The sequence below is a fragment of the Indicator indicator genome, chromosome 6 (genome assembly GCF_027791375.1).
Source record: "Indicator indicator isolate 239-I01 chromosome 6, UM_Iind_1.1, whole genome shotgun sequence".
In the NCBI taxonomy this organism is placed as follows: Eukaryota; Metazoa; Chordata; class Aves; order Piciformes; family Indicatoridae; genus Indicator; species Indicator indicator.
The window spans coordinates 27638431-27753084 of NC_072015.1; the positions used below are offsets into that span (position 1 = coordinate 27638431).

At 41.8% G+C, this 114654-nt stretch overlaps 3 protein-coding genes across 6 annotated transcripts; 2 read left to right on the forward strand and 1 right to left on the reverse strand.

The window, feature by feature from the left end:
- The first annotated feature begins 4216 nt into the window (after positions 1-4216).
- Positions 4217-37428, forward strand: PTPN2 (protein tyrosine phosphatase non-receptor type 2). Of its 3 annotated transcripts, XM_054381962.1 has the most exons (12): positions 4217-4333; positions 7805-7895; positions 16207-16307; positions 17212-17310; positions 18357-18494; positions 20088-20107; positions 23913-23955; positions 26313-26522; positions 28660-28818; positions 30723-30916; positions 32644-32745; positions 37145-37428. In XM_054381962.1, the coding sequence occupies exons 1-12, from the start codon at positions 4265-4267 to the stop codon at positions 37164-37166; spliced, it is 1248 nt and encodes a 415-aa protein (XP_054237937.1). In that variant the 5' UTR covers positions 4217-4264; the 3' UTR covers positions 37167-37428. The 3 variants fall into 3 exon arrangements, with proteins under 3 accessions (XP_054237937.1, XP_054237938.1, XP_054237936.1); XM_054381963.1 differs by lacking the exons at positions 20088-20107; positions 23913-23955; XM_054381961.1 differs by lacking the exons at positions 20088-20107; positions 23913-23955; positions 37145-37428 and having other exon boundaries at positions 32644-33106.
- Positions 37429-43293: 5865 nt separating this feature from the next.
- PSMG2 (proteasome assembly chaperone 2) lies at positions 43294-48955 on the reverse strand. The gene is made up of 7 exons (XM_054381756.1): positions 48881-48955; positions 46853-47024; positions 46103-46161; positions 45563-45681; positions 44897-45070; positions 43987-44107; positions 43294-43583 (listed from the first exon to the last, which is right to left on the reverse strand). The coding sequence occupies exons 1-7, from the start codon at positions 48947-48949 to the stop codon at positions 43491-43493; spliced, it is 807 nt and encodes a 268-aa protein (XP_054237731.1). The 5' UTR covers positions 48950-48955; the 3' UTR covers positions 43294-43490.
- Positions 48956-49191: 236 nt separating this feature from the next.
- CEP76 (centrosomal protein 76) lies at positions 49192-69712 on the forward strand. Of its 2 annotated transcripts, XM_054381793.1 has the most exons (12): positions 49192-49254; positions 50620-50775; positions 51121-51202; positions 51578-51802; positions 52646-52831; positions 58638-58735; positions 59549-59677; positions 61475-61666; positions 64516-64682; positions 66982-67315; positions 68447-68664; positions 69574-69712. In XM_054381793.1, the coding sequence occupies exons 1-12, from the start codon at positions 49192-49194 to the stop codon at positions 69710-69712; spliced, it is 1989 nt and encodes a 662-aa protein (XP_054237768.1). The 2 variants fall into 2 exon arrangements, with proteins under 2 accessions (XP_054237768.1, XP_054237769.1); XM_054381794.1 differs by lacking the exon at positions 51578-51802.
- The last annotated feature ends 44942 nt before the right edge of the window (positions 69713-114654 follow it).

Here is a 114654-nt window from a genome sequence, read left to right on the forward strand (position 1 = left end):
GCAATGAGCTTCTTGAATGACCAGACATTTTAATAAGGAAGCATTGCCATAACTACTTGTTTTATTTATACAGAGACAGCAAACACAATGTACCACGCAACAACTCCATGGCCCCAGTTTGCCTGTGTCTCAGGCTATCTCATGGGTTTGAGAGCTTTTGTAGATGCTCATCTGGGTTTGGCTGCACAGCTAAAACAGAACTTGCCAATAGAATAAATCAAGTTTTCTAACAAGTGTACTTGGTTTACATTGTGTATACAATTCTCCTCCACAGAGCATTTTAACTGTAGTTCTAGGCCTATCCTGGGCTTAATTCCCCAAAACTAGAGAACCAGTATGACATTTCCAGCATGTCTGCAGTCAAAATTAAAAACTAAAAAAAGCAACCAATGGCAATTTCTGCTGAAATCCCTGGTTTACCAGTTATTCCTTCTCCAAGCCAGCTGCAAATCACAATTAATAAACACTTCTTTTAGTTTTCCGTGAGCTGTCTCTGGGCACTGGTTTGCGTTACAGATTCTAAACATAGCTGTTACCATAAACCTCCCTCTCCTAATAACACAATTACATTGCTTTCCCAAGAATAACCACACCCCCAAATATCACAAGCAATGACAAAGCTTCTCATATGTATCACAGCTGCTGATCAGAAAGGCAGGATATATGTTCCTGTGGTTATATATCAAAACTACCACTTCCCCTTCTCCAAACACACCAGGGTGTCAATGGCCTGCTTAGCTGATACACATGGGTTGCTCCTTAGCTGATAGAGCTGTCCTTGGACTCAAGCATGACATCTTCTCACACTCCATGGGCAGTCACCTCCAAGACTTTCCTGGCCTTTGCAGTAGAATAAGGTAACTTGACTGTAACTGCCTGTTCTCTGAACTGACAGGACAGTGACTGGGCCTCCATTATCTGTGATCCATGTCAGATGGTTTCACGCACATCACAGGAGGGGTAAAAGAGACTTCAACAACAAATGCTACATGTATGGATCAGTCAGCAAGTTCATATCCAAAGAAAAGCCTACTGAAGGTTAAAATCAATGAGGAGGTTGTATACTTTAATTTCCTTATATAACATTCATTATGTGGGAGACTGTTTCTGGGTATCCATTTACTTTCTTGCACCCAGCCTGAGCAAGATCAGTTTTCTGAAGTTAGGAAGACTTCCTGTTCATTGAAACATGAATTAAGAGGAAGATATTTTAAATTAAAAAGAATCAGTACCTTGAAAATGGGCACTTAGATTCTTCTCTGCACTTCTGAATCAGAAACTTAATTCACAAATGTTGTCTTTGATACCTATTTCATAACTAAGGGCATGTGGCACCCTGAGTAATACCTGCAGAACTATGAATATGGCTTGTCTCTCAGTCTCATAGGCAGAAAAATCCAGAAAAGCTACTAATTATATTGACTTCAAGGTCTGAACCCAAAGTTCAAGAAGATCTTATGTGACGTTTCCTTGAGTTACCTGGAGAAACAGGTTATGAACTGCATACTGTCCCAGCAGCTATGCTTCAGAGGGGTATCATGCAGCCCCTGGTGTATAAGGTATCAGTTTTCATGGCAGGACTTGAGGGAACACATCAATCTGGAGAACATCAGTTTGATTTGGAGCACTGTCCTACACTGTAGCCTGCAGACAGGCAGGAAATTCACCAGCCAATGACAGGTATTTAGTCAAAACCAGAAGTCTATTCAAAAAATACTTGTTTTATGTGTAACCACATATTCACTTCTCAGGTTATGCCAAGTGACTTTCAGTGCTGTTCTCCAGCTACAAACACCACAGGGAGGGGAGCAAGAACTCACCTGGCACTGAGGCCACATTTCTTCAGCATGCAGCTGCCAGTATTTAGGTGTGACATGGGTAATGTTCATGCTGTGCTCCTGCATGGGAACTGCCAAGCTGCCTGTGCTCCTGTGGCCTTCATGCTGCATTGCTTTAATGGTAAGACAGCAGCTTACGGATGCAGCTGCATCAGCATGTTGTTGGATGTGAGTGCTTTGCTCTGCCAGCCTTTCCTCTTCATGTCTTGAATCTGAAGGTGTTCTTAAATATCACCCAAGCTCCAGCCCTATGCCACAGCCTCAGAGCTTCAGTAACCACGTGCAGAGAATCATAGAATGGTTTGGGTTGGAACGGACCTTTAAAGGTCATCTAGTTCAAACCCCTTGCATTAAGCAGGGACCTCTTCAACCAGATCAGGTTGCTCAGAGTCCCATGCAGCCTGACTTTGAATGTCTCCAGGGACGGGGCTTTTACCACCTCTCTGGGCAACCTGTTCACGTGGCAGTACAGACACACAAAGGACTGTGCTGGCTATCGTGAGGGCTGTAGATGCCATGCTCGGTGGCCTGTGACGAGGCACGCTGAGGAGCCGGAGGTTAAGGGAGTCTGGAGGAGCCCATTCCCCGCACCATAAAGAACTGGCACCGCCACCCGACAGCGGAGAGCGGGGCGGGCCTGTCCGCCAGGGGTCGGCAGAGCAGGGCGGGACGAACAGTTTGGGGCAGGCCCAGGGAGATGATTGACAGGAGGGGGAGGGGCTAATGGCAAGGGGGTGGCAAAGCTGGGGAGCTGACTGGAGCGCTTGGGACATGGCGCGGGGACGAGGTCCTTGGGCGGTGGAAACTTCCCAGTTCTTTAGGGCATGTGTTGGGACAGGGGGAGAACACCCTGCAGGGTGAAGGACATTATGGAGAGGGTGTGGTGTGACACTTTAATCTCTTCCCCATTGCAGTAGTAATTAACACTATGTGCTTTTAAATTTGCCCTACACTTATCATCAGCCTGCACTGTGGTGTGAAGTGTAGCTTGCCTGTTCTAGGGCCTCCAGGCACCTCTCCAAGATGCTGTCATCCCTGCAACTTGGACAATGCAGCCAGGACGTTTGGGGTTCCTGAGCATTACTGAAGCTGTTCACCAAGGAGAGATGGCAGAGAGCTACTGCGTTCTGCCTTGCTGCATTTCTGTTTTTGGGACAGCAAGTCCCACCAGGATTTGCCTGTCTGACATATTTGTATTTATGTACTTCTGCTGAATCAGAGAATAGTTTGCTTTGTAAGGGACCTTAATGATCATCTAGTTCCAGCACCCCCTGCCATGGGCCTCCATTAGACCAGGTTGCTCAAGGCCTTGTCCAGCCTTGCCTTGAACACCTTCAGGGAGTGGGCGTTGACAACCTCCCTGGCAACCTGTCTCACCACCCTCACGCTAAAGAATTTCTTCCTAATAGCCGGTCTAAATTTACCCTCTTCCAGTTTAAATCCATTCTCCCTCTTCCTATTACTACAAGCCCTTGTATAAAGCTCCTCTCTGGTGTTCTTGTAGGCCCCCTTCAGGTAACAGAAGGTGAAGAGACTGGCACCTGGCTTAACCGGGCCAGAGGATCACCGTCTGGAAGCCCTCATCACCTCACCAGTAGCTGCCCGTGATTCGTCTTGGCCCACTTCCAATGTTTGGTTTACTTTTGGGCCCCTCACTGCAAGAAAGACTGCAAGGTTATGGAGCAGGTCCAGAGAATACAATGAAACTGGTGAATGCTCTGGAGAGCCGCTATTGTGAGGGGTGGCTGAGGAAACTGGGCTGAGGGAAGACCTCCGTGCTCTCTAGAATTACCTGAAAGTAGGCTGTAATGAGGTGTGGCTCGGTCTCCTCTCCCAAGCTGCAAGTGATCGGACAAGTAGAAATGGCTTGAAGTTGCACCAGGGGAGGTTTAGGTGGATATTAGAAGAAATTACTTCAATAAAAGGGTTCTCAAACACTGGGATAGTCACCCCAGTTGAATACCCATCTCTGGAGGTGTTTAAAAGACGCAGAGGTGTGGTGCTAAGGAACATGGTTCAGCACCAGCCTTGGTAGAGTTCGAGAACGGTTGGAATCGATGGTATCTAACGTTTTTTCCAGACGAAACGATGCCATGGCAAAAGCCTGTTACCTGTTTTGCCCTCGAAGCCGTCCTTCACTCGGCTGAGGCGCCGCGAGGAAGGGAGGTGCGGCCCGCCCACCCCGGCCCGGTTACCTGAGGGCAACACCCCGCCCCTCTCGGCTCGTGACGTGCCCCCAGGTGTCTCCCGCCTTCCCGGAGGCGTGTCCTGGGCAGCCCCGGAGGGGCGGGGGCGAACACCACGCATGCGCCTGGCAACGGCGGCAGCGGGAGCCGTTGCAAGCGTATGAGCGCACTCGCTGCTCCCGTGTGGTCGGGAGCTTGCCGGCCTCCGGAGAGGCTCAAGCTCTGGCCTCCGCCACCGCCATGTCCGCCATCATCGAACAGGAGTTCCAGGAGATCGATGCCGTTAACGACTGGCAGGCGCGTTATCTGGTGAGTAAAGAGGAGTCGCTTTGGCTTTTGCCCGGCAAGAAGGACGACGTGGAGAGGGCGGTCAGCTGGCGGCGGCCGCCGTTGCCGGTCTCTATTATATGTAGCCAGCCTGTGTCGCCTCGGCGGGGAACGGAACTGGCTGGGCCAGGACTGGTTTTCAGGTGCAGGCACGGCGAAACTGCGGCCAAGGCGCTGCGCATGCTCCCGGCAGGCGGAGGGGGCCAGTTGGCCCTGGCGGCGGAGCAATGCGCATGCGTGCCGCGGCGGTCTGTGCCCCTGCGCCTGCGCGCCTCCCGGTGGAGGGCTACAGGCGGTTTACTGCGCATGCGCCGGACCGGCCGCGGCCCCTCAGCCCGTTGCTGGCGGCGGGGCGCGAGAGGCTCAAGCGAAACCGCTGCTCTGCCATTCCTTAGGCGCTCCCTCTCCCGGCCTACTTATCCGGTGGTTACCGCTGCCCTCACCTCCGTCTGCAGCAGGCCTGCACGGTTGTCGTTCAGAAAACACACTACATCCAGGAACAGCGGGGTCACTGACATCTAACAATAGTCTTGAGTTCACTCCAAAGTTTTTACACTTCGTGTATAAACTTAGAATAAAGCAGCAGTTATTTGAGCATTTATGTATTTACAGTGTTCTTCGAACGGGAAGAAAAAACCCAAAATACATGTTTTTTCACTGACTTGCTTTTTCTCTGTGTATTTCAAATACATCATTTCTGGACGTGCAGACCTGATCTAGTTGAAGATGTCCCTGCTCACTGCAGGGAGGTTGACTAGAGGACCTTTAAAGGTCCCTTCTAGCCCACCTGTGGCTTGGATTTAACAGAGAATAGCAGAAATAAACTGTGCTGGGATAATGAGATAAAACTTTAAGGAAAAAGGTTTGTAACTGGTGTTTTTCATGATGTAGGGAAATACACACACGTGTTATACCTGGTATATCCAAACTGAACACGTTAGCTACCCCAAGTCCTTTCATTATTATGTAGTTGTTTTTTGGAGAAGTAAACCTTTGGTGTTTCAAGTGGGGTCCAGGACAGCTGGAGGTGGAATTTTTTTTTCTTGCAAAATGTGTGGAGTGACAGGAGTAATGGCTTCAAACTAGAAGATACTGGGTTTAGATTAGACATTAGGAAGAAATTCTTTGCCATGAGAGTGGTGAGGCAGTGGAACAGATTGCCCAGAGAAGACATGGAGGCTTCAAGCCTGGAAGTGTTGAAAGCCAGGTTGGACGGGGCCTTGAGCAGCCTGGTCAAGTAGTAGTAATCCCTGCGTTTGGCATGGGGATGTGGAAGCAGATGATCTTTAAGGTCACTTCCAACCCAAACGATTCCATGAACTAAAGAGAAAATTTTATGTTAAGCTCTACTGAAGTTTATATGCAGATTTCCTAATTTTATTATAGCTATGCTGTAGAACTTTTTTAAATAAAGATTTCGGTGTTAAACTTATAGTTTTTTTGCAAGCTCAGGATTATTTTCAGGATGCTTACAGCATTTATTTTGTAATATAAACAATACAGATATGCTTAAAAAGATAAAATAGCAAGTTTTCGATTTACATAGCACAAGCTTGTAATTACTCTGAATTGCTGACTTGTTTTTACACTGAGTTTTCTTTTTAGGAAGGTGTTTTCTTATGATAGTAGAATAAGAAACATATCCTTGATTTGAGAAATGTAAGTTTCTATGAAGAAAACATTGTGATTTTTTTATTATTATTATTATTATTGTTCTTGCTGAGATGAGTTTCATGTCTTTGCTCTTCAGTCCCATTAACTTGCCAAGACTTGTGGTAAAGTCCTGTGAAGCTTGGAATATTTATGCCGACTCCCAGAGCTCCTATCCAATTTTAATTAGTGTCTGAATAAATAAATGTTTTTGACTTTTTTTTTCCCCAGTACCAGTTTTTCTTGTATAATATGCCTTAAGTTACATCTGGCACCTGGCTGGTTTGTTTCTTCAGTTTGTGATGACTGGATCATATGTGGGAAAACTGCTATAAGAATAGTCATTAAGCTTAATTAGGCTTATTGGCAAACACCACCTCCCCATCCCTGCAATAGTGTTTCTAGTGGTTTTAGTGTTTCTTGACCGAACTACATGTCTGTTTCTGTGCACAGAGGATGCCAGTGTTTTCAAAACAAATTATGTTGAATCTTGTAACACAAAACTTGCATTTCATGGGAACTTGGTAGTGAATGCCTGCCAGATACATTTATTCAATGTGTATGTGGTTGCTCCTAAAGATTGTAAGCCATATTAAACTAGAGAGGGCAAGTTCCATTGTGCTGTATCAAAATAGAACCCCATATTATCTAATAAACCAGGGATTTTTTTTATACAAGTGTGTAGAATGTTGGTGCTTGACAGTTACTGCCCCACATTGTGGTTGGCACTGCACTGAAGTAAAGTCACACACCAGATGCTTAAAAATGGAGCTTCTTTATGTATGTTAGATTTCCACTTAAGTCCTTTATGGTTGTGTTAATTTCCTGGGAGTATATAGAGTATTTAGGAAGTTTGAAGAGACAAAATATGGTGGAAGCATAGAGAAGGTCAGAGAATGCTTAGTTGTAAAGAGAAATTTAAATGTAATGTAATGTAAATGTAATGCTCTCGTGTAGCAGCAGCATCTAAAAACAAAATGAGAATTTGGATAGAAGTATTGTTACTTCTATATCTTGCACCTTCTGAGATGGCATCCTCATGGAGATGTAAAGTTCAGTTCATTGGAGGCTGCACATCAGTAGCACTTCAGTTATTTTCAGTTGTCTACATGAGGAAATCTGTGTATCTTGGGGAAGCTGTGGAAAAATACACTGGAAGGGAAAAAATAAAACTGAACATACAGAGTAGATGACCAGAATGCTCTTAAAACTGTAAATGTTTGAATATCTTCCATATGCAGATTATCAAAAGGTTTCTGTTAATGCCTGGGGCGGAGGAGACTTTGATTTCACCTTGTGAGTCTAGTATTGTTCCTTCATATTGGGTCATGTTAAATTACAGCTGTACAGCTGAGCCATCAAACCACCAAGAGTAATCTTGTGGCTGTTAACAGCAGCCATAAAATCACGAACTAGTTAGTTACCTTTGCGGGGATTTGTGCTGCCAGTTGGTGTAATGGAGCAGTTCTACCTATTTGATCTCTTATTACTGTGGGAGGTAAAATAAAATGAGGTAAACTTTAAGCATAATAAGCAGCTGGGGTTTTCCCTCTTTATTCCTGCCACATCGGTTGCTTAGCAACTTATCAGTTGCTTATCTTACTCACTTATGTGAGCGAGAGAGACGTTTTGTGAGTGAAAATAAAACTAGGTGTAGTAAAGGTTGGTTTTGAAATGTTAATTATTAATTAACTTGAAAGTCTTCCAATGGGATGTGTGGAATGCTAAGCTTAATCAACTTACTGGCTAAAAATAATTATTTTGTTGTTATTGTTGTTTGTTTGTTTGTTCTGTCTTTTAAAGGAAATTCGACATAAATCCAGTGACTACCCTCACAGAGTTGCAAAATACCCGGAAAACAGAAATCGGAACAGATACAGAGACGTTAGTCCCTGTGAGTATCTCTTTTTTGTAATTGTTGCAGTAAACTTTCCAGACTTTTTACTTAGTCTACTAAGTTTACGTGTAGGTTATGGTTGTTGTAGGTTCAGTGTTTTGCTGATTTTTATAGGCATGTACCTTATGGTAAATATGGAGGGTTTTGTAACACAGGCAAATATGTATGAACAGGAGGGAGAAAAGTCTGTGCTGAGTGATGAATGAGAGATGTTTATTAGGTGAAAGTTTGTGAGCTGCAGAGTTACATTTTAAAGATTTTTTTTTTTATAAGGAAATGATCAAATATTGCTTTATCTGTCATAAAAAAAACCTCAACATTTGCTGAGCACAGAAATTAAGTTAATAAGCCTTAACTAACATAAACAGTTTGCCTTTGGGCTAAGTAATTCTGCAAAATTATAAGCTTTGTGGGCAAACGCCACTCATTTATGCTGTTGCTGAAAAAATACTTGAGACTTCGTTATTTTTCTTCTATTTGTAAAATTGTTTGCATGAAGTTTCATTTTCTCAATGCAAGTAGGTAAGATATGGAATGCTTGTATTTTGCTAACTGCCATAAAATTATTTTGACATAATGATTTACATCTCTCATGGAGACAGTTTTTTTGGGTTTTTTTTTTTTTTTGACCAGTTTCTTTGGTACTGAGGTACTGTGGGCTTTTTTCAACAGCATTTACTTCACAAACTGTAATCAAAAATGTTTACAAAAAAAGTTAGGGAAAGATTACCAATATGGAGTGACAGCTGGAGAAAGCCATCATAAATCAATTTCAAAGGGACTAGGAAAAAACTTATTACAGCCTTATTTATTTTTTTTTCTACAAAATAACTGAAATGGGATTACACTAAATGTTTGTCTGCTCTTTAGTATGAAGTTTCCCAGAGCACCAGAGGCTCACAAGTGCCGCCTTGTTACTGGACCTAGAATTTTTGAAGAGTTGCTGGTGTACTGGGGCTTTCTGTTTGAGAGCCCACTCTGCATACCTGTTGTAGGATTTGGAGAAGTGTTTGGCTCCTTGTGTCCAGTAGAAAGTTGTGGTGACAGCATATGCATAGCACTTCTCAAAATGCCGTGGAAAAGGTCTTGGGTTGAGTCACTCTGGTCACAAGCCACACTGCTGTCTGCTGGTTGGTTGGTTGGCTGCTGCCAGAACTTGCCCAGAGTAGCCTAAGGCAGAGGAAAGGCCTTGCCCAAAGGGATCTGGCTTGGCTTAATTCTGAATCTCAGTGCTGTGCTCTGAAGCTGAGCTTCCAAGTTCAACACACAGCCTCTCTGCTGTGTCTGCATGGCATTCCCCAGCGTGGTCTGTGATGGGGTACGGCTCTGAAGAAGATACCTCACGTTAGCCAAGGCTTACTAACTTCTGCTGCATGCTTGGCAAAGGGAAATGAGCCTCTGCTGGACCTTTGCTGGTCTGTGCACAGCTATTTGTGTGTCCCAGGTTTGCTGTCCTGTTACAGCACAGCTATAGCATCTTACTGGTGGTGAAGTAGATCATATTTTATTCACTTTCTATTTCATATCTAAATTGGGATGAGAGATGTAAGAAGAGAAGTTAGAAAATTGGATTTGAACCAGTGAGACCCAAGTTCTATTTCTGGATCCAATATCCTGAAGATATAGAAGCTATATTTGTACATTTACTACTTCTCCCATCCATGGATTTAATTTCTTAGTCACTACTGCAGAGAAGAATGGAATACACCTTCCTTTGGTGTATGTGTGGTTTTCTTTCTTTTAAAAAAGAATAGAGTGTTTCTAAAATTAAGGTCAAAAAAGACACATTTAAAAAAAATAAAAAAGGACATTGTGTTATTTAAGGAGCATCCAATAATACTTGCAACAATATCACATAGAGATGTGCTTTGTGTTCATCTCCTGTAGGTTTTTGGTGCTTCAAATGTTCCTTAATCGTGGCATGCCTTTTACAGTAGTAAAGAACACCAACCACTTAGTCATACCATAGCCTGCCTCTGAGCTGCTTGTTTAGCCAGGAAGAAATTAATTGTGTGATTGTATTAATTCCTGGACTCTGTGCAAGATCAGAAAGACAGATGATATCTAGTCTTGAAGTAGTAGCTGGGCTCAGGAGAGGGTTGGAGTCATCACATGATAGTTGATGTGAAGTATAACATAAATAGTGAGCTAAGATGGTGAACTTAGAGGCCTGTCTTGGCATTTTGGCATTTGTGAAAGAAGGAAGCTTTGAATTGGGCCACTAAGACAGCTTGCAGAGCTGGGCACCAAGAGCAAGGCTGGATGAGGAGAACAGAGCAAAATACTGTTTGAACCAATTCCTGCTGAATTTTACATCTGTCTTTTCAAATGACTTGTAGTTGTTTCTGTAACAGTGGTGAGAATTGAAAGCAGGAAGTGACCTGGAAGGGTATATATTATAAATAACATTCCAAGACACCAGTGCCTAAATTCCAAAAATGCTGGGGTGGTGCCCAGTGACAGGGAAATGAGCAACGGGCATAAACTTAGAGCACAGGCAGTTCCACTTAAATATAAGGAAAAACTTCTTCCTTTTGAGTGAGACAGAGTACTGGAACAGGCTGCTCAGAGAGTTTCGGAGAGCCTCTTTCTCTGGAGAGGTTTCAAACCCAGCTGGACGCTGTGATCCGAGTCATCCTGCTGTGGGTCACCTTGCTTTAGCAGTGGGCTTGGACTAGATGATGCCCAGAGGTCCCTTCCAACCCCTACCAGACTCTGGTTCTGTGTGTGAAAAGCTGTGCAGTTTGGTCACTGTGGTGAACACATCTAGTCACAGCAGAAATGCTAGCCAAGTCTGTCTTATAAAATCTTAACATCTTGGGTCTTTCACTTTGCAAATGTACTGCTCTTTGACAGTGTTTAAATGTAAAAAAATCTTTGATGATAATACTCATATTCTCTGATGGTCAAAGGCCTTCAGAACTATCAGTCATACTTTCAAGATCTAGCTGCTCAAACATGTTGTAAGACATAACTTGATGAAAATGTTTTACATCTCCATAGCAGCGGAAAAAATGATTTGTTTATCTAGACAGTGGCCAAGCCCGTCTGAAACCTGAGGTGCTGTGTTGGCAAGAGGAAATGCAAAGATTATTGTGTCTTGTGGAAAAGGTGTCAATTACAAATGTAGGGAAAAAAATGCTTTGGGTTGGCTTGCCCCATTTCAGCCATAATACAGTTACACTGAAACCAATTTTTGTCCATTCCATACATTTTAAAGTAAAAGCTGATTTCTTTTAGCTGGGAAGGACTAATAGTCTTTGTACATTGTCTCCAGTTTCATAAATGTTTTTGTTAATGTACAATTTTGTTGGCTCAAGGGCTATTGTGTGTATGTAAGTTTGGTTAGGTAAAAGCCCTCAAGAGTCTCTGTCCAGCCAAGAAAAAATAGTAGTTTGATATTAGTCTAGAATAGGGAGAGGAATATTTTGACTATGTAGTGCTATAGAAACAGGAAGTTAATCTGAAATAGATTTGGTTTGACAGACAGTCATTTCCTGACAGATGAAACCATTTCTCAGAAAATACTAAGAGAGGAAAATAACTTGCGAGGTTATAATATACATTATTGATGACTTGAATGAAACTCCAAGATTTCTGTTACTGCTTTCCTGCTAAGTCTTGAACCTAGTTAATACCAGAGGATTATGTCTGAGATTGACCATAAACATGTTTAGAGATCTGCCTAATGTGCTCCCAGGTTTAGAGGCAAGAAGGAAAACACCTTGGCAAAAGTGGCAGGATTTTGATTTCTCCCTTTTGCGTTAGGGAGGGTAGTTGATGGTTTACATGGTTTGATCTTTAGCCTTCCTTTGTAATGTGGTGTGTAGATGGTGCTGTTTTCTCTTTTGATTCTCTCTCTTCCTGTGGCTATTGGTGTATTTTGTGTAGGACCTTTCAACCACTGGGTTACAGTTACAGAGCCTGTATGGGGGAGAGGGGAAAATGAAGAGTTTCGTGCTTTACAGGGAACAGAGTTGGAGCTGACATGGATGGTTTTTCACATAGTGCTGATTAATGATGGTTGCAAAAATGTTTCCTTTCTGTCCTGTGTTTTGAGCATGTGTGCGGAAAACCAGGAGATGTTCTGTTCAAAATAAGCCTCTACTGCACTTCTTGGTGTCTATGTTAGAAGCTGCCATCAATCATTTCTATGATTTTATCTAATGGTTCTTTAAAACATCTTGTTACCAGAAATACAAAGCCAACATGCTGCTTTTAGAGATCCCTTTTTTACTTTGCAGTTGAAGAAGAGGGGAATTTTATAGCACATACTGATCTAAACTTTATTGGAGCTTCCTGCTTGAAAATGTGAAGATCCTGTGCAGCAGTTATATGTATTTCAGTGCAAACACCTCTCATTGATGAGCTCACCCGTGGTGGTTGATGTGATGCCATTCATTGTGTACAGCCATTGACAGGGTGGGGAAATGTCACTTTGCCTTTCCTTTGCCTTAGGCTACCTCTGAAGCTTGAGGCTGTGAGTCTAGTGACAACAGAGTATCGTAATTTGAATAATTTAGCAGCTCTAATAGACCCGACCGAGATTAGTGAAATGAAGGGGATTTGCTGCTAGGTGGGAAAGGGTCAGGCTGGGTCACTGGCATGGCTTATGGCTGCATGTTTTATTTATGACTTTCTTAAATCCCCTAAGTAGCATATCACCCTCCTTTGTTGTTAGTAGCTCTATATTTGGGGAGCCTGAGACATCTGTTGGATAGAAAAGATGAAGTTCTACAATGGTTTAACTTCTAGAAACTCAGTTGTCTGCAAATAAAAACCTTTCCTTAACCAACTGCAAGAACTGGGTGATGTAAAATGCCAGATGTTGCCATCTCAGTTGTAGCTGATACGCCATTTTCTTTTTAGCAGGGAGTGAGCAAATGGATGTGTAATGTGAAGTTTTGACCTTACTTGAGACAGGAGAAGTGTTGTCAGTGATATCAGTGAGACAGGGCTTCGCTTGAGTGGGTAGTAGTAAGAGTTTATCTCAGATGGGATCCTTTCGGGAGTAGTTTTCTTGATTCAGGAGACAGAATAAGAAATGTTTTTCAGATTTCCGCTTCCTTTTTGGGCTGCTTAGGTGGCTGAAATAGGGAAATTTGCACTACAGAAAGTATTATACATTAGCTGTTATGGGTATGGCAACATTTAAGACAAATCTTTAGGATGAGATTTAAGATAGATTTTATCATTCATATAAATCTCAAGTACTTCATAACTGGAAATGATTTACATACAGGAGATATGTTACAGCTGACTTGCTGTCTAAAGTTGGATTGCTTCATTTAATTCAGAAGAGCAAGCCAGGGCTTGAATGAGGTTTCTAGGTCATTGTGTCCTTCAGGAACATTTTCCCTTGAAAGAAGGGAAATCAATACATTCGAGTGGCTCATTTTGTCCTGTGGAGTGTGTGCCAGTGTGTTTATAGGATCAACTTTGGTTTAGTTGGGGAGGAGGAGGGAGGCTGAGAATTAGTTGTTAAAGGTGCTTTTAGGAAAAACAGCGGAATTTTGTCATGTTTACGAAGCAGAATTTATGACAAGGAAAAAATGAGGCTGAAAATGCATGTAAGGATTGCAGTAGGAAACCTGAGGGCCCTGGCAGTTATCTCCTGCTGGCTGCAATGCAGCAGCAGCTGCTGCTGGGTGATTAAACTGTTAACAGCCTGGGCTGACGTCACCTTTCCGAGAACACCAGCACCGGTATGTGTGATTTACTATAACAAGAGCTTAAGTTTTTCCTGTTGGCAAATGGCATGTAATATTTACAAAGGTCTTGGTTTCTCTCCAGTAGAAACATTTCGGATAAAGTGATACATGAAAGGAAAAAGTAACACTTTCCTATCCAGGCAAAAGAGTATAGGGAGATAAATTTGACTTTAAAATGCACATCTGTCTTCATTTTGCTGTGTCTCAGCCTGATAACATTTTCTTCTTCAGACAGATGTATGATGTGTTGTTTCAAGACTCCTAAAAGTCAAGAATGCATTGCCTTACAGCTGCAGATGAAAACAGACTAAACCAGTAACTTTCTCATACTTCAATATTAAAAATAGCTTTTCAGCATATTTCTGTTCTCTGCATGCTTAGACGTGGCTGCATGTAAAAGCTAGCAGATAAAGGAGGCAGGATAACGACCCCAAATCTCAGTCCTTCAGAAAAACAGACAAAAAAAAAAAAGCCATTCAATGTTGATTTATTTCCTTGAATCCAGCAAGATCCTCTTTGACAGTTGCCAATAGATGAGGGAGGGTTTAAACGCAGATCAAGACCTAGCAAATGTACTTTTCTCAGGTCTCCAAACATATGGAAAGTGTTTATAAAATCATGAGTAGCTCATAGAACAAGAGCCCAATTCAGTAACTATTTTTTGATTCCCATCAGCTTCTTGGCTTTCTGGGGTCATATTAATGGATTTCTTGGATAAGCCTTGCCCTGTATAGACTGGCTGTGATACAGGGACTTAATCTGATTAATGTGATACTTGGTGGTTGCTGATGCCAAAACTGAGGGATTCTGTGCATTTCCCGAGGGGTTTGTGATAATGAAGTTAGCCTTTTGGTGCGGGGATGGGAGAGGGAGAAGTGGGCTGATGTTTGCACAGCAGCTGTGCCAGCAGTCTGCACCCAAAAAGGGGTTCTGTGGGATGAACTAGATGGACATAGGGTAAAAACTCCCAATACTGTCACTTTCTTTATGAAGTCTTTCCCATCTTTTCCTGAAATGTGTTGAAGTCTCTTAAAGTAATTTTAATTTGCTGTTGATTTATTCTCCTCATAAACAGTCTGTCTAGGCTGTTGAGCTTCAGGGGCCTTGTAGTCGGTTGGATCTCGTTTCCTGGCATGCAGTCTTTTACAAAATTTAAGCAAAAAATGCTGTTTATTTAATACAATTCTAATGAATGACTGAGGGAATGCTTACTGTGAACAAGTCTGATTGCCTAAACATCTTCCACAGGGTGAAAAATCAGGTACTGGAAGGTTCTAGAAACAGCCACAGTGAGTGGCTGATAATTTTTCTTGCATTCAAGTTAGAACTTTAAATTGAGTCCTTTGCTTGACTCTTCCCTAAAGCAGCAGTGCCAGCAGGTTGAGGGAGAGAATTCTCCCTGTCTACTGTTCTCTAGTGAGACTCCACCTGGAATAGTCTGTCCAGCTCTGGAGCCCCAACACAAGAGGGGCAGGGAACTCAGAGCCATGAAGATGATCAGAGGGCTGGAGCACCTCTTTTATGAGGACAGGCTGATACAGTTGGAGTTGTTTGTGCTGGAGAAGAGAAAGACTCTGGGGAGCAGCCTTTCAGGGTTCCAAGAGACCTACAAGACAGCTGGAGAGGGAAGTTGTAAAAAGTGACAGGATGAGGGATAATGACTCCAGATTGGAAGAAGCTTGATTTAGGTTTAGGTTAGGTATAAGGAAGAAATTTTTCAGCATGAGGAAGGTGATGCACTGGAACAAGTTGCCCAGTGATGTTGTGGAGGCTCCAAGCCTGGAAGTGTTCAGAGCCAGGTTGGATGGGGCCTTAAGCAACCTGGTCTAGCAAGGAATGTCCCTGCCTGTGGCAGTGGAGTTCTAACTAGATGATCTTTAAGGTCCCTTCCAAAACAAACCATTGTGTGACTTTGTGATAAATAAGGGAATCTTGTGTCTTGGCTGTGTAATTGCAAGAGATTGAAACTGTGTAATTAGGCTTCATTTAATTGGAGAATTTGTTAAATAGGTACTTTTTTTGCACATGCCATTTCTTTGATATTTTTAATATGTGTAGTATTAAGCAATATACTACAGGGAAAAATAAACTGACCAAAGCTTGGTTTGAAATGTTGCAGGTAGGTATTATTTTTCCTTCAGCTGTGAGGATTTAGCTTTATGATTCTACCTCTTCAATTCACCAAAAATCAGAGTTCTGAACTGAAAGGAAACCATGCAGTGGTGTGATCTAGTATGACAGGGCAGGGTGCTACCTCTGGTCTGTGTTGTGATGCTGCTGTATTAAGAGGCAATTGTTGAAGGACCCTGTGAGTACCTTCCAGCATGTGTTGTGTCTGGCTGATTTAAGAAAACTGGATGTTCCAGTTGTCTGAGCAGCCTCTATTAATAGCTGCTTGAAATTATTCTGTTGGAATGCAGAGGGGAGAATGAGACAGTTATGAAAGTGACATGAGAAATGAGCCTCACCTGTATTTGGCCATTTGGTGAGCACTGCAGAATTTCTTTTTTAGTGTCTTGTCAGACTTAAGCCTGCCTGTTAGAGAGTATTCATCAAGACAGGTGCTTCATTCATTCGTGATTTTCTTTGCATTTTAGATGATCATAGTCGTGTAAAGCTGCAGAACACAGAAAATGACTATATCAATGCTAGCCTAGTGGTCATAGAAGAAGCCCAGAGATACTACATTTTAACACAGGTGAGTAGTACCAATTACTAGGTACTTATGGGGACTGAGAAGCTGGAGAGGGCCATTTGTGCAGTTGTGATTTTTATTTGAAAGGGTTTGGTTCTCTGTAAATTATATTAATATTTTTGGTGGCGCCCAGTGATAGGACAAGGAACAACATGTAGAAACTGGAACGCAGGAGGTTCCACCTTGACGTAAGAAACTTCTTTTCTGTGAGGGTGATGGAGCACTAGAACAGGCTGCCCAGAGAAGTTGTGGAGTCTCTGGAGACTCAAAACCCACCTATGTGTGTTCCTGTGTGGCCTGCCCTAGGTGATCCTGCTTTGGCAGGGGAGCTGGACTTCGATGATATCTAGAGGTCCCTTCCAACCCCTAACAGTGTTCTGTGATGTGTCTCATACTAACTGCCTGTTTGATCTAGTTGTGAACACATTCTTTTATATTTTAAGAAAAAGATGAAGGGAATTAAGTGTTTGAGTTGTTTACTACATATAAAGCTTTTACAGTGTTTCTTGTTCTTCAGATCTTTTGGAAACTGGTCACAATACTTTCCCCCACCTTATTTAATCTTATTCGTTCTGAGCATGTCTGCAGTAGATTTTCTTTTAAAAGCACAATAATGTTGATGCCCAAACTGGAACATTCCTTCCCTGAGTTCTTACTGGGTTTTTTTGTTTGTTTTTTCATTAAACAAAAACAAAGAATCCCCAAACTTTTAAGTAGTAGCATGATCTAGAATGATGCAGCGTGTTTTCTTTCTTGCCTGTCATTTCTCTCATGCTGTTAATAATTTGTTTAAACTTTTCAGAGGAAGATTTTTTTTTCCTGTTTCACACAGGGAGCTGTTATCTCTACTGAAACACTGCTTTGCCTGTATGTTCTCACACTCATTGTGGTGTTGTTTGCTACGCAGGGTCCACTACCTAATACATGTTGTCATTTTTGGCTAATGGTATGGCAGCAACAAACCAAAGCAGTTGTGATGCTGAACAGAATTGTTGAGAAAGACTCGGTAAGTAATATCAGGCCTGAAGAAGTAAAGTTAGCCACACAATTTCAATACAGTTGAAGATGTTGATTGTCAGTTGGGTGAGAACAGCAGCTAATAAATATACATCCAGAAAGGAAAAAGTAGCATCCTGAGAGAGGAGGATGTACAAACACAAGTAAGATGGAGTAGAAGCAGTGTAAGATGCTCTAGAACAAAATAGAAAGTGGGAAAACAAGTTTGTTCTAATTTGTTTTTAGATTATTTCTTCTAAATCTAACAAAGCAGGTATTTGTTACATAGTGATCTTAACTGCCTGTAGCAGTGGCAACAAGCTGCTGCTGAGCAACTATCAAACTTACCTAGTTGGTTTTAATTCTTTACCAGCTGGTGGGGTAGGTGCAGAATACAGGACACTTTTGATATGATGCAGGCTTTTTGGTCAAGTGCTTAAAACACTGTGGATTTTAGTTTTAAATACACATCATTTGAGGTTTAGGGGTTTTCTGCAGAATAGATTTGTTAGTGCAAAATATTTGCTTAGTCCATTAAAAAGTCACTTATCATACAGGAGTTATTCTACAGAAATTTTGAGTGCAGGGTAAGAAGTATAAAGGACTCAGGAGAACTTTGCATTGCTTTTGGTAGTTCATACTTTTGTTTCGCCAGAATCTAGCTATTCAGGAAGCCTTGGGAAAACTGAATGTGTTGCAGCAGTTATGTAAATGTCTGAGTGTGCATATCAGAAATGGAGGGGGAAATGTTGAAATAGCTGAGTAAAGATCTCTGTTCACTGTAGAGAAGTAGAGGGGGGTGAGGAAGAAGGGGGAGAGGTATATCTCAAAACATGCTCGCCCTGTGATAAAGTGAAAGCACAAACATAAATCTGGAAAGTTCAATAGCTACTGAAACAGCTGTAGTGACTTGGCAGTGAACATGATGGACTTTGAGAATTCCTTGAACTTGGAGTAGGTACTTTGAGTCTTCTGCTCATGCAAAGCCTAGGATACCAGGATGCTTAATCAGATTTTTCTTTATTTTCTTTTTTTTTTTTTTTTTTACTAAATTAGGTGAAGTGTGCACAGTACTGGCCAACAAGAGAGGAGGATGTTATGACATTCAGTGAAACAGGTTTCCGTGTGAGGCTAGTATCTGAAGACATCAAATCCTATTACACGGTACATCTACTGCAATTAGAAAACATCAATGTAAGCCTTTCTCAGTCTATCTTCTGTTCCTGGGCTTAAGTATTTAATGAAAAGGGTTCAACGTATTGTCACTGCGGGGTTGGTTGAGCTTTTTGACTGAAAGTTGTAATGTGTTTTGCTTCTGATGTTGAAGATGTGTATGTAACGTAGTAGCAAGGGGGCTAGACCTGAGTTGATCTGTTAAAAGAAAGAACAGCTTCAGTACCCACATTCTCCAGCTGGTGGTGCCTTCGGGTGCTGAATTGTAATTGATGATAGTGGTGATTCTGAGAGGGGCTGTAAGAAGTACCCTAAAAGGAGGGAGCTAGGAGTTGAAGTTGTGATTCTTTTGAATACACAAATCAGACTCAGTAACTACTGTTTGGTGGGGTTTTGATTGTTTGTTTGTGGGGTTTTGTTTGGTTGGGTTTTGTTTGGTTGGTTTTGTTTGGGTTTCTTTATAATGGAATTTTAATTTTCTGTGTAATTCACTCCAGCTATCTTAAATTGGTTTTGAGGGAGGGGTGATTACAACCTGTAGGTAGGTAACTTTATCTCCTCTTGTTTACCTCCTCTTCCACTCCACAGGACCAAACATCTTTTTCTCTTAAAAATTAAGCACTTTGACAATTTAATCACGTTAATCTCAAAAGAAAAAAATGTTTCTGGCTTGAGCTTAGGTTGGAATTTGTTGCTTCTGTTTCAGAACTGAAGACAGGATTGAAGGGCTTGTTTTGTAAGATATTTTCTCTCCCTGTAAACCTTGCCTTATATTAATTGAAAGTGCTGTCACAGCAAGTTTTTTTTAAGGTTGTTTTGGCAGTGGATTTGGGAAAAGAAGGCTTGAAGATGTTCCTTTACTAAAGATTGATATATTTAGTCAAAATTACTGGACTTTATGGTATGCGATCAACATGCTAAGCCTTGACATGTTGTTCCTTGGTCTGTTCAGTGTAAGAAGAGATTTATGAAATTCTCTGCTATTGACCTGAAGAATTTCTGTTTAGTTATTTGTTTATTGACAGCAAAGGCAAAGAAAAGAGGAGTAGTGCTTGCAAGTTGATGCCTGAGAAAGAGAAAAGCTGAGGCAAGTTTTCCTAAGGAGAAGTACTGAAAAGGCTTCTTTGTGGAATTACCTGGCTGACATCGGCCCCTAATCTTAAATTACCTGTTTTCAAAGGTTCATTTTTCATTATATGTGTATCTTTTGGATGTAACATTAGCTGGAAGATGCAGAAATCCCTTGAGGACCAGTCAGTCCCTTGACCATCAGTCGGTATTATAGTAGACTTCTGAGTTGGAACTGTGGAGCACTGGAATGTCTGGTTTTGCTTTGCAGGCCCATCAACACTACAGAGCCTTGTATGTCACCTAAATCAGTTTCACAAGTGTTTAGCAAACTCACTGTATTGTAGTTGTATTCTAATGCCTCAGCACTCCTTTAAGGCTCCATGAGCATTAACTCCAAAAAATATTTGTTACATGAAGGAGCTGCAAGAAGTAGACCATAGTTGGGTACTCAAACAGAAAACCAGCGTAGTTTCTAGACTAACACCGCAAATGTAAAGGGGAAGAATTTGATAATTATACCAAAAAAACCTTGTGGGAACTGAGTATTTACAGTGCCTTGAAATGTGAGCTCTGCTATGTTTATACAACTTATTCTGGAGAGGGTTTTGGTGGAGGCAGAGTAATAATACATTTACCCACTTGACGCCTGGAATATATGATGACTCACGAACAAAATATACTCTGAATTCCAAAAATACTTTAGGAATGTTAGTATATTTCCTTGAAAACACAGAGAATTAGAGTTGTCTTTATCACACGACCATTCTGAATTCCCATAAACTAGTGTTATGGCAACAAACCTCTCTAATGTGTAAGCATAAAACCTGTGTGTAAAGTGCTTGTTTAATGTTGCTACCCATCAGAATTTGGTTGGTTTTGGTGATGGTGATTTGGTTTTGTTTGTTAAAGACCAGCTAGAAGTACAGATGGGGTTTGGGGGGGGGGGGGTCGGGCAATGCCTGTTTTTTAGCATTAAAAAGCCTTTGGCAGTTTGATTTGTTTCTGTTTGTTGTAAGCAAACGTTTGTGCTGTTAGGGATTGTATAGTCTGGTAAAGCTGTGGGAGGAGGTGGTGTTTATTGTTATCTTTCTAAAAGTTTGGAAAAATGTTCCAGAGGTGCTTTGTCTTCCTGGCCATTATTGCAGAATTCCTTTTTTTTTTTTTTTTTTTCTTTTTTTCTTTCTCCTGACTTAGGCTCTGTTTTACAATGTAGAGATGAAGCTGCCTTTCCACTGTGCTTCGCTGTGTGTGAAGCACACAGACTGGTGTAATTTGTCAGCTCTCATGAAAGCTTACCGCTACTTTCTGCTGTAGTTGCTCAGGTTCAGAAGTTTCCTCGGGGAAAGACTGACTGTGAAGGCTTCGCTCAAACTCTTGCCTCTGTTGGAAAAGAAGGATAGATGGAAAATAGTGTCAAATAACTATATTGGATGGGGTTGCTGCCTTTTGTGATAGCATTAAGGGAGAGTCATTAGATATTGACAGTTGTCTTCTGGTGTTGAAAATATATATATATAAAAAACTATTTTTGAATATATATATATTCTTATTTTTTATGATACATATGTTTATGTATATGTTTATATTTGCTACTCTTAGATTTCCTTGTCATAAGTGTAAGTACTGGCCTTCAGAGAAAGAAAACTTTTCAGTGTGGCAACCCAGATAACCTGGAGAAAGCTGCAATGTGACACATAATGATTGCTTATAAGGAAAACTCCACTGTCTTGATACTGGGAAATTCCAGGAAGTCGTGGGAGGGAAATCAGGGATTGATTAGATAAGGAAATGGAGAAGTGGAAAGGAAATGGAGCAACCTTGATGAATATATATCTTAGAGTGGGTTCCTAGAAATAAAAATAAAGCAGCTGAAGGACAGGTTTGCAAGGAAAATATTTGCTGGAGAAGAAATGAACCAGATGTGAGATTGGTGGTGTAAGGACCATTAATAGTCCCCAAGTGGAATCTTGAGTCCTCTGCAAATAGTAAATATTTGGAAAACCCCATTAGCAAAATGGATTCTCGACTTGGCCACACACAAGCTTGGTACTATCGCTATCAGATTAAAGTGATGCAAGGCTGCTTTGTGGCCTTCACTGTCAGATCCCATGGATGAACCAGGAAGAGTCAGTGGAGTTCAAGGAGACAAGATTTGCTTTGCTTGTAGTTCACAGTGCCCAATAGTTTACCTATTCTGAGAAGATCTTTTGCTTGTGGAAGCAAGCAGTGTCATGGCAGGTGATGTTCTGGGATCTAGTGGTGTCTGCATAAAGATGTGTAGGTGGATGGAATTCCTGTAGGGTTGTGAAGGGATTCCTGAAATGTGGCATACACTTGCTTTTAAACTTGAGGGATGTCCTCATATCACTCTCTCAAACTGCAGCAGGGATTAATTTTGGTCTTCATGACCACAGAAATAGGACTGAGGCGTTAGGAAAGGTCTTGATGTCTCACAGGAAAAGAGAATCCAGACTCGTGAAGTGTTTAGAGGATTCAGTGGGCATAGCTATTGCCAAGTTGACTTGCAAGGTATGCGCTAGTTATTAAAAAAAAAAACAACACCAACACAAACCCCAGACTATTTATGAGGATTATTTGGTCCGTTATTCCTCTTGCCATTTTTATGTATGTTTTAAAAAACATTTTGCCAAGCGTTAGCATGAATAAGTAGAAGAGGTTGTGGTGAGAATTGATTTAAGGCTTTTCAATTTCCCTGCTCAGTGTTGCTTTTACAGGAGCTTCTCACTTCTTTGGGATCAATTGAGTTGTTAATCTGTTCAAGGAATGATCATTAAATACAGGACAATTGGGGGGGGCTGCATGTGTGTTCAAGACCTTCATACATTAGACCATTTCAGTAGCCTTCAAACTATGAAATGAGTCAAGGCTTTTATGAGAGGGGTGTGAAATTTGACAGACCAGCATTTTTCTGCCTTCATCTGTTTTGCTTGACACTGAAAGTGTCAACTTTCTTGGAGCATTTTGGTAGTATTTTATGTTCTTATTCTCAAGTGGCCCAACAACCCAAAGTTGTTCCAAGATATTTGTACCTTTTTGTTTTGAGTGATTGACTAATCACTGTAAAAAAGTTATGACAGGGCTTGTTTTGATGAAAATTCATGTAAGGGCATTGTATTATTTTTCTGCAGAAGTCCTTGTGTGGATGTCTGCTTGTAACCTGGAACGTGGCTTGTGGCTTGGTCATCCTTTGTTTATGCTGCAGTGTTGCCAGCAGTCAGTGGAGAACTGTGCAGTGTGGAGCTAACCTTCAGAGTTTATCAGTTTTAGCTGTATTGGTTATTTTCTGAAAACTTACCCCAGTAGCTTGTGAAACTTCCACTAGAATGATTTGACTCATTTTCACAGAATCACACAGAATAGTAAGAGTTGGAGGAAACCTCTGGAGATCCTGTAGTACAACCTCCCCTGCTAAAGCAGGGGCACCCAGAACAGGTTACCCAGAACTGCAATGTCCAGGTAGGTTTTGGAACCTCTCCAGAGAAGGAGACTTTACAACCTCTCTGGGCAGCCTGTTCCAGTGCTCTGGCATCCTCCCAGGAAAGAAGTTTTACCTCCTGTTCCCATGGAACCTTCTGGTTTCCAGTTAGTGACCATTTTCTCTTGTCCTGTTGCTGGGCACCACTGAAAAGAGTCTGTCCCCATCCTCTTGACCCCTGCTGTTTAGATATTGTTAAGCATTGATTAGATCCTCTCCCAGTCTTCTCCTGGCTAAACAGCTCCAGGTCTCTCAGCCTTTGTCAGAGAGGTGCTCCAGTGTCCTCATCATCTTCATAGTCCGTTTCTGGACTCTCCAGTAATTCCCTGTTTTCTTTTGACCTGGAGAGTCCAGAACTTGACCAAGTACTTCAGATGTTGCCTCACTAGGGCAGAGTAAATGGGGAGGAGAACCTCCCTCAACCTGCTGGGCATACTTCTTAATGCACCCCAGGACACTATTGACTTTTTTGGCCGCAAGAGCACGCTGCTGGTTCAGGGTGAGCTGCTTGTCCACCAGGACTCCCAGGTCCTGCTTTGTGGAGCTGCTTTCCATCAGGTTAACCCCTCACCTGTACTGGTGCATGGTGTTATTCCTGCACAGGTTCAGGACTCTTTACTTGCCCTTGTGGAACTTCATTAGGTTCCTCTCCAGCCTGTCCAGGTTGAAAAGTTTCTTTTTTCCTGAAAAGTTTTTTTGTTTAAAAGTTGTCCCAGGATTATTTAAAAAAAAATTTCATTATTTTTTTTCTGGTAGCTAGTCTTGGAGAATAGATCTTGGAAGAATACATTGTGATGACCACAGTATAAGCTGCTTTTCAGTTATGCAGAAATGTGTTCCTTGCATCTTGGAAGTTCAGCCTTTTTCTTCAGAAGAATATTTAGTTTCCTGATAATGCTTGAAATAAAATTACTTGTTCTTTAAAACTGAATTACCATTGTGAATCTCCATCAAGCCCAACCTTTTCTCATTAACAATTCTGCATCACTTAAGTGATATCTGTGTGCACAGCTGAGTGACAAGGGGGACTTCAGTCAGACGGTGGTATAGATGCTCACACAAAGACAGTGTTTCAGCTGTGCAGCCTGACTGCTGGGGACCACTTGAAAGAGCCATTCTAGTTGAGAGGGAGAATGTGGGAGGCTTAAATATTTGAAGGGGATTTGGCCATACGAGTTGAAGCTGCAAGTTTAAAGATCAGCCAGTTGTGGTGCACTGAAATGAAGGATGAGGTGTTAAGATGAGCTGGAGTGATGGAGAATGGTGGGATGGATAAAGCCTTTCATATAAGGGAGGAAGGAAAATAATAGTCTGTGGTTTAGATGTTGATGAGATGTACAGTAGTACTGTCCCCTCTCTGCAGAAACACCTACGTTAAGTTTAGTGGATGAGCAGGGTGATAAGTGGCCATGTGCTTGGAGCACTGCTAGTGTTTTGGGAGCAGGATGCTAATGGTTGTTACAGTATAGGAATTGAAAATAAACCAAACAAAACCCCCACCAATCACCTTTGTTTAGGTAAGGGCATTTTGAAGGTATAAGGCAGGCTTTCATCTGGAATGTGGTTTAAGAATCTAAAGGAGGAGAGTATCACATACCACTTCCAGGGGTCATCTAGCTTTGCAGGAAACAACTTTAACCTTTCCTCTACTTACTATGTGCAGTTAGCTCTTTTCTCCTGATTTCCTCTCAATTTTGTTCATAAATGGATGGATTAATTTTCTTGGAAACAGAAGAAGTTGCTTAAGAAGAGTTCACTTTAAATATCTGTATTTCCCATATTTATGATATCAATAATCTCCATGATTTTTAAACAAATGGGTCATTTCAGTTGATTAGTCAATTAGCTCACTAGTTGAAAGACTAGGTACAGAAGATCAGTAGACTATCTCAGCTGAAAATGCAAACTTTTTTAAATGCTTTGCTTCAGACAAGGGAAATCCCAGTGCATTTATCCAATATATGCCTTGGTGGATTTCCCCCCCACCTCCTTTAAAGTCTTACTGTGTGCTCATTCTCCTATAATGATGGATCAGGCTTTGTTGTCCTTGTTGAGCTCTTAGCCAAGAGGCAAGATATTCCTGGAAGATAATTGTGCATTTGATAGTGACTTGAGTCATGTTAATACCCACTGTTTTCTTTGGAAGTCCTGGCAGGCTGGCAGTATCAGGCAATAAAGGCAAAAGACAAGATGCGAGAGCACATGTATGACTGTGGTGACCATGATCTTGATTATTTTAGTTGCACAAAGGAGTTCCCTAAGTGTCCCTCAGAAAATGTTATGAGTAGAGTTTATTTGAATTCCATCACTATATTTTATTGTTGCTGAAAAGGAAAAAAACAGCTTTTTCTGGATGTTTCAAATCTATTTCTGATCCAACTCTGTGGAAATTTATGAAGGTTTCAATCTATGTGGAAAATACAATTAAATGGAGGCAGGATAAAAATACCTGAACCTCTCTGAAATGCCCAACCTTAATCAGTGATGGAGTTGTTTTAAAATCACTGGGGTAAAGACAAGCATTTAACAGCAGGTCCAAATTTGTCATCAAAGCTTTTCAGATACATGCATACACTCTTGCTGTCATTTCAATACCTGCAGTCAGTTGGCTATGTGAGGAGGGGAGCAGAAGTGCAAAGTATTTACAATGCTGGTGGGTACCTTTTTCAGTCAGTAACTGCTGTCAGACATGAAGCTGAGTTATCACAGAATCATTTTAGTTGGAAAAGGCCTTCAAGACCATCAGATTCAACCATTATCTGACTCTGCTGAGGATGTTGCTAAACTATGTCCCACAGCACCACATCTCTGTCTTTTAAGCAGCTCCAGGGATGGGGATTCAACCACCTCTCTGGAGACTCTGCTTTAGTCTTTGAGAACGTTTTCAGTGAAAAAATACCTTCTGATGTTCAACTTAAACCTCTGGTGTAACTTGAGGCCATTTTCCTCTCATCCTATTGCTTGTTGGTAGGGAGAAGTGATAAAAGGCAGAAAAATGAGGAGTATTTTGGAGCAAATAGTAAATCAAACCAAACGTAATACTGGAAGTTTAAGAAGAAAATAATGGTGATAATTACAAAAGGGAAAACTACCAATTTGGATGAAAATTGTTTCAGGTTGCAGTGTTTGTTATCATCCAACTTGAAGTTACTGTTTGTGTCAGTGGGATTTTAAAATGAAAACAGCTCTTTATTTAGATGGAGGAGATGTTTGCTGACTAAACAGAAGCAGAAAGCTTCCTAGTTGTGTTATTTATTTGTCTTCACTTCTAGAGTGGCGAGTCCAGGATGATCTTTCATTTTCATTATACCACATGGCCAGACTTTGGTGTTCCTGAATCCCCAGCTTCATTCCTGAACTTCCTCTTCAAAGTCCGAGAATCTGGGTCACTAAGTCCTGAACACGGACCTGCAGTCGTTCACTGCAGCGCAGGCATAGGACGCTCTGGCACCTTTTCATTAGTAGACACTTGTCTTGTTCTGGTAAGTGTTTGGTCATTTTCTCTGTCACTCCTTTCCTTCTCCTGACACCCCACCTTCCTTCACACTGTGGCTTTTTTTGTAAGAAGGCTTTAAAAGCATTTAAGTTCATGATATGCCAGTGAAAACTTTCATTAAGAATCATATGTTGTGCTTGCTCACATATTTTGATGGTTTAAAACCACAGTTCTTGAAATGCATTTGCGGCCCCATCTTGAAATGTATGACATGTTCTCAGAGCCATGAGTGAGCCAAGAGTGAGCAGTCTTTTCCTTTGATAGAAGACTAGGAACAATGGGTTCAAACTTGAACATAGAAGATTTCACCTCAACATGAGGAGAAACTTCTTCACAGTGAAGGTGATGGAGCACTGGAACAGGCTGCCCGGGGGGTTGTGGAGTCTCCTTCTCTGCAGACTTTCAGAACCCACCTGGATGCATTCCTGTGCAGACTACCCTACGTGATCCTGCTCTGGCAGGGGGGTTGGGCCTGATGACCTCTTGAAGTCCCTTCCAGCCTAATATACTTTGATACTATGAAGATGTGCTCGGAGAAGGCTGACTCATTATTTTTAACATGAACAGAAAGTTAGGCTTGTGCATATATATTGAGACAACTGAATCTCAAAGTCTTTTCTTCTGAACATGGAGTATCTTGCAGGTCTGACAAGCCTCTTAAGGTTGCAGAAAATTGGTATCTGAACCTGGGCATATCACAGAATATATCCAGTTAGAAAAGATTTCCAAGATCATCCAGTCCAACTTTCAGTCCAGCACTAAAGGGTCAACCCTTAAACCATATCCCTACATACCAGGTCCACATGCTGCTTAAACACCCCCACAATGGTGACTCCACTGCTGCCCTGGGCAGACCATTCCAATGTTTGAGAACCCTTTCAGTGAAGAAATATTTCCTAATATCCATCCTAAACCTCCCCTGGCACAGCTTGAAACCATTTCCTCTAGTCCTGTCACTTGCCAAGAAGAAGAGGCTGACCCATGCCTTGCTCCAACCTCCCTTCAGGTAGTTGTGGAGAGCAGTGAAGTCTTCCCTCAGCCTCTTTCAGACTGAACCACCCTAGCTCCCTCAGCCACTGTAATTTGTATATTGTATATGTTTTGGTGCAAGCATAGTTTAATATTAGCCAAGTTAAAGCAAACATTGCAAGAAGTGAAATTATATGGTTGAAAAAACCCCATGAATGTAGTGTGGGTACAAGTGGGTGCATTGCTTGGATTAGGGATTCTGTTTTAAACAAGGAATCTTCTCCATGTTCAGTCATTCTGAATTGCCACTTTGTTCAGGAGTGGTAGAGAATAGTGCTTTATGGGCTCCCCAGCTCAAGAGAGGCAGGCATCTGCTGGAGGGAATCCCGTGGAGAGCTATGAGGATGATTTAGGAACTTGAACATCTCTCCTGTGAAGAAAGACTGAGACACCTGAGGCTGTGTAGTCCTGAGACAGAAGGCTGAGAGGGGGCCTTACCAAGGTCTATAAATATCTGAGGGGTGGCTGTCAAGATGAAGGTGCCAGGCTCTTCTCAGGGATGCCCTATGATAGGACAAGGAACAGCAGGTACAAGCTGGAACAAAGCAAGTTCCATCTCAACATGAGGAGAAACTTTTTTCCTGTGAGGGTGTTTAGGCACTGGATCAGGCTGCCCAGAGAGGTTGTGGAGTCTTTTTCTCTGCAGACTTTTAAGCCCTGTCTGGATGTGTTCCTCAGTGACCTGCCTTAAGTGATCCTGCTTTGACATTGGGGTTTGGACTGGATGATTCCAGAAGTCCCTTCCTGTGATTCTATGGTTTTGATTCTTACGGTCCTATTTCAGAGTACAAAGGCATGCCTGAATAAAATCAAGCATATAAAAATGTTTTGATTTTAGGAGTAGATATAAAGGTACTGATTTATTTGGTGAATATTTGATCATTGATTTGTTCCTAAAAGGCTTTCATTAGACAGTTAACTTTTTTTTTCCTGTAAAAACAATTCAGAAATCATTGATATTCACTTTGTATCTAATGAATAGAAGTGTAATAATAAGAAATTGAATTTATAGATGCAATTTTATGACTCATTTTTACTCATATGTGTGTTCTCTGTTGGTAGCAATGATGCTTTTGATGTCACTTTCTCTGCAGATGGAGAAAAAGGACCCATTTTCTGTAGATATTAAGAAGGTATTACTGGATATGAGAAAATACCGAATGGGACTTATTCAAACTCCTGATCAACTAAGATTTTCCTATATGGCTGTAATAGAAGGAGCAAAATTTATAATGGGAGATTCCACTATACAGGTAAATGTTAAGCTCCATGTATTCAAACACTAACAGTGGTTAAGAAGGAGCCCCAAGCTATTAAAAATATTAAGTTGTGGGATTTAAATAATTCACCTTTTCCAGTGGATGCCTACACGGTTTTAAAGGATATCCAGTGAGTATCTTTTGTCAGCTAAACTTAAATCCTATGTGTTTATGAAGAAAGAAAATGAATCCTTAATACTGGAAGGTAAAGCTCATGCCCAGTATCACTTTGAAAAGATGGCAAGGGTCTGTTTAGAATTTATTGATCTTTATTGTCCTAATAATCAAGCTGCCTGATGGTACAGATCAGGTTTATTAGTAAAGTTCCTTGTCTTTTAAAAAGGGTAAAGAGATGACCAGATCTTACTATTTTATCAGTGTGGCTTGCAGATGTAGCAGTAGCTATCAGCTATTTTAAATGGCTGGGGCTGGGGGAAGGAGGACTGGGAGGAGAGGTTGTGAACAGCCTTAATTCTGCTTTCTTCTGCTAGAGCATTTTGATTTTCCTGATCTCTTAAAACATGAATGAAGCAGCTGAACTGAAACACATTTTCTCTTTACTGTGGTAGATGCCAGACTCTTCTCTTGGACAGATGTTTCTTGACTTATGTAAACAAGAAAATAATTTTGCACAGCCACTGAACAGCACCTAGGTATCATGCTGCTGGTCCCACACCTGCACCGTGTGCCTAGGAGACCGCATGAGCCATCTGAACACTAACAGCGATTCAGCCTCTTGATTTTCTGGAAGCTGTTTCTGGTGGTATTAAGGGTTCTCCCTCCAATAATTTTCTTGCCTTAAAAAAACCCCAAAAAACACAAACCAAAAACAAACGAAAAAACATGCTCTAAAATGAGCAGCTTTGCTCCCATGTTTACCCATCTAGGTCACAGGATTTCTCATTTCTGGATGCAAGGGGGCATTGTTACCTCAAAACACTGCTTGGCAAGTCCAAGTCTGTTATTTCTTCCCCCTAAGAGAATGCCTGAGGGGCACACTTCTCATGTGTTCTTTTTTCTTGTTATGATTGTTCAGATAAGCTTTTCTAAGCCTGTATCTTCTTTAGTGCAGGCAGTTGTCCTGGTGCTTTTGTCTTTACACCTCAGGGTCATGTGGAGAAAATCAATTGGCAGTACTTAATAAGAGTGGTTCTCCTTTCAAGGTCAGCTAGATATTTTTTTAAATTTTTAACTCTCTTCTGTATGGGAGACTTTTTCTGTCCAGAGTGTGAGAGGTGTTTACTTCATTCTGCTAATGATAAGGGAGGGCATGGAGTCATTGAATGTTCCTGTAATATAACCTTACATTTAATGGTTGGACTTGATGATCTGAAAGGTCTTTTCCAACCTAAAAGATTCTGTGATTATTCAAATGTTCACCTCTGAGATCTCCATGGATTTCAGAAGTCACTAAACTGTGCAAACATCACGTATGCTTGAACCAGTACTTACACCTGGTGGCTACAACTGCAATACTTGTATCATGGGATGAGGAATCTCTCATGTAGCTCCAGTAGGATCTCCACCAGAAAGGAGGGATCAGACACTCTCTTGGTTGCCCTGCAGAGGTGTGTGGTTTGTGTGTCACTGCATGGTGCCGTAGCTGAAACAATTACTTGCTTCCTAATTATAACACATCACTGTTACCTAAACTGGGTGAGGTGGAACAAGATTGAAGTTTTCATTTCACAGAATCCAGCATAGTGGGGATTGGAAGGGGCCTCTGGAGGTCCAACCCCATGCTAAAGCAGGGTTGCCCACAGCAGGTTGTGCAGAATTGTGTCCAGGAGGGTTTGGAATCTCTCTGGAGAAAAGATTGCTGTAAAATCCCTTCCTAATCAAGATGAGCAGCAGCTTGCAGTGTTAGGGGAGTGTTTGAAATCTGTTCTTGTTTGCAGAAACGGTGGAAAGAGCTTTCTAAGGAGGACCAAGCACCAAGTTCTGAGCAGTCTCCTTCAAACCCAACAAAACTAACCACAGAGAAGTACAATGGGAACAGCATAGGCCTGGAGAACAGAGATCAAATGGAGAAAATAAATACTGACCTGAACTCCACTAAAGCTCAAGATCTCACAGATGGAAACATTGAAAGGTAGGCAAGATGAAAAAGCCATTTAGAAGGAAGATACACTTGCTTAAAAGGCTGAAATGTTCAATCATGATCTTGTCATAAGAAAACTTCAAGATCTTTCTTCATCAGAGGGGAAAGGACAGGTGGTATTTGACTCTTAGTTATGGTGTGGCCAGCAGGAGTAGGGAAGTGATCATGCCCCTGTACTCAGCACCTCAAATACTGGGTGTGTTTTTGGGCCCTTCGCTACAAGAAAAACATTAAACCACTGGAGCATGGCCAGAGAAGGGCAATGAAGCTGGTGAAGTCTAGAGAACAGGTCTAGTGAGGAGTGACTGAGGGAACTGGGGTTGTTTAGCCTGGAGAAAAGGAGGCTGAGGGGAGACCTCATTGCTCTCTACAACTCTCTGAAAGGAGGTTGGAGTGAGGTAGGGGTTGGTCTCTTCTCCCTAATATCAGGTGATAGGATGAGAGGAAATGGCCTGAAACTGCCAGGGGAGGTTAGGTTGGATATTAGGAAAAAATTATTGGAACAGGCTGCCCAGGGAGGTGTTGGAGTCACTGTCCCTGGAAGTCTTGAAGAAATGTGTGGACATGGCATTTCGGGACATGGTTTGGTTTGGAGCTATTGGACATTTTTCCAAAGTTTTTATCACCTACTGCTTTCCATGTGGTGTTTGAAGTTGTATCAGTGAAGCCACACATTACCCTCCATTCATTTTCAATCTGTCACAGGGCTCTGGCATGTGAATTTGTCAAGTTTCTCTGGCTTATGAGTAGCAGTGGCTCACTGTGAGCTGCTGTGTTGGGAATTACTGACAGAATTGTTGTCCCTTGAAGCTCTGTGTCCCTTCGGCCTGCCTGCCTGAGGTAGCCAAATGTGGATCCATAGCCAGAGAGCCAGGAAGTTGACTGGGACATGCCAAGCCATGCAGTGTGTCCCAAGGGGATGCAGGCTGCGATGGGATGCAGCAACTCAGTGTAGATAGACCAAAATTCTGAAAAAGAGAGAGCCACTTGGTGCCCTCATGAGTTTGGCTTTCCAAGTCTTTATGGTGTTTTGAGACAATGACAACAGTTGTGTAGATGGTTGAAGAAGCCTCTCACAAGTAGGATCCATGTGGTGGTTGTTTGTCAGGAATTGGGACAATCAAATCTGGTTTTGTGTCAGAGTTAAGTTGTGAGTATACCTTTGGAGACGAGTTACAAAGCAGCCCTGACAGCATAACAGCACACAACTGATATGTAGCCTATGGCCTTGATCAAGTTTTGGTTTACAGCTCAAGAGGAACAGCATTATTTCTGCATGCAGACACGAGCAGGTTGGGATGGTTCTGAGCTCTCTAGTGGAGGCACAGGCTGAAACACTGTGAATGCTTGCATGTGGTACCTGTCAGTGCTTATGAAAGCAGCCTCCAAGGCACTGAATGGGGCACTGATGAGGAGGAAAGACCAACTTCAGGTAATTAAGCTAATTCTGTGCCCCACTGAACATGTTGGTCAGGCACCACTTACACCTTTCCCTGTTATTTACTTCGTCTGTGGAGCTGACCTGAAGCTGTGCCCATTGAGGCTGTTAAAACAGAATCAAGATTGCTTAATTTAGATCATACATACTGCTGCGCTATGCTGCTGGTGGGTTAACTCTTGGGTGTGTGTTGGGAGAGATTCGCTTCAATATTTTAACAGCCTTTGTTGCTCTTCTTCAGTTGAAGATTTACTTTTTTTTCCCCCTTTCTTTCTTGAAGTTCTGTCCGAAAACGGCTGCGAGAGGATAGAAAAGCCAACACAGCACAGAAGCTGCAGCAGATGAAGCAGAAGCTAAATGAGACTGAAAGAAAAAGAAAAAGGTGGTTATATTGGAAACCTATTCTCATTAAGATTGGGTTTGGTACACTGATTTTAGCTGGTATTTATTCTTGCTGGAAAATGTACTTTCAAGAACATTCCTTGTAAAGTAAAGAGTGACCCTGTCTGCTTCAGCAGCTGCTTCTGCTGCCAGTCAGTGACCAGGGGTGTGACTTCTAAGCAGTAAATCCTTGCACCTGGAATGGGTACAGACTGTTACATACCATAGAGAAGTGACTCACCTAAAACTTGATCCCATGTCAACATCTCAGGACTTTCCACTGCAGGTACTTACAAAACTGAAACTGCTGCCCCCCCAACCAAACTGATGGGTTTTTGTTTATATGGGCAGGTATAAACTCGCTGCAACTGTTTATACACTTTTTAAATGGTGTTCTCCCAGATCTTAAGCAAACCCTGAACCACAGAGGTTTAGCTCCTGAAGGCTGTCTGGATTTAAAGTTACATGCCTGACATAAGCAATAAACAGTGTTGTATCCTTTCCATTATTAATGCAAAGAAGTTATCCTTCAATGTCTGTAATGTGTAATGTACTAGTGACATGAGCATAAACATTTTATATTCTTATGACCTAGGATAAATCTATTTTATAATTGCATATTTAATCTTTTTGTAGTTCACTGTACTTTTAAAAAGCTCAGTTTGTACAAATTTCTGACCAAAAAAGAATTTGATTTTCAAACTACGTGTATTTATGATTCCTGCATGAAAATACCAGTGCAACCATTCCCCAGATCTTGACTCTCCAAGCTACAATATGAGCAGCTACGGGTCTAATCCAGCTGATTTTTACTCTGTTCATTTGCATTCCTTATTTATTTATTTTTTTTTGTTGGTAGTTTTATTTAAGTAAGGCTTGGAAATTCTTTGGTTTCAAGGCTTTTGAGGACTTAGCCCCCACTGCAGAACATACTGTTAAGTTGCTTAATGTATTCAGACTTCAACTACTGTTTGGAGGCCAACATTTGTTAAAGTTCTGACATTCCATTAAATGTGAAACAGAATGGTTTGTGTGTCTAGAGATTTCAATTGCCAGAAAGAATATGATTCCTTGGGCAGTAATTGGTGTAGAAAGCACCTAAAAAGGGAACCTGTAGGACTTCCAAGGGTGGTTTTACTAGAAAACATTTTGGTTGGTGGCACTCTTCTGTATATTCAGCTCTGTGAGCCACTTCACAAGGTCTTAGAACTGCTTTTCAGGTTCCCCAGCGCTGTTAGAGGCATGACAGTAAACTACTCAAGGGCTGACGTTTTGGCAATACCTTTGAAATGGAGCACTCCCTTTCCATTTCTTGGGCCATACCCTAGCTAAATGGTAACTCGGCACAAGTCACTGTCCTTTCGGTTCTCTTAGAGTACCAAGATAGTACGTGGCTGTGTGGAGCTTGCCGTCACTCAGGTTGAGACCTACTGATCTGTAGTGTTGGGCTGTGCTCAGACACCTGAATTTTATTTATTCAAACATTACCTTGCTGGGTGGCTTCAGAAGTTGTGTTCCCTCCCTGCATTTTCGTAGCTTGGTTGGTTTCTTTTGGGTATGAGGGTTTTAGAGAGAGGCTTTCTTTTTTCCCTCTTTTCCCCACCCTCTCCTTTTGTCCTGTTGTAAAGCACTTCTTGGAGACGATAATAAAAGAGCTGGATAATTACTTTGCTCCTTATCTAAAAGCATTAACTTGAATAGCTTCCAGGATGTTTTAGCTTAGTAGTGACATAGCAGGCACGGGGCCGAGATAGCCCAACACATGCTTGAGTTTACTCTTTGAAATACTCATTTCACAACAGCTCAGACTATTTTGGATGGGGCTGTTTAGATAGTAAACAAACACTTAGGGGGCTGAGGAAGGAAAACAAACATCCTTTCAGGCAGTTCTGAGTTTGGGAGAGCCTGCTTCAGTGAAATGGGACAGTTTGTCCTCTGGCCTTACCAAACTGCTCTGCAGCTCCAAGAGCAAGATGACTTGCTGCTGGCTGTGGCATGCTGTCAGCAGGCAGCTTGTGGATTTTATGTCATCATTTTACAACCATAGCAACTTCGAGCCAACAAGAGACTTGGCAAAAGGTTACATTTTTTTCCCTTTGAAATTAGGAAAACATTTTTTTTGTTGTTTGGGTTTTGTTTTGTTTTTCAGCATCAGCTGGAGAATGTAGGTGTAAATGTAGGTGCCTTATAAAAGATAGGTTGGTTATGGAAAACCAGGCAGAATGTAATTAAATATTTTTATAACAGAAGTATTCTGGATTTTATTCTAAATAACTACAAGCAGCTATGGAAAAAGTGCAGGTGAAATCTTGACTGAAGTCGCACTCTCATTTATCACCTGATTTCCTGGTGGCCAATAACTAGCTGTGGCTTAAGTTGTCACTTGAATTTTTTTCCTGATTCCATCCTCCAAATTCTAGCTTTTTGTTGTTCCCTCTTTTCTGGGTGGAGCAGGGCAGGAGAGCACCATCTTTCATCACCTCACACTTCTCGATGCAATAAAGCAGGACTTGCACTCCCCACAGCTGGTCTGTAAGGATGTGCTTTGGTTCTACCGTTGTATCTATCCCAGGAGTCTTGACCGTTAATAATCTAAGGACCACGAAACAACACAAGTCTTGGACAAAACTATTCTGTGCAGTGACTTGTCCTCAACAGCATGAGTGGAAAGGAAATTGGATCCCTTAGTACATTCCAGGAGATAATTTGGATAAAACTCTTCCTGCTGGTCTGTCAGTAATCTATAAAACCCCAAGTGTGAGGGAGGCTCCTTCTCTTTACTGCAGACTGAACCCTTGTGGGTACATTTTAATTCTGTAGGATTAAAACTCGCAGCAGCTTTCTATAATTTGGATGCTAACAAAGAACAAATAGGGACTAGAATGAACAAACCATCACTCCCAGTGACCTTTATTGTAGGAAATGCTTACAGAATAAAACTGAAGGCTGTGCTTTCTGACCCCTCCCCAGCCTCCCCAATTTCTGGTGGTTCTTTCTCTTTCTAAAATGCTGTTGCACTCAATTCAAAGCCTTGTGGTGTGGGGTTTTACCCTTTGTTCTGGAAATACATCAGTCAAAATCTTCAATGCCTAATGGGCCTCCTTGAACTGGATTGAAAAATGTTTGGTTTTCAGATGAATGTAAATGTACAGACCATGGACATTGTTATACAAAAATCACTAAGGAATTTTGGACCTGTTTTGGAAGGCGTTTGTAAATTCAGAATGAGTCCACCAGGGTGTTTGTGTTTGTGTTTGTGATGCAGGGACAGCCCTCAAAGAGTGACAGTATCTCAGTATTTCTGACCATTATTTTCACTTAAAAGAAGTTAATTCAGTGTGAAAATAGCCATTTGAAAGAAAATTAGACATTTATTTTACAGAAGTGAGATGCTGCAAGTGAAACTTAGCTTATTTCCTTAAATCTTGAGTAAAATGGTTTATTAAGATCAGTTTAGATCCCCCTGAGAAGGGAAGAGTGTAACTGTTTGCTAGTATGTGTGATTGGGTTGTGCTGGTGACCAAAAAGCCTGGCTAGCTCCAAGTGTAATGAATGTTACCCAGATTGAGTTTGCTGTTTGACGTTAAGAGTTAAGCCTGAGACACTTGAGGACTGCATGAGAAACTAAATTAATGGTGACAAAAGAAGTCGTCTCTGCATGGCCAAGTGGCTTAAGTCAGAGGACAGAATTTGCAAAGCTGATGTAGTCTTCCTGGGCTTTGTTTTCACCCCAGTGTTTAGGTCAGTCTTTCGTTTTTATGTATGAAAAATAAATGTGTTCAAAACTGCATCTCTGTCTGAGTCTTTATTTAAATTGGAAGGATCAACACTTGGAAGAATTTCCTTGGTATGCCTTAACTGATCAAAGCAAGCTGGTGTATGAATCAGAGTAGTGCTTGCAGAACTTAGAAGGGTTTTACTTGTAGCACATTTAAGTACCAAGTTCTTTCTCTGTTCCTCAGAGCAGAGCTTTACCATCCCTATGAACACAATGTCTAGTGCGGGGATGTCTTCCTAACTGTGAACAACCTATGCCTAGAAACATTTTATCTGTGCCAGGACGGGCCTCAAAGCCGTAAGAGGTGGAATTCAGTGTTTTGAGGTGCAGCCTTCTGTAGTCCCACTAAGGCCTGAGCAGAGCTTTGCAGTGCTTGGGGTTAGACACACGAGTAGGTGGTTTGCTGGCCTGAGACCTGTGCCTGAAGCGCTCCAGCAAGCGTGTGCCTTATGCTGCGATATGGAGATGGGGCTTCCTGAGGGGGCTTGCTGCAGGGAGTGCATGAGAAGCTGTTGGGTGTTAGAGTGAGTTCCAAATCTGCTATCTGTTCTGATTTCTTTTTTTTTTTTTCCTTTGTTCTGTGTACTGAATCGGTGACTTTCTTTTGCGTTGTATGTCGCAGGCCGAGACTGACTGACACCTAAGCCTTCAAGACTTGTGAATATTCTGCAGCTATAAACTGCAAATTAATGACATGCAAAGTGAGACATGAGCCCCTCTTCGGGAACCAAGTGAGGTCTGTTAAGTACCAAGAAGACCTCAGTTATCTGTTTACAGCGTAAACTGCATCGAGGGGATGAAGACCACCAGCAGCACCGTGCTACTTTGCAAAACCAAACCCATTTGCCATCTTGTGTTTTTTTTATACTGTCTGTATTAATGTAGAAAGATGTAAAAGAAATGATTTAGGAGATACTTTGTTTTGTACTGCCATTCTTATTGTATTTTTATACTTTTCTGGCAGCATTAAATATTTTTTTAAATGGACAATATGCTCTCGTGTGCACATTATGTTAGGGAGAAACTGTTAAGAACTTGTTGGGGGGGGGAAAAGGTAAGCAATGTTTTTGCCTTAAGGTTTCCTGATGTCTTAAGTGGAAAATGGCAGAATGATTAGAATGTCCTTTATGCAAAGATTTTCATCAATGCTAAGTATTGTGGTCTGAGCTGGGAGGCACTCTTGCACGTTTCTTTTGTGATACACCACTAAGAATATAATTTTGTTAATCTGATGGGTTGGTTTGATAATCCATCAGATGTTTGCTAGAAATTATGCACAAGATATTCAGAGTCACTTTGTGAAGGGGAGTGGCTTGTTGGTGATGCTTCTAAGTGAGAAGAGATGGGGAAATGTGACCTTATTCATGGGGCCTGAGGGCCAGGTGCAGAGCTCACAAGGTCAATGGTGTCTTTAATTAAAAGGGTTTTGGACTGTGTCATCATGGTGTGTTGTATGTATGACATTTCACATCTCCTGTCAGAGAGAAGGCTGACAGTCTGAAGAGCAAAGGAGTGAACTGGAATGCTGCTTGGAGGGGTTCCAATGGACCCTGCAGGGTTTCTGTCCCTATACCTGCTGCAACAGAGCTGGTCAAAATTCTGCACATGTTCTGTGACACTTTCAGAGAGTTCACCAGACCCCTCTGTCTACTATGTCTGTTAAACTACTCCAGGAGGAGGGTGGGGGGGCAGGATTTTGTATGCAATTTGTACTTGGCCTGTTTCTGTAACAAGTCTTTTTGTACAAGTCATACAGCTGCTAATAGTAAAGCATGGAAGAGGGGGGAATTTAGGCCAACTAAAGCTTGCCCTTTTTTTTTTTTTTCCCTAAAATGTAAGCAGTAATCCAAAATCTAATTTGGTTTTGAGGCTCACTCCTGAAAGCAACTGTATTCTGTGTTGTGCTTAACTTGAAATGGAAGCTGATTCAGGAGAGGACTTAATGCTATTACATGAGCTAAATATGTGCCTGACACCATCTTGGAAAAGTCCAAATCACCAAAGTTCATCTGAGTATTTTAATTTCTGTAGATGATGAGTGTTATTCCTGGCCTGTGTTGGAGGATAAAGTAGCATATTTTCATTCAGCTTTCATTTGCATGTTCGTGCAGCTGTGAGCCCAGGACTGTTGTGAGCCCAGGACCGTTGATAATGAGGGATTGAGGTCTGGCACAACCATTGCAATAAACCCTGTTGCTGAGTATGGAAATGTGGCCTGTTCATACTACTTGATACACCTCTGGGTTTGGCTTTCAGCACTCTGTGCCTTTCACTTTCAGCTGTAACTTAGGTTTTCATTGTTTTGGTCCTCTTTGAATTGCCAGTAAGCACAGACTGCCAGTAAGGCTACTGGAAACATGGATGTGCCTGATGATTTTACCTGTTGCTGTCACAGATAACTGTGCAATATGCATCTGGCTTGTTTTATCTTGTAGGGTGTAGAGGGCTAAATGCACTTTGGCCCTTGGTGCACCATGGACTCTTGTTATCAAAATACTGATTTCTCTTGGTTTTGAAATGGTTTCCTTCTCTGCAGCTGCTGGACTACATTTGCTGTCAGGCTAATTTGACACGTGGGCAAAGGAGACAGAGTAGTTCTAAACCCAGGGCTTCATCAGGTTTTATTGACGACTGCCTCGTGCCAGCAGAACTCTTTACTTACTGACCCAAGAACTTCTGACATACACACTTCTTTTGTTATTTCTACACAAGGCTGCAATTCTTAACTGCTACTCCCACAATGTATTTAAATAAGGTGGAGGAAGGGGAGAGGCTGCCCTCTGACAGAAAAGACAGCTCAGTTTCTATGGCAGCCTTAAAAGAAATGGGGTTAGAAGATGATGGACATGCAGATTTTCAAATGAAACGGCTGTGGTTCACTGGTTGCTGTTTTTTTTCTTCCATGTTCAAGAGAAATTCCAGAATTATAAAATTGTTTTGGTTGGAAAAGACCTTTCAGATCATCAAATCAAACTGTTAGCACTGCCAAGTCACTACTAAACTATGTCCATGAGCATGACATCTAGATGGCTTTTAAGAACCTCCAGCGATGGTCTAGAGTTGTTGCAGGGGCATTGGTGTTATTTTGGTAGTCATCTTGACAGGAGGGAAAACAGCTCTGCATCCAGGCTTTGGTGTGCAGAAAGGCAGGCAGACAAAGTGGGCACAGCAGTTAGGCTTACAGCCCGTTTGCCTAGGGCACACAGTGGACTTTCCAACCTAGACCTCGCTTGGTGCAACTTAAGGCTGTTTCCTCTTGTTCTATCAGTGGCCACACTTTGGGAAAAAAGACTGACACCCCATTACAACCGCCTTTCAGACGTCTGTAGAGAGCACTAGTTTGGGAATCCTGGGATTTGTGCCACAAGGATTATTATTTTTCACATTGTGTTAAAAGAAAGCGTTTATTCCCTGTCTGGAATGGTCAAGGCTCCATCCTTACTATCAGCTGAGTAGTTTATAAGCCAAGATTTAGACTAGGCTTCTCTGCTGTACCACCATCAGCTGAGTATGGCTCCTTCATGACTTGAAGATGGAGCTGTGGACTCATGTTTGCAGCTCTGACTCTTTGGTAAGGGTGGTTGAAAACTGCTCACAGCCAGCATAGATACCTAAGGGTTGGTCCAATGAAAAACACTGAAAAGTTTGTATGATTTTGTATTTTCCATTGCTTGCCTTTCTCATGAATTTATTGCAAAACTTCCATAAAGAGGTTAAGAAGCCATTAAAGAACATCTTCAGGAGGCAGAAAGGCTACTGCTAGTTAACTAGGTGATGGTGGTGTGTGATGGTTTGAAACTGTCTTTTTAATTTTTCCTTGCAAAGTTCAGAACAGAGAAAGTGAAAGAGTGTTAGGTTAAAATACATTTGAGTGCTGATTTCTGTTTGGATGGGGCTCCTGACATGATGTTATAAATAGCTTACCCGCTGCCTTCACCTATGACGTGTTCTCTGAGCGAGTGCGCAAACAGAGTTTCTTCAGATCTGTAACTACAGAGGGAACAGCAGGTGGTGGGGCAGTGTCTTGTCCAAAACCAACATTTCAGTCCCAGTTCCTGTTATCCTCCACAGCAGGTGGTCAGTGCAATGTCTGGACAGCTGCCTGCCTGGCCTCTGAGCACACAAACCATAGGGGACAACCAGCACAGCTGGATTTAGAAACACTGAGGGAGTGTTCAAGAGTCTTGGTTGCATTGTTTTATTTGCAAGATGCAAGACTCTATACTTGTCCTTGTTTTATTTCATTTTCTCCCCACCCAACTCTCCAGCCTCTCCAGGTCTCACTGAATGTCAGCACAACCTTCAGGTGTGTCAATCTCACTGTTCCTGTTGCTGACAAAGAAGTTAAAGAGCACTGGTCCCAGTACCAGCCACTTGTCACTGGTCTCCATCTGGACATTGAGCTGTTGACCACAACTCTCTTAAGCATGGCCATCAAGCCGATTCCTTATCCAGCAAGTGGTCCACCCAAGTCCGTACTCTGCCAGTTTGGTGACCACAGTGTTATGTGTGACAAACACTTTACACAAGTCCAGGTAGATGAAGTTGCTCTTCCCTTATCCACTGGTGCTGTAACTCCATCATGAAACGCCACCAAGTTTGTCAGGCATGATTTGCCCTTGGTGAAGCTACGTTGCTTACCACCAGTCACCTCTTCATTTTCTGTATGTCTTAGCAAAGCCTTCATGAGGATCTGCTCCATCATCTTGTGCAGCAGGGGAGAGTTAATTGGAGTTTTGATTAGAAATACCCTAGCAGCCAAGGCCTGCCCAGGGATAATTGGTGTCTGTGCCCAGATGCCTGGGGGTGTCTGGGAATGCTTGAAGCTCGCAAGTGCACAATAAGAGTAATGGATAACATGTAGCTGTAGGCACCTTTGTTTATGGAACTGAGTGGGGACAGGAATGTTGATATCTTGAGCTGACCAGAAAAGACCTTTGAGCTCTTGTTTGACCGCTAATGGACCTGAGGAAGATGAAGATGAGGAAGGCTATTGCTGGGCAGGGGTGGTGTGCGACCCCCTGAGCGGGCTGTGCACATGAGCAGTAGGGTGAGAAGTTACATAACACACTTGCAAAATATCGGAGGGGCTTTGGCTCAAAGACCCAGCCTCCTGTGATGCCCTGGCCAGACGTCACAGGATGTGGGACCCTTAAAACCCTGAGGATCACTAATGGGGGTTGGCCGCTTCTCTGATCCAACAAGACAAGACTTGGTTTCATGGGGATGTCTGCCTGGATGGGCAGCTCTGCCCTTTTGTGATCTTCGGTACCGCCGTGTTCGTTATAGGGTGTTTAGGGTAAGTTAGCTGTGCCTCTGCTCTTGGGTTTACTGGGTAGCTTATGTGGGTTGTGCCTTGCTTTCAGTTTCCATACTTTACAATGCTCCGGCGCAGCCTTGTCTGCAAACTGCCACACCATTCCCTGTTTGTCTGTGCTCTGGGTCGCCAGTGCTCCCTAGGGGTGTCCAAACAGCCCCCGCTGGGTCACAGCCCTGCCCCCTCACTGTTGCTTTAGCTCCTCAGGCTGCTGGGTCCTGCCTGGGGCTGTGTGCGCCAGCCCCTGCCTGCCCTTACCAGAAAAGTCCCCACTTGCCTCGATCTGGCTTTTGATCTTTTCCCACAGGACTTAACTGTTGCTGCTTCCTGAGATCTTTGCTTCAGCCACTCTGAAATGGAAGGTTTTGGAAAAAAGCTAAGGTCACAGCTGACATGAAATAGCAGGGATTATCTTCACAAGAACATTGACACCTTCACATCAATCTCTAGTTGCCATTTAGTATCTTCATTGAGTATCTTAAAAATCCAGCGCTGGTTAATCCCTTCATCAACGGCAAAGCAGGACTAAGTGCACCCTCAGCAGGTTTGCAGATGACACTGAACTGAGTGGTACAGTTGATACACCAGAGAGATAGGACAAGCTCAAGAAGTGGGCCTCTGAACTTCATGATGTTCAACAAGGCAAAGTGCAAGGTCCTGCACCTGGGTCAGAGCAATCCCAGGTATCAATACAGGCTGGAGGATGAATGGATTGAGAGCAGCCCTGTGGAGAAGGCCTTGGGGGATGAAAAGCTGGCCATGAGCTGGCAATGTGCACTTGCAGCTCAGAGGGCAGCTGTGTCTGGGTTGCATGCAAAGCAATGTGGGCAGCAGGTGGAGGGAGGGGATTCTGCCGTTCTGCTCTGCTAAGACCCCACCTGCAGCACTGGGTCCTCAGCACAGGAGAGACATGGACATGTTGGAGCAGGGCCAGAGGCAGCAACAATAACGATGGCTGGGCTGAAACCCCTCTGCTGTGACAACAAGCTGAGAAAGCTGGGGTTATCCAGCCTGGAGAAGGCTTCAGGAAAACCTTCTTGTGGCCTTACAATACTTAAAGGGGCCTAGAAGAAAGATGAGGCCAATCTTTTTAGCAGGACCCATTGCAACAGGACAAGGGATGATGGTTTTAGATTATAAGAGGGAGATTTAGATTAAATAGAAGGAAGAAACTTTTTTTACACTGAGGATGGTGAAACCCAGGCCCAGGTTGCCCAGAGAGGTCGTAGAAAGCCCCATTCCTGGCATCATTCTAGGTCAGGTTGGACAAGGCTGTGAGCAACCTGATCTAGTTCGAGATATCCCTGCTCATTGCAAAGACCTTTAAAGTTCCCTTCCAACCTAAAGCATTCTATGATTCAAGTTCTCAGCTACATTAAGAAGGGGCACCAGAAGACTTTCCACAGCAGTTATTTTTAAAAAAACATTTTATTAGAAAAAAACTCTAACCCAAGTTATTCAATAAGTAACTGTACAAAACTTATTTCTTTGGTCAATTTGTGAAAGTTACCTTAATCTCTTTAGCTACCCACACGTGTAAAAAGGAATTTTTCTTAAACAAAGAATTTATCTACAGGACAAAGTAAGTTGCTGTTACTTGGCAATGACTATGGAATCACCTTCGCAAGGGACTTACAGAGTTCGGATCTGATCAGAAGAGCGCAGGGGGAAGACCGCTGCCAAAAAGCAAGCGCCAAGAACTTGGTGCTTTCCATTGTGAAGAAGGATCTGTGGACTTGTTGCTCTGCAACAAAAATGGAATAATTCAGTAAGTTTTATATAGTAGCGATGTGATTCTCTGGTTCATGGATTAAAACAGTGGGCACCATCTCCAGTGTCAGTATCTTAGGTTGCTTTAGAGGAGATATCAAACCTCTGCACAATATTTCCCCCTCATCTGTCGAAGTGACTGGAGTTTACATTTGGCTTTTCAGGTGAGGAAATTCCCAGTGAGATTTTAATCAAAAGTTACCTTTAGTTTGGTGTATCCTTGATGACCAAGAGCCAAAAAGAACTCAACTCATGCCTTTATAACTGTTCTAAAATTCAGCTAAGTAACATTTTTCATGTTCCAGATAGAAGAAAAAAGGAAAAGAATGGATATAAAATAATACAAAAGCAAGAACTCCAGATCAAGCAGCACTTACTTCACTCTTAATTAGCTGGAGCCATTCATTGAGATAGTTCACAAGAGCAAATGCATCAGGGATGTTATCCCCTTCTGAGCAGAATTTCAGAAGAACTGCCATTTGGATTCCTTTTGAACAGCTGCAACAAAAATGAGCTGCAAGTCAGTTCCTAGTTCTCTTCTAAATCCTGAAGAATTGCATTTTTATATAAAGAATAACAATCTGCATGAATCTTTTTAAAGAAAAAAAATCTGTGCATATATAGTCTGCCTTTTTTTTCCCCTCTCCAGACTTTCTTGGCTGTATTTTCACACTTCATGTTCTTTTCCTTAGTCTTGAATTCGTTCTTTGTTTGTCACACAGGAACCCTGCATCATGAAAGAGTTACGCAGGGCCTCTTTCACATCCTTAGTGTTTTTGTGCTGGTGAGGCATTTACACACATCCTTTGATACAATCACTTTGTATCTTTATGTGGAGTTTTGCAGGTTGCAGATCTCTACTCACAATATTCTCATTTTTTCATTTAGATATGCAGATTATTATTATATTTTTATATTTCTTTTATAAAGTCCTGGGACATATTTTCCTTTGCATTTGTTCATTGTTTCCATAAGGAAGCCAGTACAGAGTAGGAATGATACTAGTAATTCTGCTGTTGGATGCAACAGTTTGGGCAACTGTCAAAAACGATAGCTAAGAAAATAAACAGTTACTCAGGGGCCTCTTCCACATGCTTATATTTTTATATTTTAACTTTATGATGTAGTATTCCCTGTTTCTTTCCTCTTAATGATGGGCTTGATCTGGAAGAAGTTCTATTCCTATAAAGTCTTTTCGTATGATGTGGCAGTTTAAAAGATAATTTTACTCATGTACTAAACTCAAGACTTTCAGTATCATTTTCTGCTTCTCTTTAAGCAACTGACCTCTCAGTAAACAACAGTTTTGTGATGCCACCTCCAGGAATATGCAGAACCTTTTCTGTATCATTTACTCCAGGATAAGCTGCTACTTTTTCCATTTCTTTCCACTTTAGCTCCTGTATAGGGTCTCCAACTGCTTTCTCAAGATCAGGTGTAAGTAGGTAGCGTAGTGGTGTCCTAGAAGCAAATCAGAACACAGGCAGATTTGGAATCACTCTAGAGAAGGAAACAGCACAATCTCTCTGGGCAGCCTGGTCCAGTGCTCCAGCATCATCACAGGAAGGAATTTTTTTCCTCTTTTTCAGAGAGAACCTCCTGGGTTCCAGTTTGTGGCCACTGCCCCTTGTCCTGTTGCTGGGGACCACTGAAAAGAGTCTGACCCATCCTCTTGCCCCCCCCCAACTCCTTTAGATATTGATCAATATTGAGAAGATCCTCTCTCAGTCTTCTCTTCTCCAAGCTAAACAGCCCCAAGTGTCTCAGCCCCTCCTCATAAGAGAGACACTCCAGTCCTGTACGACACAATGTTTAGGATAGTAAGTATTTCATGACTTATGTACACAGCCAAGCAAAAGAGCCTTGCCAAAAGTCCTCAACAGAGAGAAATACATCTGACAAAGACAAAAAGACCAGAAATATTCATCAGGTCTTCTAATGACACAAACGTACCCAAGGAGCTGCTCATCATCACACTGGTATGCATGGCTGCTGGACAGAACGACGACTCTGGCACAGTGGCTGCTTTTCACCCAAGAAAGCAGCATGTCACAGAATGGCCTGTACTTGTTCTTTGTGTAGAGGCAGAGAGAAAATGTGAAAAATACATTGTGTCCTTAAAAAAGAAGCCAAAAGCTAACGATGATGTTACACAATAATTTGCAGTGAGGCAAATTGTGTTCATATCCATTTAGTTTCCAGCCTGAGATATATTTTTTTAAAAGCACTTTATACTTCCCAGACTGTTATTATCTAAGGACATATTTACACTACCATCTACCAACACAGGTGGGCAGCTCTGAGGCTTGGAAAATCAAACCCAAACCTCAACCCTCAGTGAATGGAGAAGTCAGTTTTTGTTAGCTGAAAGTGTGTCAACTACAAAAGGTATTACAGCACAAAGCAGAAAAATACTTTGCTAGACCACTTAAAGTGTTTGCCAGCAGAACTGTTCAAAGTGAAGAGCGAAGGAAGATCTATCCGTGAACATACCTTTATAAAAGGTGATCTGATCTGCAAAACTACAAGCTTCTTGGAAGGTAATGAATACACTACAAGAAGAAAGCAAGAAGGAGATCTGGGTTTAGAAGCATCCATAGTAGTCCAGTTTACAAACCTTTCAACTATTGATTCATATGGAAAGCTTGGCAATATCCACAGTGTTAAAAATATGTTTTTTCTATGCATTTTCTTCATTGGTCTTAAGTTCACTTGTCATAAATTCAAAGGTTTGAAAAAAAATTATCTCCTGTATGATTCAGCCAATCTCTTTATACAGCTTTGCAAAGATTGACAGAATATTCTGAGAGTTCCATGATTTAAGATTTAAAAAAACAGAAGATGAAATCAACGATCAAGATAGGAAAAGAAACCAAGGAAATGAAGCAGGGGCAGGGAGAAACACTACATAAGGGGGAAAAAAAGAAAACATAGGAGGGAGGGAAAGTATCCTTCTACAACAGAAATTCAGTCTGTTTTCAGTAGTTTACTGTAACTATGTCCAAACTTCAGTTGCTCCGTAATATAGTTGAAATTCAATATTTCTTACTGGTTCCATGTGTCAAATTGGTTATACAAAAAGAACAATATACAGCTTCCCCTGTGAAGTGTAAATACATTGTTGTCTGTAAGCTACTGGAGTTGTCATTACTGATCTTAAACATAATTAACAAAAGCAAAATATAATAAAGTAAATATGATGTTCTGTGCAGCTTGCAAATACCTTCAGCATTCCAGACCCACCTTCGGCATTTATACTCAGTTCCTTTGAGTTTTCCTCTGATGTTGCATATGGATTATTTCCAACCATTGGCACCAGGCAGTCAGTGTAGAAGTAACCAATTTTGGTCATGTCAAGTGTAGAAATCACTAGATCTATTGCCAGCTGACCAACATTTCCAACTGACACTGCTGGCTGAAGGAGCAGAAGTTATTGTATTACAACGTGGTTTCTGGAGAATACAAGATGCTTTTTGAATAGTGAAAGCTTAAATTACTTAGTTCTGGTCAAACACAATCTCTAGAAGCGGCTGCTCAGTCATCTGACAAAGGTGACCGTTTTTTAACCGATTTATTAACACAGACTTCGGTCCTTGTCCCATAGAAACACACTCACCACTTCTGTGAATACTCCTGTCTCATTATACAGTTAAACAAAGGCTTGGAAACTTGCCTGCTCTTTCTTTCTTTGGATATCAGTTAGGTCACAGACACTCAAAAGGGAGCAATGCTGAGACTGGCAGCCCTCAAGTGACATCCAACGGTGACATTGACTATTACACATTAAACCTGTAGATGTCAGCTAGACTAATATACAAGCACAGATTGTTTTTCATCTTTTAACAATTATAAGGGTGATCCTGTCCATTTAATAGGAACCGTCAAGGGTTATCACCAGTCGGGGCAGATACTGACCTAATCTGATGGCACAGAAAACAGCAATTCAAGTTTGTGTCCTACAGAAACTGTTCCAGGAAAACAACAGAACAATTTTCGGTTGTTTTCCTCTAGTTTCTAAGCAAGCCCGTGTGTACAAATTGCTGCTGCTGCCACCAGTTGTGGAAACACCCCGAATGTGATGCTGACAAGCTCAGGAAACAGCACTTACGGGCTGTTACTACAAACTGGCTGCTATTTAATAGCCTGTCACTCCCAGAAAAAACCCTGATCTATTTCCTGTGGCCAGTCAGCTGATGGGGAATAACTTCCCGTGCAGCCTGCACAGTCATCCCAGGCGGTGCAGCCCTCGGTGAAAAGGCAGTATAAGGTCTCATTGGTAGGAAAAACAATGGTTGGCTACTTCTCAGCCTGCACTGGAACTCTTAGCCAACAACAAAGTAACTCCTGGTAGACTATCTTAAATTGATTTCATACATACATGAACGTTATTGAAACACTTGCTAAAATAATCCTAATCACACTTTACATAGAGCAGACACGAGGAATTTTTTCATTGAAAACATTTATGTATCACATCTGAAAAATAAAAGTAAAAATAACCTTTTGTTCCAGTGGAAACCCCCATATAGTACAAATCTTGTTGAAGTACACAGGGCATTTTAATCTCAGAGTGACAGCACAGAGCTACAGCTGAGCACAGAACAGCTTGCCAGGAACAAAAAAGAGGGAGGCTTTTGCACAGGCATATATCCAAGGATGACCCTTTTGGATGGACCTATTGGAGGGGGTCCAGAGGAATCCATAAAAATGATGCAAGGGCTGGAATCTCTCTGTTGTGAGGACAGGCTGAGAGAGCATGGAGCAGGCTCTGGGGTAATCTTCTTGTGGCCCTTCAGTACTTAAAGGGGGCCTAGAAAAAGGATGGGGACAGACTTTTAGCAGGGCTTGTTGTTACACGACAAGGGATGATGGTTTTAAATGAAACGAGGAGAGATTTAGACTAGATAAGGGGAAGATTTTTTTTTCCAATGAGGGTGGTGAAACACTGTCCCAGGTTGCTGAGAAAGGTGGTTGAAGCCTCACCCCCGGAAACTTTCTAGGTAAGGTTGGATGGGGTCTGAGCAACCTGCTCTCGCTGAAAATGTTCCTGTTCACTGCAGGGGGGGGCGGGTTGGACTGGATCTTCAAAGGTCCCTCTACCATTCTATGTTCTCCGGGAAGAGGTAAAAAAGAATCCAAAGCGTCCCGGGACCCATAGGCAAGCCAGAGAAAGAAGACCCTGTCCGCCTCACAGGGGAGACAAAAGCCCTCAGCCGCTCCAGGGAGTGCCTCTTAAGCCCATCGCGAAGGAGAAACAGAAAACCGACCTACCATGAGCAGAGTGAATCCTGTAAAGTCGAAGTCGGCGGAGCCCCCAGCACGGTCGCAAGGAACAAACATGCCGGCCTGAAGGGGATGAAGGAAGGGAGAGAGGAAGGAAACAGCGGCGTCTGCGCTCTCGCCTCAGCAGACAGGGGAGGGGAAAGGAGAGGAGAGGCGCGGGGGGGAGTAACGGCCGTAACCGCCCGCCCGCCCGGCCGCCCGCCTGCCGCCGCGCCCGCTGGACAGGAAGGCGTGCCGGACTCTCTGTCCGCGCTGATCCTGGGGCCGACGCCTCGTGGCTCTTCTCTTATTCTGCCGCCATGTCCCTGCCGCCGGAGAAAGCGTCCGAGCTGAAGCAGATTATCCACCAACAGCTGATTAAGGTTGGGGGAGTTGTCGCCGCGGTACAGCCAAGGGAAGCCCCGGGGGAGGCGAAGGGGCCCGGCAGTGCGGATCACCTCGCTGTGTGTCCACTCTCTCGCCCTCTTTTATTTTTCCGACTTCAGTCACTTCGGGTGGTTTTCAGGCTCCTTTCCAGGAGGGCCAGCGGCCGTTCGCGCTGCGGCCTAATGCCTGCCCCACTTTGCGGCCTTTTCCCCGCTGTTTCTACCGCCTCTGCTCTTCGTCCTCATCTCTTCAACATCCTGTTCCCCGCACTATGGAGAGGTGGACCTGAGGCCATGTCGCCCGAGCTACTTTTTCTGCCCCGGGTTGCTGCTGCTTTTTCACTCTGTCGCTGAGATTTTTTTTTCTTTTTGCTTGCTGCTCTCTGAGCAAAGTTCTTGAACTGACACGGAATATTTAAATATGAATGCTCGTATATCACAAAGTGTTTTAAGTTCCGGTGGCTGTGGCCTTAACATCCCTCCTGTGTGAGAAACAGCTTTACAAATCTGTGCAGTTCCACAGCCCAGGTGACAGAAAATCTCTGACTTCCTTTTGAGCATAAGGGAAGTTTGCAATGGAGATTTAATACTTTTGTGCCTCTCCTATAAGCATATCAGGTTGTAATTTTTCCCTTCAAAAGTAAGAAATTATTATTATGAAGTGTTTTGGGTTGAACGGGACCTTAAAGATCAGCTACTTCCACCCCCCCTGCAATGCCAGGGACACCTTCCACTAGACCAGATTGCTTAAGGCCCCATCCAACCTGGCCTTGAACACCTCCAGGGAGTGGTCGTCCACAGCTGCTCTGGGGCAACCTGTTCCAGTGTCTTACCCCCCTCAAAGTACAGACTGTATTGCTAATACCTAGTTTAATTCTACCCTCTTTCAGTTTGAAACTGTTAACCCTTATCCCATTGCTACGCTTCCTGGTAAAGCGTCCCTCCTTATCTTTGCTATTAGCCCCCGTTTAAGTAGTTTTTCATCCACCAGTACCACCAAGTCATCTTCTGTGGGGCTGCTCCATTGTAAGTTTGAATTTAGAGGGTGACAAGAATTTAAAAGAGTGAGTATTTTATAGCTGGTAGATTTGCATACCTGTTTGTCAGGAGGGAAGTTCAAGGCAGGAAATGCTGTCAACGGCAGTGAAAATGCTCAGGTTTGGTACGCTTATGATTTTTTTAAACTGGTAGAACTCCTTCAGTGAGGTACTGTGACTGGTTCGATTAGTTCTGCAAGGATTCATATTTTGGTGTAGTTACTTGTGTCTTCCTAGGAGAATAGTTTTACAGAGTGACTGGTTAGTCATAAGAGCTATCACAAAAAGACCTTGTGTTTGTAGCATGTAGTGATTTTTCTTTCAGATGGATGTCCATGGCAGGATCAGAGAAGTCCTTGCTGAGGCTATACGTGAGGAGCTAGCACCTGAGCATCCGCAGTTATCCACAGAAGATTTGATAAAAGCTTTAAGACAGCGAGGAATCATTGATGATGTTATGAAGGAACTTAAATTTGTAACTGTAAGTTGGTTTTAAAATGTGAAAATATCTTTTGCTTTTTTATTCCTTTTATTGTCATGGGGTTTTGACAAAATGACAACTGGCTGCTGCTGAAGGTGTGTAATGGCTTTAATGATTTGTGACATATTATGGGCAGAGCAGTTTAATGCATATTCTAGAACTGATTTAATGATAATACAATATTGAAAGTATTTGTTTAGTTTTGTTACATCTCCAGTATTAGGAGCAAGCAGATTTGAGGAATGGCATTCAGTTGAAAGAGAGGATTGTTCAGTTTTCAGAAGTCTTTAATAAAAGCACTGTTGCATCCCTTGATGTCTCAAAAAGTCTTAATTGTAATTCCAGGATGGAAATGAAAAGGAGAAGACTTCAGCTCCAAAACCATCAACACATTTTGTTGACAGAGAACCACCAGCTTTGAAAAAAAGTATGTTGCTTTTTTGTTTTAATGTTGGGATCACAGGTGCGAGAGAAGTTTGAAGTGTGTGATATTTGAACTCTGAATCAGTAATCCACTAGGAACTGCCCTAAAGCTGGATGTTTTTTCCTTGCTTGTCTGCAGGAAGTAAATTTATGTAAACTGCAGAAGTTAGTCTTGCACAAAAATTGCATGTGGTTTTAAATTTAGTTCATTTTACATTGAGATGGTTTCCATGCATTTTAAAAATCACTTTCTCTTAAGCACTTGTTTCAAAAAAGTTTCTTCTTTTTTTTTTTCTAATCTCTTGTTAGTTGACTGATATTTAAGATGCTTCCTAAGATCTGTTTGTAGTCTCTTCATTTTTATTGCTACGCTTTACAGCTAACATTGACCCAACACGGAGGTATCTTTACCTTCAGGTTTTGGGTGGAAAAGCTTTTCTGGAACATCTTCAGGAACCTGAGCCCCTGCCTGGCCAGACCTGTTCCACCTTCACTCTCTGTCTGCATTTTCGGAATCAGCGCTTCCGTACTAAACCTGTGCCCTGTGCCTGTGAGCCAGACTTTCATGATGGATTTTTGCTTGAAGTGCACAAGGAGAGCCTAGGTAAAGAATATTGTGCATTTAAAGCTGATGGTGTTGGGATTTTTTCTGGCTTCAGAGTTGTGAAATGTGTTTAGTGGCTTTTTTTCCTATTTTTTATCATATTTTCCTAAGGAACCTGATTACTGTATTAGGTTGTGGCACTTGCAGATCTTTCTCTGATTTGCCTCTTCTTTTCCTTCTTATACACTTTAAAATCAAATTTTAATTTGAACAACTTTATCCATAATTGACAGTGAGATGATAGTATCAGACATAGTAAGAGATACTGAGGTGGCTGTGATTTTTTCATGAACTCTGTGTGACAAATGAAGAATGGAAACATAAATTTGTCATCATACGAAAGGAAAAACTTCAGTGTGAGTGCAGTTTGCCTGTCTCAGAAGAGACAGCCATCCACAGACTCTTAATCTTCTTTTGGTAGGAGCTAAGTTTGTTGTGAAAAGTCTTCTGGATATTGTCTGAATCTTGTAGAAATCCAGGAAGGTCAGGAAACAGAGAGGAAGCCAGAGTTACTGCAGCTGCACTGAGTGGGGGAGTGAATATGCCAGAAATTCAGAGGACCCAGATTGTGTTGATTCTGCTGCTCATGGAGCAGTTTGTGTCATAGGGTCAAGCTTAACTACAGAGAAAGTTTTCTCCTAACTACTGGTGTACAGTAAGTTGACCCGATGCATCCCAACTTACTAAAAATATTTTTCAATGCCTTCTACTTAATGGTGCTTCAATAGCCTTTATTTTTTTAAAATCTAATTCCATTGTAATTTTTGTGCATTTGAACCAGGTACACTGGAATACTTGGGATGATAACATTCTCGCTGTCTTATCTTGGTTTAATAACGGCAGGTGATGGAAGTAAAATGGTGGATGCAACCGCTATGTTATCTATATGCGATCCAGTGCATATGGTTTTGATCAAAACGGACACATTTGGTGAGACAACACTAGTTGCATCCTATTTCTTGGAGTGGAGATCTGTCTTGGCTGTGGAGAATGGTGTAACTAATGTTGCTGTTGAACTCCTAGGTGTAGGTAAGAACAAATAAGACTGCAATGACTTAAAATACTGGGTACTGAGCTTGCTTATAAGCTTAATAGAGTATTTGGGATGTAGTTTAGTTTTAGTCCAACTCATAAATAACTGTAAAGTATCCTTAGAAAATGTGTAGGAGACTAATGGTCAGACTAGTCATTGCTAAAATACTACAAATGTATATTCCAGATCCTGTGTAGTAATATGTCCCATGTCTGGGAACTCCCACTATTCATTTTCTGCAAAATCTGGAGAAGTTGCCAAATACCAACCAGCCAAAAATCAACCAATTAATCTCCAGTAATGTATCAAACGTGTACACTGAAGAGCAAAATCCTGTTTGCTTCCCTTTCCCAGCAAACTGGCAACTGCCAGAGCAAGTTCTGTGCTGCTATTTATTGCAGTGGTTGGAAGCATGCTTTCTGGCAGAAAGGGTAAACAGCTTTGTTTAGGTGCTTAGCGGTTAGTGTGTGTGTGTATTTTTCTGTCACTTGTCCCCGCTCCCCTTTTTAGGAGTTCCAACCTAAGCTCTTAGGATAGAGGACTGGAACACCTCCCCTGTGGCAACAGGCTGTGAGAGTTGGGCCTGTTCAGCCTGCAGAAGAGAAGGCTCTGGGGAGACCTTATTGCTACCTTTCAGTACTTAAAGGGAGCCTAGAGGAAAGCTGGGAAGGGATTTTTTTACAAGGGCTTGTAGTGATAGGATGAGGGGGAATGGATTTAAGATGGAGGAAGTTCTTTACAGTGAGGATGGTGAGACACTGGAACAGGTAGGTTGCTCAGGGAAGTTGTGGATGTCTCCTTCCTGGAAGTGTTCAAGGCCAGGCTGGATGGGGCCTTGAGCAACCTGGACTAGTGGTAGGTGTCCCTGCTTTTAGCAGGGGGTTTAGAACTAGGTGATCTTTAAGGTCTCTTCCAACCCAATGATATGATACTATTATTATGATATGATAATTTAGCGGATAAAGACTAAATCATCTGTCATGACTTTCTACATCAGCTATCAGTTGTTGATACATTCAAAAGAGTTTAAATTATACCCTGAAATTTTTTTTTAAGATTTGATATACAATGAAAGTTATTCCTTATTGTTACCACTTTTGCCTGCTGTTTTTCTGGGGGGGGGGGGAAATGATTTGGTGCAGTGTTTTATCCACTGAGTACAACTCTAGTAAGCTTTAATTGCTAATGTGTTTGTTAGCTTCATTTTCCTTCTGAAAATGCTGACACTAGCAATGTTTATTAAGCAGTGTGGGACACTTTTTAAATCGAGAGCTTTGTATTTATAGTGATGTGGAACTGCATAACAAGTTAATACTGAAATGATGGTGAGAGCAGTTCAGTAATCATTAGCTTTTTTCCAAATAATGAATTATCAAGCCTCTAAATCCAGTATATTTTCACCTCTTCTTAAGTTTTACCACCATACAAAATGTAGCAAGAACACCAAAACATGCTGCTGTCTCAGATGACTGGAGTGTGTGACTCTCCTAGTCTAGTTTAGAACCATAGAATCAACCAGGTTGGAAGAGACTTCCAAGATCATCCATTCCAACTGATCACCCAGTCCTAAGCAATCAACTAGACCATGGCACTAAGTGCCTCATCCAGTCTCCTCTTGAACGTCTCCAGTGATGGTGACTCCACCACCTCCCTGGGCAGCCCATTCCAATGGCAATCACTCTCTCTGTGAACAACTTCCTCCTAATAATCCAGCCTGTACCTCCCCTGGGACAACTTGAGACTGTGTCCTCTTGTTCTGCTGTTGGTTGCGTGGGAGAAGAGACCAACCCCTACCTGGCTACAACCTCCCTTCAGGTAGTTGTAGACAGCAATGAGGTCACCCCTGAGCCTCCTCTTCTCCAGGCTAAACAACCCCAGCTCCCTCAGCCTCTCCTCATAGGGTTTGTGTTCCAGACCCCTCACCAGCTTCGTTGCCCTTCTCTGGACACGTTCCAGTACCTCAACATCTTTCTTAAATTGAGTAGCCTAGAACTGGGCACAATACTCAAGGTGTGGCCTGACCAGGGCTGAGTACAGGGGAAGAATAACCTCCCTTGTCCTGCTGGCTATGCTATTCCTGATACAGGCCAGGATGCCATTGGCCTTCCTGGCCACCTGGGCACACTGCTGGCTCATGTTCAGCCTACTGTCAACCAGCACTCCCAGGTCCCTCTCTGCCTGGCTGCTCTCCAGCCACTCTGTCCCCAGCCTGTAGCGCTGCTTGGGGTTGTTGTGGCCAAAGTGTAGAACCCTGCACTTAGACTTGTTGAATGCCATCCTGTTGGACTCTGCCCACCCATTGAGCCTGTCCAGGTTCCTCTGCAGGGCCCTTCTACCCTCCAACAGATCAACATCTGCTCCTAACTTGGTGTCATCTCCAAACTTACTGAAGATGGACTCAATTCCTTCATCTACATCATCAATAAATATATTGAATAGGATAAGGCCCAACACTGATCCCTGGGGGACACCACTAGTGACTGGCTGCCAACTGGCAGTGGCACCGTTCACCACCACTCTCTGGGCCCGGCCCTCCAGCCACTTTTTGACCCATTTCAGAGTGAATCTGTCCAAACCACAAGCTGCCAGCTTTGCCAGGAGCTTCTTGTGGCAGACAATGTCAAAGGCTTTGCTGAAGTCCAGGCAGACTACATCCACAGCCTGCCCCCCATTCACCAGTCGTGTAACCTGATCATAAAAGCAGATCAGGTTGGTCAGGCAGGACCTGCCCCTCCTGAATCCATGCTGGCTGGGCTTGATCCCTTGACCATCTTGCAGGTTCTGTGTGATAGTACTCAAGATGACCTGTTCCATAGCCTTGCCTGGCACCGAGGTCAGGCTGACAGGTCTGTAATTTCCTGGTTCCTCTTTCATGCCCTTTTTGTGGATGGGCATCACATTGGCCAGCCTCCAGTCATCAGGGACCTCACCTGTGAGCCAGGACTGCTGATAAATGATGGAGAGTGGCTTGGCCAGCTCATCTGCCAGCTCTCTAAGCACCCTAGGATGGATCCCATCTGGTCCCATGGACTTGTGAGGATCCAAGTGGGTCAGCAGGTCCCTTACTGCTTCCTCCTGGATTGCAGGGGGACTATACTGGTCCCCAACTCCATCTGCCAGTCCAGGAGGCCAGTTGTCCCGAAGACAGCCTGTCCCACTATTGAAGACTGAGGCGAAGAAGGTGTTAAGTACCTCTGCCTTTTCCTCGTCTTTTGTTACTATATTCCCCTCCACGTCCAATAAGGAGTGGAGGTTGTCCTTGCCTCTTCTTTTACCATTAATATATTTATAGAAATATTTTTTATTCTCTTTTATGGCCATGGCCAGTCTAAGTTCTAAATGGGCTTTTGCCTCTCTAATTTTTTTCCTACAAGACTTAGCAATGTCCTTAAACTCTTCCTGGGATACCTCCCCTTTTTTCCAAAAGGGGATACACCCTCTTTTTTTCCCTTCATTCCTTTAGAAGCTCCTTGCCCATCCAGTCCGGCTGTCTCCCTCGTCGGCTCCTCTTCCGGCACATGGGCACAGCCTGTTCCTGTGCCTTCAGGAGTTCTTTCTTGAAATAAGTCCAGCCTTCCTGGACCCCTTTGTTTTTAAGGGCTGTTTCCCAAGGAACTTTCCGAGTTAGTTCCTTGAATAAGCCAAAGTCTGCCCTTCGGAAGTCCAGGGTGGAGGTTTTGGTGCTGCCCCTCCTGGTTTCACCATATATTGAAAACTCAATTATTTAGTGGTCACTGGACCCCAGGCAGCCTCCCACCACCACATCTCCCACCAGCCCTTCTCTATTTGTAAACAGCAAATCGAGCAGGGCTGAACCCCTGGTAGGCTCATGTAACAGCTGCGATAAGAAGCTATCCTCCATACACTCCAGGAACCTTCTAGACTGCCTCTTCTCTGCAGTGTTCAATTCCCAGCAGATGTCTGGCAGGTTAAAGTCACCCACAAGAACAAGGGGAAGCGATCTTGAGGCAGCCTCCAGCTGCTTGAAGAAAATTAAATCAACCTCTTCTTCCTGATTAAGTAGTCTATAACAAGACTCCAACCAGGATGTCAGGCTTGTTGGCCTTCCCCCTAATTCTTACCCATAGAGACTCAACCTGATCATCCTTAGTCTCAACCTCCATGATGTCCAGAGTCTCCCTAATATACAGGGCCACTCCTCCACCCCTTCTCCCTCTCCTGTCTCTCCTGAAGAGTCTGTAACCCTTGATTACAGCACTCCAGTTGTGACGTCATCCCACCACGTTTCTGTGATGGCAACAACATCATAGTTTTCCTCTTGTACTAAGACTTCCAGCTCCTCTTGTTTGTTACCCATGCTGCGTGCATTAGTGTACATACATTTTAGCTGGGCTGCTGGTTTTGCCCCTGTCTGTGGCTTACCACCCTTAGCCTCCTTTGGTTCATCTCTAGTACTGTTGTGCTCGCTCCCCTCCCCCTTCAAGCCTAGGTTAAAGCCCTTTGTACAAGCCCTGCCAGCTTGTGTGCCAAGATCTTTCTCCCCCTCTGCGACGGGTGTACCCCATCTGTTGCTAGCAGACCTGGGACCATATAGAGTTCCCCAAGATCAAAGAATCCAAAATTTTGTTGGTGACACCAGCCTCTTAGCCACTTATTAATCAGGAATGTTTTCCTGTTCCTTTCAGCATTCATGCCTGCAACTAAGGGTATAGATGAAAAATTACCTCTGCCCCCTGATCCCTCTACTACTTTTCCCAGTACCTTGAAGTCTCTTTTTATTGATTTAAGACTTCTGGTATTGACCTCATCACTTACCACCTGCATAACTAGCAGGGGATAGTAATCAGAGGTCTGTACTACTTTGGGCAGCCTTCTGGTAACATCGCTGACCCGGGCCCCAGGGAGGCAGCAGACTAGCCTGTGGGAAGGGTCCGGCTGACATCTGGGGCCCTCTGTTCCTTTCAGAAGGGAATCACCAATCACAATTACCCTCCTCTTTTTCTTTTCTGTACAAGTTCTGATGCGAGGTGGGGACTGATTTGCTTTAGTCGACCCCCCAGATGGTGTTGCTTTTGTTTCCAGGATCACCTCACCCTCAACCTCTAGTGCCCCGTATCTGTTGCACAAGGGCACCTGAGGAGGTGAGGGGGGCTGGAAGGATTTACCTTACCTCTTCTGACAGGCACCTGTATCCAATCCCCGCTGCTTGTGTTGCTTCCCTCTGCTAATGGAGTCTGCAGAGCCTGGTGCCACAGATCTAACTCCCTTTCACATTCCCTTATGGTCCTTAGTCTTTCTACTTCTTCCTTCAGCTCAGCCACTAGGTTAAGCAGATCACTGATCTGCTCACACTTAATGCAGGCATTGGCTCTGCCACCCTCGACCTCTCGTGCCAGGCTCCAACACTCATTGCAGCTGATTGCCTGAACAGCTGCATGCTTATGTGTGGGCTCTGTTTGGGTACCCACAGTTTTACAGACAGCCTGAGACCGAGTCACAACCATGGCTATTCTAGATGTCTATTCTAGATGTTTCTAGAATGTCATTCATCTCATACATCCTGGTACTGGCTGCAAAGAGGGCCTTGGATAATTATCTCATATATAGATACTTCCTCTTTTTTTTCCCTCTTTTTTTTTTTTTGCCAGATTATGCTTTCTTAGAGCCTCATTTGCACTTGAGATTTAAATATGCTTATTTTGCATATATTTAAAGAAGTTTAGTTGTATTTTGTGGTTATAGAGCTAACATATTTACTTTAATTACTCGCTCCTGCCTGGCTGAAATGTCCTAAGTAAATTAAATTTGAGAGAACTGATCAAAATTTATTTTGGTTTGAAGGTACAGAATCAAAGGTTTCTGTTGGTGTTTTAAACATCAGACTGGAAATGTATCCACAGCTTAATAAGACACTGTCTCCAGAAGCAACTAATACTCAGGTAAGTAACTGGGGTGGGGGTAAACTGACTTATTCTTTTTTGGTGGAGGAAGCTCAGTATAGAATTACTTGTAGGTGTTGAGGGATGTGGGTTTTTTGAATGTTCAAGATTTTTTTTCCATTAAATCTAAATATAATTTCCTTTTTTTTAAAGCTACTTTGTTTATAGAATCATAGAATGGTTTGGAGGGAAGGGATCTTTAAAGCAGGGACATCTCCAACTGGAGCAGGTTCCTCAGACCCATCTGACCTGAGCTGAAATGTTTCCAGGGATAGGGCTTCTACAACCTCTCTGGGCAGCCTGGGCCTGTGTTTCACCACCCTTGCTGAAAAAACTTCTTCCTTCTATCTAGTCTAAATCTCCCCTCTTCTAGTTTAAAACCATCACTATTTGTCTTGTTACAGCAGGCCCTGCTAAAAAGATTGTCCCCATCTTTCTTCTAGGCCCCCTTTAATTACTGAAAGGCCTTTTCGGAGCCTTTTCTCGGCTGAACAACCCAACTCATGGGCTGTATTATATACATGTTATACTGAACATTACTTGATTTGAAGTACTACTACCATAGTAGTTTTCCTAATTACTTTTACTTTCTTTACAGAAATGCACTTAAGATGAACACTACTGCAGCCAGACTTTTGCTCATTGGATTTTCATTTAAAAATACTGTTTTTCAGTGTTTGCCTGGCACACTTTACATATTAAGCTTTATTTTACATATGACAGGATTTGATGTTAATGCACTTATTGATTATGTGGTGTTTTTCCTATCGTAGTTAATAAATATGTGATTGATTATGTTTTTCTTACCTGCAGTTTGCATTGGAACGCCAGAAAACAGCAGAAAAAGAGCGGTTATTTCTTATGTATGCTAAGCAGTGGTGGAGGGAATACCTACAGATTAGGCCTACACACAATGTAAGGCTAGTGAAGATTTTTGCACAGGTTTGTATCCCAGTTATTTTGTTTTTTGATATAATATATTTTGAAGTTGATATATATGTAGAATCTGTATAGATTTACGATGTGTTTACACTCGGGTCAGGCCAGCATGTGGTGCATCATGCACGAAATGAAATTTGTAGGGATTGAACTTCTGTTCGTGCATTGAAGTTTCAGAGTATGCTGCAGACAGAGGGGTTGTTCCTACCACCTCTTATGTATGAGGTAGTAGAGTCTTGCCTTTTCCTTTAAGCTTTGTCTTCTTTAATATGAATGGCTAAGACTTAAGTGATCTGGGTAAACTATTTCAAACACATTTTATATCAGATAAAATGGTTGTGAAAAGTGGACTCTGCTAGCTCTACTGGAACAGTGGTCTGTAAAATGATCTGTCTGGTTAATAACACAAATTAGTTATGGGTCTAATTATTGTGGGCTAATAAGTTACTGTCTCAGTTGCTCCTTGTTAATCTTCCTCAGGAATGATATGAACCTTTCAGTTTTCGTGCTATGAATTTTCCTAGCACAGATAATGTGCAGTAACTTAAAGTAACATCTTGAAGTGATCTGTGCCTACTTCTCTTCAGTGAAGTTATAGCTTCCATTCTGGTTATACTTTGAGTGTTCAATAGTAATGTGCACTTCCAAATCCCAACCAGCAGCTGAGTCCACACTCATTCTCACTCATTCCATTGGGAATGGGACTGGGCACAAAAAGGGCAAAAGTGTAGAAAAATTCAGGTGTTGAGATGAAGTGAAGGAAAGAAAGAAACACAGAAAGGAAGAGGGGAAGGAAAAAAGCAACCCAGAGACACTCATTATCACCTCCAGGTACAGTGACATTCTCAGGGGTCCAAAACTGAATCCAGGACTTAAAGTGCAGTGACAGTATTTGATGTGTGGTGAATGAATCCTACCTATGTTTTTTTGTTTTGATTGCTTTCCAGCTGTGAAATAATTTTAAACAAGAGTCTAGTTAGCTTCAAATAAATGCTGCTTTTCTTAACAGCAGCACAAGAAAACATTAATGGAGGCAATAATGTGACTACAGTAGAAATGTGAGACTATAATTTCCTGAAGCTGCAGAGATTTAAAGGCTTTTATCTCTTCTTAAAATATATGAACATAGAAATACCAATTTAGCTCAGTGAGGAAAAGAAGTCTATACTTGAAATAGTTCTAATAGTTGGTAATCATAGCATTTCCCTGCAGCATGTAGTAAAAAAATCTTTTTTCCAGTCATCTTATTTGTTCATTTTCCTAAGAAATTACAAATTCTTAGTATTGTTATTCTCTTAATTTAGCTAAACCTAGTTACTTTATTGTGAGTAAATTTTACGGCTGCTTGGTGTTACAACAAGAGGTATTCAAATTTAGAAGTGAATAGTCACCTTTTAAACTCTAAAATCAGCTGCCTAGTCTTTAACGTTTCAACGATGGTTATTTGGGATTGGTGTGGGCTTTGGTGTCTCTGTGTATTTGTCTGGTGGTTTTTTGCTGGGTGATAATGTGGGAATTGATAATAGGTGGAGCATGAACAGTTACTCACCTATTTAAGAAAATGAGTTGTAGTTGCTCCAGGTGACAAATGTTTAGTCCAGAGTGTCCTACAAGTGACAGAGCCAGCAGAAAAATGTTACTGTAATGTCTCTGAATGGTTTAATGGTCTTGTGTCTTAATTGTAGAAGTATTTTTGTGTCAGTATTTTTGGGTGATATGTATTTGAGGATGAATAAATCCCACTGCAGAAGTATTTGAGATAACTCTTTGCTGGCAAGTAACCATGTTTTCTGTGTGCAGGATGAAAATGGAGTGAACCGTCCTGTATGTTCATACATCAGACCGCTTCGAGCAGGCCGCTTACTAGACACACCTAGACAAGCAGCACGGTTTGTCAGTGTCCTGGGGTATGAAAGAGCTCTGGGCATTGGAGGAGGTGGTGGCAAACAAGAGCAGTGGTGCACCCTTCTTGCTTTTTTATCCAGGAACAAGGTATGTGAAAGCAGTCCCTGTGTGCACAAGAAGTGGTATCCTCACCCAAGTCAGTGATTTAAAACAGCCAGCAAATACATGGGTTAAGTCAGATTTGGAGAATTCTGGTACAATAATTTGAGGTCTTTGAAAGAGATTCAGATGTTAATTAGTAGACAAGAAGGCTTTGGAGCAGATTTGGTATACTGCTTTTCTTGGGGTCCAATTCTCAATACATCTGTTTGACAATGACCTTTGCTTTTCTAAGATCCATTTCACTATTCCATGAATTTTAGCTAGTGTGCAGGACACTAGTTTAAATTCTGGGCTGATTGAGGAAGAGCTGAATGTTTCTTTGAAAAATGTGGATTTTTTTTTTTAGATGGACTAAAATATACTGACAGTTTTTATGTTTCACTTTTGCAAGAAAGGAACTTCCACTGAGTTTCAGCCCAGTGTTTGGACAACTGAAACTTGTGTCATATGACTGTAATAAATGAAACAAACTGTAGCTTGTTCTAGAGCCAGCAGGTCAAGAGAGGTGATTCTTCCCCTTCACTCTGCTCTTTTGAGACACCACCTGAAATACTGTGTCCAGTTCTGGTGTCCCTATCATGGGAAGGACATAGAACTGTTGGATTGAGTCCAGGGGAGGACCACAAAGATGATCCAAGGGCTGGAGCACGTCTGCTGTGAGGATAGGCTGAGGGAGCTGGGGTTGTTCAGCCTGAAGAAGAGAAGGCTCTGGGGGAACCTTGTAGCTACCTTCCAGTACCTGAAGGGAGCCTATGAGAAAGCTGGAGAGGGACTTTTCATAAGGGTGTCTGGACATAGGACACAGGAGAATGGTTTTAAGCTGAGGGAGAGTAGATTTAGAGTAGATCTTAGGAAGAAGTTCTTCAGTATGAGGATGGTGAGGCTCTGGAATAGATTGCCCAGAGAGGTTGTGGATGCCTCCTCCTTGGAGGTGTGCAAGACCAGGCTGGATGAAGCCTTGAGCAGCAGAGTCTAGTTGAGAGGCGTCCCTGCCCATGGCAGGGAGGTTGGAGTAGGTAATGTCTGAGGTCCCTTCCAATCTAGGCCATTCTATGATTACAGCTCATCTGTTGTATGATTAAAAGTAATAATGATCCCTTTAAATACCTCTTTGGAGTGGTTGGTGCTTTTCATTGCCACTAAGATACTTCTGCATTCAAAAATGTCTCTCGTGCATTTGTGTCAGAAAGATCATAGGAGCACAGAATGGTTTGGATTGGAACGGACCTTAAAGATCACTTAGTTTTTACCCCCATGCTGTGGGCAGGGACACCTCCCACTCAATCAGGTTGCTTAAGGCCCAATCTATTGTGCCTTTGAACACTTCCAGGCTTGGAGCCTGGGCAACCTGTTCTTCCTAATGTCTAATCTAAATCCAGCTTCTTCCAGTTTGAAGCCATTAGCTCTTGTCCTGTCACTTGCTGCTCTTGGCAGCAGGAGATGTATCTCTGTTATTAGACCTTTCTCAAAGACTCCACAGAACAGGCTTTAGCTGTTTGTGAATCTCATACTGTGCACAGGTTTCAAATAAATGCACAACTGGCTTTCAGATGGAGATGATGATAGTGACTTCCACCTAAACATAAGGGAAAAACTTCTTCCATTTGAGGGTGCCAGAGCATTGGAACAGGCTGCCCAGAGAGGTTTTGGAGTCTCCTCTGGACAGATTCCAAACCCACCTGGATATGATTCTGTACAGTCTGCTGTGGGTGACCCTGCATTAGCAGGCAGTTGGACTACATGATCTCCAGAGGTCCCTTTCAGCCACCACAGTGCTGGGATTCTGTAATTTTTGAGGACCGTTGTATTTGGAAGCACAGAAAAAGGGTTTCTTCCAAAAAGGTGTGTAGAAAATAGCTGATTTTAACCCCTGAGACACCAGTTGGACAATTACTGTTTTTCTTGTGGGATGCAGTCTGCAGTTATTAAATGAGCTCAGTTTCACTAAAAACTTGTTGAAACCTGCTGTTCTCCTATTTCCCTTGTATGTTATGGTAGGGGAAGATGATATCTGTGTAATGAACAGACATAAAATTCAATATTCTGGATGTATTTTCAACATTCTGAGTGATATTTTACTGAAGAGCTTTACTCTTCTACTTCTCAGTGCTGTTTGGTATTATGAAAATTTCATTGCATGAGGAATTTGTGTTCTTACCTGACAGCTAACCTTTGTAAAGAGCTTAAGAGACACAGAATATTAGATACCACATTTGGAAACAGTTTTCTGTGAATTATGAACAATAGTAATGTGTTTATGAAAAATATTTTTCTGACTGTAAGGAAAAGCAGCTACACATGACTTTCAATTGGTTTATATTTAGATCTGTGAGGCTTTTTTTAATTTCTGAACTTTGACTACACATTCCAGGCAGTGAAATAATAGTCGAATCACATTTCAAATGGCTAAACTTCCTCACCGTGTCCAAATACTGTGTAATTTCTAGTATTACTTTTTTTTTTTTTTTGTCTTACATATTTTTCTTACCTTTAATTAGAATACTGGTTTTGTCTTCATGGGTCAATAGATTCTGGTTTAGGATTATTGAAGGTGTCTTCATAATCATGAGAAATGTTTTCCAGTATTTATACTGTATGGGAATAAAAGATTCAAATAGTCTATTGTTAGAACCTACTAGTATTTTTAACTGATTAATTCTATTACAGTAATTAGGCTGGTTAAAATCTTAAAATCCTGATTTCTGATACCTGCTTTCGGTAAACAGAAGGAAAACTTGACTTGTTACATAATAGTTAGAGAAATATCATTACTTCCTTTCAAGATTTTATCCATGCCTGATACTCAAACCAGCTTACTGGTATTTACTGTCTAGGGTGACTGTGAAGATCATGCTAACCTTCTGTGCAGTCTTCTCCTGGGGTTTGGGTTGGAAGCCTTTGTGTGTGTTGGAACAAAAGCAAAAGGAGTCCCTCACACTTGGGTAATGACTTGTGGAACTGATGGAACAATTACTTTTTGGGAGAGCTTAACAGGACATAGGTAAGTGAAAGGAATGTAAGAAAACTGAACCATGTTTATTGATGGTTTTGTTGATTTTTGGGTTTTAATCCATGCACCCTGTCATGTAACTGTCATGTGATCCAGTGTCCTGGTTTGAGCTAGAACAGAGCTAATTCTGTTCAGTGCAGTGACTTCTCACCTTAGTCTCTGCTCTGTGAGGGCACTTTCTGAAGTTTTTCTAGCAGTGAGAACACTGATGGGGAGAGTTACTGCCAAGGACTGAGCTGCAGAAAGGCTCTGGCTTAGACTTGTTCCTGTGTACACCAAGGGCTCTTCTAAATCTTGTGTGCTATGTTGGGGTGCAGTAATTAAGAGGTGGCAGCTGTGGGGAGGAATGGACAAGACAGGTGACCCTAAACTGACGAGCAAGGAATTCTATCCCTATCCCATGGACAGCATCCTCAGGATCAAACTGAGGGAATAGCATAGTCAAGCCTTTTCTTCAGTGTCTGGTGTCTAAGGAGGACTTTTGTCCATTCTGCCTTTGGTCCCAATCTGTGTGTTCCTGAGTCCAGTTCCAGAATCCAACTCCTGAATCAAGTTCCCATCTGCTGATGAGTTCAGCCTGGAACTTTCCCAGTGTCTGCTCACAGCATCAGTGGTAATGGTAATGCAGTTGTCATCCATGGATTTGGTTTCATATTGGTTTGTATCTGTTCGTATTCATTTCACTGTTAGTGTTTCCATTTCAGCTGGTTTAGTTTTCTCTCCCAGCCTATCAGCTTCTCCTCCTTATTCCCTTTTTCTTCCCTTTGGGAAGGCAGAGGCATTCATAGAGAGTTTCTGTCACTTGTCTAATGGCTGGCCCAGCCCTGACCTTTGACATCCAGGTGACTTTTGTCTTTCAATCTTTTTTTTCCCCTTGCACTACTTTTGTTTGGAAGCTAACTGGTTCAGTGTAAGGTGAAATATTTCAGCAGTTTGTAATAGAGTTTTCAGTGGTTTTAATACTGTGTAGTAACTGCTTTGTGTCTTACGACAGTTGATTGCCACTGATGCTGTCACTGCCAGCACTTGTAAAGGAGATGAAATGTAATGTGAATGTTTAGGAATGCATACTTTTTTCCTTATTTCATCTATGAAATCAGTGTTACATTACTTTTCTTTTTTTTGCCTTGCAGAAATTTCTGCAAGTTCTCTGACGTCTTCACTCATTGAGTCACTTTAGAAGGGCACATGTAGTGGTTCCAAAATTTCTGGAACCTGTTATTTTCAATGTTGAAAATATGCCATTCTGTTTTGCCACTGTTTGTGTATCCTCTTGTGAGCTTCTGAAGATGTATTTCTCCAAATGAATAGTGGGGAAACTGCAGAGTATCCTTGGGTCAGGGCTTGGCATGAGTGACAAACTCCGTATGAACTTCTCTCCCTTCCCAAAGGGAAAGAGAAGGAATAAGGGAGAGAGTCTGATGGGTGGGAAAACTAAAACTACTTTAATAAAAATAACAACAGTAAAATGGAATAAGTACAGATAGATATGAACCAATATTGAATCCAAACCCCTGATGTCACTGTCACCACTGATGCTGGGGGCAGGCACCATGGAAGCCAAAGGCTGGACTCACCAGCAGATGCGAACTTGATTCAGAAGCTGAATTCTGGAACTGGACTCAGAAACACATGGATTGGGATTGAAGGCTGAATGGACAGAGTCTTCCTTGGACTCCAGCCATTGAAGAAGAGGCTTGACCCTTGTGATCCTTCAGCTTGATCCTATGGGTGACATCCATGGGATGGAATCCCTTGTTGGCCAGTTCGTTACAGTTACAAAATTTAATTGCTGTTGAGTGTCTGCTTGATTCATAGAATGGTTTGGGTTGGAAGGGACCTTAAAGATCATCTAATTCCAACCCCTCTGCCATAGACAGGGACACCTTCCACTAGACCAGGTTGCTCAAGGCCTTATCCAACCTGGCCTCGAACACCTCCTGAGAGGGAACATCCACAACCTTCCAGGGCAACCTGTTCCAGTGACTCATCACCCTCACTGTAAAGAATTTCTTCCTGTTATCCAGACTGAATCTGCCTTCCTCAAGTTTCAATTTTAAAGGAAAGAAAAAAAAAAACATGCTGTGTTACTTCATTGTATGTTTTGCCTTCAAAATGCTTAATGACTGTTAGGTAAATAAATTAATGCCACTTTGGGGAATAAGACAATTCTTAACAAACTTGGGTTAAATATCTGAAAGTAGAAACAGCTTGTATCTGTCCCATCTAAATATTTTTACCTTGCCTTGAAATAAGTTATAGTAATCAGATAAAGGATGTTTTTAATTAGGTATATCCACATACCTGTCAACCCTGATGCCCCTCCACTTGTTGAGCAACCCAAGGTGCTGCATCCTTACCGCACAATAGGCTGCGTCTTCAACCATCAGAAGTTCTTGGGAAACTGTCAGCCCTCGGATGCTGTGGAGGTCTGTGTGTTTGACCTGCATGATGAATCTAAATGGAAACCCATGAGTGAGGAAGCGATAAAATCTGTATGCCCTCCTGGAACAACATCTTCAGTTCCCCCTTTTCCTCCTCTGTGTGCTTCCACAGTAGATGCTGCAGTAGCAAGCAACGAGATAGAGCTACAGCTGAGAATACTGGTCTCTGAACACAGAAAGGTAATAAATGCTGTGTAAAGATTGTCCTTCCTCTGTTGTGATAAGGGTGCATGGTTTTACTGTGTGCTCTTCTTGGATAACCATTTGTTAGTTCACCTACTCATAACTGCAGTGTGTTTTCCATCAGCTTTTGCAGAAATGGTGCATGTGAAAAGTGAACTGATTAGAAAATGGTTTGGAAAGGCTTCACTGAGCTAGCTTAGACCTTGTTGTTTGCAGTGGTAATTCAGTCTCATGTGTGGGCTCTTTCCCTCACCCTTCCTCTGCCTCTTATTCCAGGTCTGTGGTCCTCAGCTTACTGGCACCTGCAGACTTCCTATGAGTGGTCTGCGAAGGAGCTGGGGAGATAAATCTGATTGTTATTGGTCTTTGTCTGTCCATCACGAATGGTTGTGGTCCCTAGACAAAAGCAGGCTTTTATGATCATTCATGATCTTACTCTGACTGCTTGACAAAATCAGAAGGTATTTCTTGAAGTTAGTTTTGCTCTGATTCATGATTTTTACAAGAATGATGTACCAGAAACAATTCTTCCTGTGCTGGATATGAAGGAGATACTTATCTCTGTTTTTATTGGGGCTTCTGGTTGTGTTTATCTCCCCACACAATGCTCAGCCTCTAGGGTAGCAAATAGTTCTCGGAGTATGAGTCTCTGCAGCAGTGAGTACGTACATGGTATGTTTATCTACTTTGCACTTGCGGGATGGTAGGAGTAAGGCTGACGTATGCCTGAATGTGTTCTGGGGAGCTGTTGTGTTCTCTTTTCTGAAGTGAGCTTTCATGTGAGACATTGGAAAAATGTGAGGTGAATCTTAGTTGACCTTATGCTATCTTCTTTCGTTTCCTGCAGAGATACTGTAGCAAAAACATCTAGTTTCAACTTTGCTGGTCTTGTTTTAGTCTAGCAGTCTAACTTCATTTATTGCTAACTGAGAGCTTGTTTGTGGTGTTTGATTGTTCTACTTGCTATGTGAGTCAACAGACATATCTTACTGCTGCGTGGATTCACTTCCATGAACTGCAAATGAATGATTTGTTGTGGATTTATCTGAATGTATATGGTGTACAAGCTTAGTCATACCCTAATGTTCATTCTGCATGGTTGTCATCATTCTGTGACTTGCTTCACAGGATCTTCGCCTTTCTACTGTTTGGGATGACCATCTGTCCTATCTGTTGTCACCAGCGTTAGCAGCCTACGAGCTTGAACGTACAACAAGCATTTCTGCAGGAAATGAAGAGTTTCAAGATGCCATCAGAAGAGCAGTACCTGATGGTCACACCTTTAAAGGGTTCCCCATCCATTTTGTATACAGAAATGCCAGGAGAGCTTTTGCCACATGTCTTCGGTAGGTTTAAATGTAAAGATATTGATATGTTAAAGCCAAATAGTAGCAATGGTGAACTGCAACTCCTTTTTTTTTTTTTAAATAATGAAATTTAAATTAAGTTCATTTCCTTAAATTAGAACTGGAAGAAGAGATGGCAGGGAGCAGAGCTTTCATCATAGAACCATAGTATTGTTTTGGTTAGAAAAGACCTTTAAGATCATTGAGTCCAACCATTATCTAACTCTGTGAAGACTGGTGCTAAACCATGTTCCTCAGCACCACATTTCTGTATCTTTTAAACATCATGGGTACAAGTTGCTACTGGGGAGATTTGGATTGGATGCCAGAAAATTTTTTTTCACCTTTTCAGCTATTAAACATTGGAATAAACTCCCAAGGGAGGGTGGTGGATTCCCCTACATTAGACAGTTTCAAGGACTAGCTTGACAGGGTGCTGGGACATCTCATTTAAACTAGATACTTACCCTGAAAGGTTGCACTAGATGATCCATGAGGTCCTTTCCAACCTGCTATTCTATGAATCCCCAGGGATGGGAATTCAACCACCTCCCTGGGGAGCTTATTCCAGTGTTTGAACACCCTTTCAGTGAAGAAGTTCCAATACCTAAACCTCCCCTGATGCAACTTGAGGTCATTTTGTTGCAGTGGTGAGTTCAGTGATGGTAGACTTCTCATGGGTTAAATGAGAGAACAATGAGTTAATTACTCTGCACTTATTAAAGATGATCAGTGGTTGTCTTTTTTACCCCCGAGACAGTAGCTCCTGCATTACAGAACAATATTATTTGTAATGTCAGACTCATGGTTACTTATTAGTCACATTTAGAAAAATTCCACCTGTAATTGAAATTTTTAATAGCAGCTTAGTAATACCTGTTCCTCTTGGTTTTTCTTTTTGTCCCACAGATCTCCTTTCTGTGAAGAAATAGTCTGTTGTAGGGGGGACCAAGTGCGACTTGCAGTTCGCGTCCGAGTGTTTCCATACCCTGAATCTGCGTGTGCTGTGTGGATCATGTTTGCTTGTAAATACCGCTCTGTCCTCTGAAAAAACCGAGGTCATTTATATACTTTTAGAGCTGCAAAATAATGGATGCGGGTGTGAAAGTGTATTTGATGTAAGTGCTACTGATTTTTGAATACCACGGTTTGTGTTGATGAGGATTTTGTATACATTAATGATTATTTATGAAGAGAATATATTTTTAATAAAAGTTACTTTTTAATACTTACAGAAATATGGGTCAAGTTACTAAAATGTGTGCAGAAAATACTGGCTTCTCTGCTGCAGTTTTTCATGTGGAAAAAGTGTTTTACCTCTTCAGAGTAAAAGACTGGTTTACCTTTCCTTGTCTCTCCTTATAGCATCCAAGGTATACTTTGTGAGTGACTAAGATCCAAAAATACTGAAGTTTAAGCACATGTTCTTTCCACAGAAATTTCTGCCTTTCTTGGACCCAGCAATAGCTTCTATATTCAGTCAGGTGTGGGTAATCTTGTTAATTTATCAATTGAATAATTTCTGGATTTTTTTCAATATTTAAAACTGTCTTGGGTACCTGAACATTTGAATATCAATGCTGGGTTAGATAAATGGTTTAACTGATCTAGTTGAGGATGCCCCTGCTTACTGCAGAGGTGGTTGGACTAGATACCTTTGGAGGTCCCTTCCAACCCAGACCATTCTATGATTTTATGGACTCGGTGCCTTTTTCCTGATGTTAGCTTAGAAAGCTTCTGAGGTAGAAGTTGCAGAGAGGCCATTTTGCTTAACAACCATTCATGATTTTGTCTAATTTTGACACTCATATACATATTTCATTATCATACTTCAGATTCATACTTCATTATGGTTTTGTTTGTCTTAAACTTGTGGATGATGATTTTACTGAGTGTCTTGTAGTCTTTATGCTTTGTGGAATAGCAGGCATCTGGGCTTGGTGAACTTCACCGTGCCTCTCAATGTTTTTTGCCATATGGGCTTCAGCCATTTTGTATTGAGGCTGAAGAATCCTAAACTATTTGATTTCTTCTGTAGAAGCTATTCCATATGTCTGATAACCCATGTCCACCTCCACATATTCTGCCTGTAAGAAAGATTCAACTCTTTCTGCTGATGCTGGAGCAAAGAAAATCCCCAGTAATTCTAGAGAAGCTCCCAATACACAAAGCAGGAGTGAACATTGGCATTTTACATACACATTTAATCAGCGCTGTGGTAGCCTGACATTATTTCTGTCTTTTCTCCAGAAGTGTTACCTGCTGCCTACTACAGCCCTTGGGATTTAACTTGAAATTTTAATAGTACATTTTGTGCTGACTTGCAGTTTTAATAGTGTGTTACATACTTGCTGGCCCTGCTGCTAAGAAGTTTCAAATACTTTTCAGTACTTTAACCTGGTTTTGTGTTACCTTTTTTTTTTTTTAATATTTGAAAGAACAAAATTTGCCTCTTCTACATCACACAGGTCCATTCAGGCAGTAAAATTTCTGTACCACTTATCTAATACAATATGAAAGGCTGGATCATACTGTATGGTGAATATTGCTAAGTTTAATAGCTTTATTTACCAGTTGTATCATTTGCAGTGGTGCATGTAACATATATCACTCCAAGAGGGAAAAAACAACTCAATACACCTGAAAGTGAAATATGAAACACTCTTAATGTTGAACTGGGGTGTTGCATGGCTTGACCAGCATGCAATGCTGTGAGGTACAGAAGGGTAGATTGTTTGTTTCTTTTTACATAACCTAAGTAAAATTTTAGAGTACTAAAGAAAAAAAATAAGGGAAGCTGTTTTTACATGCTGTACCCATTGACGTGGTACTGGCTGGGCCCTGTACTGGCAAAGTGGGGCAGGTTGTGCCCCACTGGGGTGCAAGTGTGCTCAGGGGCAGGAATGTCGGTTCCCAACTGTGTGGAATCACACGGAATGAAGATCATCTTGTCCACTCCCCTGATAAAGCAGGGTCAACGGGAGTAAATCACAGAGGAACATCTCCATGTGGGTTTTGAGTTACCTCCACCGATGGAGGCTTCTGACCCTCTCTGGGTGGCCTCTACCAGTGCTCTGCCACCCTCAATGTGAAGAATTTTCCCCTTATGTTTACATGGAACCTCTAGCGTTCAGTTCATGTCCATTAAGTCTTGTCCCATTACTGGACACCACCGAGAGGAGTCTGGCTCCCATCCCCCTGCCACTCACCCAGTAACAAGTAGTAAGAAATTCCTCCCGCAGTCTCCTCTCCTCCCGGCTGAACATCCCCAGCTCTGACAGCCTTTCTTCGTAAGGTTCCAGTCCCTTTCGCCCCTGTGTACGCTCGTGCCTTGCTGCTACAGCAGAGGGAGAGTTGCGGGAGGAGGCTGGTTATGGCGTAAGGACGCATCGTTCTATGTATTTAAGGCAAACGTGGAATCCAGGCACCTCCCAAGGACGGTCGAGCGCTGCCCATGGATGCCGAGGTAGCCGTGGAAGCCCCTGGAGCGAATCCCGCTTTCCCCTGTCCCTCACGGCTGTGCGGCGAGCCGCCATTACGGCCGTGGCGGGCTAGGAGCAGCAGGGGGCGCTGCGGCGCCGGGCGCTGGCTGCAGGGGCGGGCGGGGACGCCATTGCGTTGCTATGAGCTGGCTCTCCCTGCGGCGCTGGCAGCGGCGGGTGGCCCGAGCGCCGCTCCTCCTGCTGCTGGCCGCTGCTTGCTCTGCCTGCCTGCTGCGCGGACCGGGCTGTCCGGCGGTCTGGTGGCACCAGCGGGGCGGGGAGGATGAGCACGGCGGGAGCGGGCGGCAGCACAAACAGCAGTAGCCGCCGCGGCGGGGCCAGTCAGTGAGCCTGAGGGAGCACCGCGGCGGAGGCTGGGCATGGCGCTGCCCGGGGAACGCGGCGCGGAGTCTCAGCCCGGCGCCTCCCGCCCCGCCGCCGATGAGGAGGAGGACAGCGGTGGTGGGGTCGGCGGGCAGCCGGAGGCGCTGTCGCTGGAGGAGATCCTTAGGCTCTACAACCAGCCCATCAACGAGGAGCAGGCATGGGCCGTGTGCTACCAGTGCTGCGGCTCGTTGCGGGCCCGCGCCCGCCGCGGAGAGGCCCCCGCCGCGAGGCTGGGGGCGGCCGCCCACCTGCGTGTCTGGCGGGATGGCACCGTCACCCTGGAGCAGGACGAGCCCCACCGGCCGTCTCCACCTGCTTCAGGTAAGGCCAAGTCTCGCTGTCGCCACCACTGACCCCCCGCTACCGCTCGACCCTGCCCGGGTCAACAAGGGCGGCAGGCGGGTGTCAGTTGCGGTCTGCCGCCCTTTTTGCCCTGTCTTTGTCCGTGGACTGTGGCGGCCGGGAGGAGACGGTCTCCTTCCCGCCGGAGGATTGGGATGAGCGAGCGCTCGGCTCCTCAGCCGTGCCGGGGACGGGTGTGTGGGTGTCCCTGCATCATCTCGGCGTCTTGCGTGGAAAGGGAAAAACTGTCGCCTTGGATTTAGCCGCCTGCGTGTGGGTACAGGGGAGGTGTATGCGGGTTCAGTGTTTTACAATTGCGTCGTCTTTCGGTGCGTAGCACTGTGTCATCAGCACCTAGAGCGCCTGCCTGGGGAGTTCCTCTGCCCATATTGCTCATCCTACTGTGTCTTTCAGAAATAGTTCGGCGTCAGAAGGCACCCTTTAGAAACAGATCAGTTCAGAGTTATTCTGACATTAAGTTAAATAAGCCGTGAGCACCTACCAGCTCTTTCTTTAAAATACCCGGGAAAACATATTTTGCATTGGAAAGAAAAGGGTGTATGTCCTTTTCTTGGCATTTCCAAGCTTCTGGTTATGAATATGGAAAGGATTAATTTTTGTGGCAAGTCAGGCTTGGTTTCTGAAAAGGAACTAAAGCTAGGCAGGGATGCATTAGCACACGTGTGATATTCTTCAGTCCATGTTCAGCACTACTGAATTTTCCAGGACAACAGAGGTTTTGCCATTTTAAAGTTATGTGAAGAAGGAGGCAGTGGTAAATGTGCAAAGTGGGATGAATTGAGCCCTCAGCATTTAGTACATGGATATTATGCCTGGCGTTACAACTTAATGAAGCATTGTAATACAGTGCCTGTTTGAAAAGTCTTTTGGAAGAGCTTTGCAGTAATCCAGTTTGGAGCTGGGGGTATATGAAAATACTAAAAATGTACTGGGTGGAAGAAGGAACGTAATTCTCTTCTGCAATTGAAATGAGTCTAATAATGCCTTCCATTGAAATATGATCTGATGTGCCTTTTAAATTAGTTATTTTAAAATAGTTTATTGTAATATTAATGAAATGCCAGACCACCACCCAGAAGTTCTAGGAAAATACTTGACTGGGCAAGGCATCTGCATGTCACAAGAGGACTGAAGAGCTCTGCATTGCATATCGTGTGCTGCTTTCACTTAGTGTTTTATGATTGTGTCAGACTTCTTCTTTTCTCTTTTCTCCTGTAGGAAATGTATTGATTTACTATGTAGTTCTTTATTTTATTGCTTTTTTCCTGGCTATTTGTAGGCTTGTTCTATTTCCTCTTGTAGTGCATCTTTAGTGGCCTGTAGGAAGTTGTTGGGTATGTTGTGAACTTTCTATCTGCATATAAAGCTCAAGCCCCTTGCTGACTGACATTAGCAATTCAGCACGTTTAGTTTATGCTGAAGCTGCATGCCACATCTGCATGAATCTTTGAAGATGTTTTAGTTAACATGTGCTAACCTGTGTGTGTTGATACCACGTTTAAATCTTTGGATGGATTAGAACTCTTTAAAATCTTCCAACTCTGACTATTTTCCTCTTACCTCTTTTTTTTTTTTTTTTAAGCTTGTTCTTGTAGGCCTTGTGTTATATATCAGTTAACACTGTGTATGTGTGGTTGTTTCTTGAAAATCGTAGTGCACAGGTATATACATGTTTATATACATGTAAATAAAAAGATAACTGGTCTGCTAAGACTTCCCAGGAAAGTATGAGTAGGGGGATAACCAAGGGAGAGTACCCCCCCCCCTGCCATATCCAATGCATATGATACAAAAGAGGATAGGAGATTTCTACCAGATGTCCTTTCCCAAATTATACTCAGTGATCCCACTTTTGCACCAGCTGCAGGCTGGTAGGCACCTGGATTTGAAAGGAACCAGTATTCCTCCCAGAATCTTCTCCCTGCCCCTACTATTCTTCATTTCCACAACTCTAAAAAGGCTTCTCCCGATAGAGACCACTGCTCAGCCTTCAAGCTTTCACAGAGGATTTTGTGTCTTTGTAGGGGTAGCAGTCAACAACATAAAGGTGGTTGTGGTCAGTTGGCTTTTATTCTTTGGTTTGTGGAACTGTATCAGGTTTTCACTGGAAAAAGTCACGTGTGATACAGTGAAGGTTGGTAATTCACTGTGCTGAATATTGAGTTGACAGTAGACTTGCTTCTCTTCAGTATCTTTTGAACTGTGTCAGTTCCTTTCCTTACTGCTTGCTGCAGTGTCCTTAGGTGATGATTAATGAGCTTTCTGAGCCAACTTCAGCTTGAGCCTCTTGAATGAGTATTTATTCTTAGGCTTATGTGTCCTGCTTAGTAGCAGTGAGTGCTTCAGAAGACTCATTGCCCTGGTGCTACCACTTGAGGAGCAGTATGTTGTAGCATGGTCCCTGAAGCTGACTGGCCATGTTAATTTGACACTTGAGATACAAATTAAAGTTTTCTTCAGAAGAAGTCCTGATTATGTGGAAGCTGGTGGTACTTTTCCAAAACAGTTTCTTGTGAAGCAGTTGGAGCATCAATAGTTGAAATTCCAAGTGAAAATACCTAGAAATTGAATAAAATGTCCTTGAGATAGGGAACAAAGATGAGTTTCACTGATACCAGGGCAGAAAAACAGCCTTGGAGTTGAATCCTTGTCCTTAAGTAAAACCAGAGACTGATTCTCAGACTTTCCCAGTTGTATCTATGTAGTCTATTAATATTTAATTCTCCCATTTAAAACAAATCAGTACAGTTTTGGTTAAATAGAAATAAGAAGAATGAAAGCATCTCCCAGTTTTTTATTTTCACATAGGCTTTCATATTACCTGAATTCCTGGCAAGAGGAGGATCAGGATGTTTATAGAGACCTGCAGTGACACAACGAGGGGCAGTGGCTTCAAACTAGAGAAGAGCAGATTTGGATTGGATGTTAGGAACAAATTCTTTACTATGAGGGTAGTGGAGCACTGGAACAGGTTGCCCAGGGAGGTGGCTGGGGCCTCTTCCCTGGAGATATTCAAGGGGAGGCTGGACAGGGCCCTGGACAACCTGATCTAGTTGAGGATGACCCTGCTGATGGCAGGGAGATCAGACCAGATGACCTTTGGAGGTGACTTCCAGCCCTTCCATTCTATGATTCTATGTTTCTATGATTCCTGCTAATTGTTTTTTTGCCTCTGTATCTCACACAACTGGGGTTTAAATGGCTGTGCCAGGAGGTTTGTTAGAACCATAGGGCTTCTGCAGGTTAATACTCTGAGCTGTAAAGCTCTTTGGTTCTAGTAATACATTAAAATATGTATAGCTCTAGGTTGGTGCATAGGTTTGGATAATTCAGAGAGACAAATATTGGCTGTTAGTTCCTCATTTTGTAAACAACAGAGTGCTGTGTCAGCAAACGAAGGAGTCCTGAAGAATGGTGTCTTCAGGTAGTGAACATTCGGGCTTTGTTCGGGATTGGGAAGAAGGATGTGATCAGTCATGCCTGTCAGTGGGGCTGGGGCAAAGTCAGGAGCAAACACAGCCGTGTCATGGAGTTTGCTTTTGAGATGCTCATGAGGTGGTGTTCCATGGTGTGGTGCAAACCTTATCACTTTGCTAGAATTGAAGTCAGTAAGAAGTAAACATGAATAGGCAAAAAATGAAGATTCACTGTGGTCATCTTGGTATGAGTTATTGTAACTAGCTGACATCTAAATACCACAGAAATGCGGGTTGCTTAGAAATAACCATGATGAAATTGGAGATAAAGTAGAATATTTTCTATCTGGATGTTTTAGTTGTCTCTCTGTTGTATGCAGTTTATGTGAGATGAACTAACAGTGGCATCCAGTAATGTGCCAGATGCAGTAAAAATTGACTTGAATGAGCTAAAATGTTTGGTGTAAAACCTGTGGTTTATATCCTCCAAGCTCCCTTCTTGCAGAGCAGTGCTTAGAGGTGTTTTTATAAACCTAAAGCAATAATAAACTGATACATTCAGGAGAGGAAAACCCACACAGGAGCTGACAATTGACCTCGTGCCTAGTATTTAGTGGTAGCAGAATGTTGTAGGGCACGGGAGGCTGTTTCATCAGTCATATTGTTGCTGTGAGCTGGAGATAAGGGGCTCTTGCTTCTTGGCATGCTGGCTGCACCACCTCCTTCCCGTGGGACAGTTTAGAGAATGAGGAAAAACAGAGTTTTCCTTATGTGCTTTGTTAATTCCAGATCCCTGGTTTAGCAAAGGCAGCTACTGATTTTGGACATTGCACTGAGCTTCTGAAGTGAGGAGACATTTATGGTGAGAGTGACAGAGCACTGGAACAGGCTGCCCAGAGAGGTTGTGGAGTGTTCTCTGGAGACTTTCAAAACCCTCCTGATTGCGTTCCTGTGTGGCCTGCCCTAGGTGATCCTACTTTGGCACAGGGGTTGAACTGAATGATCTCTAGAGGTCCCATCTAAGCCCTAACATTCTGTGATTATGTGAACAGCCTTGAAGGTCTTGGAAAGGGTAAAGGCCAGTGTGTGGAAAACCAAACTGTGCTGACTTCCAACCATTGGCTGTTGACAACTGGCACACAGCTGGCGTTCCTTGGCCTTCCCCCTACTTCCTGAGAGTGTGTCTCTGTGGCTAGTATTGGTGGCCCTTCTTTTGCCTTGTCCTCCAGCCCTGGAAGAGAAAGCACAGAGGGAAATTACTGCTGGCTTTATCAGCAGCAAGTACTATGCAGATTTTTTTTCTCTTGGAAAACTGCCAGGTGTTCAGCAGGAGCATGGAGAATTCTGGCTTGGAATCAAAAAAAAGATCACAGAAAAATTGACTGCACTGTGGCTTTCATGGGACTCAGAGGCCAAAGGGTGAGGAGACATGCTGGAGAGGAATAACTTACACTGTCTTGGACAGTCCTTCTTACACCCCTCTGTGCCCAGGTATTGTAAGGCACTGTGGAGAAATATAGGATGAATAAATGCAAATTTATCTTGTGTGCCTCAAGATGTTCTCATCTGTCAGTCTCTTGTGGAGCATTGAGGGGAAATGTGCAGGACTTTGAGAGGAGAATGAATGTGCTGACATTTTATTTCTAAATTTGTTGACGCTTCTGAAAGATAATGGGTGGGAGTAGTCTTGCTTGCTGTTTTCAAAACAGGTGTTTCTATGAATAAATAGTACCTCTAGAACTGAGACTTAATTATGCTCTGAGTACAGATTTTGTTCAGGAGTGTTCAGAAACATCTACATTTAAAAATAGTAAGGTTTGATGTGTTGAGCCTCACCTTTTTCTGCAGGAATTTTAAGACAGATTGAGGTCTCTATGTATGTGTGTGTGTGTATATATATATTAAAAAAATGTTAATGTTGGATGTCAAGGTAGGAAGAAAATGTCCCTAGACAGCAGAGAGGAGCCTCAGTGAGTTGATCCTTTATCTCTGCCCAGTTGCCTTGCTGATCTGTGCAAGGGAGAAAGCTTAGGCCTTATTTATGCTAAGCTTTCTGCCATCAGTGTGGTCCCCAGTAAGAGTAAACTGGAAGGCTTCCAGTTGTGGCTTACGCTGATGTATCCTGTGTGCTGGGGGTTACATGGGCTCTCTGTGAATGTTGGCAGATGGCTGGGGACCCTATTGTAAACAGCTCTGGTGGGGGAGGACAAAATAAGCAAAGAAAAGATCTCAACCTAAAATAGCATCTCTGGCTTAAAAAAACCCAAAAAAACCCCAAACGAATAAAAAAAAAACCCCAAAAAAAGAAAAAGAAAAAAAGTATATTCCAAGTGCCTGCACAAAAGAAGTAGAGGGAAGTTGCCAGCAGTGATAAGTGACCTTGGTTACCTACATTTGCATGCAGAAATATTGAAAATGGTAAGGAATAGACCTAATTTGGTGTTGTTGGAAATCTGTATGTGTTCCTAAGGAAAACATCAGAGCAAAGAACTTACAGCAATTGTGGGCTCTTGATGTTCCCAATGACTTAAAGATCACACGTTTGTAAGTTAAGGAAGGTTTTCTTGGGTAATGCAGTAAAAATGTTGCTGTGGAAAGGGAAATGGAATTGTCACTGGTAAGTGATTGAAGAATAGGGTGAAAAATGAGACATCTGCTGTGATGTTGCGGAGAGTTAATGTGATGTCCCTGTGGGCCATCACTGGAGAAAGAACACAGATGCTTTTGTGAAGTACTGGGTAAAGAAGCCCAACTTGAGGGGTTGGCTGGCAGTGAGAGTTTACCCCACAGCACCCAGTGAGAGGTGTGGGCTAGGGCTAGAGTAGCATGAGAAGGGCTTTGAAAATGAAGAGAGTAGCAGTGTCTGATGTGACAGAGAGAGCGTGAGTGCCTCTGAGAGGATGATTCAGGGAGCAGGATGTGATCAGAGTGACAGGCAGTGAAAATAACCCACACAGCAGCAGCACTGTGAATGAGCCTGACCTGAGCATAACCATACTTGCCAAGCATGCAGCACTAGGTGTGTTGTGGGTGACAGGAGGATTAAAGGTACACAACGTCCTGGATGCATGTTGGCATGGATCTAAAAGTGGGGAACCTTTTTCATAAGTTAAAAGGAAATTGGAAGGTATTCACTCCCTGTTTCTGAATTAATTTATCACATTATGGCACTGGATTCAGTTGGAATATGGTTTAATCACCATGATGGTCTTGGGTTGATGGTTGGACTCAGTGATCACAGGATGTTAGGGGTTGGAAGGGACCTCTGGAGATCTTCTAGTCCTACCCCTTGCCAGAGCAGGACCTGGCACTGGTTGCACAGGAACGCATCTAGACAGGTCTGGGAAGTCTCCAGAGAGGGAGACTTCTCTGGGCAACCTCTCTGGGCAGCCTGCTCCAATGCTCTGTGACCCTTACAGGAAAGAAGTTCTTCCTCATGTTGAAGTGGAACTTCTGTGCTGTAGTTGACATTCATTGCCTCTTGTCCTGTCACAGGGCACAAGTGAGAAGAGGCTGTCCCTTCCTTCTTGACACCCAGCCTCTCCAGACTAACCAGCCCCAAGTCTCTCGGCCTCTCCTCACCAGGCAGTGCTCCAGTCCCTCAATCATGCTTGTAGCCTTCCACTGGACTCTCTCAAGTAGATCCCTGTTCCGCTCGAGCTGGGGTGCCCAGAACTAGATGCAATATGATCTCAGAGGTCTTTTCGTATATAGTTACAGAACAGTATTCTATGAATTCTATGAATATTGAATTCTGTAAAACCTTAAGCTAGCTTGCGTGACACAAGCAATTACGTGCATGTTACTGAATTTTATTACTCTGCACTTTCAGAGGAACAAAAGGAAATGAGTCAGTTTGTACAGTGTAAATACAAGACTGTGAAGATGCAGCCAAGGTAGAGAATTACTTTTTCATCTATTTGAGAGAGTTTATTAACAGCTGGTCAAATTTCTTCATAGATCCAGCAGTGCTGTGTTATCAATTTGAAAAAGCTGCAACCTGCCTGAAACTCTGGATCCATCAATCATGAGGGCAGACACTACCAGTGACTTCAGTGGAGGCAGAATTCTGCCTCAAGCTCACATACTTGTTGAATGAGCAAGCAAGTGGATAGCTCCAGGAAAAAGTAGGCTATAATTACACTAACAAAACCTTAAAAAAAAAATTGAGATATGAACTCTGCAAGTTCATGCTTTTTGAAAAGGGTTGATACCTGGCCAAACCAGAGGAGTGAGTGTAATAATCTGTACTTAAGCATCTGCAGAAGAAGCTGGCAGCTACAAATACCATTCAGCAGCACTTGGAGATGCCTACCTACCACAGTATTTATCTTAGAATAACAAAAATTGATGTGATCCCTAGGTATACACACGGTTCTACCAGAGGGTGAGCCATATGAAGGGAAGTCATAGGAGGAGAGGCTGAGGGACCTGGGGTTGTTTGGCTTGGAGAAGAGGAGACTCGGTGGTGAACTTATGCTCTACAACTACCTGAAGGGAAGCTGTAGTAAGGTGGGGGTCAGGCTGTTCTCCCAGGCAACTTATGACAAGATGAGAGGGCATGCCCTGGAATGGCCTGAAGCTGTGCCAGGGGAGGTTTAGGTTGGATGTTAGGAAGCACTTCCTCATGGAAAGTGTAATTAGACACTGGAATGGACTGCCCAGGGAGGTGGTGGAGTTGCTGTCCCTGGAGGTGTTTAAGGAAAGACTGCATGTGGCACTTAGTGGTATGGTCTGGTTGATGTGGTGGTGTTAGGGCATAGGCTGGACTTGATGATCTCAGAGGTCTATTCCAGCCTCAATAATTCTGTGATTCTGTGCTTATGACTGTACAAAATTAGGAGTGACTTCAGTGAAGTGTTGAATGGACAAGATTGAGGCAGGGTTCTGGCCACTTTCTATCTAGTCAATTCCTGATTTTTTTTCCTTGTATTTTCTTCCAAATTTCTTCCAATTCTCTGCTCCCAAGTAGGAAAATGAGACATACAATTTCTAAATCATCCGCTGTAGGCTGAGACAGAAATGATGAGTCAGATCCAAAAAGCCACAAGCTGTAGAAACTCATCCCATTTCTTGTTGCCTTCTAATTACACAGCTGAAAGGATGGATATGTTGATCCTCAGAGCCAAAGTGTTTTACTTAAAAACATGGTCCCTATGCTCACTGGTCTAAAGGGTCTCAAATTACCTCTCCTAATCTAATCTGCTTCCTTTCCCTTCCTTGTCTTTTCTCTCTTCTCAGCCCTTTTACTCCTAAACTGTACTTTACCTAGATTAGACTTTGTTGTTTTCTCTTTTATCTGTTTCTTGTTACCATGTAAGATTTCTCTGTCCTGCTACTTCTCTTGGATTACCCATCCTCTGCCAGAAGTCTGGCTCGCTCCTGCCACATCAATATTTTCCTCTCCCTTCATTTAGTTATGAATCCTGTCCTTTGCATATTTATCTTCTTGACCTGGATGCCTCTACTTTCTTCTTTTTTTTTTTCTTTCCTTAGCCTGTTATTGGTGCTATCTTGACTTTTATATTGACAGTCTTGCCAGATTTGATAACTAATGCTCCAGTTCCTGCAGTCAGATGTTTCAATGTTTAATTTGAGTTCCTCATTCTCTTAAGGGCAGGGGGCAGCCTACAGCACCTCTTGAAGATGTAAAGGCTGGAAAGCAAATACAAGTTCAACTTCCATTACTTTGGGGGCCTGACTAAAGACTGTTCAGGGTTTTTGATTTAGTGACTCCCACATTCTTCCTTGTGTCCTTTCCTTCTTCAGCCATTTCTTGCACGGTTCTCCGCTATGTATGGGCAGTGACTGTCTTTCCTGAAAGCAAATTGAGTTCTGCTGAGGTGGAAAGGTCACCATCGGCTTGATTTTACTCAAAACCTGCATGGGCTATGGCATTTAATTAGAGTATTGATTTTTTTTTAGCACAAAACGAGTTCCAGGTTTGTTGGCAATGCATCCATCAGCTACCCTGTTGCCTGAAATTCAGTGCTGGTTATTTCAATTCTGCAAGAAGCTGTGTTGAAGGAAATGCTTTTGGATCTGTGCAGAGGAATCTGAGACACAAGAGGAAGGTTATAGGAAGATGTTCTGAGCTTCAGGGCTCTTAGAGCAGCTGGTTATAGCTGAAACAGTGGCCATGTGGTTGTGGTGTCACGCCGCTAACCTCAACTCTGGAGCTTAATTTTTTCTTTGGACAGCAAAGTGGAAAGGATTCTGCACATCCTGTGTGATTTTGTACAAACACTCTGTGTCAGTCCATTTCAGCGTGATGAATTATCTATTTTGCTGGTAAAATTCAGTCTTGGATGTGTGTTTCTTACTCCTGCCACCAGTACCTGATGTGCTGGCTATTTGTACTTAAATCTATGAAGACCCTTTCTAACTATGACCTGCTAATATTTGGAAGGCAGGGAAATTGTGCTTCAGTGAAGCACAAACTGTAGATAAAATGAGTCTACTTTTTTTTTTTTTTTTTTTTTTTAAACAGCATTCTGAGAGGTTTTTTGAAAAGAATTATTTTTTCCGGTCTGAATAGCAGCCTGAAGCTCCTGCCTTGAGAGATGAGACAGTGTGCCCTAATGCTTGATGAAAGTTTGGCATGGCTCTTCTTGTTGAGGGTTTGAAATAAAAATCATTTTCAAATAGAGATTTTCTGAATGAAAAACAAATGGGAAGATTTGGGGGTTCTTATTTTTTTTTTTTTGGTAGCAAATATGTCTTTTTAAAGACTATTTTCAGAGACAGAGGAAACCTCCAATTTAAGTCTTTTCTCCTGATTGCAAAAACTTCATTTTTCTGCATTTCAACAATCTATGAATGAAAAAAATCTCCCAAACTGTAGCTTTTTTATAAACTGAAGTTAACTGGACAGTTAAAAGTCATGCTATTTACTAGTAAGTCTTTAGTCACTATTTGAAATCTGTCATGGGAAAATACTGTTCAATCTTTTTTGGCAATAAGAGTGGTGAAAATGCCATAGGGATTAGTATCTGGTTGAGTGGTTGTGAAGTGTGGAGAAGGCTGCAACTCTCCTAGGAAGCAGCAGATGAAATGATTTTGTAAGCCTGCACTTATTTACCAGATAAGCACTTAATACTGCGGGCAGACAGAGGCTATTCTATGACTTCTCACAGGGATTTTTTTTTTTTAAGATTTTTTTTTTTCCTCCTGGTGCCAATTAAGAAAGCGTGACCCTTAGGCTACATTTAAGAGGTTTTGCTTTTTTCAGTCATATCAGTTGAGGAGAGAAGAAATTTTTACCCTCAGCCAGTATGTGTCTTGCATGGGTCATACAAAAGCAAATTAATTTCTGCTGTGAAGTGCCTGTTTCTTGGGTCAATACTGTTAATTCTGATCTCTTCAGAAAGGTAGGAAATTCCTGATGGAAGAAGTCTGTAAGTCACTGCAAGCAGCTTAGGGAAATCAGCAAACTGTAGAGGTGGACTCAAGGTACAGAGCCATGTGAAATGGTATGGTTAATGATTACCATAATGCAGTATATATGAAAATGTTTATCAGTCATCTGGTAGTTTGCACTTGCCTAAAATACTTTCTGCTGTGCATTTGAGTTCTCTGAGACAAACTACGTGTTATTTCCTCTTCCTTCAGGCATGTGGAATCACGACAATACCATTGTTGTTTTTTTCAAAATACTGGGATAATGAAAACGAATAATCCAGTTTAAGGTGTCTCCTATATTTTTGTAATACAGCAACAACAAAACAAATATCATTTGTTTTGAAAGCAGAAGTTAATTTTGACAATACCATGTATAAAGTTAGGGAATCATAGAGTTGTTTTGATTGGGTCATTGAGTCCAGCCATTAACCCAACACTACCAGGTCAGCACTAAACTGTCCGGCAGTACATCATCTACACCTCCTTTAAACACTTCCAGGGATGGTGATTCTATGACTTCCCTGGGCACCCTGTTCCAGGGCTTGATAATACTTTCTGTGGAAATTTTTTCTCCTAATATCCAGCCTAAACCTGGCACAACTTGAGGCTGTTTTCTCTTCCAGAATTTGAGTGATTTCGTCAAAGTACAGCTTTCGTGGAAGTTTTATTTTAAAAAGATCTCTCACAGGTTTAGGGTGTTCCCTCCCTGGAGGTGTTAAAGGCCAAGTTGGATGAGGCCTTGAACAATCAAGTCTAGTTGAGAGGCATCCGTGCCCATGGCAGGGAGGTTGAAATGGCTGATCTCTAAGGTCCCTTTCAACCTAAGCATTCTATGATAAAACAGTCCTTGTAGTTCTGGCTACAAATGGCAAGTTTTGCATGACTGTTCAAGTGAATCCTTCATCCCCGCTGGTGGTGTTCAGCAACCATTACCTCAAAGGTGCTCTCTGCCTAATGCAAAGTCTAGTGAGCGCCTTTCATTCTAATGTTTTAATACACGGGGACTCAATCATGTCAGAGTTTTCCTAGGGTCAGTGCCATCAGGCCCAAAGGTGCCAGTTTTAAACTTGCAGGGTGCGTGCAATGCAGATAAAAAGAGTAATATTCAGTCTGTTTTGACATTAAAGTTTTGGGTATCTCCCCTTGGAAAAGGATGTATTTCTGTGCAATACCTGACTTCCTTGAATGCTGTTTTTCCAACAGAAAATCATCCTGTCAGAACTACTTCTCTCTACTTTGATATGAATTATTAATATGCAACAGTAAACTTGCTGCTTTGACTAAAATGGTACCTTCCTAATATGCTGTGAAATTTCAGTCTTACTTTTTATAAGCTGGCAAACCACTTACACCCTTATGCCTCAGTTCTTTGTCTTTGAGAGAATCGAGATTTCAATTTGATGAATCAATTCAGAAACTTAATTTCTCTGTGTTAGATAAATTTCAAAGTTATGATTCTGAACTCGGAGGAAATGCAAAAATTGACATGAAGCACTCAGAGAAGGACCTGGGGATATCGGTTTATGGTTGATTAAATATGAGTCAGCAGTGTGCCCAGGCGGCCAAGAAAGCCAATGGCATCCTGGCTTGTAATGAGAAACATGGTGGCCAGCGGGAACAGGGAGGTGATCATCTCCCTGTTCTCAGCACCGGTGAGGCCACATCTCGAGTACTGTGTTCAGTTCTGGGCCCCTCGCTACAGGAAGGACACTGAGGTGCTGGAGCGTGTCCAGAGAAGGGCAACGAGGCTCGTGGAGGGCCTGGAGCACATGGCCTAAGAGGAGCATCCGAGGAAGCTGGAGTTGTTCAGTCAGGAGAAGAGAAGGCTGAGAGGAGACTTCGCCCTCCGCAACTACCTGCAGGGAAGCTGGAATGAAGAAGGGGCAGCCTCTTCTTGGTGTCAAGTGACAGGACTAGAGGAAATGGTTTCAAGCTGTGCCAGGGGAGGTTCAGGCTGGATGCTAGGAAATATTTCTTCACAGAGAGGGTTCTTTAACATTGGAGTTGTCTGCCCAGGGCAGTGGTGTCGTTGCCATCCCTGGAGATGTTTAAGCAGCATCTGGACCTGGTGCTTAGGGACATGGTTTAGGTTTGACCCTATGCTGGGTCAAAGGTTGGACTGGATGATCTTTGAGGTCTCTCCCAACCAGATGGTATCTGTGGTTTTTTGATTTCTGTGACTTCTAAAAAAATTACAGCAATATTTCAACTTTAATTTGCTTGAATTTCATGGTGCTGTTGAACTCTTTAATATCCCAGAAGTATCAGATGAAGGAGTGGCTTTTCCTTGGTTTATAAATTCATGAATTTTTTTTTCTTTTTTAAATAATTATTTGCTGCTGGTTAATTTAAGCCAGCATGTTTTCATGTTCTCTCTATGGCCAAGCATCAGTCACACAATTTAAATAATGAAGCCAGGCATTTAAAGGCATGTTTTTAAAAGGGAGTATTGTGAAGGATCCAAAGAAAAAAGGCAGGGCAGGGCCTTCTTGTTAATTCTGTGATGTATATATAAGGGAGAACATTATTGAAATGTGTGATTTAAGTAAAGCAAAAAATACTTGACATTTGCTCAAATAATAAAGAAGTGTCTCAAGTTTTAGTTTTATTTGTCCATCTTTTACTTAGTCTGAAAACCTTGTTTTTTTTTTTCCCCCTCAATTGCAGATAAATCGGGCCGTTTACACTGCACAGAACTGGAGGTAAGAAAGATTTTATGTTCTCTGCTAGTGCTGACTTAGCTCACCTCCTTTTCATTAACTTACAATGTAATTGTGGCACATTTATAACTTGGAGTTAGCATTGCAAAGCTGTACTGTGAAGTGTGTATTGTACTTATGGCTGTCATTAACAGCTGCATAAATGTGTCTTAACGTGGCCTTATGTTCAAAAACGAAGAAGAGAAAGGCCATGTGGTTTCTAAAAACAAGGTTAGAAGTTTGTTATGCAGCCAGTGTAGTCTTGTTTGATATTAATTTCTTTAAAATACATCTTTGAGCAGAATATTCTAGATAATCTCTACTGGATAAATTCTGGTGTTATATTTACTTTAGAAAGGGGTAGTAGGTTGTGGAATAAATACTTTGTGTATGGAATGGCTTTGGTGATTTTTGACAAGCCAAGAATTTGGATGGAAGCAGATGGATTGTTCTCAGGGTTGTTTGTCCATCTAAAGAGAATCCAATTTCAGATATTTTAAAATATTTATTGGTAATATTTTGGGTCCCAAAATATTTTTTAATGTCTTGCTGGGATAGCAACAGAAACACAAATCCAGTTAAATCTGCTTAATTTATATCTTCACCATTATTTCACTCTGTAGCTTTGATACTAAGCTGTGCCTGATGTTACAAGAATGTTTTGAACTATCATTTTGTCAGATTAATAAATTTAATCCAAGACTACAAAGAACACTTCAGTAGGAAGTCTTGCTGAACAAGATGTGGACTCATAGTATAACAATTATTATCATACAGAGTAAATAATATAGTCTACTCCTTAAATAAACTTTTCCAGCAATACATAAAATTTCTGAGTCCTTTGCAGGGCAGTCTTTTCTCCTTGCCTTTGAACTTTCTTTGAAATGTAAAACTGAGTTTTTCCTTCAACTGTTTCATCAGGACCTCAGGCTGAGCCTGGAGATGGGGCAAGTGCACAAATCTTAATTGGCAGGTTGTCTGTTTTCTCATCAATAATGTATATGGAGGTGACAAACTGCTGTTACTGAATGGTTTATACGGAGATAAACTGTGCATGAAAATGCCTGGTTTAAAGGAAAACCAAAAGACCAGCTAAATCAGTTACAAATGGTAAAATTCTAAGGCCATCCAGTTTTTTGCAAGTATTAACAGAAAAAGGAAATGCCCTTTCTGCAGGGTACAGTGTCAGGAGTAATCCAAACTGATGTAAGTACAGAAATTGGAAGTAAGCACATTTTGTTCCTTTGTCTGGGTCAGTTTAAGCAAATGTATCCTGTGTTTTGTTCCACATTTGTAAAATCTATGTTCATAAACTTAGTACCTTATTTACAGATGATAACCTGATGTGTCATTTACTTTGCATGCTAAATATTGTTTACAATTTTACTTTGCCTCTTTTTCAGTCAAAGGTAATGAAAGGCCCTAACACTAAAAATACAGATAATAAATCTCTTATTTATAAATGTTAATGTTTATAAATTATATATAAAATAAATATAAATAAATAAATATAAATGTTAAAATATTTCTAACAAAACATAAAAAACAGAATTTTGGGAAAGCAAAAGTCGTTGGTTCAAATAAAAATATCTAGTGTGAGTCAGTTGGATATGTTATAGTTCATCTTCCATGGGAAAAGAGTTTTTTGAATTTAGATCTTTTAAAATATGTTTTGTTGCTAGTTGGAAAGAAAGGCAGATTGCAATTTCCCATGAGACAGAGGCTTAATTTTAAATTGTCTCTAATAAGCAGCACTGTGACCATTAGCATATCGACTCTTCTGTTTGTCATTTTGAAGGAGGTTGTGAAGGAGTCAGTGGCTTTTTCCTCCTCCAAAATTCCTTTGGGGGTGCAGCTTTAGACTTGGAATTGATGATGTTTGCATTTTTCAGAACTAGGAATTCAGCAAGCCCACTTTTTGGTTGCTGTGAAAGAGTGTGGCCTGATGGATTGTATTAGAATACCTATTTAATGTTGGAATAGTAAAATTGTGATAACAGCCATAACATTTTTACAAAGCTTGTAGAGTATTCAGAATTGGGACACCATTTGTGTCAAGCTGTAGGAGGAGTGTGTTAAGTTCAGAGTTTGGATGCCGTAGCCACAGTGGGAAGATGAGGGTAAGGAATAAGGTGGCATTGTTTCATCTGCATCTGCCCATGACTCTGCTATATACATAATAGCAGCATTCCTTAGTCCTCTCAGCTGAGATGGTGAAGACGATATAAAATATGCTGGCCTCATTAGTAAATATTTAGTACTCATATAGAAAGTATTTTGTGAATGCAAAGTGATTCATGTGTAGGAGGGTTTAATTGCCCTGTGTTTGAAAAGACCCACCTAAGTGAACACAGGCCTGCTATGGATGATGTATGCTGATTAGAAAGATATACACAGCCTCTCACATCTGTTTAAAAGTCAGAAGTGAATTAAAACAGCCTGGCTCCAACAGTGCTGAATAAATTGCAGAACACCATTCAGCTGATGTGCTCATGTCAAATCACAAAAGGAATCAATCGTAGAAATGTTTTAGGGTGACTTTGTGTGTTCTATATGCAAATTCTATTCATGAGCTATCAGTTATGTCTCTCTAATTATTTAAAATCTTAACATACAGTGCAAATTACAATGCTTGTCTGTGGAGCTAAAATTGCCCCTTTTTACCTTTTTCATTTGGAGGTTGAAATATTGACTATATTTAAAATAATTTAGGGAAACATTTATAAGGATACTGTGTTTGTTGTGGTGAAAATAAGTATATACTTGCTATTTCTTTGTATTGATGCAAACAAAATCAACCACCTCTCTCATGCTGATGCACATGAGAGCATGTATTTAATAGTACAGAATATTAGAATTTCAAAAGAGGTGTCATAATTTAGCATTAAAAACAGTGCCACACCTACATTAAAGTGTTAATCTGCTCAAAATTCAAGCAGTGTAAAATTGGGTGTATTTAGCATATACTAATATCTGGGATTCTTGTTTTTTAATCCCTGTTGAGTATAAATAAAAGTAACATTCTGACTGAGGGGTAATTGATGCAGCAAACAATTGTGTGCTGTGAGAGTCACTTTGTTCTATTCCCTGAGTATTCACCTTATGGTAATGAGGAGGAAGGTGGCAAAAAAAAATGTTTTTATGAGAATGATTTCATTTAGTAAAACATGACTGAGTGTGACTTCCTTCAGAGTAAGTGGATTATACATTGAAAAAAAAATTGTGTGTGAATGCTTGGTTACAAATCTTTGAAAGCTTTTCATTCCTTGTGCTGTTGATGGGAATTAACAGGAACTGAGGACTGCTTTCTAGAAATCCAAGCAGAATCCTGCATCTTTTCTTGTGAACATTAAGTCATGCTTGAGCATTATATGCCAGTTCTGATAAGTGAAGTGCTCATCCCTTGCTGATGGAATTATCTCACAGAGGAGCTGCACGTCCAGCCTTGGAGGGTCCTGTTATTTAAGATACCTGAAAGCCCATTATGCTTGTTCATTGATGTGGTGGTTCTGTGGCAGTCACTCTGACCTCCTCATTTTCCTGGATTACTTCATAGTCACTAAGAAACAGCTTAACAGATGCTGGATTAAACAGTAAACACACACAAAAGTAGAATTTAGGTTTGGATCTTTTGTGTTTTGTGATGAGCTGCTTTTTCAAGAGAAGCTTTGTTTTTCTTTAATTCATAGAAAGGTTTACAGCACCTCTTGGAGGAAGCAGGATTTCTGCTATTTGCTACAGGCTTGGCATGTTGCCCCTTTTATTCAGCATTTTCATTAGGAATACACAGTGAATATTGGGCTGGAGAACTGATAATGTATTTGACTAAGCTGATTTAGTGATACTCAAATCCGGCCATCTGTCCAGAGTCTCCAAGATAATTCAACTGTTCCTTGTAAAGGCTTTGTGATTTTGCAGTGTGCCAAGATGTGCCTTTAATAATCTACACGCCCTAAAGTCAGACAGGATTTATGATGAAATCTGCATTCCAGTGATGCCACTGGTGAACCTTGCCATCAGCTGGAGAAGATTTCAGCCTTGGTCTTCTGACCATTTTAGATAATGGCTGGTCTTGCAGTCACTTTGGTTGCTCCAGGGAACATTTTGCCTTATGAAAAGGACAAAAACAGCAGAGCATGGAGCATTATGTTAGGTGGTGGTGGTGGTTTTTTGATGATTTGGGTTTCTTTTGTTTTAAATCTCAAAGCACAGAAATATTTCCTACGTAGTTACCCTGTGGTAATTACAGGATTCCCCAGTTTTTATCATGAGATTAAATGTGGAAGTTTCCAAATATGGTTTGTATGACTCTGAAAGGGATCTCAGAGTGTTGGGAGAATCAAGCCATTTGTACAAGTCTTCAGTTTTTGCAGAACCCTTTCCATTTAAACTATGTAATATTGTGCTTGAGAAGATACCTACCATATCACACATTACCATGTCCAGTTCTGGGCTCCTCAATTCAAGAGAGATGTTGAGGTACTGGAACGTGTCCAGAGAAGGGCAACGAAGCTGGTGAGGGGTCTGGAACACAAACCCTATGAGGAGAGGCTGAGGGAGCTGGGGTTGTTTAGTCTGGAGAAGAGGAGGCTGAGGGGAGACCTCATTGCTGTCTACAACTACCTGAAGGGAGGTTGTAGACAGGTGGGAGTTGGTCTCTTCTCCCAGGCAGCCAGCAGCAGAACCAAAACAACAGGTGATGGTTTTAAACTAAAAGAAGAGAGATTCAGTCTAGATAGTAGGCAGAAATTTTTATGCTGAGGGTAGAGAAACCTTGGCACAGGTTTTCAGAGAGGTGGTAGAAGCCCCATCCCTGGAAACAGAGCAGGCCAGGTTGAACAGGGCTCTGGCAATCTGCTCTAGTTGGAGATGTCCCTGCTGACAGCAGGGGGTTTCAACTAAGTGACCCTGAAAGGTCCCTTCCAACCCAACACATTCTATGAATCTATGTTAGCTGTCATATCAATCAGTACATACTTTAAGGTGCTGGTTTTTCAGTAGAGCAGTGGCAATGGATATGTTTGTTTGTCTGTTCACACCAAAAGAGTACTCTCATTCCAACTGCAGGAAAAAATTAAGCTTTAGATGTTGTTTGCATGCCTATTATTTAATGGTGCCGTGTATTGTCTTTTTTTTTTTTTTATATAGTAAAAGGCAAGTTTAGAGTATCAGTATGAAATGAGAGTGCTGTTTCATACTGTTGTGTGGGGTTTTTTTTGCTTGATATCACAAGTAGATTTTATGCTACAAAGGTTGGAACTGGTCTGCAAAATCCCTCAAAGGCTTCTGAGATCACATGACTTTGTTTTTCTATGCAGTCTGCCAGTTTGGGTTTCTGTTTAGAGATGCTGTGTTTTCCTGCCTCTTTGCTAAGTACCAAATAGTTCATAATAAAACGTAGTCCAAACAAAGGGTAGCTCCGGGGATGAATAGAAAATGGGTAATGCTTCTTAGTGATTGCTTGGAGGGAGCTCTTTGTTATTTCTTGGTGGATATCCCTAGGGCAGTTCTGAAACTGAGGTAAAATACAGCCCCAAGTTCAGTTACAGTGGTAAGTTTGGTCTGATTGTGTTGATCTGCAAGGAACAAAAACCTACGCACACCTTCCTTTCTTGAATTCATTCAGAAGTCCAACATCCACAATGTAAATAGTACGCAGAAGATTTACAGGTGATGAGAATAAAGTACATTAAATGTAGATTAAACAACAGACAAAAAGCCAAGAGGCTGAATCTCTGAAGATGTCTTGTTTAGAACCATTCTTTCCCTGCTCTACTTCAATCCATATAGGACTTGACACTTGCAGAGATGAAGTTGGGAGTACTGAATAGGTTCAGTGGGTGGTTTGATTATTTTGGGGGGGGGCAGGGGGAAGCTGTGGGAAATCAGACTTCACATACTTTTTGGCAGAGCAAGGAGAATTTTGGTGAGCTGGTTAAGTGTCTGGATATAATATTGCATTCATTTTGTACTGCATTTTTCCTCCCAGATATTCTATTGATATAAATATCTCACTGAAGGACATCAGTAACTTCCTTTGACTGAAGTTGGTATTAGTGATGTTTTATGAAAAACAAGCTTCTTTTTTTTTTTTGTTTGGAGGCAAAATATTTGTAGTCCTACTAGATAATTAAATCACCTTAAGAAAGAAAAATGTTCAAATGGACCTTTGGGGTTATTTTGTGTGTGTGTGTTCCTAGTTGATCTCTAATTTTCTGGGTGGTTGGGTTTAGTAGCTCTTTCTGACTCTAAAATAAAGGCCCTTGAATATCTAAACAGCATTATTTTGACTGTAACATACATTGCTGGATTAGGCTGATTTTAAGAGAGCTAAGATAACCTAACTGCTTGTTTATCAATTTTGAATTTGGTCAGTGGTCCAAGAAAACAGCAACGCTCAAGGAGCTAAACACTTTATGTCACTTCAGCACCTCACTTACCAAGTACCCGTTTCCCAACTTGTGATTTAGAAGCAAATGCTGTTCTAAATGTAACCATTAAGAAAATGATGCAAGGATTGAAAGATTAACAATACCAGTCAGTTTCTTTGCAAAACTGAAGAGATTAAAAGTGGAAGAAATGTTACTTTTGAATGAGGTGAATCCACTTTGCTCCCACCTACCACCTACTTTGTTTAATGACATCTACGCTGCTCTTTTCAGTGATAATTTACATAAACATTGAGTCATTCTAATATTCCTGCTTTGAATGTGATTGGAAATACTGATCTAGTTCATCTAAACCATTCTTCTGTGAAGCAGGTAATGTTTTAACATAAATTCTTGTTAAGCACTTTACACTTAACATGTAGAACCCTCAGCACTTTATACTTGGGGGAATAAAACATTATGAAAGGCTGTAACTGACCTAATACAGATTAACATGTTGAATTTGTATGAACAAGTAGACAGCGTGGTTAATCTTTGGTTAGCCTTTAATTTCCCCTCCTCCTGTTTTCTTATCTGTCTCCTGGGAGATGCTGTCCTCTGGTTGTGAACATGCAGAAGCTCGAAGTTACTGCAGAAGGGAGGAGAAATGTGGAGTCCCCTCACAGGATTTCTGAAGGTTACTCAGGGAAAAGATTTAAGAGTAAAGCTGAATTAGAATTGCAGTCAGTTACACTTATTCAGTAGGTTAATAATAGAGAGGGTCATGGTGGCCAGTTCAGAATTCCCAGGAACACTGAGCGTTCAGAAATCATCAGGCTTATTCTAGCATACAGAGAGAGCAGCAGAAACCAAACTGTAAGTTTCTAGTGTGGTTAATACATACTCAAATACATTTTTATTTTTCAATTTGCAGTTCTGTGACTAAATGTTTCTCTTCACATGAACACTAACATGTAGCTTTTTATCTAAATCACTTGACCCTGAGAAGCTGAGATGTTAAAACAAAGCAAGACTTGCAGTTGAGCCTTGAGACTATGCGGCACTCTGTGCTGTCTTTGGCTGAGAGGATACAGAATCAGTTTTGGGGCTCACTGAGGCAAAAAGGAGGTTTTGTTAGTTTTGTACTTTCTTTTGTTTGACTTGACACAGTGCAGCTCATTTCAGCTTTTGTTCCAAGGTGAACTTTTTAGCAGCTGCTAAGTTTCTGCGCTCCCCATGACCTACCAGCATGAACATTTTCATCTTAAACTGTTTAATTTTGTCTGCTGCTTACATGTTTGTAATGTCAGTCACGGGAAAACCAAGCAAGCTCCAAGATCTCCCCTCAGTGGCATGAAGGAAAGACTCTTACAGATATGCAGTGCTGAACTCTTTGATTATCATTTAGTGTTTTTGTGTGCTCGTAGCACGTAAAAAACTTTAATGTACTAAAGGAAAGTAAATAGGGTAAATTAAATATACAGAAAAAACAAAGGAGTGACTGAATTAATCTGTCCGTCTCTTCTTTTAACCAGTAGTAATTATGAAGCACCTTTAATGCTTTCAGTACTTCACTCAGCAAGAAGTGAAGGTTAAATAATTAACTAGGACAAGGCAAGCTGTTCACACTTAATAAACTCCTGCTTCATTTAAGGAGTTAGGAGTGTTTGGTTAAACTGAAGGTTTTTCTCTTCCATGTATTCATCCCTAAGCCTGAAAAACCATGCCTGAGTCTCCTGTCACCGTTTCTTATCTGTGTTGTACCTTTACTTCCAAGCTTCCCTCTCCTGTTTCTTTTCAAAATCTTTTACAGTTCAGTCACTAACTTCCTTTATTTCTGTTTCTCCCTAACCAAAAAGTTAATCATCCACTGTTATGAGTGGGGTGTGTGTTACTGCCTCTGCCCTGTATTTGGAGACTCTCAACGTTGCAGAGATGACTCTGCTCCAAATCTGTCCTTTCACAGTTCCCTGCACTCTGCTTGTTTCTTCTGTTGGCCCTGCTGGGTGTTGTGCTGCTACCTGAATTCAGTATTTCTTTGCTGTATGTTTCTCATTGTGTTTTTATCTTTCTCTGTTATCTGGACTTGTGATATTAGCATTATCTTTGACTCACACTCTTTCCTCCAGATGCTTGCCAAGTCCTTAATTGCTGTCTGCTCAAGGCACCCCTCTCTTCTCTGTTGCCAAGAAGATAAGTCAGGCTTTGTGGTTTGTTTTTTTTTGTTGTTGTTGTTGGGTTGTCTTGGCTAATGCAAACTGCCTGTCACCTACTCTTTCTTGGCAATGATGTGAAATATTTCTTCAGAGTTCTTTGAAAGGCTCGTCTCTGGCTGCGTTGTGGGTTTGAAGTTGCTTTTCTTTTCACCTCTGGCCTGCACGTTCAGACTCTTTTCTTCCTACTGTTGTAGGTCTGAAGCAGACACTGACTGCAAAGTAAACAAGTTGCTCCATCTGGTCTGTTCCTTTAGAAAGATTGGCTGTTCCTTGTGCTGTGCCTTCTGTTTGCTTTGGAGCAAAGCTCTTACAAATGTTTCAGAGAACACATGAGAAAAATGTGCTTATATTCTTCTAAACTTTGTATTTCTAGCTCCTTCACCATTTGTTGATTGTTCGGTTTGGAGAAGAGAAGGCTCTGAGGAGACCTTATTGTGGCCTTCCAATGTCTGAAGGGGGTCTACGAGAAAGGTGGTGAGGGACACTTAGGGTGTGAGGTAGTGATAGGACTAGGGGGAATGGATAGAAGCTAGAAGAGGGGAGATTTAGATTAGACATTAAGAAGAAGTTCTTCACCATAAGGGTGGTGAGACACTGGAACAGGTTGCCCAAAGAGGTGCTGGAAGCCCCATCCCTGGAAGTTTTTAAGGACAGGCTGGATGTGGCTCTCGGCAACCTGATACAGTGAGAAGTGTCCCTGTCCAGGGCAGGGGGTTTGGAACTAGATGATCCTTGAGGTCCCTTCCAACCCTGACAATTCTATGATTCTGTGAATCAGTACTTGCCTTTGAATATCCTCTGTACCATATGTTATATTACATGATTGAATTACATTACAGATAGAGTATTTGAGTTACTTCACTTCTATTCTCTGAGTAAAAGCTCCATGCCATTTCTAGGTCTTCCACAAATGTTTCATTTAGTTGGGCGTGAAGAAAATGAATGCAGTTGAAACTGCATGAGAACAGTGAAGTAATTGTGGTCTCTGGTCCTTGGCCACCTTTTTGCCTTGTAATTTTCCAAAGGACTGCTCTTGTTTATAACTTTGTTGTTTGCTGTTGGGGTTTGCTTTAAACCCACAACTTAGTAAGGCAACAGAAAATAGATCTGTTCCCTTTTTTTATCTGTGTATACAACAAATAATATTCTTACTGAACTTTGTTACCCAGGATGCGTTCATAACATCCATAATTGTTTTTTGTCATGATACTTTTAGCTTAATGTTCTTGAGACTTTGGCTATGATTTTATTTAATAACTTTTTACTGTAGTACATTTTTCTTCAAAATTTTGCCTTTACTTTTGTCAGTCTTTTATTCAGATGCGGTAGGGAGAGCTAGTGCTGGACCTGACTTTATGCAGTCTGCTTTTTTTATTGCAAATCTGAACAGTACCACTGTGTGCTCATGGAGAGTCAGCTGCGTGTTTATGCCTGTAACATTGAAAGCATTTGCACTAGGAAAATGTATTGGCATATAATTTGTTTTTTTTATGTTTCAGACTCGTTACTGGATGTTAAATAAAAAGTTATTCTGAAAAACTTAGGTAAGAATTGTTAAATGAGGGAAAGGGAGAAAAACATGTTATGATGGAGAGAGTTTTACCACTTACTTAGAGGATTATAGCAACATTATTTTTCCATTTAGAGTAATTCATTCTCTGTCACAAGGAAAATGCTTGTTTAAAAGTTAAGATATTTTTAATTCTTGGACTCCCAACTTTCTCGAGCATGGTCTGCTTTCAGCTCTGGGATCTTCCAGCTGATTTCTGTATCTTGTTGTGCTGGTTATATATGGAAATATAGTAGCAGACTTTACAGCTTAAAACCCAGAGCAGCAGCAAATGAGGTGTGTGATGAACCTGCAATTCTGTGAGTTGCCTCAGTGACTTAATTATATGAACTCTAAACCAGGCAAGATGGGAGAAAGTAGTGCCATGGGAGAAAAGAAGTCTGTTCTTATTTTAGAGAAAGAAAGCTTAAGTTTAAAGACATTGGGTGACATTTGCCAGCATATATTATTTAAACCTTAATCACAAACCCAAAAATCTCTCTTCAGGTTTTAAATACTACCCAAAATAACAAACCTGTTACTTTCCTGCCAAGAGAGTAACTTCCCTGAGAGACATTTCATAAAGACACTAGGAATTTACTTTTAAGCTGGGCTATCCCTTTATTTTATATAGGTTTCTTAAATCCTTTCAAAGTCTGTAGCAGTAGCATCTCATTCGCTTTCAAAATAAATCTCTTATCTTTCAGGGTTACACATAAAGATGTTGCCATGCTAGTACAAAGGCAGACTTTGCTTTCTATTGTTCACTTACTGGCAGTGGATAGAGTAAGCTTTGTTCTAGACAGAAGACAAAGTTACCCCGAAATTTCCTGTACATGTCTCAGAGAAAGCAGTTCAAGAAAAATGCAGAGTGTTTGGGGGAAAATTAAAATGAAGATCTTCATAGAAGAAAAGAAAGCCCACTTAGAGGGATTTAAAGGAGTCACATTTAGTCACATCTGAGAAAAGGGAAGTTTTTTCCAGTAATAAGGGAAAGAACCATCAAAAGCTAATACAGGACAAGAAAACCTTTCTTTCCTGCAGCATTTGGAAAGGCAGGGAAGCAAACGATGTGTGTTGTCATTACAGTGTGGATGAAATAATGTTTAGCTTCTCAGTGTGGTAATACTCTAGTAATAAGTAGTAGGGCAGAGAACTTGAAGGAAAAAATACATATGTTAGAAGTGAGCCAGGCAGTGGTCCCAAAAATAGAATTTCATTTTTCAAAATCTGCTTATGAGGACTGGTATCATTTTCCATCAGATGTTTCATGAAAGGGGATTTAATCATTAAAGCCAGCCTGAACCTCACTGTGGATTTACAGCGCAAGCCAGCGTTTCAGGGTTCTAGCAATTTGAATGTCATGTTGAAACAGAAAGTGTCAAATTAATGAGCTTCCAAGAACTTCCCTGTCAGTGGCTCATCCTTTTGTTTTTGAGAAAGATGGCTTGTGTATGCATGAAGACCTTGGGTCTTCAATCTTATGTTTAAGAATGATTAAGGGACTTGAATATCTCTCCTATGAAGAAGGACTGAGATAACTGGGGCTGTTTAGCCTGGAGAAGGCTGAGAGGGGACCTTGTTAATATCTGTGAGTATCTGAGGGGTGGGTGTCAAGATGAAGGTGCCAGGCTCTTTTTGGTGGTGCCCAGTAATAGGACAAGGAACAACAGGGATAAGCTCGAACATAGGAGATTGCACCTCAACATGAGGAGAAACTTCTTTACTGGGAGGGTGTTGGAGCATTGAAACAGGCTGCCCAGAGAGGTTGTGGAGTCACCTTCTCTGGAGACTTTCCAAACCTGCCTAGATGCATTCCTGCATGGCCTGCCCTAGGTGATCCTGCTTTGTCAGGGGGGTTAGACTGGATGATCTCTAGAGGTCCCTTCCAACCCCTAATATTTTATTGGCTCCATGATTCTATGTCCATGTGACTATCTAGATGGATGGTTTGTAGCAGGCAGCAGGCACTACAGCAGGTAGACACACACAGAGTCTTGACACAGAAACTTGAACATTATGGAGTAATAGACCTTTGCATTTATATTTTTGTTGTGTATAATTAAAAGATTGTATTAATCAAAGGTGGCTGAATTTGTGTGACACTGGAGGGTTGTTTTTGCACAGCCTATTACAGATTTTATAAAGTGACTGTGAAAGCAAGTTTTCAAGCAGCTTTCTGAGTAGAAGACAGCAAAGTGTTGATTGCTGTGCTTTTTCCTGGCTTAATAGCTGTAGAAACAAAGAACATCAGCTGCTTCAGGCTTTGTGTTAGTTGCAATGCCTGTGGCTTTGACACAGTGAGACGGAGAATTGTTAGACTTCAAAATAAAAAGCGCTTGTAGCATCAGTTGTACAGAAACTCCAAACCAGTGTACTGTTTTCCTCAAAAAACATGATTTTGTAGTCTCAATCCCATATCCAAAGCAACTAGGTGTGTAATTACACTTACATGGAAATGTAAATGTGAATGAGGAATGATGCCTCTAAGTGATAGTTCCTGTGGTTGGTTCAGGACCTGGATTGTTGTGTACCACCAGCACACATGACCAGAGGTTCTTATGGTGCTCACTCAAGCTGGCTCTGTCATGGCTCCCTGTGATGTGCAGAAGATGTAGTTAAGAGCGTGTCCATCTCTCTGAATCACCCAGCACAACAGGAACTTTGTATTATGGATGTGTTCTCTGAATTTACTTTTCTATGATTCATTCTGTTGAAGTGTTCTTGACTCACTTCTACTGTTCTTCTACACCCATTTCTACCTTAAAATAATTACTTTCTATTTATTTTGTCTGTCACCTCCTAGTGTCACCTCTTTAAATCTTCAGTGAATGAAGATCCCAGCCTTTTTACTGCATTCCTTTAAATTTGTAATAGATATCAATCTACCTTCTAAGAGCCACTTCCTCAAAGCATACTTCTTGTTACCCACCGACATTCAGAGTATCTCTACTCATCTGGGGAGATCCAGTAACGAAGCATTGAGTTGTCAGTGGTTTCAAGCCCCACAAGCAGAGGTAGCAAAGCCCAGACCTGCAGAATCCCTCCTTGCGAGGGAGATGGGTGGCTTTTTAGACCATGTTTGCCCTGTTGGTATTCCAGGCTAATTCCACTATTGTCCCAAGCTGGATCCACTTCTGCTGTGGCCATGGCAGCTGCAAATTGCAGGGTCTTCAGCATCTTACTGCAGGATTTCACCTGCAGATCTCATGAGGGTATCCTGAACAAAAGAAACACACATGAATGGATGCATGAAATGGGGTTTCTCTCAGCCGGAAGTTCTGCTGAATGCTGACCACCCTAAGCCTTGCAGCTGCTGCCATTTCACTCTCAATAGCTACAAAGAGTCAAGGTCCTGGGTGTATAGCTGACTCTTAGAGATGCTGTATCCCTCTCAATACCTTCTGTCATATGTTTTTGGCACTTGACTCCCATGACTCCTGGTCTGTGAGGCACTGCATCCTCTTGACACTGAGGTGTAGGAAAAACTCATGCTGCCACCATCCGTTTTAGAGATACAGAGGAAGCCTGTGACTTCCTCTGCTTCTTCCCCTACAGAGACTGACTTAAGGATGTCTTCCACGATTCCTAGGCTCAATAAAACCAAGCATTGTCCTTTCCTAGCATGCAGAGAATGCTGTTGGGTCATGAGATGCTAAACAACCTGATTCCTCTATCATGAGACTAGCACAGTATCCTATTGAATGTGTACCTTTGGCGGCAGACTTACTGTTGTGTCTATGAAGTTGTTCTTCCTCTTAACTCCAGCCTTATTTATTGATGTTGAAGATCTTATGCCAACTCTTCCTATGTAGACAATTTACTTGTGTTTTCCTTCTGGGTGGATAAAGTTTACAGGGTTTACTACTTGCTCTGAATCTGTAAAATTGTCTTTTAACATTCACAGCTCTAAGCTCTTCTTAGTACCTCTCAGATTTTTGTCTCCATTGTGGAGTAGCTGTGGGGGTTGGCCATCTCTACTTGGATCCTTTTGGCATGGCTAATGTGTTGTGCCAAGATTGATTTGCATTAGCTATGGCTGTGTTGGCTTTATTGATTTCCATTTATTTTATGAGAGCCTTAGCTGCATTAGAGTTGATGGTGGGAAGGTTTCCAGCGCTGAGTTGTTTGGCATGGCCACCAGGAGCTCTGTACCTTCATTAAGCCATGCTTAAAACTTGGGCAACAATGCTGTTTGCTAAGGGCTGTGCATTCCTGTATGGATGAAGGCCTCTGTGATCTGCCCTTTAATACTGTAAATTTTTAAGACAGAGCTCGAAGTTGGCTAACATTACAATGTTATTGAGTTGTAAAATAATATAGTTAGAAGGGACTTTTTGAAAGGACCTCTGAGGTGTACCAGATGACCAGCATGCTGAAAACAATACTAACTTCAAGTTAAATGAGGTTGATAAGGATATTGTCAAGTCAGGTTTTGATGGCATCCAAGACTGGAAATCCCATAACCTCTGTGAGGTATCTACACCTTTGTTTCACCATCCTCGCTGTGAAGAATGCACATGCAGACAGTCATCCAAATACAGAAATTCTTAGCAGTGGCTATAGTTGGTTGAAAATGTAATCCACAGGTGTGAGTACATTCTTTCTGTCTTGTCTTTCATCTACCAGCACTTGTTTTGAATTGCAGGTTGAGAAATACCGAGGGCATGGAGGTTAGTGCTCAGAGCAGAGCATTGATGTGGTTGCACAGCATGAAAGACAAAGGCATGAGCTGCTTCTCAGAGTGCTGCTAAAGCTAGAAATAGACTTTCCAACCTCTAGTGCCCTTCTGTACTACAGCTTTAGGTTACAGATCTTGAGGAACTTGGATCACTGTCAGCAAACCTTTCGTTCTTAGTTTCTGCACATAACCTTGTATTTGTATGCTCAGAAAATGGCTGTCCTGGTTTTCATCCCAGTGATTTCATGTCAGTCTTGACTTGGTGATCTTATTTAAACTTTGCAACTCATTCTAAGGTTCTGTTTGATATTTATTTACTTACTTATTTAAGCAAAGTTTGTGTTTTATCATGCATAGCTAAGAAAAACACAAATGTGTGTTTATATGTATTTACATTTCTTTTTGTCATGGTGAAACAGCAGACAAGTCAGAGTGGACACATTGAAGTTTCCCTTTTAGATTACACACGTGTGAAAACATCAGGATTTAGTGTGTTGCACAAGGGAAAAAGCAAAGTGAGACTTGGTAACTTTTTGTTAAGCTATGTGCTCATTCTCATTTCTGGGGGAAAAAGCAGTTTCTCTTTAAGTGAAGTAATAATCGGAGGAGTCATGGAGCCTTGTGACTGGTCACAAGTTTTAGAAGATCCTAATGTTACATAAATTTTGTTGTTACTTAATGGGTTTTATGAATTGTAATGTTTAAAATACCCATAATGTGCCAGTTTCATATTTAATCAAATGATTCAGCAGCCTTCTATTACCTGAAAGGGGCCTGGAAAGGGACTTTTATAAGGGCTTGTAGTTACAGAATGAGAGGGAATGAATTGAAGCTTGAGAAGGGCAACTTTAGGATATTAGGAAGAAATTCTTTACAGTGAGGTTGGTGAGACACTGGAACAGGTTGCCCAGGGAGGTTGTGGATGCCTCCTTCTTGAAGGTGTTCAATGCCAGGTTGGATGAGGCCTTGAGCAACCTGATCTGGTGGAAGGTGTCCCTGCCTATGGAAGGGGCGCTGGAACTAGATGATCTTTAAAGTCCCTTCCAACCCAAACCATTCCATGAATTACAAAGACTGTCAGGCAACCATTGTCAGTAGACAATTGGAAATGTTTGATTTTTTGATTCAGATTCGATCTCTGCTTACTTGCAGTAAGACTGGGGAATTGTTTTCCAGACTCATGAGACTGGATACTTTATACATCAAATAACAGCTCTTTGTGTATGTTAGATATTTCTCAGTTTGTTTTTTATTTTATTTTTTATTTTACATGGATATCTTAAATGCAGATACAAGTTTGCCAGTGAATATTTGTATAGATTTGACATACCTGAGAGTATTTTACATTTCTTACAGGACAGCTTTACATATATATATGTGTGTGTGTATATGCCTATCTAGATATATAATTCAGTTTTAGAATGATTCATGGATAGAATGGTTTGGGTTGGAAGGGACCTTACAGATCATCTAGTTCCAACCCCCCTGCCACGGGCAGGGACCCTTCCACTAGACCAGGTTGCTCGAGGCCTCGTTCAGCCTGGCCTTGAACACCTCCAGGGAGGTAACCTCCCTGGGTAACCTGTTCCAGTGTCTTGCCATGACCAAGAAGGCTTCATGATAAGCTTTAAGAAGGCTTTAAGATAAACTTATCACGCATTTTCCAGATATTAGTAATCTTTTAGTTTTGTTACACCGGCCTAAACATACACTCTTTGGAGTGCTTTGATTTGTTTGTTCATGCTACTCTAACAAAATCATTTATGTTAAAAAGATCAAATCCATATGTGTGAATCAGTTCTTATTTATTGCTCTTCAAATGCTGTGTCAGGATTATTTTATCTGTTTATTTATTTATCTGCATTGTCTTCTCCAAGTATTTGATGGAAATGTCCTTGGAGAGGAGAGAGAGAGTGCAATGCATGGGAGTCCTGATATATTTCAATGGCTTGGAACACCCATACTGACCTCATGTATGAAGATGAGGTGTCAGAGATGGTTCAGGGAGGTTTCAGGGAAGAGGCAGAAATGTCCTGGCCACTCAGACTACTGACTGACTCACAAGAGTGTCACTGGGAGTGTAGGCTGGCAAGATGGCTGGAAGGAATGAGCCATGGTGTTGGCTAAAGCAGTTCAGCTTCTTTAAAGAGCTTTAGAAGCTCATACGAAGGGCAGAATGCCAACAGAGCAAAGATACTGCTGCTACAGCACCCATATGTGCACTGGAGAGGCTCATGCTACCCAAAATTAATCTGCCAGTGCAGGAGTCACAGTAATATGTTACCCAGGACTGATTTGTGGATGTGAATATCATGTGAATGTTTGTTTTCAGTGATTCCTGCAATAGTTACTGGTTTCCTTTCTTCTGAAGAACAGTCTTGTTTATGTGATGCTGTTGATGGATCTAATTGGTATTAGTTTCCTAAATGATATTGGCTGAAAAAGGCTATTGTTCTCTAACACAAACTCAGCAATTACTTTAGTACAGGTTTTTTTTCCCCAGCAGATTCCCAAATATAATATTTAATTTGATTAAAAAATTACCAACATGGGTTTGTTAGTGGGTTTCATGATCAGATATGAAACAAGCCTCATAAGCAAATTGCCAGATCATCAGCATTCAGGAGGACGAAGCTTCCCTTCATGAAGAACATGAGTGGTATTTTGCCTCATGGGTCAGGAAAGCTGCAGATTGGAAATACAAAGTTCAGTGCAGCTCTCTCAGAAGCTAACTTCCCAAGTCCATTTATATTTCAGTATCTTACATTATGCCTGGACACTGGATTGTTCTTGGTTGTGACTTAGAGGTCTGATTTTTCAGTCACACTTTGTTTTCGTGGATAGCTCCCATATTCCATTTAAGATAAGAATAACACTTTTCCTTCTGGTGTTTTGGTATTTCCTGGTACTGAAGCACAGTACCCTGTGCCAGGGGTCTACGCACACTCCTGGTAGGGGTGGGCTGCTTGTTCCCAGGGTCATCTTGGCTGTGGTGTGGCTGTAGCCTTGGATCAGGTGGCTGTGAAAATAGCTGTGTCAGAGCTGCAAAAAGCTATGAGAAGCCTCCTCACAGGCATTGCTCCTTTTTTTTTTTTTTTCCACAGGAGCACCATTTAAGCTGAGCCTTTGCATTTTGTCTTGAGCTGTAGCTCTTCTGTGCCCAGCCATGGCCCTCACTGAACCTGACCCACCGGATTGCCTTCCTGGCCAAGCCTCAGACCTGCCTCCTCACCCTTGCACTTCTTTAGTGATTGTGGACTGTGACTGACCCTGGTTTCTGTCACCAGACCTGCTCTGCGTTTCCTGTCTGGGTACCCAAGACTGCGTCCCTGGTCAGCAAGGGCTATGTCCCTGCCTTTATTGTGGTCACCCCCAGCTCCTGACTCGCCTTCTTCTTGCAGAGATGGCTGCCCTTGCTGGTTCCTCACGTGGTTTTCTTTGCTAATTCCAAATCAGAAAAGCATGCTTCCTTTCTCTGATCCCAGCATAAAAGACCAATACAGGAAACACAGACAGGCATGGATGCTGAACTCTGTAGGTGGGGATGCACACACTTCTTTTTCTCTCCCTGCAGCAGTGGCAACGAACATGTGCATGTGAGTACAGGTTTGCAGAGCACAGAATACAAAGGATTTTAAGGTGAAGTTATGAATGATCTGGAAAAGTCATTGCTTTAATGCCTCATCTATCTTGAGAGCATCATAGTGGGATGCCAGAGTAAATAAAAAGGAGGTGTCCTTTGTTTGTCGCAGTGTGTTACCATGCCCTATCTGCTGACAAGAGTCAGCATGTCCCACTGTCTGAGAAATTCATTCTGGGTTTCTTGCAGTATTTTACATCCACATCCTCTCCCTAGACAGTGCAGATGTCATGATGATCAGAGGAAAGGCTACCATTCAACCAGTGAACTTCTGTGGCCTATCCATTTTTCCATCTTCCCAAACTCAATGGCTGTTTTAAGTGGCTCTTGTGAACAAATCACAATACAGTTTTAGATTATTACTGAGGTCATTGTGCCTGCTCACTTGAAGGTCAGGAACTTGTTTGTGATTGGGAGAAATTCCTATGTGGAAAAACAAACATCTCAATTGTTCCATAGCAAATTATATTTGGAAAGAACTGTTCTTATTGAACTTCTGAGAAGATAAATTATGCTGTCTGCTTTATGAGTCAGAAAAGAGCAGGCTTAAAAATCTTAGGCTAACAAAAACTAATGAATAAAGACTAAATGTCATCTAGTACTGTAAGTGCCTCCTACTTTTTCATTAGTAGTGTTTGCATCATCACACAGTACTGCGAAAACAGTTTTAAAGCTGATACATTTTGTGTTCTCTCTGATGAGAAAGTAGTACCTGCTCTAGCAGTGGGGTGAGACTAGATGATTTTTTGAGGTCCCTTCCACCCCCTAACATTCTGTGATTCACTTACTGTGAACAGGAACAGTCTTTTCTAAGGATACATAATCAAGTCAATGCTATATCTTTTCTCCTCTTTCAACATCTAAATGGGGAGCTGTTTTTAAGAAATGTCAGTCTTGTAACTTCCATAGTGTTAGTAGTCAAAAGTAGCCTTACTTCCATGAAAAAGTTAATTTTGAGCTCTACAGAACACAAAAATTTGTCCTTTGCCCGTTTTCATTGCTGTTCAAAGAGGATTGACAATGTACTTCATGTATCCATGGTGCAATTGTTAGAAGTATTTATTAGATACCTTTGCTCATGCTGTTGTTGCAAACCGTCAAAGGAACACAAAATTTCAGCAACTTTCCTTTTCTAAATTGATGAGACAGTATTTCAAAAAAGCTCAGCAGATGACAGTTATTATCTGAATGAATAATAAGAGTCGTGTTAAATGAAGAATCTGTTAGCTAACTGGTTTTTTCTAACAAATCATACAAGGTGAGCATCCCAGCATCATCTGATGCTACCTTCACATCTTTTAGCCATTCTGGCTCCTCCAATTATTTTACAAATATAGAGACTGAATTAAAAACAAGAGGAGAAAATATATCTTATACTGAAATCTTTATTTCTTGGACTGGTACCTACAGGTTAGCTGCACACTGTGAGGCTGTGAACCAGGGAGTGTGGTTGGGGTTGAATTGGTTTACAGATATTCTTTTGGTAGCTGTATTGCAAGAGGAACACTCTCTTCAGTATGACTGAGTCATTTCTTGTTTGAAATGAAGTGGGCAGAAGTTCCCCAACTAGCGATTTGTAGCTGAGGTTCTATCTTGATATGAATGATGTATTTGGGCTTAATGGAGCAGAGACTACAATGCTTTGGATTTGAGCATGCAGTTTTCCCAGAAAGGGAATCATAGAATGCTTTAGGTTCAGGGGGACCTTTAAAGATCATCTAGTCCACCCTCCCTGCAGTCAGCAGGGATGTCTTCAACTAGAGCAGAGCTCTAGAGCTCAGAGCCCTGTCCTACCTCACCTGGAATATTTCCATGGATGGGGCTTCTACCACCTCTCTGGGCAATCTGGGCCAGGTTTTCACCACCTGCAGTGTAAAAAATGTCTTCCGTGTATCTAGTCTAAATATACCCTCTTTTAATTTGAAACAATCACCCCTTGTCCTGTCACAACAGGCCCTGCTAAAGGGACTGTCCCCATCTTTCATCTAGGCTCCTTTGTGTACTGAAAGGCCACCAGAAGGTCTCCCTGGAGCCTTCTCTTCTCCAGGCTGAACAACCCCAACTCTCTCAGCCTGTCCTCGCAGCAGAGGGGCTCCAGCCCTCTGAGCCTCCTCTGTAGCTGCTCCAACAAGTTAATGTCTTTCTTATGCTGAAATACTTATATTTATTTTTGAAATCCATAAATCTCCGTATCTGTGATGTTGCCATCTAGATAGCAATATCTAATATGGAAGGATCACCTTTGTTGGGTAAATGCTTGTTACCTCAATTGAAAACATAACTAACTCTTGGCTCCACAATTGCCTTTCAGTGTGCAGGAGCTTGGACTCTGAATCTCTCTTGCTGGGAGATTCTGACAGCCATGGATTCCAAACAGAAAATACAAAATTTGATACTTGTAGCCACAGAAAATACCTGGCTGCTCTTTTCAGCCTTCCTGAGCTACGTCCGAATGCAGGTAGCCGTGGTGGCCCGTAGCTTCGTGTGGGCAGTGCTACTGTAAACCAGTTTGCCTGCAGCAGAGTTTTCTGGAGTGAGTTATGGCTTGCTGGAAATTTTGGTGATGTGCATAATATGAGCATATACTTTGTACACTCAAAGTCAACACAGAATAGATGCTCTGCTTCCTGCTGAAAAGTACTCTGGTAGCAAAACTGGGTGTAGAGTCCTCCTCTACTGGATGTACAGTGCTGCTCTTCTCTGATGCAGGGTGTGATCAGTCAAACTTACTGTGATTTCAGGAGAAGATATAAGATATTCAGGGTACTTGGGCTGAAGCATCAGGGAGGTAGGGAACAAGTGATTTTTACTTTTCTGGGAAAATGCTTGCGCTTTTTCCCCCCCCCCCATCTCTTTTCATTACTTTCTGTGATTTTGACTGTTGCAACATTTTTCCACTATGAGCAAGAAAAAAATATGATGAAAGGACTCACAATTTTATTACAGAATCATAGAATCATTAAAAAAGACCTTTAAGATCATTGACCCAGCTATTATGACCACTAAATGATATCCTGGAGCAACACATCTACAGCTTTTTGAATACCTCCAGGGATGGTGACTCCACCACCTCCCTGGGCAGCCTGTTCCAATGTGTCACCAATCTTTCAGTAAAGATATTTTTCCTAATATCCAACCTAAACCTCCCCTGGCACAATCTAAGCTCGTTTTCTCCTGTCCTATTGCTAATTACTTGGGAAAGGAGGTCAACAGTGGCCTCATTCCAACCTCCTTTCAGGTATCTGCAGAGATCTCCCCTCAGACTTCTCTTCTCCAGACTGAATAATAAATATTATTATTATTTCCCTGTTGCATAGAGCTAGTGAGCTACCCTGTGATCATCAGCTGGGAAGCAATATCTTATACAACCCTCATGGCATTGTATAAATGTACTTTCTGAAAGAAGATTAGACAGAAGTCGCTTTGCAGTAGAAGTACTTCCATGTGCCAACCTAACAGATGTGCCCCAAACTAATGTCATGTCTTATGATAAGTCAAAAGTTGTCATACCACGAGTGGCTGGTTAGGGTGTCTTTTTCATCCCTTGGCAGCAGAATGAAAGTGGGAAATATCGCAGGTCTTAGATGAAATGCTGGAAGAGAGAAACTTGTAAGAGAAGAATGCTGTGCTATAAATAGACTGTGTCTGTCTTTTCAGAAGAATGGTGAAATGTATTTTTTAGGCTCTTGCTGTCTCATCAGAACAAAAGAAACATTCTATTTCTTAGGTCTCGTGATAGCTTGCATACTTAATCTTTGGTGATTATAGCTGCCTGAAGCTGTAGTGAGCAGAGAATCATAAACATAGAGGAGACTTTGCTGGTTTATTCCTGTTGATTTGCTGGTTTATTCCTGTTAATTTGCTGGTTTATTCCTGTTGATTTGCTGGTTTATTCCTGTTGATTTGCTGGTTTATTCCTGTTGATTTGCTGGTTTATTCCTGTTGATTTGCTGGTTTACTCCTGTTGATTTGCTGGTTTATTCCTGTTGATTTGCTGGTTTATTCCTGTTGATTTGCTGGTTTATTCCTGTTGATTTGCTGGTTTATTCCTGTTCTGCTGCTCTTTGTTGTTCTTCTCCCTACCAAGAAAGAAGATTAATGCTCTGAAGGCATGTGAGTCCTTATCTTTTGCTTTCTAGGTGGTGACTTCCATGCCTTCGAGTTAATGTAACACAATAGATGTTAGAGGCAATAGGAAGAAACTGTTCGCATGGGGGTGGTGAGGCACTGCAACAGGTTGCCTAGTGAAGTTGTGAACACTTCAAGCCTGGAAGTGTTCAAAGCTAGGTTGGATGGGATCTTGAGCAACTTGGTTTAATAGGAGGTGTCTTACCCGTGGCAGAGGGTCTGGGACTAGATGATCTTTAAGGTCCCTTCCAATCCAAACCATTTTATGATCTCCCACCTATGCTGTCAATATTCTATCAATGATATTTCCTGATTCCTTAAAACCTTTGGATACAATAAAGGGCTGCCTGGTCCATGTCTGAATAAATGACAGTGAAAAACTAGCAAAGATTAAGTTCAAGAGAGGTTGAATGTAAAAAACATTTCTTGAATGTTTAATGATTTTTGAAAGATAAGGCATTTTTTTTTTCCTTTTACATTTTACTTTTATTTTCTAGGCTACATTAAGTAAATTGCTTGAAAGTCTGAACTTAATGTAATTTATAGATGTGCAGTAAGTTTGTAATGGGTGTTTTGGCCTTGATTAGTTAGATACTGGCAAAGTATTATAGTGATATAGTGAAAGTATCATAGGGACTTGAACATCTCTTCTGTGAAGAAAGACTGGGAGACCTGGAGCTGTTCAGTCTTCAAAAGGCTGAGAGGAGAATCTTACTAATGTCTATAAATATCTGAGGGGTGGGTGTCAAGATAAAGGTGCCAGGCTTTTTTAGGCAGTGCCCAGTATCAGGACCAGGAACAACAGGTATAAGCTGGAACATAAGAAGTTCCACCTCAACATGAAAAGAAACTTTTTTGCTGTGAGGGTGTGCACTGGAACAGGCTGTCCAGAGAGGTTGGTGGAGCCTCCTTCTTGGGACAATTTCCAAACCTGCCTGGATGCGTTCCTGTGCACCCTGCCCTAACTGATCCTGCTTTGTCGGGGGGTTTGGACTAGATGATCTCTAGAGGTCCTTTCCAACCCTTAGCATTTTCAAATTCTGTGATGATCACTAGTAATACTGCCCTTTTTGATGTGGATTTGACTGCTGTTAAGCTTCATGTCTGTAGGAGCAAAGATGATGATAGTGTGATAGTGTGAGTTTGGTTTTGTCCCCCTTTCTTTTTCCTCCCTAGCACTTAACAGTGTTGGTGTAAAGTGTATATAGACCCCAAGTATCTCAAGCACCCTGGGAAATCTGAAGCTGTTAAAAAGCTAGGGGTTATACAATGATTAGTATGGAAATGACAAATCTGAAATGCAGCAAAGCACTGATAAAAAATCCAAGTGCTTGAAAGTGGGTCAGGCTTTAGAAACTCCTTTTTTTTTTTTTTCCTCAGAAATTCACACATTTGCTTTTATTTCCTCCTTATAGCTCCAAGCCTTTTAAAATTCCTGGGGTTTTGGTTTTATTTTTTATTTACTTGAACTTTAAAGGCTAAAAGAGCCTTCACTTTAAAAGGAACAAGCAAAACCCCTTAACCACTCTTTCACCACTCAGGAATTGGGAGTGTAAGGAATATACTAAATTGCCTGAGTCCTTTGATGAAATAATGAGAACCAGTAAGTAATACTTTAAGTGCCATTGAAATGTCTCAAGACAGAGCAGGTCTTAGTACAAACATGACTAGGTAGTCTTTTGTAACTGCTGTGCTACAGACCTCATCAGTTGTCTTAAACCAAGATCTCTTTGTTTTAAGGGTAAAATACACCAATGTTCTATCACTGGAAATGAAAACAGTATTTACATATTATTTTAGAAAAAAAAAAAGGTAGAAGATGTTGCATTTTTATTTAACAAAAATCAGTGTCAAGTGCAGCAAATTAACAAATGTCCTTGAACAGAGAGTTGTCTGAAGATTTATAGCTTTGTAATGAAGCCCCCTCTTGCAGGGGGCAGAAATAAATGTATTGTGTGTGAACCGTTTCTGGATATGACCCATCAATTGAACTGTCATTTGGCATAATTTCTGCTTTTAACAAATAATATTTTTGTGTTGCTGGTGCAGGTTGGCTGTTCTGCTGGAAGCATCTCATGCATTCCCTAATTGCTGGGAAGAGAGTGACCTAGATTTTATAGTATCCTCTGCATGATATTTCAGAGTCAGCTCTGTCAAACAGCAACACTTCTCTGAATCAAAGTCAATTAAACTGTATCAAATTAGTATTGATATTTTTGATAAAGTATCTGCATAACTCAGGAGTTCTTCTGAATACACTGGCATCTTTCTAGCTGTGTTCCCCATTATGTCTGATCCATCCCTACTTGCTGTCCTTCACATATGACATAGTGCCATCCATCCCAGCTTCAGTTGGGAGTTGACTCTCCCGAAGTTGGTCTTCTTCCTGTTAAAATAGAGGCTTGGAAAAGGTATTTAAAAGATGTGTGTAGGGACATGGTTTAACAGCCAGCTTGGCAGTGTTGGGTTAATGGCTGGACTGGATGATCTTAAAGGTCTTTTGTAGCCTAAACATCCCTATGGTTGTGTGGATACATTTATGGTTGGTATCATACTGAAGGCAGCTAAATCAGATGGCACAAAGAGAGTTACTGCATCAGGAGCGTGGGTTCTGGCTCTTACAGGTTTTTTTAGTGACTTTTAGTTCTTTACTACATTTGGTTGCCCAGAGAGGTTGTGGAGTCTCCTTCTCTGAAGGCTTTCAAAACCTGAGTGGATGCCTTCTTGTGTGGCCTGCCCTAGGTGATCCTGCTTTGGCAGGGGGTTGAACTAGATGATCTCTAGAGGTCCCTTCCAACTCCTGATGTTCTATGATTTTATGATCTGTAACAAAGGAAGTGAACACAGTCTCATCCAGGGATTGACACAGGTTCACAGAATGGTAGCAGTTGGAAGGGAAAGAGGTTGAAATCTTGGAAGATGTTTTCCTTATCTTTTTAATTCTTGGGGTTTATGATTTTTAAATAAATATATTTCAAGAAATTATATTTTAAGAGACTGTAAAACACTGAAGGACTAATTAGAACAGAGGCAGGAAGGGGAAACACCTCCACAACTTCTTCAAGTTGAGGAGAAAGGAAACAGCCTATTCACAGCCAAAGCCTGGTCTGGGGAACTCACTGCTTTGAAATAGGGCATTACAAAAAAGTAAGAACCTTATTATAGTAAGGGTACAGGGTGTTTTAATGATTAAAAATGAAATCTTAGCGAGGAGGGGTTTTAAGCTTTTGAAGCATGTAGTATAATGAGCTTTCCCATATTATCTGCTTATCTGTTTGCTCAGCTCTTCAATCTGTTGTAAGCACTCATGTAATTTTGTTTTCTAGAGAGTTTCTTGAATTGCTTCATCAAGGCTTTGTTTAAATGAGCTCTAAGAATAAGTGGAGATATATGAGATACATCAATAGTTATGAATTAGTGCCCATGGAAACAGTGTGGCATGTTGGGAAGGCAGTCTGTCAGTCAAAGAAACATTTCCTATGTGCTTTTAAAACCAAAAGATCCTTCTCATTTATTTTACTGGCAGTTCCTGTGATATTCTGTTCATCCTTTGTTTAAATTGATGATTTATGTATTTATAGAATGGTTTGGGTTGGAAGTGACCTTAGAGATCATCTAGTTCCAACCCCCTGCTATGGGCAGGGACACCTTCCACCAGACCAGGTTGCTGATGGTCTCATCCAACCTGGTCTTGAACACCTCTGGGGAAGGGGCATCCACAACCTCCCTGGGGAACCTGTTCCCAGCATCTCACTACCCTCACTGCAAAGAATTTCTTTCTAATATCCAGTCTAAATCTCCCCTCCTCAAGCTTGTCCTATCACTACAAGCCCTTATAAAAAAATCCCTTCCCAGCTTTCTTGTAGGGCCTTTCAGGTGCTGGAAGGTTGCTCTAAGGTTTCCCTAGAGCATTCTTCTCCATGCTGAACAGCCCCCAACTCTCTCAGCCTATTCCCATAGGGAATGCTCTAGCCTTCTGATCATCTTCATGGCCTACTTTGAACTGCTCTAGCAGTTCCATGTCCTTCTTATGCTGGGGGCACCAGAACTGGATGAAGTACTCTAGGTGGGGTCTCATGAAAGTAGAGGGGGAGAATCATCTCCCTGATCCTGCTGGTCACACCTCTTTTGATGCAGCTCAGGATATGGTTCAAGATCTTCAGAATGTTCTTAGGAGTTACTGATATTTTTTTTCATATAGAAGCAAAACAGAGGTGCTTGCTGTAATAAAACTGCTGTTTTATGCTCCTGCTTTGTGTTGATTAAAAGTTAACCAAGATTTTTTCCAGTCTCTTATTTTTTTCAAAGCAAGGAGGGAAGAAAAATATCCTTTTGTGACGCTTTCTTTAACCTTCTTTTCTTCCTGCTCATAAAAAAGGAGCTTTGTGCTCTTGACCTTTCTACCCTTGCAGGCACAGAGCAAAATTCCTTCTTGTGCTGCTAGTCAGTATGTTTACCAACAAGCTGTCTCATTAGAAGCCATCAGGAAAGCCTCCCTGGTTCTATCTATTCTGTCTACTTGTGACATTAATGTTCAGATGATTTTCTTTATTAGGCAGAAAATGTGCATATCGTTCCAAAGTTATTTTCTCCTTCTATCATACGCTTCAGTCTCACAAAATTCTGTGGTATTATACTGACAATGGACCAGAATTGTACAGGCTTAATTAATAATTGAACAGGGGAATCACCCTTGACATTTTTTTTTTCAGCAGTTGGTGGCACAAGTGTTTGAAACTATGTTGGCATGCAATCACAGAATTGTCAGGGCTGGAAGGGACCTCAAGGATCATCTAGTTCCAACCCCCTTGCCATGGGCAGGAACACCTCACACTAGAGCAGGTTGCTCAGAGCCTCATCCAGCCTGGCCTTAAAAACTTCCAGGGATGAGGCTTCCACCACCTCCCTGGGCAACCTGTTCCAGTGTCTCACCACCCTCATGGTGAAGAACTTCTTCCTAATATCCAGTCTGAATCTACCCACTTCTACTTTTGCTCCATTTCCCCTAGTCCTATCACTACCTGACATCCTAAAAAGTCCCTCCCCAGCTTTCTTGTAGCCCCCTTCAGATACTGGAAGGCCACAATAACGTCTCCTCGGAGCCTTCTTTTCTCCAGACTGAACAGGCCCAACTCTCTCAGTCTATCTCCACAGAATCCTACAGAATACTTTGAAGTGAGTAAGTGCACAGTAAAAGCATGTGCAAAAAAATTTGAAGCTGTTCCGTCATGACAAATATCTCTCATTTCAGCTTAATGGTAATGCTTGTATTGACTGAAATATTTTTCTTTATCCTCATACAACTTTGAAGAGGTGTGGATGCTCACATGTTCATCCATGATCTTATTAAGAGCTCATTTAAAAATCTTTGAGGCTGTTAAATGTCTAGAAATAATTGCTCTTTTGTTCCCTGTATGGCATCATTAATTTAAAAGAGCAATAGGATCATCTGTTATAAAAGATTCCTTTAAAAAAAACTTCAACCAACCAACCAAAAAAAAAAAAAGGACCATCAAGAACAGCAATGTATTAGAGATAATAACTATGAACTTCCTAATTCTGGGTAATAGCTGAGGGTTTAATTTTTAAAAGGTAATTACTGTGTACTAGATTATTATTTTCTCAGTTAATATAATACCTCTCCAAGTTACATTTCATAA

Coding starts and splice junctions, on each gene's coding strand:
- PTPN2 (XM_054381961.1), top strand. CDS start 4,265: ATGTCCGCCATCATCGAACAGGAGTTCCAGGAGATCGATGCCGTTAAC. Junction 4,334..7,804: donor ACTGGCAGGCGCGTTATCTG/GTGAGTAAAGAG, acceptor TGTCTTTTAAAG/GAAATTCGACATAAATCCAG. Junction 30,917..32,643: donor ACAGATGGAAACATTGAAAG/GTAGGCAAGATG, acceptor TCTTTCTTGAAG/TTCTGTCCGAAAACGGCTGC.
- PSMG2 (XM_054381756.1), bottom strand. CDS start 48,949: ATGTTTGTTCCTTGCGACCGTGCTGGGGGCTCCGCCGACTTCGACTTT. Junction 47,025..48,880: donor CAGGATTCACTCTGCTCATG/GTAGGTCGGTTT, acceptor CTGCTCCTTCAG/CCAGCAGTGTCAGTTGGAAA. Junction 43,584..43,986: donor TCCAGCTAATTAAGAGTGAA/GTAAGTGCTGCT, acceptor TTTTTGTTGCAG/AGCAACAAGTCCACAGATCC.
- CEP76 (XM_054381793.1), top strand. CDS start 49,192: ATGTCCCTGCCGCCGGAGAAAGCGTCCGAGCTGAAGCAGATTATCCAC. Junction 64,683..66,981: donor GAGAGCTTAACAGGACATAG/GTAAGTGAAAGG, acceptor GTTTTTAATTAG/GTATATCCACATACCTGTCA. Junction 68,665..69,573: donor GCTTTTGCCACATGTCTTCG/GTAGGTTTAAAT, acceptor TTTGTCCCACAG/ATCTCCTTTCTGTGAAGAAA.